We start from the raw sequence: 137,669 nt of genomic DNA on the forward strand, positions 1-137,669 counted from the left end.
GTCATTGTCTATACTTCTGGAGGCTTTGCCTTGTTTTTCTGGCAGGAGCAGGTGCACTCGGATGGAACCTGGACGAGCCGGACACAGGCTGACTCAGGGCTCCCTTGGCTCCACTGGACTGGATGGCTGAGACAGGCCTGGGCTGCAGTCCGCCCTCAGCCCGCCTCGAAGGGGCCACGAGCCCGGCCCCCAGTGCCACGGCTGGCTGGAGGCCCCCTGCTTGGCCAGGGCCCCCTGGCTGTGGAAGGGGTGCACCCTGGGGGAGATGGGTGTTCTCCTTGGGGGGGGTCGTGGCTCAGCAGTATTTCAGGCCAGGGGCCTGTGTCCAACCCCCATGCCGGCCCAGAAGGGGGTGTCAGGCCACCTGTGAAAGCCTTCCTGGGCTGGGGGCCCTATAGTCTGTCCACCACTGGCCCCTCCTGCTGTCTGCCAGGCTTTGAAATGTGGTTCCCTCCCCACGGGTTGCTATTTCCCTACCTGGTCCCGGGACCCGCCTGGACTGAGGGCTCTGGGCCTCTCTGGGGCTCTGGGGCCCTCCTGCCTCGCTGGCCCTGTCGGCGGGCTCCGGCCCCTTCCCCACCATCCCGGGCTCGGCACGTGGCCCTGCAGGGCTCCCCGAGTGCCTTGTGGCTGGTCTCTGTTCTTGGCCTCCAGCGGGCAGCCCCTGCAGCTCAGCCTCAGACTCTGGAAGCCGGGGTGCAGGCTGGTGTTTCCCACGTGTTTCAGGGTTGGGGCAAGGGGGCCGGGCGGCTGACCCCCCAGCGGAGGAGGTGGCAGAGGCTGGGTCCTGGGAGGCAGGCTCACATTAGGCATTTCCTACTGGGGTGACCCCGAGGGTGGGGGCATGATGAAGTTGGGGGGTGGCCCCAGCAGTGGGGGGGATGACCCCAATGGTGGGGGTGTGACCCCGAGGGTGGGGTGTGACCCCGACAGTGGGGAGGCGACCCCGAGGGTGGGAGTGACCCTGAGAGTGGGGGGTTGACCCGAGGGTGGGGGGGGTAACCCCGAGGGTGGGGGGTGATGAAGGTGGGGTTCTTGTTCTAGGACTCAGCCGCTGGGATGGGGGCTGCCATCCTCTCTGCCCCCGCTAGCTGATGACGGTTCACTTCTGCCTCTGAGTGCCGCCCCCCCCCCCCCACCCCCGACGCCTCTCTGCTTTGGGGTGTCTCAGTGGACAGCGTCTTGGAGTCAGTGAAACAAGAGGGAGGGTGCCAAGCAGGCTGGACTGCCAGAGGCCCACCTTCCAGACCTGAAAACTCCTGTGTCTGGGGCGGGGAGCAGGAGAGACCCCCCCCCCACACCTGTGATTTCCCAGAATAATCCCCGAAGGTGCCTGGGAGGGGCTGAGAGTATATTGTCTTTGGATTAGAGAAAGTTGATTTTCACCTTAAAACCTCTAAACTGCAACCTGAGAAGAGGTTATGTAAGAGGAGGTCCCGCTGGAGGGCCCGGGGGTAGTGAGGAAGGGGCTGCGGGCAGCCCCCAGGTGGGAGGAAGCCGCAGGCAGGGGCGGGAGCCGCTGGAGAGCCTGGGGGTGCAAGGACGTCTCCCACTGCTCAGCCCCCGGGATGGGGTGCACCTGGGCAGGAGGCACCCTGCCCAGGCCTGCAGGGGAGCAGAGTCCCCATCCTGTAAGCTGGACTTGCATTCCAGAGCCCAGAGGCTTGGGGGAGACTGGTGGCTGTGTGGCCCTGCATGTGGGCCACCCGAGCATGTCCATCAGGACGCTGACCCCAGAAAGGTGCAGGTGGCCCTGACCCCTGACCTCACTCTCACAGAATGCTGACCCTGGCCTGCTCCCTGTCTCTTCTCTGACCTCTGCCAGGACCAGGGGCGGGGGCCCCACCAGCCCCACTGATGCCTGGCCCAAGGCCTGCTGTCCTAGGGTCCAGGCCCCTCAGACCCCGGGGGCCGAGAGAACAGGCTGTCTCCTCCTGTTCCCCGGGCGGCAGCCCCTTCCGGGACTGTCACCCTGGTGAACGCACTTGGGACGGCCCTTGGGGACTCCTGCTCCTCCCCGCCGCCCTGCGGGGACAGTCCGTCCTGGCAGGCTTCCAGGGCCGTCCTGGTGCAGGGGTGTGTGAGAAAGCAGCTGCCGGGCATCCCTGGTGGGCCTGTCTACCCAGGGCCTCTTCCCCTCTCTTCTCCCGCGAGGTGGTCCGGGCATCCCGTGGGGCGGCCGCCGTGGTCAGACGCCGGCCCCTTTGTTTCTGGGTAGAGTGAGCAGCAGCAGGATCCACAGCCCAGGGCAGTGAGGGAGCAGGTCGGGTGGTCGAAGGGTGGCCGGCTGGCGGCTGCCTGTCCTCTGTGGACCCCGGACTCAGAGCCGAGGGCGGGGGCCGCCCTGCGTGTGACCTGCTCCTAGGGTTCACCAGCCCGAGCCCCGAGGGGCCGCCGGCCCTGGGCTGGCGAGGGGGGTGCATCCGAGGTCTCTGGACGGGAGGACCCCCTTCTGCCGTGCCCCCGCCCCCGTTCAGGGCGGAGCCCAGGGGAGGAGGCGCAGCTCTGCTGGCCACGCCCCCGCACCTGCTCCCACGCTTTGCTGGAATTTTCTTGGAGTCCCCGTCGACTCCTGGGCCCTGACAGGGTGAGCGGGAGCCCCCAGACCCTGGCCTCACAGGGGCTCCCGCCATCACTTCTGAGCCCAGGCAGCCCCCCGCCCTGTGTCCCCCAGCCCAGATCTGAGCTGGGGCCGCAGTGATGGCCCCTGTGCTGCCCACCTTGTCCCGCTCCTCCTGCTTGGATCTGGGTGCTGGGACCCCAGCTGGAGAGCGATGCACCCCCTCCCATCCGTGGGTGTAGGGGCAGGAGAGGGGTTGGGTGGGGAGAGAGCGTTCCCCTGAAAGGTGGGGCCAGCCTGAGCCTTCAGGCGAGGAATGCGGAGGCCGCTGGGCGTGTGAGGGGGAGATGCCCCCGCCAGCAGCACCGTGGCCTCCGGATGCGGGAGGAGGTGAGCAGGACAGAGGGGGCATCTGGGCCTTTGGGGATGTTGGACGCTCCGGGTGACAAGGGCTGTGGCCGCTGGGCCAAGGCCTCTGACGTTGGCAAGGCCAGGCCGTGGGGACCCAGGGCGGCACGGCTGTCCCCCATCCAAGCGCCGCAGAGTGGGTGCTGGGGCCTGTCTGCAGGGCGGCCTCGGGTTCCACCCGCAGGGTCGCGGGCACGGGGCAGATGGCACGCAGTGATGCCCGCCTCCGTGGGGGCCCCGCGGCCCCCTAACCAGAGCTCCCAAGTCTGCAGGGCAGCCCAGGGCTGTGCTGCCCAGGGAGCCCCGTCCTGTCCTGTCCCCGAGGTCGGAAAAGGGCCGTCTCAGGAGACAGAGAGCCCCAGTCACAGGCGGGCGGTTCACAGGGCCCAAGATAGGCTCCTGATGACAGGAGGCTGGGAAGGGGGATGCGGGGCTCCTAGCCGTCCCCCGGGACCCCCGAGAGCCCGACCCTGAGGGGCTGTGATGGGGGTGGGGCACTCAGTGAAGGCACCTGGGAGAGTCCGCAGCAGCCGTGAGCCGGTGGGCTGGGTTGATGGAGGGTCTCTCTGGTGCAGACAGGCCACTCCCCACCTGTCGCTGTGGGGATCTGTTTGCTCCGGAGAAAGGAGGCCCAAGTCCCCACTGCCCTGCAAGGCTAGCACCCAGCCCCCTAGACCCCAGTTCCCCAGCCTCCAGCCCCCCAGGGCTGTCCCCCGAGCCCCCAGCCCCCAGCCCTCCCCCAACAGCGGCCGGGTTGGGCTTGTGCGTGGCCGTGTCTGCTCCCTGCCCCGTCTGGCTCCCCGTCCAGGCTATTCGTGGGCATCTCTCCTCCTGGAGGCCCCTCCCGCTCCGGCCCTGTGGCCCGTCCTTGCCCTTCCCACGGCTCTTGAGGGCTGAGCCCTGAGACGCCCTGATTTCGGCCGGGCCCGTGGTCCACTCCTGCTCTCTGCTGCTGGCTGCACCGGCAGGACCTGCTGCGGGCCCCTGCCTTTGACAGCAGATGCTGACTGCTGTGGCTCTGGGCTCCAGCAGCCTCGCCCTGAACTGGGAGTGCAGCCGTTGACCCTGCCTGGCACCTGGCTGCCCTCACCTGGAGCCAACACCCCAGGACCATCTGTGTCCCCGCAGGTGGGGCCCCAGGGGACCCTCGGGGTCTCTGCTCAGCAGCCTGTCCCCCAGGTCCATCACCAAGTGTCTGGGGAACGTTTGGAGGAGAGCAAACTTTTGTAGCAACAGCGAAGCCTGAGACCCCGGTAGGTAGGAGAGTGAGGGGTCTGCCCCAAGACCTCCTCACATGCGGCCCTTAGTGTTCCCCACCTGGCTAGAGGTGGGGCTCCTCACCCTGGGGGTGCTCAGGGAGGATTCTCATTCCCCTGGAGCCACGTGCCACCTTGCTGCGGGAGGAATGGGCCTCCGAAGCCGGAGCTGGTGATGGCCGTTTACCTGCCCAGCCCTGACCCGGAGGAGCCAGGCAGACAGCTGCCTCCTGGCCCAGCGAGGGCCCTGAGCAAGTCAAGGAGCCCCTCAGACCCGCACCCTGGGGAGGACCAGTTGCTCCAGCAAACCAGGGCCTCCTGTGCCAGGAGGGGACTGCCCCAGGGCCCCGGGGACAGAGGGCGGCTGCAGGCGGACGATGCCCTGCCTCCTGACCTTGGGCTGGGCTGTGTGGCTCCATTGGCAGCGGGGTGTGCGGGGCAGTGGTCTGTCAGGTGAGACAAGCCCATGCTTGGCCCCGTGAGTCCTGGCAGCCGCGCCCTGGAGCCTTCCAGTGGTTTGTCTGGTGTCAGGGTGCTGCAGGTGGGGCTCACCGGTGAGGTCAGGGCTGGAGCACAGCGCTTCCGTCTTTATCTCTTTTCATCCCCACTTCCCCCCACAGAAACGAGGTACGCGTGTGGGGCTCCAGCTCCCCCGAGTAAGGCCCTCCCGGAACCCCTACGGGGCCTGGAGGCAAGGCCCCGGCCTCTCCGCACCCTTTCTCGGGTGCGGGCTCTCTGAACTCCGCCCCCGCCCCCCAAGCTCTGCTGTGTCCGAGGTGCCATCGGAGAGAAAGTGAATGTGTCCCTGAGGCCTCTCCACCAGCTCGCCAGAAAGGCCTCTGAGCGCACGTTTGCCTACCCTCCCCGACAGGTCAGACCAGGCTGGGGAAGGGCCTGTGGACAGGCAGCCCCAGAGTGCCCGGCCACTGTGGCCCCCCGGCACCCACATGGCCAAAGACCCCGGCTGGCTGGGGCTGGGGTGCTTCACGGTGCCGTGGGGAATTTTGTCTTTCCTTATGGACCTAACTGGAGAAGGAAATGGCAACCCACTCCAGTACTCTTGCCTGGAAAATCCCATGGATGGAGGAGCCTGGTAGGCTACAGTTCATGGGGCCGCAAAGAGTCAGACACGACTGAGCGACTTCACTTCACTATGGACCTGACATTTGGTTAAAATGCTGCAAATGTTTCTCTCGGTTGTTGTCTTTGAAATTGTATTTATTTATTTCCAAAAGAAAGAAGTGTACTTACGTTGAGTAAAATCTGCTAAATTTAAAATTTTCTACCTGAATGTCCTCCTTTGAAAGTTCTTTTCCAGCCCAAGGTGTAAATAACAGCTAAGTTTTCTTCTTGGGTGAAGCTTTTGAAAAGGAGGAGGAAAAAGAGAAAAGCTGTTGACTTTGGCTCCTGCTTTCTTCCTTGTCCTCAGAGCCGTCTACCAACCCTCGGCAGGATCTGCGTCTTGCCCTGAGTTCTGCACCCAGAGGCCTTGTCGCCGCCCACAGCTCCCTGCAGGCCCCCCAGGCTGACCTACTGCACAGCGGGGCAGGGTGAGCGGGCACAGGCTCGTGGGCGTGTGCCAGGCGCCGGCCTCCCCCGGGAAAGCCCGGGCTCAGGAGTGGGTGCAGGGCGCAGCCCCACCCCAGGCTGGCAGGTGCACGTCTCGAGTTCCCACTGTGCCCAGCGTCACACCCTGCTGGTGCCCTGCGGCCTCCCGCCCAAGTGGGACAAGGAGCCAGGCCGGATCACCACCTGCCAGCATGCCGTCCTCCCTGGGGGGCTTGCAGAGGTAAGCGGGGGCTGTGTCATCACAGGGGCCAGATTCCTTCTTCAGTCCTGGGGGCCTGAGCGCCTGATGGACTAAGTCCTCCTGGGGCATCGCCCTGGACCGGGCATTCGCCCTGAGTTCACCCTCATGGGCTTCATTTCAGGCAGTGGGGAGCCCCCCTCTCCTGACCAGCCAGCCTTATCCCAGGTCTTGTCCTGGGCCTGGTGGGCGTTTGGGATAAGGGGGATGTGGGCAGAGGAGACGGGGATCTGGTGTCTGGGCTGGGGGCCTGGGTGGGCAGCTGCTGGGGTCGGGCTCTGCCGGCCTCAGTCCTGCGGTCATCTTCTGGGGGGCTGGCTGTGTCCCCCACCCAGCTCCGGCACTTCAGGGCCAATCAGCCGCCTGTGCAGTTCAGGGTGCTGGCCGGGCTCTGGGCCCTAGAGCCTGCCCATGCTGTGGAGGTCAGGAGGGGAGGGGCGTGGCATCTGCAAGCACCCCCATCCTCTCCTGGCCCGAGGGGGGCTGCTCTGCCTCCGGGGCCCCCCTCCCCTCAGCCCACAGCCACCGCTTCCCAAGGGCAGGGGGACATGACCAACCTCTTCCCAGGGCCTCCCCGGAGGGCTGGCTGGTGGGTGTCACTCCACTATCTGGGGTCCAGACCGGATCCCGCGGGCGGTCCCGGCCCTGATGGGAGGGTGGGTCCCATGGGTGCTGTTGGGACAGAAGGCTTGGGCAGCTGCTGTGGGTATCCCAGGCTTGCAGGTGCAGTGCAGACCTCGGGGGGGAAGGGCTGTGTGCAGGTTCACACTTGGTGGTCCTGAAGGCCGAGAACTTCAGGTTGGTTTTCTCTGACTTGAGGGAATGCCTGGGGCCCATCTTCTTGGTCAGCGCCCTGGGCCTGTGGGCAGAGAGGCCGCCTGCCACCCAGGACAGGGCACCAGCAGGCTCAGCCTTGCAGCACGTCTGGATGCCGCAGGCACGAGGGGACGAGTATGGGCCAGGGGAGTCCGGGGGTCCACCGGGACAGAGGGGATGAACGTGGGCAGGGGGAGCCCAGGGGTCCATGGGGATGGAGGAGACGGGTGTGGGCAGGGGAGCCCAGGAGTCCACAGGGACGGAAGGGAGGAGAGTGGGCTGGGGGCACCCAGGGGTCCATGGGGATGGAGGGGATGGGTGTGGGCCGGGGGCTTCCAGGGGTCCATGGGATGGAGGGGGGACCAGTGTGGGTGAGGGGAGCCCAGGGGTCCACGGGGATGGAGGGGATGGGCGTGGGCCGGGGGAGCCCAGGGGTCCACGAGGATGGAGGGGACGGGCGTGGGCCGGGGAAGCCCAGGGGTCCACGGGGATGGAGGGGATGGGTGTGGGCCGGGGGAGCCCAGGGGTCCACGGGGATGGAGGGGACGGGCATGGGCCAGGGGAGCCCAGGGGTCCACAGGGACGAGGGGACAAGTGTGGGCTAGGGGAGCCTGGTGGCCTGTTTGGCCAGACGGGCTGCCGGGAATGGAGACCAGACTTCTTCTGCTGGGCGGGGTGAGGGGTCTGGGTGAGCCTCCTGGCCTGAGATGCTGGGGCATCAATCCCCCTGACTGTATGGGAGCCTTTGGAATGGTCCCCCAACTCCACGCCTTGGCTTCAGGTCTTTGGAAAGTTGTGTTTGTGGTTTTTTTGAGATCAGCCTCTTGAGACAAAAATCTCCTGGGGTGCTGGGACCAGGGAGTGGCTGTGGGGGCTGTGTGAGCCCGTGGGGCTGTGTGACCCTGCGGGGGCTGGGTGATTCTCCTGGCCGCAGGCCAGCTCTCAGGGTGGGTAAACAGTGCACGTGGGAGTGCAGGCGGATAGGGGACAGGGCAGGGCGTCTGGCAACGTTCTGCTGCGGCAGGGCTGCGGTGGCCACGTGTGGGCTGGATGGGGACAGAAACAGTCCAGAGTGGGGCTGGCCAGAATGCTTGCAGTCCGCTTTTCAGTGGACAAGGGGACACTTTGGTCTGAGCATGAGGTGATGGAGGCAGAATGGCAGCTGAATGATGAGGAAGAGTGGACTGTTTCCATGGTGACTGGGCAGAAGAGTGGACCTGTTTCCATGGCGACCCCGGGGAAGAAAGCGCGCAGCTTCGCTGTCTGGGACAAACTTGAATCTCCGTGTACTGTGTCTGTCTGAAACACATCTCCCCGCAGCCATGCTGCCTCCCACACTCTCAGATACTGTCTAGTCTGCTCTAGTCTGCATTTATTCTTTGCCAGTCTGTATCTGGAGCTTTTCAGGTGATGCAGTGGTAAAGAATCCGCTGCCAATGCAGGGGAGTCAAGAAACCTGGGTTTGATCCCTGGATTGGGAAGATGCCCTGGAGGAGGAAATGGCAACCTACTCCAGTGTTGTTGCCTGGGAAATCCCATGGACAGAGGAGCCTGGTGGGCAACAGTCCACGGGGTCGAAAAGAGAGTGACACAGCTTAGCGCCTAAACAAGTCTATACTTATTGACTCTGTATCTACTAGATTCTGTATCTACACCTATTCTCTTCTACATCTATCCTTTTCTTTCTGTTCTGTTTGGTTCTATTTCACACTATTCTCTAAGAGTGCTGGCTGCAACCTCCGGCTCTCAGGGTGTGACCCACTGAACTGACTTCAGGGCAAATGTGGTGTCACCCGAGGTGAGGAAACACCCCCAGGTTGTAGAGCATGAAGCAGCCCCCTTGGGGGAAGGACTCAGAGGGCCCTGTTGGGGTCAGGCGGGCCACCCTGGGCTCTCCTCACATCAGCAGTCCTGTAAGCAGCCCCCAGAGGCCCGGCTGCGCCAGGCCGTGCTGACCCATCTCTTGGGCTCAGTGGCATCCCTGGCGACGCCCTGCCCCACCAGCAGCTGCGCCCAGCTGTACGGCCGCGGGGCTGAAAGGCCCTGGCCGCCTCTCACTCCCGGGGCTCGGCATCTGAGTTTCCCCTCCTGGAAAGTGGCACAGCAGCTTCCTGGGGGGGGTGCCGTCTCAGGACAGAGTTGAGGGAGAAGAAGCAGAAATTGCAAGGTTCTTCCTGCCAGCCTCAGATTCCGGCCAAAGCAAGGCACCGTCACTCCCGACTCGGTGGGCGGTGACAGGTGGGGACTGGCTGAGGGGACGGGCGTCTTGGCCACGTTTCTTCTCTGTTGCACCCTGCAGGCAGCGGCAAGGTGACTTTCCTTTCTGTCTTAGCAGGATCCCCTGGGTGGAGGGTGCCCCCACTCCTTCCCTCTATGTGGGATATGTTGAGTTTGGACATCTGGGCCCCATCCCTTCTTTCTGGTTTGATCTTTGTACAGATTGGAGAAGGAAATGGCAACCCACTCCAGTACTCTTGCCTGGAAAATCCCATGGATGGAGAAGCCTGATAGGCTACAGTCCACGGGGTTGCAAAGAGTTGGACATGACTGAGCGACTTTATTTCACTTTGTACAGATGGCTGTTGCCCTGGACTCACTGGGCCACGGCCTCACCCATCCTGATCACAGGGTTCCCAGGCCCAAGGAGACCTTGGGCAGCCCTGTGCCAGACCTCCTGCTGGTGTGTCTGGGGGTGGGGGTGGGCAGCGGGGGCCAGCACCTCCTTGTTCTTCTCAAACAGCCGAGCTGGGGCAGGGGGGCAGGGTCTGGTTTCCTGAGGATGAAGCCTTCCCAGCCAAGGGCTTATCTGTGAGGAGGGAGCCTGCCTCCTCTTATCCTTGAAGTCTTATAAGTTCAGTCTTATCCTTGGCCCCTGCTAATTAAATGCTGCCATTGCACCTACCTCCTTGGCTTGGCCCCACACCCAGTAGGGCATTTGGGGCTCAGCAAGGACAAGTGGAAGGAATGATGGATGGACAGACCACCACTGGTGACCACTGTGGGTGTGTTTATGTGGCCACTTTGGATCCTACACGGGAGCCCTGGATTGGGCCCTGGGATCAGCCAAGGGAGATTTTGTTCTGGAAAAGCAGGAGGACAGATGGAGGCTTTGACCTTGTGTGTCTGTGGGTGTGTGGGGGGCCGGGGGGGGGGGAGGCTGGCCCTTTTCAGCTCATTCCTGTGTCCCTCAGGCTACGGGATCACCGAGGAGGGGGGCAGATGACCAGGTGTGGCCCTGGGCCTCCAAGAGCCTTCTGCCTGTGGCGCTGGATCTCGTCGGGCGCCGTGTTTCTCGATTCTGGGTAAAATTGGCTGAGTACAGAGTGGTGGGCAGATGTTGTCCTTCTGGAGAACTTCCTTGAATTGGAGATTGGGTGTCCTCGGACTGTTTATAACCCATAATTTCAGATCTTTTATTGGTTCTTACTCAGATGCTCAGAATTCTCCCTGAACGGCCCCACCTGGGGCACTCAGCAGTCGGCCGGCTGCTCACCTGGGCCTTGGGGGCTAGGGGCCTTGAGCTCCCCCTCGCCAGCTCCCACTGGAACAGGAGCAGTGCCCCGCCTGGCGGCCCCATCAGCTCCGGCCCCTCTGCTGCAGGGCTGGCTGGTGCCACTTTTGAGCCCACGCTCCATGACCCTAATAGCAAACCCTGAGGGGTGCTGGCCACCTGGCCACCCCAGGAAACCCCTGTCCCTGAGCAGGGCAGAGGCCACCACCTGGCTGTAGCCCGGAGCCCCCACACTTGGGCTCCACATGCAGGAGGCTTGGGGCTCTTGGCAGTCTTCCTATTGAGTGACTGGGGCCAAACCAGAGAGAAAGGGGCTTCACCAAGAACCCTTGGTTTGAGTGGTCAGGTCCTCACGGTCCTTCCTCACAGGAAGCCTCTTTAATCAACAGCACAGGAAGCGGTGTTACATGGTTTCTAATTTTCAGGTATATTTAAATATTCTACAATTATTGACTTTCAAAAGGTGACTTTTGAAAAAGGTGACTTTTTTAGCCCTGAACTCTTCAAAAATATTTCTATTTATTATTTGACTTTTAAAAACAGCTTTATTGACATGTAATTCATATACCCCACGCTTTCCCCAAAGTTGTGCAGCCGCTGAGCTGGCCCTAAGGGTGAGGGTCTGTGAGCACTCCCTGGGGCAGGGGGAGGGGACTGTGAGGCAGACTGGGGAGGCGGTTTTTCAATGTTCACTTAAAAAAGATGGGCAACGCGAGAGTTGTGAGTTAAGTTTTATTTGGGGCAAATGAGGACCACAGCCTGGGAGACAGCACCCCAGACAGCTCTGTGAGACTGCTCCAAAGAGGCAGTGCGGGGGGGGCGGGGGGGAGGCCAATGTGTGTGACTTTGGTGAAGGAGGAGTTCATGAAATCAAGCGCTTATCTTACAAAAGGTTTTCTGCTAGTCATGAGGAGCTGATGTCACCGTGAAGGGATTTAGTGATTTCTTAAGATGAGGACATGCAAGACTTGGGCTCATAAAATCAGTTTCTGAAAATATTTATGTAAAGACCTGTTCCACCAGTTTTCCTGGAGCAGAGTGCCTCATCTCAGGGAGTGTCAAAGGTTAACAGCTGCGGCTGTACAGGATTCCATTCCCCAAGACAGATGGCAAATGCCCGGGACCCTGTGTCCCTGACGGGCAGAACAGCCTTCCCATTGCCAGCCCCAGAAGTGGCTCCCTGAGCACCAGTCCTGCTGGGCGGACTGCCCAGCCCATCCCACACCCACACCCTGCTGACTCCACGGGTGTTGGGACCAGAGGGTCTTCTGCAAAGGAAGAGCCTCTCCTTAGAAATGAGGGATTTCTCTGAAGACATTATTGTTCTTGGGCTGCTGTTGTTACCACCAAAAATCTTGGATTCTCTGCCCACCGAAGCCAAACAACAACAACAAAAAAAAAAACAGACAGAGTTTGGAGGAAATAGGTGGCTTTAATCCTCAACCAGTGCGGGGAGACAGAACAGAACAGGCTTGTGCCTCGAGGACTGTGCCCTCTTCCACGAGGAGTCGGGGGGTCCCACAGATGAGGGCTCACAGTTGGGGTGGTGATGAGGGACGGGGACATCAGGATCTGGTGTTCTTCCTCCTCCTGCATTGTTTCGGAAGCAGTCGTAGGTTGATGTTGGGTAGCTGGGTCTTGAACTATGTTGTGTATTGAACTATGGCCTTCTTTCTGAATGCAAAAAATGAGAAAAACTACAAGAGGTGGTCTGCAGAGAGAGAGAGAGAGAGCGTGCAGTAAAGGTGAGCACCAGATATAGGATGTGTTACATAGAGTTAATAGGTGCAGAAATCGTTCTTGCAGAGTCAAAGGCCGAAAAGCAAACTTAGTTACAGGTCATCGCTGTTCAGACTCAGTCGTGTCCGACTCTGTGGCCCCAAGGACTGCAGCACACCAGGCTTCACCGTCCATCACCAACTCCCGGAGCTAACTTGAACTCATGTCTGTCAAGTCAGTGATGCCATCCAACCTTCTCATCTTCTGTGGTCCTCTTCTCCTCCTGCCTTCAATCTTTCCCAGCATCAGGGTCTTTTCCAATGAGTCAGCTCTTCTCATCAGATGGCCAGAGTTTTGTAATTTCAGCTTCAGCATAAATCCTTCCAATGACTATTTGGGGTTGATTTTCTTTAGGATTGACTGGTTGGATCTCTTTGCAGTCCAAGGGACTCTCAAGAGTCTTCTCCAACACCACAGTTCAAAAGCATCAATTCTTCAGCACTCAGCTTTCCTTATGGTCAAACTCTCACATCCACACATGACTACTGGAAAAACCATAGCCTTGACTATGCGGACCTTTTTCAGCAAAGTAATGACTCTGCTTTTTCATATGCTGTCTAGGTTGGCCATAGCTTTCCTTCCAAGGAGCAAGCATCTTTTAATTTCATGGCTGCAGTCACCATCCATAGTGATTTTGGAGCCCCTCAAGATGAAGTCTCTCACTGTTTCCATTGTTTCCCCATCTATTTGCCATGAAGCGATGGGACTGGATGCCATGATCTTCATTTTTTGAATGCTGACTACAGATTAGGAACAGTTAAACTGAAAACTAGGAGTGATCAGGCCTGCTCATTATTCTCTGTTTCTTTGTTTTCAGGGAAGGAGAGAAAAACTCATTACTCTTTTCTCCTTTCCACTGCAATACTGTGGAGAACTTGTTTCCTTAAGGCCAAAGGGGTTATTGTAAATGAGATAGCAGAAATTTCCAAGAGGTGCTCAGTGCGGCTCCTCTGAAGGGGCCAGCAAACACCCAGTGTTTGCTGAAGGGAGTTTTATGTGTCAGAACAAAGTCAGGCCTGGGGCAGACTGAGGGGAAAAGCCAGGCCCGTTAATGTCCCAGGAGGGCCTCGTCCAGCTGGGGTTAAACTCTAACTATATGGGATGATAAAACCCCGTGTAAAGTAGATAGCCAGTGGGAACTTGCCGTGTGGCGCAGGGAGCCTAAAGCCAGTCAGTGCTCGTGACAACCTGGAGGGGTGGATGGGGAAGGGAGTGGCAGGGAGTTTCACGACGGAGTGGACACGTGTAGCCCTGTGGCTGATTCATGGTCGATGTATGGCAGAAACCAATGCTGTAAAGCAATTATCCTTCAATTTAAAAAAAGAAACCAACCGCTCAGGCTCTAGTGACAAGCTGCCTTCCCTGGAGGGTCTTGTGAGCTCTGCCGACGCGGCTTGACTGCGGTGTGGGAACCCCGTGACCACAGCGTGGCCTTCCAGAAGTGCACCCCTTTGGGGCTTGGGGAAGGTGTGCGGCGAGCAGACCCTGGGGCCTGGCCCCTCGGCTGCCGCACCGTCTCCCGCTGCCTCTGCGGCCACCCTCCTGGGGCCCACGGGTGGTGACTGCGGGCTGACGTGGGCATCCTTTCCCGGCAGCCCCGCCCTGCATGTGAGCATACTACACTTGGTCCAGCGTAGTCCCGAGCTTACGGAGGCTCAGCCTGTCTGCCTGCTGGTTCCTGGGAGCCTCTCTCAGGTGGATCTCAAGTCCTTCGTCAGGAGGACATGAGGGAGCATTAGGCAGCTGGGGGTTGGAGAAGCTCACATTATGTCTGGAAACCCAGGTATGGTAGCAGATGCAATGGTGGAGCAAGGGACTCCCCTGATGGTCCAGTGTAAAGAATCCACCTTCCAAACCAGGGGACGTGGGTTGGATCCCTGGTTGGGGAACTGAGATCCCATATGCCGTGACTCGTGCGACCCAACTGCTGAGCTGTGTGCTCTGGAGCCCATGCTCTGCAACATAAGATCCCATGTCCACAGCTAAGACCTGATGCAGCCAAATAAATAAATAAAAAAAAAGGGTGGAGGGAGGGCAAAGCATGTGCCACAATGGCTTGACCTTAAGGGGGTGTGTGTGGAGAGCAGAAAGTGATGGCAGGGCCTCAGATTCCCCCAGCTTGTGTCTGAGACTAGGCTCTGGTGCAAGAGAGGAGACAGGAAGCAGTAGCAAGAGGGTCATTGAGAAGCTGTGATCACTCATCTAGAGCCAGACATCCTGGAATGCAAAGTCAGGAGGGCCTTAGGAAGTATCACTGCTAACAAAGCTAGTGGAGGTGATGGAATTCTGGCTGAGCTATTTCAAATCCTAAACGATGATGCTGTTAAACTGCTGCACTCAATATGCCAGCAAATTTGGAAAACTCAGCAGTGGCCACAGGACTGGAAAAGGTCAGTTTTCATTCCAATCCCAAAGAAGGGCAATGCCAAAGAATGTTCAAACTACCGCACAATTGCACTCATCTTACACTCTAGCAAGTAATGCTCAAAATTCTCCAAGCCAAGCTTCAACCATACATGACCCATGAACTTCCAGATGTTCAAGCTGTATTTAGAAAAGGCAGAGGCACCAGAGATCAAATTGCCAACATCCATTGGATCATAGAAAAAGCAAGACAATTCCAGAAAAACTTCTACTTCTGCTTTATTGACTATGCCAAAGCCTTTGACTATGTGGATCACAACAAACTGGAAAATTCTTCAAGAGATGAGAATACCAGACCACATTTCCTGCCTCCTGAGAAACCTGTTCAAAATTGGGAAAGGAGTACATCAAGGCTATATATTGTCACCATGTTTATTTAATTTATATGCATAGTACATCATGCAAAATGCTGAATTGGATGAAGCACAAGCTGGAATCAAGATTGTTAGGAGAAATATCAGTAACCTCAGATACGCAAATGATACCATTCTAATGGCAGAAAGTGAAGAGGAACTAAAGAGCCTCTTGATGAAGGTGAAAGAGGAGACTGAAAAAGCTGGCTTAAAACTCAGTATTCAAAAAACTAAGATCATCTCATCTGATCCTATCACTTCATGGCAAATAGATGGGAAAACAATGGAAACAGTGACAGACTTTATTTTCTTGGGCTCCAAAATCCTGTGGAGAGTGGCTGTGCCATAAAATTAAAAGATGCTTCCTCTGTGGAAGAAAATCTATGACAAACCTAGGCACCATATTAAAAAGCAGAGACATCACTTTGCCATCAAAGGTCCGTCTAGTCAAAACTATGGTGTTTCCAGTAGTCATGTACAGATGTGAAAGTTGGACCATAAAGGAGGCTGAGCACAGAAGAATTCATGCTTTCAAATTGTGGTGCTGCAGAGTCCCTTGGACAGCAAGGAGATAAAACCAGTCCATCCTAAAGGAGATCAGTCCTGAATATTCACTGGAAGGACTGATGCTGAAGGTGAAGCTCTAATACTTTGGTCACCTGATGAGAAGAGTCTGTTGACTGGAAAAGACCTTGACGCTGGGATAGATTGAGGGCAGGAGGAGAAGGGGATGACCGAGGATGAGATGGTTGGACGGCATCACTAACTCAATGGATATGAGTTTCAGCAAACTCCGGGAGACAGTGAAGGACAGGGAAGCCTGGCGTGCTACAGTCCATTGCGTCACAGAGTTGGACATGACTGAGTGAGTGAACACCACCGAACACACCATTGCGTCAGAGCTGGCCGTGTGGGTGTGAGCTCGGGGAGCTCCCAGCTGTGTCCACTGAGAGGACCCAGCAACTGACAACGTCCCGGAGCAGCGAGCACCCCCAGCCCCCAGGCTGTGGTCCCTAAAGACCGTTTCTTTTCTTTTTTTAAGCCTGTTTCTTTCCAGCGAGACCGGGTTGTCTTGGTGATGTGGCTGGTCACAGGCCAGCAGGCAGGTGTAGAGGGCGAGCGGGCAGCGCCCCGTCATACCAGACAGCAGACCGCCAGCGTTCGGCTGCCAGAGGCATCTACAGTGGCTGGAACTGACTGGATACAGGCACATTTTTTTTTTTAACAAAGCTTTTTCTACTCTAGTGATAAGGACCAAGAGATGAAATGTGAATTCATTTAAATGGCAATAAAAACTGGAGATTGAAATAAACACAAGGGGCACAGGACTGAGGTGATGAAAATGACCAAACACTTCCGAGAGCCTAGAGAGAAAACAGCCCCTGGGTGCACGGACCTGGCCCTTCCCCGGGGAAGGCGACGCTGGGCCCAGATCCACCCAGCGCCCCCTCCCGGAGCAGCCCCGGACCTCCGCCCCCTGCGACGGGGCTGCCGGCTCCTGCCTGGTTCTCCCCGACCTGTCCCGCTGGACATCTCTCAGCTCGTGGGCCTTCGCCCTGGATCCCGTGCCCCCGGAGGTTTCCCTGCCCTGTCCCGTGGGGAGGCCGCCAGCCCACGGCTCCTGTTCATTCCCCAGCTGGGCCGGCCCCGGGGAGCACTGCGCGAGCCCCGGGCTTCCTCACCGTGTCCTAGCGTGTGGGACTCCCCGCCATGTGTGTGTCCAGATCACAGAACCTGAGATGGTGGAGGGGTGAGTCCCTGGACATGTCCGTGCTGGGCAGGGGCTCTGAGGTCCCGAAAGGCAGTGCGCCCTGGGAGGGAGGGAGTGCCCGCCCAGCCCACCGCGTTCATGGCTCTGAGGGGTTTCCTCTGATGGACGGAGCCGGCTGGGAGTCCGGCGCTGCGGCCTGTCCATGGGTGGCCGGCTGCTCGCTGCCCCGGACGGCATCAGGCGCCCTCCCTGCCCTGGGGTCCCCTCCCTTCCTAGCACCTGGCAGGCCCCTGCTCCCTGACACTGTTTAGAATTGTTCTGCTATGACCGTATGATGTGCTTCCATGGGAAGATGAGTTAAAATTGAATTCTGAGTTAAAAACTCTCTTTGGGGGATGACATGAAGCTTCGAGACTGTTGGGTGCGGGGTCCGGCCATCTCCTTGCCCCAGAGCACAGTGGGGGTGGGGACCTGTGCCCCGCTTGGGGCCAGGGGGACAGAGGGGTCTCACGGGGCGGGCCTGCAGCCAGTGTGAGCCCACTTCTGAGTCTCTGTCTGGGGGGGTGTTGAGAGGTTCCTGCGAGGCCGGGGTCTGGCCGCCCGCTGTCCGGCATCACCCGCCAGCTGCCCTTTCCTCCTGGGCTCCTCCCCCGCATGCCCCTGCCCCATCCCCGCAGAGCGCTGTGCAGGGGCCCCAGGCAGTCAGGGAGCTCCCTCCCGGCTCTGCTCCCTGTGCCAGCCTCCGTGTGCAGGGCGTCATCGGCCCCTCTCACCTGGGACCTGACCGCCGCACGGAGTGGCCCCTCGTCCCCTCCAGCCCCGCCGGGCCCTCCACTACCCCCGGAGGCCTTCCTGGTCCCAGCCGCTGCTGCTCCACATTGCTGGAGCCCGAGGAACCAGCTGCCCTGGGGACACAGGCCGCGTGGAGACGCGGGCCCAGGAGGGACCTTCTCCTCTTTCGGATGCGGGGACACCTGGAACTCACCCTTCCCTTGGATCCGCCTGAGAGGAGGCCTCAGAGCTGGCCCTGACACCAGCAGGGGGCAGGTGGTGAGGAGGGCGCTCAGGGGGAAGGGCTGTGAGCCTTGGAACCAACCTGGGAAGGGCAGTCGTGAAGCCTCCCGGTGCCTGGGGGCAGGCGGTCAGCGCCGGTCCGTCCTGGAGACGGTGCCTGGCTGGGCGGCTCCTCCCGGGAGCTCAGAGCAAGGCTGAGCGGAGCACATGCAGGCCTGCCACCCCTGAGAGGTCAGGATGCTGAGCCATCAGCGTCCCTCCCGCACCAGGCTGGTCGGGCCGTGCGCCGGGTGTCTTGGGGGCAGGGGTCTCAGCAGAGGCCACAGAGCCCCGCCTTCTTGACTTGCACCTGTCTGCAAGAAGGAAAGGAGTGGGTGACGTGTAGGGGGTGGTGTTCCAGCTGAGTGAGGGGTCCCGGTGGGCCCCTGCCTGGCAGCACACAGGGGCCTGCCCGCTGGAAGATCAGGGCCAAAACACCTGGATGCAAGCGGTGCCTGCACTGTACACAGGCTGTGGCAAACACCCGGAAACAACCCAGGTCCCGGAGACGGTGGCTTTGCCAACACCCTGCTGAGGCCACAGGAGGCAGGCAGGGCCAGGGCCGCCTGGCTGTGAATTCCGTCCAGATGTCCAGGAAGTGCCTGCAGCCCGAGCATCAGGACTAAACAGGGGCCTGACTCGGGGGCTGTTCTTGCTGCAGGCTGGGCCCCCTGGATCCAGGGCCACGGCCGGGCCACAGGCGAGAAGCTCACTTGTATTTCAGAGGTGTGCCTGCCTCCATGGGCAAACCGAGCTAGGCCCAGGTTGCAGCCCACCGTTTCCATGGATTTACACAAACACGGTTGAGGCTGACAGCCACCACCTTCTCCTTGTGCCCCCAAGGACAGAAGCTGTAAACACTAAGTGAAGCTTTCTCAGCACTCCCTTGCAGTTGGGGGGGACCATGTGACTGCATTTTGGCCAAGGTGGAGGAGGAGGTTTGTTAGAGGCTTCTAAAAGGCTTTTGGTTCCTAATTATGACTGGTCCTGTCCTTTCTACTTTATTGCTGATGCAAATGTTTATGTGATGGCTGGAACTTGGCAGCCATCTTGTGACTATCGGGCCACGAGCATGGGGAGAGAGACGTCAGTTTTCTCAGTGTGATGGGGCTGAGTCTGCCAGAGCCAGCAGCTTCCCTCCCAAGCTTCTAGATTGGTGAGGGGAGTCTGCCATTGTTTTCTGATTCTTGTGGCTGAGGTTCCAAGTCACATGTGTTTTACTGTTGTTGTTCATTCACCTGGTTGTGTCTGACTCTTTGTGACCCCGTGGACTGCAGCACGCCAGGCCTTTTTATGCTGATGTGTGAATGTATGTCCTGGCCCTGGCAACTCCTTGAGCTCCGGACTCTTTTTTCAGCACTGCTGGGCACCTCCTCTTGGTGTCTCAGGACATTTCACACTCAACAGATTTGCTTCCGATCTTGTTCCCACCCTGTGGTTTCCCCTCCCTCGGCACCCCAAGCCAACTCAAACCAGGAGGTCTGCGGTGGGGGGTGGGATGTGTGCTGGGCTTCACTCACTCACTCAGCACACACGAGCCGAGCACCGCGCACGTGCCAGCTGCCCTTCCAGAAACTGAGGAGCTTACCTGACAGTGGGCAGAGCTTGCTGTGTGCTTAGTCGCTCAGTCCTGTCCAACTCTCCGAGACCCCATGGACTGTGGTCCGCCAGGTGCCTCTGTCCGTGGATATCCACCAGGCAAGAATACTGGAGTGAGCTGAGGAAATGGCAACTCACTCCAGTATTCTTGCCTGGAGAATTCCATGGACAAAGGAGTGACTGTCACCTCCAGGGGATCTTCTCAACCCAGGGCTCAAACCCAGGTCTCCTGCAATGCAGGAGGATTCTTGACCATCTCAGCCACCAGGGAAGCCCAGTGGGCAGTACAGACTACAAAGGGACAGATGTAATTGCGACACCCTCAGGTGGCAGTGAGATATGACGGGCAGGGTGAGCTGCAGGGAGGTTGGGAGACCCCCTGCCTACAGCCCAGAGAAGTGGGGGGCGGCTCATGCAGAAACTGGGTAGACAGTCTGCTGCTGAAGCCTCCTGAGTGCAGAGGTCCTGGGGCTGGGTGTTTGAGGAACAGGAGGAAGTGGAATGGCTGGAGGGTAGGGGTGGAGCCGGGGCCTGGGGACCGGCTGGAAAGACTTGCACTCTCCTGAAGGGTTTAGCACAGGAGGCTCTTCAATTATGGGATTTAATCAAGGGTTTGGGCTTGTTGAAAGAAAATGAAAGTGTTAGTCACCCAGTTGTGTCCAACTCTTTGAGACTCAATGGACTGTAGCCCACCAGGCTCCTCTGTCCATGGGATTCTCCAGGGAAGAACACTGGAGTGGGTTGCCATGCCCTTCTGCATGGGATCTTCCTGAGCCAGGGACCGAACCTGCATTGCAGGCCGATTCTTTACTGTCTGAACCACCACAGAAGACTTTGAGCACTTCGGATTTTTTAATAAAAGGGTCTTTTGGACTGCTGAGGGGGAATGAACCACGGGGCAGGGACACAGGAGGGGGTAGCCAGGCCACCAGGGTTCGGGAGTAGCGTGGATCAGGACAGAAGGTGGCAGGGGGGTGGGGGGTGGGGGAAACGGACCAGAGCAGGTGAAGGAGCCACTGTCCCTGGGGGTAGGCTGGGTTTGGAGGGCAGAGTTGGAGCCAGTCTGGACCTTGGAGGCTGCGATGCCTCTGCACACCCCAGTGGGGGTTCAGGGTGAGCCCAAGCTGGGGTGTAAGTCTGGGGCGGCCTGCAGATGGTGAGCAGAGCTGAGACTGGCTGGGCCTCCCCCTTCTCAGTACAAAGTGGCCCTCCGGGTAGTGCGGCCCAAGGAGCCCCTCACGGCTGAGTCACTGCAGCTTCTTCATCCCACCAGGGGATGGCAGGACAGGGAGTCCCTGCCTGTCTCTCCTCATCTGCTCACTGCCTCTCCCTGTGAGTTCTGGCCCAGGACCCCTGCCCACACCACCTTCAGCTCCTGCACCCAGGCAGGCCCCCCTGCCCTCACGGGCCCTAGGCTGGAACTCAGGGGTCTCAGTCAGGCCCGTCTCTCAGGGTGCCCTGCTCAGGGTTGAGGGTCCCCAGACCTGTTTTCACCTCTGACTGTCCCCGCCCCGCCAGGGAGTAGGTCCCCCTCTTGGCTTCTCCCAGCTTCTGAGCAGTGGACAGTGCAGGGAGCGAAGTGGGGGTGGTGTCTGATGACTAAGGCCCATCCTGGGCTTCGCCCCCACCCCAGGGACCCCACGGGCCAGGGCACAGTAGGTGATGGACACAAGCTATTACACGGGCGCTGGGGAGGTGGAGCGGGTAGGGAAGGGGATAGGCAGCAGAGGCTCCTTCCGGGCCCTGTACTCAGTGCTGAGGGGTCCTCTGCCCACAGGTGCTTCTGGGCCATGCTCCTCCTCCTGGCCCTGGCTGTGCTCCTGCTTGCCGGTGTCATGCATGTGGACGTCAGGCTGCTTATGCCGTGAGTCCTCCACTGGGTGGCCTGAGGTCTGGGCACTGCCCCCTCCCCGAGCAGTACTGGGATGGGACCCCAGCATACCCCACTCCAAGTGGCACCCAGCCCTGCCTGTGACTGTGGCAGGCCACGCCTCACTTCCAGGCCTCAGCCTCCCCTCTGCAATGGAGGAGGGGCTCTTCCTGTGGTCACCCAGCCTGGGGGCCTCCTAGTATCTCCCATGGGCCGTAAGCTGCCCAGAACTCCGGGGAGGGATATGGGAGGGTTGAATCTGGGCCAGGTTGGGGGTGCCCTGGGCAGAGCTGCTGTGTGCAGAGGGTAACCAGGAGGCAGGGCTGGGGTGGTTAGAACCCCCTAGTGGTCTGGGGGTCAGGACCCCTGCCCCCCTTCTGGTTGGTGGTATGGCCTCTGTGAAGCCCAGGGTCCTCCCGATGGCTACCCAGCCCCAGTGCCTTAGCCTGGCTGCTGGGATGGCCCTCCAGCCCTGGGCCTGGCTGATCTCCACAGGAGAGGGGAAGTGCTAAAGTTCCTGGGTATCCTTGCCTACCCCCCAGGCCTGGCACTAGCCTCGGGACCCTGTCTCCACCATCCTGGGTCACTCTCACCAGCCCTGTTTTGGGGTCCTGTGTTGGGGCAGGGTGGGCACCTGTAGCTCCAGGCTGGTGTCCACAACTGGGTGGGTGCCACCCTGATATCATGGGAGTGGGCATCAGCGTCCAGTCTTGCCCGGCGGTGAGTCAGCCCGCTCAGCATGAGGGGAGAGCCAAGCACCGCTGGTCATATGGCCTGGGTCACAGGGCAGAGCCATGCTGGGCGCCCTCAGAGCTAGGCAGGAGGTTGGGAAGCAGAGGGGTGCAGGGCCTGGGAGAGCAGCCTGCAGTATGTGGGAGCAGGTGGTGCAACCACTGGAAGGGCACAGCTAGGGCGGGGTCTCAGGTAAGGGGGCACAGTGGCGGGGTGGGCTGGGGTGTTTCCAGCTCAGGGAGTGTGGGTCGGGGAAGCGTGGATGGTGGAGCAGCTTTGCGGGCCTCCAGGTTCAGGGGTCGCGGGGCTGGGATTTCTCCTGCTGGGCAAGCGCGAGGATCCCCGGCCCACGGCGCTGCATTCTTCCCCCAGCCAACTCGGGGACCAAGTTGACGGGCCCCCCGTCACCAACGTCATGTTTCTTAAGACGCACAAGACGGCCAGCAGCACGGTGCTCAACATCCTTTTCCGCTTCGCCGAGACGCACAACCTGTCGGCGGCGCTGCCTGCTGGCGGCCGCTTCCACCTCGGTTACCCCTGGCTCTTCCTGGCGCGCTACGTGGAGGGCGCGGAGCAGGGCGGCCCCGGGCGGCGCTTCAACATCATGTGCAACCACCTGAGGTTCAATCCGCCAGAGGTGCGCGGGGTCGGGGCTTTCCGGGGCGGGTCTCCCGGGGCTGGGCTCCATGGGGGCGGGGCTTGCGGGGTCTGCGGGCGGGGCTCATGTAGGGCGGGGCTCAGGGGCGGGGCTCCTTGGAGGGCGGGGCTTCCCGGGGCAGATCCTTCTGGGGGCGGGGCTACTGGAGGGTGGGGCTTTCCGGGGCGGGGCTCCTGGGCGGGGCTCCAGAAGGGCGGGGCTTCCCAGAGGGCAGAGCTTCCAGGGGCGGTGCTCCTGGAGGGCGGGGCTCCGGTGGCGGGGCTCCTGGAGGGCGTGGCTCCCTGGCGGGGTCCCGGGGCTCCAGGGGGCGTTGCTCTCTGAGTCAGCAGCGGGAACCGGCGTCTGCCGCCTTCTCCCCTCTTCTCCCCCTCCTCCTGGGTCCAGACTCACCAGCTCGTCCCTCCGCAGGCCCTTTTCACGTGTTCACGGCTCCTTCTCTGGGTCATTCGGGTCTTAGCTTAGAGGGCATCTCCTCCTGGGGGCTTCTCTGACCTCCTCCCCAAAGGCTTAGCAGGGGTGACGGGGAAGGTAATGGGGGCCGGGGCGTAGCCAGGCTCAGGGGTTTTCAGGTCGTTCTGGATGCTGGTGAAGGGTGGCAGGCAGAGGAGCCAGGTGGCCTGGACTGGATGCAGGGGACTGGGTGGGGGGCCGGGGGCAGGCTCAGGTGTGCTGCAGGGTGGGGGCAAGGGAGGAGGCACCACCTGCCCCCGGGACCACCCCCGAAGGAGCCCAGGGGTCACCAGCCCTTCCCCTTCTGTCTCCCAACAGGTGCAGAAAGTCATGCCCAACGACACCTTCTACTTTTCCATCCTCAGAAACCCCGTCTTCCAGCTGGAGTCCTCCTTCGTCTACTACAAGAGCCACGTCCCCGCTTTTAGGAACGTCACCAGCCTGGACGCCTTCTTGGCCTCGCCGTGGACCTACTATAACCAGAGCCTGGGCCTGAGCAACGCCTACGCCCGGAACAGCATGTGGTTCGACCTGGGTTTCGACAACGACGCGCCGCCCGAGGAGGACTACGTGCGCGCGCGCCTGCTGGACGTGGAGAAGCGCTTCCAGCTGCTGCTCATCGCGGAGCACTTCGATGAGTCCATGGTGTTGCTCCGGCGCCTGCTGCGCTGGCGGCTGGACGACGTGGTGGCCTTCAGGCTCAACTCGCGCAGCCGGCACAGCGTCACCAGCTTGTCGCCCGCAGGCCAGGAGCGCGCCAAGCACTGGTGCGCCCTGGACTGGCGCCTCTACCAGCACTTCAACCGCACCTTCTGGGCCCGGCTGCGAGCAGAGCTGAGTCCGCGGCGTCTGCGCTCCGAGGTGGCGCGGCTGCGCGAGCGGCGGCGCGAGCTGGCCGCCCTGTGTCTGCAGGACAGCGAGCCCAAGAACAAGTCGCAGATCACCGATTTCCGACTGCGCCCCTACCAGTCAGGCAGGGCGGACATCCTGGGCTACAACCTCAAGCCGGGCCTGGACAACCAGACGCTGCAGACGTGTCAGCGGATGGTCATGCCCGAGCTCCAGTACATGGCCCACCTGTACACCCTGCAGTTCCCCGACAAGCCCCCCAAGAACATCGCCTTCCTGGAGGCCTAGAGGGACGGCACAGTGGACTCTGGCTGGGCCCTCTCCTGTTGTCCCTGGAAGGCCCTGGGCGCTGCCTCAGGCTCCGAGGGGTCTCCTGGGGGCACCTGGGGTACCCAGGCCCTGCCAGACCACCAGTCCTCAGGATGAAGACCACCCATGATCCATCCTCTCGGAGGTGATCTCTCCACTGAGGACCCGAAATATAGGACACCATCGCACCTGAACTGAGGATGTGAGCCTGCTCATCAGATTCACCAGATAGAAACGTCTTACCAGGTGGGAAAGTGAGAGATCTTCCATCAGAAGAAAGGAATCTGGAGCTCAGAGCGGCTCCCCCTACTTTGCCAGCCATGGGGACATGACCCTGGTCACTGAGACACTGTCAGCACCCCACACTCTGGAGGCGGGCCTGGGGACCTGGGTCTGGAAGGGTCTGGAATGCTCAGTTTTCCTTCTTTGGCTGTATGAGGCTTATTTCCAACTGAAGAACGGTTTTGGATTGAGAAATGTTAGAACTGCTTACAAGGCAAATGGTTTAGCTGGAGCACAGGTTGAAGCATGTGCTGCAACTCTGAGCTGCGACAACCCCCCCAAAAGATGAGTGGAGGAGGAGACCTGCCGGAGAGCTGGGAGGGGACTGCTGTACCCTTGGTTGCCGTGGAGACAGCACTGGATGAAACCCCAGAGGAGGGTGGCTTCCAGGTCCCCTTTCTTGTGGTTTGTGTGGAGGGAGTGAGGATGCCTGCTTGGTAGAACGCGATCCCTGGCTGCTTGGGGGCCCAGTGGTTAGTGGGGTGCACACACCCAGAACCATCTGCCCTATGCCTGAGAAAAGTGGACTGCCTGGTAGCCCTTGGGCTACCCAAGAAACAGACCTGCTCTTTCACACTCAGCTGAGAGGCTCAGCCTTGCCTGCCTGTCTGGCTCTGGGGTCCCCTTCCTTCCACGTGGGGACCTCAGCCCTGAGGACCCTGGCACCTGCTCAGGTGCTCCTGGGTCCAGACATGTCCACACTTTTCAAGAGAATCAGCACTTCAAAGAGAAGGGGAACTCTCACCCACAGAACAGGCAGCAGCTAACTTGGACACAAGTGAATGGAGGGACTTATGAAGAATAAATTTTCAGTAAGAATATGGGATATACTGCAGCAAATTTGAGAATAAGTGACAATATTTAGAAACAGAATAAAATGAACAGAGTCCATGCAGGATGGACCAGAGATCCAGGTCAGCAGGAGACGCCCCCCTCCCTCCCCTCTTCTGCCCCCTCCCCTCCCCCACCCCCAGGAGGTTCCTCCATCCTCCACCCAGAGGAAAATGCAAAGAGGGAAATTGCAAGGGAGAGAGGAGACAGGGACTCAGATCCCAGATGAGCCAACCTGACAGGAATCCGGGAAGGGGTGTACGGGCCATGGGTGAGAGCTGATAGCCAAACAAAAATGGGAAAAATGACCCTGATTTAAAGAAAGCCTCCAGCTTCCCTGGTGGTCCAGTGGTAAAACCTGCCAGTTCAGTAGACACAGATTTGATCCCTGACCCAGGAAGATCCCACATGCCACAGGACAACTAAACCCGGGCTCTACAACTACTGAGCCTGTGCTCTAGAGCCTGGGGGCTGCAACTACTGACCTTGTGAGCTGCGGCTACTGAAGCTCACGGCTCCCCGCACCTGTGCTCTGCAACAAGCAGAGCCACTGTGGTGCGAAACCCGTGCGCTGCAATTAGAGAGTAGCTCGGGCAGCAGTGAAGACCCAGCACAAACATAAATAAATAATAAAACTAAACATTAAAAAAGACTCAGTGCAGCCAAAAATAAATAAACTAAAATAAAAATAAAGACTCAAATCCCATCACTGCCCTGAGCCTCAGGCACATCTGCCAACCACCAGAGAAAACACAATCCCTGCTCAGCTGATGTGAACAAGCGAGTGAATCTAGGATAAGCAGGAAGTATGGAGGCCTCTTACTACCAAGCGAGCGGGCTGTCTCCGGCGAGCCGGTGTCAGACCGTCGCTGCTGCCCATAGAGCCGGCACCGTGGAAGTGGGCTGTTCTCAGCTGCATGGTAACCAACAGCGTGAAAGTGCCATGGAGATTCAGTGACAGTTACTTTTGTCTGAGGTTGGCAGGAGCGTCAACCAGTACTATCTTTTTGGAGGGAAAATTGGGGGTATTTATCACAATGTAAAGTGCATGTGGTTTGTAACAGACAACTTTGGAAACAGTCCATCTGCTTGTCTGTCCAGAAGACTGTTTAACGTGCAGAGTCTGACGCCGCCAGTAAAGCTGGCAGCCTGGACTCTATGGTCTCCTTTCCAGAGGGGCTCTGGCTGTGTGTTGTTGGAGGCGGGGTTGGTGGGCAGGGTGCCCACCCGGCTGCCCACCCGGGGTGGGTGTGCAGGGGAAGCTGGGGAGAGAGGCTGGTTTTTCAAGGGAAGCAGGTTCTTATGCGACATCTCCATGTTTTAAAAAGCTGGCATCTAACTAAAACATTAAAACGCTTGAGAGAGGGACCAGGGCATGTGTGTGTGTGTGAGTGTGTATGTGGAGGGGGGGGCGGCCTCCTTCCATGGCCCCCAGGCACCCTGTCCCGTGCCGCTGAACAGGCGATGCAGGGGCTTGGAGGCCCGTGTCCCTGGGCCTGGGTTCTCCGAGGGAACTGGTGAACTGTGGCTGGTGGCTGGGGGCCAGGGACAGAGCTTGGCCCTCCCTTCCAGTTCGGATGGGCTCTAGAGACGCCAGGCCGTGCTAACGCTTCCTTAACACCTGTCTTCCCCTTTCCGCTCACTGCAGACCCTTGGGCTTTTATGTGGGTGCTGGCTGCCCGCTGGGGACATCCCGGGGCCCCTGGGGTGGGCAGAGTGATGTGCGCCAGGTCTCAGCCCGCTCTGCAGAGGGGGCGCCACAGTGCCGCCCCACCCCCTCAGGCCGCGGGGGCCCGGCTCTGGTGACCCGCTGTGGCCATGGTGAGGAGAAGGCAGCCCAGACACGGGGCAGGACGGGGGCTGCAGCCCGGTGGGGGCACCCTGGGGGCCGGGGGCGGGGGGTGCGAAGGACCACAGAGCACTCACTCGCCTCTTCATGGGAAGCATCTCTGGGCCGCCACACCGAGCCCCCCAGGGAGGTCAGCCGTAGCCCTGCACGGCCTTGCTGGAGGATGAGCGCCCAGGGGGAGGCCGGTCGGTCAGCAGAGGGGGGCCCTGGGCGGCCCCATCCTGATGCGGCCCCTCCCGTGGGCCCTTTCACCAACCCCGCCCGCTCTCTGTCACGCCAAAGCCACACAGCTGGCGGGACGGTCCTGGGCCCTGACGCAGCCCTGGGCTGTGGCCAGCGTCCGGCTCCTGGCCACACAGTGGGGTCTGTCTCTGCCCGGGAGTGGGTCAGAGAGGCAGGCGCTCCTGCGGCCACCCTGCAGCTGGTCTGCCAGCCTGGTGAGTCCCTCTCCGCTCACCCATACCCTGGCCCTGGGGCTCGGGACCTGCCCCTCTTCGGGGTGGGGGCGATGGGCTTGTGGACCAGGGTCCCTTCCTCCATGGGACGATTTCCTGAAGGGCCCCAAGGTAGGTTTAGATGATGGGATGGTTGTCGACTGGGTGTCAGGGCCCAGTGGGCATTGCTGCTCACATGGACTGGAGGTGACGCTTCAGCAGGCAGGAGTGTCTATAATTGAGGCCTCGCCCTGGACAGGGCCCCGGACACCTGGGTTAGACTGGAGACCCATCGTGAGGGGACAGCCAGGTCTGCCTGTCTTGAGTGCAAAGGGCCTGTGACCTTCTCCTGTGAGTGTGCCGTTGCCGGCCTAGAGGGTGTGGGCAGGGGGCTGGGCTGGCTCAAGCTCCAGGGTGGGGCCCAGACAGGACTGGCTGTGGGACTGCAGGGCAGGCCCTGCCTGGACACAGTGACCCCCAGGGGCTCCCAGCCCCCAGGGTCCAGGGCCAGGGGACCAGACTGTCGTGGAGGTCCCTTCTCCTCCCCAGGCCTTGTCTCCCCCTCTGTGATGCATCGCCCCTGGGGAGGTCCACGCTGGGGAGGGAGGATGGGCGCTGTCTCCCCTGAACGCCGGGGCACAGCCATCCTGGTGGTGCCAGACGCCTGGAGCCTGCCGCACTGGCCCAACCCGGCAGGCCTGTGAGCTGGAGGCCCTGCTCCTCAGCCTAGATTGAGCACCCCCCCCCCCCCCCGGGACTCGCTCTGCAGGGACCCAGGGCCTGGCCCGGGTCCCCTGGCCTGCAGCACCGCCCGCTCTGTGCAGGGGGCTCACTGGCCAGCGGGCCTTTGGACCCTCCATTCCCGCTGCCTGGGCCCGCAGCGGGGGCGGGGCCCGCGCCGCCTGCTTCTGCTGGCACAGGCTCCGCGGGGACCCCAGGGGAGAGAATGTCCCCTTGTGTCCCTGCAGCCTGCGGGGCACGCAGCACCGGCACCTGCTTCCTGCTGCGGCACAATCGCCCTTTGCATGCAGAGCGGGGTGGCCCGGGGCTTCCAGGACGCAGGGAGCCCCTCTTCTGGCACCGACCCCAGGCGGAGGGTGGGCGGGCCTGGAGTGAGGCGGGGTCTTCAGGGCTGAGTGGGGGCGGGGTCTGCAGGGCTCAGTGGGGCGGGGTCTGCAGGGCTCAGTGGGGCGGGGTCTGCAGGGCTCAGTGGGGGCGGGGTCTGCAGGGCTCAGTGGGGCGGGGTCTGCAGGGCTCAGTGCGGGCGGGGTCTGCAGGGCTCAGTGGGGCGGGGTCTGCAGGGCTCAGTGGGGGCGGGGCCGGCTGCCCGTGAGCCTCCCAGGGGCAGGCGGTCCTGGGCAGAGGTGGACCCGGCTGGACGTGTATGTCTGCCTGGGGGAAGTCAGGCATGGAAGTGTGTGCGTTCGTCCTGGTCGCCCCACTCTCCATCCCGACTGTGTCCTTGGATGCGCTGGCCTCGCTGTGCCGGGACTACCTCGCCTCAGCACCTGATCTGGTCACCGCTGCGTGTCTGGCCCTCAGGCCTCCACTGCTCAGACCCCCCGCTCACGTTGCAGCCCCGGGACCCCTCTGTGCTGTGGGGAAGGAAGCGGACTCCATCCTGTCCCTGGGTGCGGCCCGAGCCCCCCAGCTCTGTGCAGGTAGCCAGATCCTGTGTGGCCCAGGGAAGCCCATCCGAGGCCCCGCCCTCGCAAGCCTCCTTCAGGTGCATCCTCCTGGGAGGGGGGCAGCCCCCGCAAAGGCTGCCCAGGCCACTCTGTCATCCCTGCAGGAGTCTGGCCTGTGGGCGAGCAGGGCTGGGAGACCAGCCAAGGTTTAGGGATTCAGGCTTTGTGGGGCTGGGGGCCCAGAGCAGGGGCCGTTGGGGCCTGCGCTGTGGTCAGACGGCCTTGCGGAAGGGGCCCCTCTGCATGGTGGCTGAACCCAGAGGCGCTCCCTCCTGTTGGGGGCAGCCAGTGCCCCGGGTGGCAGTCTCCCCTGCGCCTCCCCTCTGGGTTTCGGCTCTGGGAGGCCCCCCTTTCTTCACTGCACTCCCAGCCTGGCTTCTCCCCTAAGTATGCTCCCGCTTCTGGGGGCCCGTCATGGCGGACATGGATCTTCCTCCACCCCTGTGTGGGAGCCTCTGCTTTTCAAGTTCAAAGCCCTGCCCCTGAGAGCAGACCATCGACCCCACTTCGACTCCTTTCTGCCTGGAGCGGGCAGGGCAGGGCAGGGCCACAGAGTGGTGACCTCTCTGGCCTCTTTGGGGTCCCTCTCACTACCCCCACTAGCCTGTACCACCCCTAGTTCTCTTGCGGGTACACGTGTGAGCTATTTGGGGTGCCTATTGGTAGGGGCATCTCTACTGGGCCTCCAGCATCCCCAGCCTTGCTCAGGAGCCTAAGGGGGCGGGGTGGCAGGTCCCCTCCCCCGCTGGGGCCTGGAGTGTGGGACCTTTATGTGCAGGAGACCAGCTGGGGCCCTCTCTTGGGTCTGCAGGCAGCCCCTACTTCTCTTGGCCACTCTCCCGAGTCCTCTGGCCCCGCGGACCCCAGTCTGAAAACAGCAGCATGGCTGTCTTCCTCCAAAAAGCCTCGGGCCAGCGTGTGGGGCAGGTGAGCAAGCTTCGTGTCCCTTCGTGGCCTCGTCTGCATGTGGTGTCTGCACGGCTCCTGTGGTCGAGGGGCCTCTGTCTGGGGATGCTGAGCCCATCCTTATTCAAAACCCTTGGGTCTGACTGTCCCCTTAGCAGCCTCCTGCTGGGCCGGCGCTGTGATGGAGTCAAGCACGTGGGTGGGCAGGGTCCAGGGGCTCTGACACCAACCAACTCCCTCTCCCTGGGTGATGCTGAGGAGAGGAAGACATTTGAGCTGCAGTGTCCTCGGGGAGGGGCTGTCCTGGACTGGAGGGCGGGGCGGTGAGGGGGCCTGGGACAGGGCGGTCTCTGGGGTTGGCACAGGGAAGGTGGGTGGGACACCGGCATCTGCAGAAAACCCTCACCCATCTGGAGGGACCAGCGAGGAGCCTGGAGGACTCCCCCGCCGCTGACCCGCTGACCCTGGGTCCTCGCCCCTGCCCGCAGAGCATGGGGACCCCGCGCGTCCCCGCGCGGACCGTCCTCTTCCAGCGCGAGCGGACGGGCCTGACCTACCGCGTGCCCGCGCTGCTGTCTGTGCCCCCCGGGCCCACCCTGCTGGCTTTCGCGGAGCAGAGGCTCAGCCCCGACGACGCCCACGCCCACCGTCTGGTGCAGAGGACCGGCACGCTGGCCGGGGGCTCCGTGCGGGTGAGCGCGCTGGGGGGCGAGTTCAGGGGCCGCGCGGACGGACGGACGTGGGACTGAGGCTCGGCTCCACTCCGCAGTGGGGCGCCCCGCGGGTGCTTGGGACGGCGGCCCTGGACGAGCACCGCTCCATGAACCCCTGCCCCGTGCACGACGCGCGCACGGCCACCGTCTTCCTCTTCTTCATCGCCGTGCGTGGCCGCACCCCCGAGGCCGCGCAGATCGCCGCGGGCAGGAACGCCGCACGCCTCTGCTGCGTGACCAGCCGGGACGCGGGGCGCAGTTGGGGCGGCGCGCGGGACCTCACGGCGGAGGCGGTGGGCAGCGCCGAGGAGGGTAGGTGGGCGCGGCCGGGCCTCCGAAGGGGCGAGGGGCGGGGTGTCTGAGCCGGGAGGGGGCGGCGTGTGCACCCGGGGCTGGTGGGGGGTGTTGGGCTGGAGGACCCGCCTCGCCCCGCTCCCAGCCTCAGTGCCGCCCACACCGCCTGCTCCGCCGTCTGGCCCTTGTGCCTGGGACCCTCAGCCCCGTGCCCTGCGGGCTCCTGGGACCCTCAGCCCGGCGCCCCGAGGGCTCGTCGCCTTCCTGAGCCTCTGTCCCGGCGCTGAGCCTGCTGGCCCGAAGCCCCGGACGGTCACTCTCTTACTCCTTTCTCCTTGGCCTCCCCGCCCTAAGCCCCGCCCTAAGCCCCGCCCCCGCCCCTCCTTGCCAGGGTTGCAGCCGGGTAGGTTGGCTTGACCCCAGAGCTTTCCTGTGTTCTTGCTGTCGGTTCCCTGAGGGCTGACCACCATTGCCCTCTGGAGCCACCCTGCCCCTGGCTTGTGGGTGCTGACTCAGGGGTCACTCACTCTAGCAGGTGGGAGCTCTCTGCTGGTGTGGACCCCACCCCAGAGGACTCGATCCCATTGCTAGGAGGGGCTGCCCAGACCTTTCAGCCCTCAGCTGCCCCTCTGCCTAGACACGCTGGGTCACCTGGCACCACCAGTGGCCATACATCTGTGCTCAGGGACTGGCCACCTGCTGACCCGCTGAGAGCTCAGCCTGGGGCTGCCTAGGCTCGTAGTCCAGCCTGGGTGTGGGGGGCGGAGGAGCGGAGGGTGGGGGCTTCCTCCTGAGCAGTCCCCTAATCAGAGGCCCTGGCCCCCACCCTCCCCGTCCCCCGGGGTGGTGGTGCTGCCTGCCTGCGGCCACAGCCGTCCCCTCCTGGGGTGACCCCTGGCCCCTCCTTCCTGCAGACTGGGCCACGTTTGCCGTGGGGCCAGGCCACGGTGTCCAGCTGCGCTCTGGCCGCCTGCTGGTGCCGGCCTACACCTACCATGTGGTCCGGCGGGAGTGCTTCGGCCGGATCTGCAGGACCCGTCCCCAGTCCTTCGCCTTCTACAGCGACGACCACGGCCGCACCTGGCAGCACGGGGGCCTCGTGCCCAGCCTGCCCTCAGGCGAGTGCCAGCTGGCTGCAGTGGATGGCGGGCAGGCCGACGGCGTTCTCTACTGCAACGCTCGGAGCCCGCTGGGCAGCCGCGTGCAGGCCCTCAGCGTGGACGAGGGCACCTCCTTCCTCCCTGGGGAGCTGGTGCCCGCCCTGGCCGAGACCGCCCGGGGCTGCCAGGGTAGCATCGTGGGCTTCCCAGCCCCGCCTGCCAGCGGCTGGGAGGATGAGGGGTGGTCGATGGGCACCAGCAACCCCCTCCGCTTACCACACCTCTGTCCTGGGGCCCAGGATGTCCCAGAGGAGGGCACCCCCGGGGGCGGGGGGCTGGGTGCTACGGAGGGCTGTGGCGACGGCCCCGGGGAGCCTGGCCCCTGGGAATCTGGTGAGAACAGGGGCTCCCGGGCCTTGGCGCTCCTGGGACCCCCTGCAGCTTTGTCGCAGAGCCCCACGTGGTTGCTGTATTCCCACCCCGTGGGGCGCAGGGCTCGGCTCCACATGGGCATCCGCCTGAGCCGGTCCCCGCTGGACCCCCACAGCTGGACGGAGCCCTGGGTCATCCACGAGGGCCCCAGTGGCTACTCGGACCTGGCATCCATCGGGCCTGCCCCCGGGGGGATCCTCACCTTTGCCTGTCTGTTCGAGAGTGGGGCCAGGGTCTCCTACGAGGAGATCTCCTTCTGCATGTTTTCCCTGAGGGAGGTCCTGGAGAACGTGAGGCTGGGCGGGGGGCACCCCGGCCCTGGAGACAAGCCTGCGGGGCACTGCCAGCCCTCCTGATGGGCCCCTGGTGCCCAGGAGGGGCAAGGAGGAGGACGGGGCGGCGGCCGCTGGGAGGCGGGGGCAGAGGTCCCGTGGGCAGGGGGCTGTCCCCAGGTGACCCGCGCAGGCCTCTTCCCAAGGCTGACCGCGGGCTGGGGGCCTGGGGTGGGAGGGGGCACGGGGACCCTTAGTGGAGCACACGGGGCTCGGTTGTCGGTACGGTCTTCCTCTTTAATCTTGCTCGGCTCACGACCTTCTGGCTTATGAACGAGAAATAAAGGGATCCTGCGTATCTGTCCAGGGGCGTCTCTCCTCAGTTCTTTCTACTTCGAAGCCTGGGGAGGGTCCGCAGGGCTCTAGACACCCCCGATCCCATTGCGGGGTCTGCCTGCCTTAGCCAAACTCCCCCGGGCCGGCCAGCTGCCTGGAGGGGCGGGGGCGGGGCAGCCGCCTGGAGGGGCGGGGCGGGGCGGGGCAGCTGCCCGCCCTGGCTGGGTCCCCGCCCAGCATCTTTCGGTTTCCTCTTCTTTGCAATATTTTACTTTCTGGTTATAAAAATAAAATACACTCGTAGAAAATTTGGAAAACAAAAAAGCGATGCACACAGATTCCCTTGCTCCCCCCACAACTATGATTATCTTTTTGGCATTTCTTTCTTGAAGAAATTCTTTTTGCGAAGCGTGACTTCATTTAGCTTGCCATTCACTACCCTCCCCGTCGGCCCCGTTTCGGGCCCTGCAGGGACCTTCTGGGCTGGTCGGTTTCCCTGGTGGCCAGTCGCGCGTGGTGAGCACCTCTGGGGCGTCCTTTGCTTCCTTAGGCTGGCTTCTGGGCCAGCATGACCGTCTTGCACTCTATTCCCAACGCTGGGGGTGTCCAGGAGGCCTCGGAGCAGCGGAGGGCCCAGGGGTCCCCAGGGAACTCAGGACAGCCAGTCTCTTGGGAGCCAGAAGGGCCCCCATTGCTGCCTTCACTGTCAGCCCCCTGCAGGGGCCACCCCCTTTCTGGGGTCACCCCCGGGCTCCAGGCAGTGGTTGGATGGAGGTCTGGGGCACCCTAGAGCCTTGAGCATGTACACCAGGTGACCCCCACCCCTGAGCAGCCTCAGTGCCCCTGGAAGGACACCCCTTCTACCTGCTGCTTTGGGGCAGTGGCTTGAGGCCACTTTTCTGTTTTCAGGTTTAAGCCCCAGAAACCAGCACAGAGGGCAGGTGGGGCTCTCTGGAGGCACACAGGTGCATGTGGCTGGTGTCCTGCACTCCCCTCTGCACTGATTCATGCCCCCAGAGCCACCCTGAATCTCAGCTTGTGACTTGTATGGCAGCAGGAGGGTGTGTGCAGACACAGCTGAAATCAGGACTGAGAGGGGGTCGGCAGGAGCGAGCATCCTCACGGAGGGGAGGGGACGGTTGGGGGAGTACCCTCACAGGGGGATAGGACGGTCGGGGGAGCACCCTTACAAGAGGAGAGGATGGTCAGGGGAGCACTCTTACAGGGGGAGAGGATGGTCGGGGGAGCACCCTCACGGGGGGAGAGGACGGTTGGGGGAGCACCCTTACAGGGGGAGAGGACAGTCCGGGGAGCCCTGTGGGGATGAGGCCAGGACTGCAGCAGCCTGGCACAGGTACTCGGATGCCCGGAGCCACCAGCAGTGGAGGGGCAGGGGGACCCTCCCTGGAGCCTCGAGAGGGAGCACACCTCTGGGCCACCTGATGGGGGGCTTCTGGCTCCAGAACTGGGGCAACTGACACCCACTGCTCATGTGAAACCGCTGCTGTCCTGCCTGGGTGCCCTGGACCGGCCCTGACCATCATGCCTCTGAGTCCCGGTCCAGCATCCCAGCTGGCCCCGCAGGCACACGGCCACCCTCCTGCTCCTGCTTCTGGGTGAGCCCTCCACCTACTCAGGCCAGCCAGGGTGAGAGGCCTCCCAAGTGAGCAGAGCTGGCCCTTGTGACCTGGCCGTCCCGGAGCTGCGGCTCCCTTGGCTGGCCCCGTCCTGGCTCCCTGATGTCCAAGCTGTTGCTGCGGGCCTGGGTTAGGGTGTGACGCCCTTGGGTAGGGAGACAGGCCATGGGGAGAGTCCCTGGGCTCAGGATGGCTGGGGCCCCCCAAAGCTCCCTCAGCACTGAGGCCTGCCGCTGCCTGAGCCTGGTCTGTCTGGGGCCCGAGGCTCGAGGCCCTGGTCTTGGGTGGCTCATCTGGGCCAGCTCGCCCTACTCTCTGGGCCTGGGTCCCACTGTCGGCTTGCGGGGGGTCGTGCCGGTCCTCGGCCCTGCTCGCAGAGCTGGGAGACTGTCCCGGGGGGAGTGCCCACTCCCTGTTCCCTGGGGCCCCCAGTCCTCAGGAGCTGCCCCTCTGCTACCTGCCCGCTGCCCTGCACCCCAGGCTGCTCCGACCCGGGCCCTCCGGGATGGCCCTGTGCTCTGCCGGCTGCCTCCTTCCTCCCCGGACTCGATGGACCGGCCCCTGGGCCATCCCTGGCTCTGTCATGGCTGCGGCGCGGTCCCCAGGTGGGTTGGGCCTTGCTGGGCTTCTGGTTCAGACTGTCCGTTTTGTCATTTTCTCCCCGGTGTTTTTCCTTCTGTTTCCCTTTCTGGTCTCACTGGACCGGCAGGACCTCCAGCCTGAAATAGGCGTAAGGTCCGGCAGACAGGATCCAGGCTCCCTCAGCTGTCAGTGTCCTCAGCCTGGAACCTGTGAGCTTTGTGACAAAGGGCCCCCATGACCGAGACTAAGGGCCTTGAGATGGGGATTACCCTCGGTTGACGGGCAGGCCGGCTGTTACCCCAGGGGCTCTGAGAAGGAGGGCGGAAGGTCGGAGGGGCAGCAGGTCTGTGGCGCTGGGTTTGCAGACGGAGGCTGGCCGTGGACCCGGGGACTGCAGTGGCCCCTGGGGCCTGGGAAACACTGCGAGCAGATTTCCTCCTGGGGCCTCAAGAAGGACAGACGGAGGACGCTCCGTCTCTGCACAGCGGGACCCAGAGCTGTGTCATTGTGGGTTCGTCCCAGCGGCTGCAGGAAACCCGGACAGGTGCTGGCTGGGTGCCTGGCTCCGTTGCAGCGCTTCTGGGGCCCAAGGGCCTGAACGCTGCCCTGCTCGCGGATGTGTCTGACTCTCTCCTGTGTGTTTTCCATCCTTCTCTGTCTCTGTGCTTCATTCTGGTTAGTTTCTCTTGACTTTTCTTCCAGCTCACTAGTCCTGTCTCTGCTGGGATTAACTGGCTAGAAGTTACTGCTTCCTGCCCCTTCGGTCAGGCTTCCCTGGTGGCTCAGATGATAATGAATCCGCCTGCCATGCAGGAGACCTGGGTTCGATTGCTGGCTTGGGAAGTTTCTCTGGAGAAGGGAAAGGCCACCCACTCCTGTATTCTTGCCACAGACAGAGGAGCCTGGCGGGTCGCAGAGTCGGGCCCAGCAGAACGATAACACCCTGTCTGTCTGTCTTCTCTCTGCGTGTCTCCTCCCTCCCCTCCCCTCCCCGTCTCTGTCTCTGTCTCTGTCTCTCTCCTTTTCTCTCTCCCTCTGTCTCTTTCTGGACTCCAGCGCTGTGCTCCTTTTTCGTCTGTGCACAGAGGCGAAAGGAGAAAAGATCTGCAAGGTTTCCCGTGTGTTACATGCTTTGTATGTTCCACTCCATTTAATAAAATCAAAGCCCCTCTGAAGTGGGTATTATTTCCATTTTCCAGATATGGAAATTGAGGCTCAGCGGCTTGTGATGACCTCACAGGTTGGGGTAGAAACCAGCATGCCATCCATTTGGTGGTTCCCACATGGTTCTTTTTTGAATGTTTTCCACTGCGTGTGATTAAAACAATTTCAATGGCCACAAGTGCTTGTTTTAATCAGTCAACTCAGAGTCTCTCCCCACCCCTTTCTGCCCTTAAGATTTCGGCAGCCTGCTCCCCTCCTGAGGCTCACACAGAAGGGGGTAAACTGGAAGATCACAGAGGTGTATCTCTTTGCAGCCAACTGGAGCGGTTGCGTGCCTGTGGTCTAGTAGCTGACGGCCCTCGTGCGGTGGTGCTGGGCTGGGCTGGGCTGTGTGCCCGCGCATGGGGCCCGTCCCTGCAGCCTGGTGCTGGCGTGGGGCCGCTTCCCTTGCCCCCAGACCTCCGTCCTGCGCCCGTTTCCTGTGGAGCCCAGACAGCAGCACAGACTCACATCCTGGCCGTGCGTTCTCAGTGCTGGCTCTACAGGCGCAAGAGCAGGGCCGTGCCCTGGGCCAGGCTGTTTCCTGCTGGGGGCACGCAGAGGGCTTCTGTTGTGATTATTATTGCTGCTGCAGACACAGCTGCAGTGTGCCGCTTTGAACGTCTGTCTTTACAGACTCTCATTTCTGCAGGATGGCTTCTCAACTGTGGGGGTGACTGAGCAAAAATCTCCATAGTTTTTTATTTTAATAGATAATAGCAGACTATTTTCTTATAAGGAGTGGTAGTTCACATGCTGTTCCTACAAATGAGAAGGCTGTTGTCTGGCACACTCTTTTCCTTATTCCCATTTGGTGGGTACACAGTGGTCCATCCTGCCCTTCCCAGGTGACCGTGACCTTGTGCTTGCCCTTGTCCCTGCGTGGATCCGTGGGGGAGGGGAGTGTGCGCCTCTGAGTGTCTCCTCTGCAGGCCCCCCTCCACCACGCCAGGGGGAAGGCTGGGAAGCAGTCTCTGGCCGGAGCCCTAGACTTTTCATCTTTCTAAACCGAGACCGTCCCCGCCGGACACCAACTCCCCCCATCTCGTCCCCACCTGTTGGCACTCCCAGTCTGCTTTCGGTCTTTACGGTTTGGCTGCTCTGAGCACTGCAGGTAAGCGGGTTGCAGGTGTCCATCCCCTTCCGTCTGGCCTATGTCACTGAGCATTGTGTTCTCAAAGTCCATCCACAGTTAGCACGTCTCAGAACTTCGTTCCTGTTTTGGCTGAATAATAGTCCGTCGTGTGGACAGGCCACACTCTGTTTATCCTTCATCAGTCGGGACACCTGGGTTGCTTCCATCTTGTCACTACTGCAAACAACGCTGCTGTGAATGCGGGTGGACAGAATTTTAAAAATTAATTAATGTTTTAAATGACTAATTAATAGAATTTGATAGTTCGTTTTTGGAATTCAGAGTGATATAAAAACATAAAAAGAGAAGACAATTGTGGATTTTGCCACCGTGGGTTGGGGGACAGTGGGCCAGCTGTACCTAAGGCAGGGACCCCAAACGGGACCCCCTCCCACACCCAGACCACGTCCTCAGGTCAGCCACGATTTGCCCGAAGGACCAGTGGGAGCTGAGTCTAAGGGAGCTGGGACCCTGGCTGGGTTGAGTTAAGGGACCTGGGGAGGCTGGTGTGTGGCTCCCGTGGCCACCGGACAGACCACCAGGGGCTTGCGTCTCTAGGGTGGTCGAGAGGCTGGAGGCCACATGCCTGGACGTGTGGTGAGTGCCACCAGGGCCTCTTCCTGCCCGAGGAGCGGGCGGCTGAGTGCCTCCTGATGCTCAGACCACCGGGCCTGAGATGTGGGGCTGGGGGGAGACACATCAGAGGCGGCCTTGACCTGCGGTGGGTGCAGGGTGCCCCAGACCACAGTGGGGGGCTCAGGGATCATGAACACGGGCCCCCCGTCCGTGATGGGGCAGCCCATCTGGGTCGAGGTACAGGGCCGCAGGAAGGGTCCCCCACACTGCTGTGTCTGCCTTCAGGAGGGTCCCACATTCTGAAGCCTCCAAACATGTAGGAACCTCATCCAGACCGCAGGGGCCTCGCTCCATCCACACCGGACCACAGACCGCAGACACCTCCGTCCACACCAAACCGCAGACCACCGGGGCCTCCGACCACACCAGACTGCCCACCCACTACGGCTGAAGTCCCAGGTCCTGCCCCCAGGGCAGTCCCGCCTCAGTGGCCAAGGCTGGGTTCCCTTGGAGACCCTCGGCCACAGCCCCACCCTCCCCCAGCAGACCCCGGGACCTGGGGCTCCTCTGCTGGCTGCCCCCGCCACCCCCAGCCCGGCAGACTGGACCAGGAGGGTGCAGGTAGCGAGGCAGAGGAGTGTCCTGCCGGGAGGTCTCCAGCGGGGGGCGAGGGGGAGGGTGTCCTGCTGGGCAGAGGGGCTCCAGGGTGGGCTCGGCTGGCCGCGCAGGGAGGTCTCGAGCGGGGGGGTGGGGAGCCCCGCGAGGCTCGCCCCGCCGCCCGCCCCCCCCCCGCCCCCCGCCCCCCGCAGCTCTGGAGCATCGCAGACGCCGCTGCAGGGACAGGCCCGCTGGGCCGCGTGGGTGGGGGTGGGCGCGGTGCCGGGCGCCGGGGCGAGCGGGGACGGAAAAAGTGAGTGGGGCGCGGGGCCGCGTTACGGGAAGGCGGATGCGCAGCGCTGAGCGCCGCTCTCGGTCTCGCTGAGCTGGGCTAGGCTGCCAGGCGCCGGCTCTGCCCGCCCGCGGCCGGGCCGCTTCCGGCCCCCCGCTGCCCGCTCTTTTGTCTTTGAAATCTTTCTAGTATCAGTATGAACGCGTGGTCTTTAATCCTGCTCAGAGTGTGAACCAGGGAGATGTTCAGTGTTCACTGTGGCGTCTCTGACGCTCAGGTGGCCCCGCGGCTCCTGACCGGGCTCCAGCCTGCTCTGTACCCTGGGCTGGGTCCCCCCTGCTCACGGTGGCCCAGAGCCAGTTCGCCCAGAGTCCAGGCCTGGCCGCCCCTCCCTCCCCACCGTCTGCCCTCAGCATGTGAACCCCTGGGGCTTCCGTTCCTGCCAGCCCACCCCACCCCCCCGCCCGCCCAGGGCACACTCCACTAACTGCTGAATAGCAGCCCTTCTCCACCCTCGACACCAGGGCCTCTTCCCGGCAGAGTCGCCTGGGGTGTGAGCAAGCTCTCCGCGTTGGCTGGTTCACACGTGTGCTTGTGACCTGCAGTTTTCTTATTTTGAGTGAAAATCAGCATCCTTTCCCTGTGTGCACATGTGTACATGCGACGCAGGGCTGGCGTGTGCATGTCATTTGCTCCCCTACTTTCCCCTGTATCTTTGACCTTGCTGTCTCCTGTAACTGGAGTATTAGCCTCCTGCGTGATATTCAAATACTGTCCCCAGTGTGCTGGTGAGGATGTTTCTCCCACGCGGCAGGGTTTCCCCCAGTTTACACTTGAATTTCCCCATCTTCTCTCTCCAGCACCTTGGGAAGCCATCTCCACCCTCCCTATGAAGTTCTGGCATGCTTTCCTCCTGCGTCCAACGGGGCTGGGACTGATGGAAGCCCAGGGAGAGAGAGACCGGTCCACCTTAAAACTTCCCAGACCACCTGGAAGAGCCCGCAGTTCCCTGTGGGCCCTATTCCTGGCTTTTCATGTGCTAATGCCACTGCTTTAAGGACCTGGAGTTTCAGATCTGAGAACCCTGCTCTTCTTTCACTTTCCTTTCCTGGATTTCTCGGCTGTTACTCACCTGTTTGTTTTTCCAAGTGAACCTTACAGTTGCAGAAATGTGGGTTTTACTGGGATCGTGTTAAATTTGGAGGAACTGACGTCTCAGACAGGGCCACGCCTGTGCTCCACGCTGCCCTTGCGGCTTTGTGCTTTTCTCGTGAAAGCTACGCCTGGGTGCTGTCGTCGACGGAATATTCTCTATCACTTTTTCTTCAGAGTGGTTCTTGCTGGGTGTATGAAAGCCCTTTATTTCTGGATGTTAAGGTCACAGCTGCCACGGACTAGGTTCTCCTGTTGCTGCAGCAGTTTTTCCACAGAACCTGCCGGGTTTTCCAGACAAAAGCTTCCCAGGCAGTGTTCCCGCTGGGGTCCCGGCCGGGTTTCCTTCCCCCAACCGCTGGGGTCCCGGCCGGGTTTCCTTCCCCCAACCCGGAGCAGTCCGGGGGCGGCAGGCACAGGGTGTGGGCTTGAGGGGCCTCTGTGCTCTGGGCACAGGTTTGGGGGTGTCCGTCCTGTTGGTCAGGGGCATCCCCCGCCATACAGAAATGGACTGGAGTTGCCCTCTGGCTTCACGTGGGGCCTGTGAGGCTGCAGCAGGACATTCAGGCCCAGCTGCTCAGCTGGGGGCCTGCTGGGGGGCAGGCTGACGACATGGGGTTGGGGGCAAGGCCCTGGAGGCTGGAGGGGGTCCTAGGGGAGGGCTTTCAGCTCACGGGCCGCAGTGTGAGTGTGGGGGTCGGGCCCTCCAGGCCTGGTGTTTTCCTGGGTAGTGAGGTGGGGGGCGCTGTGTCCTCCACCTTCCCTCCAGTCTGCAGCCCTGCCCAGCCCCTCCCCGCTCCTCCCCCAACAGCGAGCAGGGAAACTCCGGGCCTTTCCTGAGTGTTCTCACTCTTTAATTACAGTGTAACAGAGTAGGGCACGGTGTGTGGACCCCTGCATGGGACACACGCCCCCCACCCAGGCCGAGCTGACCCTGGCCACACGGGAGGGGCCCTGCCCCAGCACCCTGCGGGAAGCCTGGCTGAGACCCCTCTGAGTAGCACCGTGAATGGACGTTCAGGAGACGTGGGGATGTATGGAGACCCCGCGCCCCCAGGAGGGTTTCAGCGGCTGACAGCAGCTCTGCCAACTCCCTTCATTGCCTGTTTCCTGGGCTGCGTGAAGGCCTGGCGTGTGTGTGGGCAGAGGGCCCACTGCCGCCCTGGCTCTTTCCCGGCCTGGGGGAGCCAGAGGGCCTGGGGAACCCTGACCTCGTGCACATCCCCATGCGCCCCTTGACAGCAGTCTCCAGGCCCCAGGCTCCCCTGGGACAGGCAGTGGGCCTATGTAAGTGGGGCTCCAGCCAGCTCAGTCCAGGGCTGGGCCTGGGTCCTGGGCAAGGCTCCCTCCCTTGCCCTTAGTGATGCTTCCTGTCCCCGGGTTGCTGCAAGCATTGAAAGGGGAGCCAGGCAGGGCTGGTGGGCACAGGCAGGTGCCGGGAGGTCCCCTGTGGGCCGGGCTCAAGCCCTCGGTGGCCTGTCGCTCTCCTCTCCACCGCACGCTTCTCCAGGGAAGGCGACCAGCCGTGGCTCTGGGCGGAGGGTCTGAAGGACTCTGCCCAGCCGGTGAAGCCAGTCAGAGGGGCCAAGAGCAGTGTCCATCCTCGGTGCTCAGAGGCCAGGGCCCCTGCTGGCTGTCGGCGGATGCCCTGCGGCCTGGGAAGACGATGGTGGCGTACTCCGTCTGCTCGGGGACGCAGGGAGCCGCGGGCTCCGGGGTCTTCTCCCGCCACTGGAAGTCCAGCTCCCCGTAGTCCACTGTGACGGCCGGCACAGAAGGGGAGCCCTCCTTCTAGGGGAGAGAGGGGGGAATGGTCATCGGTCTCCAAGGGCGGACACACACACACCCCTTCTGGGACTGGCACTGGTGTTGGGCGAGGGGCGTGGCTAGTCTGAGGCCGCCCCGCCCCGAGTGCAGCTCCGCCCAGTTGACTAGTTGACCGTGATGCAAAGGGAAGGACACTCACCGGAGGTTGGTCTTGGCTCCTGCGGGCGCAGCCCCCTGCAGAGAAGTACCCGAGTCAGGGAGCCCCAAGGCCCTGCAGTAGTGAGCTGGGGCTTCGGGGGGTTCCTGGGCCCCAAGAAAGGCACCGGGTCCTCCGGCCTCCCCCCTAGACACTCAGGGCCCCCTTGGGACCTGAGCTGTCTGAGCCCCAGGGCCCAGCGGGCTCCCAGGCATCCCACGCGGCCCAGCCCAGAGGCCCTCCGCCAGCCCCACGGGGCGCACTGTGGGCGCGTCGTCAGTGGTCCCCGCACGTCCCCACACACATCTGAGGGAGGGAGGTGCAGTCCCCTGACGAGACAACACCCACGCGGGCGCGTCACTGTGGCTGTCACCTCGGGTGCCCGGCGGTTAGAAGAGCTCAGTGCCCTGGCTGAGGTCCAGCCCAGGTGATGGCCGTGGTGGGGGCTGCCTTCCCTCCCCCCCCACCCCGAGAGCAGGCCCAGGGGAGGGCAGCACAGGGGCTTCCGAGGGGACCCCTGATCCTGGAAGCCCAGTCCAGCCCCTCCCTGAGGGGGGACACAGAGGGGACAGGAACGGGGCAGGAGGTGAGGGAGGGGGCAGGGGGCAGAGCCTTCGGGGACTCATCACCTCGAGTAGCCCCGAGGAAGACCGCAGCCAGGACCCAGATCAGCAGCAGCAGCAGCAGGACCCCCAGAAGGACGCTAGTGACGCCGATGACCAGGCTCTGCATCTGGCCTTCAGGCTTGGGCTGGGGGCTGGGGGGCTCCGTGGGCGGCTCCAGGACTCCCTCTGCAGGAGGACAGGGGTCAGAGCGGGCACCCAGCGCCCCGCTCCTCCAAGTCCTACGCCCCCACACGCGGTCTCCAAGCCTGCCCCTGGGCAGGGCTTTCGCGCACAAGGCCACCCTCAGAGGCCCTGCCGCCAGCCCCCTTTCTCAAGGACAGTGGGCCTGGGGGTGCTTACAGCCGTGGAGGGCAAGGGCGGGGGTCACCACTGTCCTGGATGTGGGGCCGAGGTCCGGCACGGAGCCTGGCGACCCCGAGGCCACCCTGCCGTGGCGGCTCCCACCCCAGCCTGGGGGCCTGCCCCGCGCTCGGGTCTCCAGCGCCCACACCTGTCACTGTGAGCTCCGCGCGGTGGCTCTCGTTGATCTGCGTCCGGGGGGGCAGGTAGATGGCCCCGCAGAAGTAGACGCCGCTGTCGTTCCGCTGGGCAGCCACGATGCTCATGAGGAAGTGCTGCCCGCCAGGCAGTGGCGTGACGCGGAAGCGCTGGTCGCGGCCGGGCTGGCTGCGATCCTCGGGGAAGGCGGCCAGCTTGTCTGTCTGGTTGCTGGGGCTCATGCGGTACCAGTTGAGGACGAAGTGCTCCGGCTTACTGGAGAAGCTGCAGGTGAAGGTGGCGTTTGCCCCCTCGGGCACGACCAGTCGGGCAGGGGAGAAGGTGAGGGCGCTCCAGGGCCTGCTGGAGGCCTCTGTGGGGAGAGCAGGCGTGAGGTGGGCAGGAACAGCCCCTGGCCCAGGCCCCTCACCTTCCCTCAGCCCTGGGAACGAGGAGGCTCTGCCGCGTGCTTCTGCCCCCACGCCCTGCTTGCCCCCAGGGACAGAACGCACGCCCCCGGGATGGGATGCTTGCTCCTGGGACAGAACGCTCTTCCCCAGGGACAGCGCGCTCGCCCCCGGGACAGGACGCTCTTCCCTGGGGACAGGGCGCTCACGTCTCATGGACAGCTCCATGGTGGGACCCTGTCCTCTGACTGTACTGATCTGGGGCTGGCTCTGACCTCCAGGCCCTCATTTCTGCCCCCCCTCTCCCTTGGTGGTGGTAAGGGCCCCCACCCTCTCTCTTGCTGAAGACCAGTTGCCAGTCCCTGCAGGTCCGACCCGCACGGTCGCAGCTCCAGTGCCCTGGGTCCTCCCTGCTCTGAGCAGGGGAGGGGTGGGTAACCGCTGGGGGCATCCCGTGGAGGGGAGCAAGCTCCATCTCAGGACAAGCTCATTGTTGGAACCCCGCTACCCCACGGCGGGCGCTGCTGACCAGGCAGTGAGTGAGAGACCCTCTGTATCTTCTGCCACAACTCGGGGGCTGGTGCTCAGAGGCCAGCAGGGCTGTCGCTCACCTGAGGATAGGTCTGAGCTCTGCCCGCACGCCCCAAAACAGGCCCGCCATGGCCTGCCAGGGCCCACTGAGGGACACCCCCAAACCACGCCAGCCACCTCCTGCCAGGACCCACCGGGGGATGCCCCCAAACCATGCCAGCCACCGCCTGCCAGGGCCCACCGGGGGACGCCTCACCACGTTCAGGGACTGGCTCACCAGCACACGCACACATGCACGTTCCCACGCACACGCTCACAGGCTCACACCCACTCGCTGGCTGGGCGGGGGATGACGCCCCTCCTAGGAGATGTCCACCGCACCCTCCTCGGGGTCAAGGCTGACGTGGTGCCCCCTTCTGAGGGGGGGGCCCTGTGGCTGGACGGTGCAGGGTGGCTCCTGATTTGCATGTTGGACTCTGAGAACCACGGCGGGGAGCGGCGGGCCTGCGCTGCCCGCTCTGGACCCAGCTCTCCGTCTGCGGACAGCCGCCCCAGCACCGCCCCGCCCCTCCAGGCCCGGGGTCTTCCAGGCCCTGTGTAGGGCTGCTCCTTGTTTCTGTGGAGGACCCCCCACCCTGCCCCGCTGCTTTAGGTACAAGTGAGCACAGATTCGGCCAAAGCTGTGTGGTGGTGCTGGTGTGCCGAGCCGAGAACACTGGTCCTCCTTCCACTGGCCCAGCTCATCCCTGCTCTGCACGTGGCCCTTGGTTGCTGCCTCCTGACTCCCACCCGCCGCCAGCCTGAGTCTGGGGCCACACGGACAACCCAGGAGCCCCGTTCTGCATGGCGGTCCCAGACTGTGCCCCCACCCACCGCACCCACACCACCTCTGGTCCCACCTGCCGAGGCCTTGAGTGAGCCCACTCCTGCGTGCACCCCCAGCAGGCACCCCTGCTCTGAGCCCCTGTGTGGACATTTGCTGGCAGGCCCTGTGTCTGGGGGGACCTGGCCGCCTTCAGGTCAGGTCCTCAGTGGCACCCCCATCCTGAATCAGTGACCAGCTGTTTGCCCTTTGTGGGGCCTCATGGAGTCGGAACTGGATGAGCTGGACCCTGGGCTGCCCGGCCTTTCCTCCATACAGCTGCCCTCGTCCTGCTCGGGCCCTGGGATGGCCGGTCCCTGCTGGTGGTTGACAGGGCCCTGCTCTGTCTGGACCATGTGGACCCCCACCGCCTCTCAGCCCGTCCCCCAGCCCAGCCCTGCCTCCGCCGGGATGCCCACCCCGCCCTCACCGGGCCTCACCCTGCGGCTGGAGGCTGGGGCTGGAGGCCGCTGGGCCTGAGGCCCGGTCAAGGGTGGACCCCGTGGGGCAGTGAGGGGGGCGGCCCGTCCCCTCTGGGTGCTCAGGACCCAGCTCCGAGGGGTTGCTCGCCTCCCAGGGCCTTGGCTGTCAGGGGCCCCGGGGGCCGGGCCGGGATGTGGGGTCACAGAGCGGACCCTCACGGGGTACCTGGCGGCCCCCAGAGGGAGAAAGATGGGCTGCTCCGAGCAGGAGTCCAGAAAAGGCCCAGAGCAGACGGAGGCCTGGGCAGGAGCCCTGGGTGGCGGACAGCCGGGGGGCCTGGGGCCTGGGGCCTGCGGTGCGCGCGTCCCTGTTCAGCCAAAGTCCCTGTTCAGCCTTGGCCTGTGAGGCAGTACCGAGCTTCCTCTCGAGTCCAGGGGGCCTCACTTTATCCCTGAGGTAGGAATGCCTGTGAAGTCTGCTCTTATCTTGTTTATGAATTGAAAATTTAAATGTTGCCTATTTCTGTAACAATGAAATGTCAATGAGGGGCCCCCAGGCCTTTTTTTTCTCTTTGAGAAGAGGGTTGAGGAGAAAGCTGAGCCCCAGCAGGGTCAGTGGGGCGGGAACCTGGGGGGCTGCGGGATGGGCTGTGAGCCTCGAGGTGGGCTCAGAGTGCCCTCAGAGACTGCATTTCACAGCTGCCCACTGATACTTGATTTGGGTAGCACCTGCCAGTGGTGCTGAAAGCACTACTCATGGGCTGCGGGGTCTCTGCCTCGGGTCTCCAGTTCATCCCAAAGGGAAAGATGCGCCTTCCTCTCCTTGGCAGTGGACCCGGAGGGAGTGACCTCGTTGTGGGGTCCCCCAAAGGTGCCCCAAGAAGGGCCAGCATGTCTGTGACCTCCTACAAGTGAATGACAGTCATGCCCTACCTGGGTCCTTTAGAAATGCCAGCACAACAAATGCTACCCCTACCCCAAAATAGACACGCGGGGCTGCATCAGACTAAAGAGCTTCTGCTCAGCAAAGGACACCATCGAAAACTGAAGAGAGCCTAGCGAACAGGAGAAAATGCTTGCAAATCATACATCTGATAAGGGGTTAACACCCAGAGCATATAAAAAATTCATAATAGCAAAGCCCCAAACAATCTGATTAAAAAATGGGCGGAGGACCTGAGGAGACATTTTCCCCAAGAAGACGTGCAGGTGGGCCACAGGGACACGGAAAGGTGCTCAGTGTCACTGATCATTGGGAATCGGGAATACACACAGAAACCACAGTGAGCTGGCCCCTCGCACCTGCTGGAACGGCCGTCATCGAAAAGACTAGAGATAGCAAGTGGTGAAGAGGATGTGGAGAAGACTGGAAACTGGTGTGAGGTGTGAAGGCTCCTTAAAAACTAAAAATAGAACTGCCACATGATCCACCAATTTCACTTGGTTTTTATCTGAAGGAAACTGAAACACTCATTTAGGAGATACATACACCTCGGTGTTCATAGCAGCGTCGTTTACAGTAGCCAAGACATGGAAACAAGCTAAGTGCCATCGACAGAGGAGCGGAAAGAAGACGTGGTGCATTTCTACAGTGGAGTACTGCTCAGCCACAAACAAGAATGAAATCCTGTCCCTTGGGACAACATGGATGGACTTGGAGAATATTATACCTAGTGAAGTAAGTTGCACAGAGAAAGACAAATACTGTATGATTTTACTTATATGTGGAATCTAAAGAACAAAGAAACAAACAAAAAAACCCAAAACAAAGCAAGATAAAAACCGAGCTCACGGGTATAAAGAACAGACCTGCATTTGCCAGAGGTGCATGCTCAGTCACTCAGACGTGTCTGACTCTGGCCCACGGACTGTAGCCCGCCAGGCTCCTCTGTCCATGGGATTTCCCAGGCGGAATACTGGAGCGGGTAGCCATTTGCTCCTCCAGAGGATCTTCCCCACCCAGGGATGGGACCAGCGTCTCCTGTGTTGGTAGGCGGGTCCTTTACCACTGAGCCACGGGGACAACCATTGCCAGAGGTTGAGGTGGGGGGAATGGGTGAAGGCAGTCAAAATGTAGAAACTTCCAGGTGTAAATAAGTCCTTGGGATGTGATCTGCAGCTTGGGGACTAGGGTTAATAATACTGTACTGCATATTTGAAAGTAGCTAGGAGAGTAGGTCTTGAAAATTCTCCTTACAAGAAAAAGCTGGTATCTGTATATGGTGATGATATTGGCCAGACCCACTCTGATGATCGTTTTGGAATATTTACAAGTGTCAAATCATTACATGTTATACCTGAAATGAATATGATGAGGCATGCCAATTATACCTCAAAACTTCCTAATTCTAAGGATTTCCATATCGAAAATAAAATAGAGATTTGATTAAAAAAAGAAAAGAAGAAAGCCGGGCCAGACAAAGGCAGAGAGAGGGAGTCTGCGGAGGTCCGAGAAGGCGGGGTCCTTGACTCAGCTCATCAGGGAAGGGGCCAGGCAGAGGGCAGGCTCGGGACGCAGGGCGTCTGGACAGTGGGCCCGCAGCAGGGCCACCGCCCTGGGCCTTGGGGGAGTCTGTGAGCGCTGTGTGGACCGGAGGGCTGTGGGCTGTGCCGGCCCCAGATCCAGGCATTCAGCAGCCCCCCAGAATGTGGCCTCATGGGAAGCGGGGTCTTTTCTGGCAGGATCGGTCGAGATGAGGTGTTGGTCTGTGGCCCCTAACCCGCCGTGACGGTGTCCTTACTGGGGAAGAGACATGGACAGGCCTGCACACGGAGCACGCTGCGGGACATGGAGCAGAGCTGGGGTGGTGTGTCCACAGGCCGAGGGACACCCAGCATCCCTACCTCTGCCCGGGGCCGGGAGGGGCCTCGGGAGGAGGGGACCCTGCGACCCCGAGGACCCCCCGACTTCCCTCCTCCAGAGCTGCCGGCCCACAGGCTTCTGAGGTCCCCGTGGCCAGCCTGGGGCGGGGGTCACCGCAGCAGCCCCAGCACACTGACCCAGGAAGCCGAGGGGCCAGGGTCACCGGTTGGCCACTCTGGGTGCAGGGTGTTCACTGCTGTGTTTTTGTACCTTTTCTGTATCTTTCAAATACTTTTCAAGATTGTAAGTTGAAAAAGATAAAGAATCTGACTTAGAAAAAGTATGTCATAGGCAGTGCCAGACAGTTCTTACAAGATGAAGTTCTCATGACACTATACAGTAGGCATTTTATCCCCAAACTGCAGGTGGGAAAATTTCTGCTCAGTGAGGTCAAGGAAGCTGTCCCAAACTCCCCAGCACCGACCCCTTTAATGTTTTGATCCTTCCCTTCTTCGGGAGGGGACCCTGGAGGGGAGCAGGTCACCGGCGGCAAGTCACCCCCACCCCAGCCTTGGCCCTTCTTCCCGGACGACACGCATCCCGTCCCCACCCCTCCCCGCGCCGCGCCTGGACCCCCAGGGCTCCCCACGGGGCGCCTTGTGACCACAGGCTCCTGGACCACTGACCACAGCCTTGAGTTTTGCTCTGTCCACCTTGAGCAAGGCTGGGGAGGAAGGAGAGCAGGGAGGCCCGGCTGCCCCGTGCTGCTGGCCAGGCCCAGGCCGGGCACAGACGCCTGAGGGGCTCTGGGCACTGGAGTCCAGGACAAGCAGCCAGGGGGTCAGGGCCACTCCCCCTCACCGTGGCCCTTCCAAGGCCCTGGCCCCCGGAGCCCAGTGGGGTCCAGAGGACTGGCCCTAGGGCTGGCTGGGAGCCCCCTTCGCTGGTGTTCCCCTCTGGCAGGACCTGGCACTGTGGCTGAGGGCGAGGGGAGCCAGGAGGGGCGCCTCCCTGACCATGAGGCTCTGGCCGTGGGCCTGCAGGGCCTCCCGGGGAACGGCCCACAACACGCTGGGGGCAGGCCCCTTCTGGAAGCCCTGCGGACGCTCCCGGCCCCGTGCCCCGGGGCGCCTTCTCACAGACCCAGAGGGGCATGGCCCAGGCCCACAAGGCGGTGGGGGCTGAATGGGCGTTACTGGAGCCCGGACCCCGCTGACATAATTGGAGAAACATCGTCAGGCCATCCAGCCTGTGCCCTCCGGAAATGCCAGTCTGTTTTCCCGCAGGAAAACACGAGTGGGCCTTGGGCCTGGGGCTCTGGCAGCCCAGCGCTGTCATCCTACAGGGAGGGCACAACCCCCCCCCCCCCGCCCCCCGCCATCCCTCAGGCCTCCCAACGAGAGCGGGGCCCTTCTGCCTGCTCCCCAGCGGGGATGGGCTCACCCCTCAGCAAGGATGGGGCCCACCCTGGGCGAGGACAGGCTCACCCCGGGCAAGGACGGCAGGTGAGCAGTCGGAGCCCAGAGAGGGCCCTTCACTGGTCCGAGGCCACACAGCGCCCTGCCAGGGGCCATGCTGGGCCTCAGGGGCCCAGTCCCACCGGCTGGAGACTGTGAAGGGGAGGCACGGCCCTGACCCGCACCACCCAGCCCAGGCCCACCTACCTAGAAGCCATCCTGGCCAGCAGCCCAGCTGTAGCACGGCCCAGAGGAGCGGCCACGGCGCCTGCGGGGTCCCCATGCCCAGGGCGCCTGCCTGCCCGCATGCCGCTCACAGCCTCCACTGCCGCAGGAGAGGAGAGGAAGCTGTCCCGGGCTGTCGGAGGGCCCCGCCCCCAGCCCACCCCCTCTTCCTGGTGGGAGAGACACACTCAGCACAGACGCTGAGAGAGGGGGAGAGGAACGGAGACACGGGCAGGAGGAGGAGGAGGTGGGTCGGCCCCCCAGCCCGGGGAGGCTCTTGGCTCTTTCTGGGTGGCTGCCCCTTCCTGAGGCCGGGAGCCCCCTGGGCCGGGGGAGGGTCTTCTGCCTTCCTCCCCCGGCCAGCCCTGCCCTCTCTGGGCCCAGGTCCCAGTGTCCCCGTGCTGAACCACTGCCTGCCAGAGCCGCTCTGCTGGGGGCAGTGAGCGCGGGGGCGGGCCTGCCATGCCAGACCCCCCCCCGAAGGCTGTGGGCAGCCTCCCCAGTGGCGGTGGGCAGCGAGGCTCCGGGTCTTTCTTCCAGGCCCGCCTGCGACCCGTGCCTCCCATCCTACCCAGGGCGCTGGGCCCCTCCCCACCCCCTCGGTGGTCCCGCTGGCCTCGCGTGGATGGGGGGCTCCTGGGGCCGGCTCTCAGGAGGCCCCAGGTGGGGGACGGCCTCACTTCCACCTCTTTCCACCCACAGAAGCTTTCTGAGCCCCCAGTGCTGGGGGTGGTCCTGGGGTTTTCAGGAGCCCGGCCTGGCCGCCCAGCCCTGATGTTTGTTAAGTCACTGGGTCATTCACTGCATTTCGCTCTAAGCATTTTGTTCTAATGAATGGAAAACAGGAAAAACGAAACTGCTGATATTAGCGGTGCGGTGCGTAGGTCTCGTCAGCTAAGATGACAGAGACAGAAACTGCCTGACAGCTGGCGCTCAGCCCCGGCTCTGACACCCGGGGTTTGCTGTGAAGGGAAAACATTAAAGAAAACTGAAACAGTGGAAAAAGAGCATCAAAGACACTATCTCCGGCGAAGCGAGGTGCTGGGCGGAGGAGGCTCAGCGGTGAAGAGAGGGCCACTCCCAGGCGCCAGCCCCGGAGGAGGCCGCGGGGACAGAGTGGAGGACGGGAGGGGTCCCTACTGACCCCGGCCCCGGGAGGCACGTGGGCGCTCACAGCGGGCCCGGGGCTGTGTGTGTGGGGCACTGTGTCCCCTGAGGACCAGGCTGCAGTGGGCTGTGTGGGGAGCACTCTGTCCTCTGAGGACCAGGCTGCAGTGGGGGTGTGAGGAGGGGGGTGCTCTCAGACCCTGGGGCCTCCTCACCACCCCTCGCCTCCGCTCCACCTGTGAGAGCCCGGCCGGTGCCTCCATGTCCCTCTTGCCCCACTTCCCTTCCTCCCCCACTCCTAGTGGTCCCTCCCTCCCAGCCTCTTGCCCCCCACTCTCACTGACACCCCAGGGCGGTGGGCTGGGCGGGTGGCCCAGACTTGGCAGGCTGAAAAGGGCTCTTGAACTGCAGGAGGGTCGGGGTGGGAGGGGACTGAAGGATGAAGGGAGAACAGACACTGGAGGCAGGGAGGGGGTACCCAGAGCCTGGGGAGGGCAAGACCAGCAGGACAACTGGGCCAGAGCCTGGGGAGGGGCCCCGGCAAGTGAGGGAAGGGGCAGGGATCCCAGGGCCTCTGGGTGCCGACCCCACAAGCCAGCTCCCGCTGCCTATCAACACGTTGTCCCCCCACACACCCCATCCAAACACACCCCACCCCCCACCGTTTCCCCCACAGCGTCCACCCATTCGGTTCCCCACACTGTCCCCACCACACACACACACAAACACATTCTCCCCACACCATCCCCACACACTGTCCCCACACACTATCCCCATACACTATCCCCACACACCGTCCACATACACTGTCCTCACACCCCATCCCCACACTGCATCCCCACACACCGTCCCCACACACTGTCCCCACACACTATCCCCACACACCGTCCCCACACCCCATCCCCACACCATCCCCACACACCGTCCCCACACACTGTCCCTACACACCGTCCCCACACCCCATCCCCACACACTGTCCCCACACACCATCCCCACACCCCATCCCCACACACTATCCCCACACACCATCCCCACACACCGTCCCCACACACCGTCCCCACACACCATCCCCACACACTATCCCCACACACTATCCCCACACACTGTCCCCATACACTGTCCTCACACCCCATCCCCACACTGCATCCCCACACACCATCCCCACACACTATCCCCACACACTGTCCCTACACACTATCCCCATACACTATCCCCACACACCATCCCCACACCCCATCCCCACACCATCCCCACACACCGTCCCCACACACCGTCCCCACACCCCATCCCCCCACACTGTCCCCACACACTATCCCCAGACACACTGTCCCCATACACTGTCCTCACACACCATCCCCCCACACCGTCCCCACACACTATCCCCACACACCGTCCACATACACTGTCCTCACACACCATCCCCCCACACCGTCCCCACACACTATCCCCACACACTGTCCCACACACCGTCCCCACACACCATCCCCCCATACAGTCCCCACACACACCGTCCCCACACACCATCCCCCCATACAGTCCCCACACACACCGTCCCCACACACTATCCCCACACACTATCCCCACACACGCTGTTCCCACATATTATCCCCACACACTGTCCCACACACCGTCCCCACACACTATCCCCACACACGCTCTTCCCACACACCGTCCCCACACACCGTCCCCACACACTATCCCCACACATGCTCTTCCCACACACCGTCCCCACACACCGTCCCCACACACTATCCCCACACACTGTCCCACACACCGTCCCCACACACCATCCCCCCACACCGTCCCCACACACTATCCCCACACATGCTCTTCCCACACACCGTCCCCACACACCGTCCCCACACACTATCCCCACACACGCTCTTCCCACACACTGTCCCACACACCGTCCCCACACACAGCCTCCCCCCACCGTCCCCACTACACAGTGTGTCTGGCCTGTGCCCCCCGCCCCACCCTTCACTGGGACAGGTCAGGCTCTCCAGGTGGTGGGAGGAGGGATGGTCAGGCTCCATCTGCCTCTCCCTGCATCCTGCTGGCTGGCCTGTCCTTGTGTCCTGGTCTCACCCCTTCAGGTTTGGGACATTTCAGTCAGGGTCACAGCGGGGCTGACCATCGCTGACCCCACACGTGACCCTCTCACATGCCCAGGTGTGGGTGCAGTGGGGCCTCTGGGGAGGCGGTCACTGCAGGAGTGCTCCAGGCGTGACAGTAGCAGGGCTGGTCCTGCACAGGGGCCAGACCTTCTCAGGGACGGCATCTCACACAGCCGCCCGCTGGTACAACCAGGACTGCCACGGCTGCGGCCCACCGAGGGGGTGCGGAGGGTCTTGGTTTAGTTCCTGGGCCGGCGTGTGTGTTGGGTGCTGTACAGTGTACCCATGACGGCCTGCCTCCCTCCCCTGAGGTGACACCGGCTGTCATCACGGGACCCCCGTGCCGCTCAGAGCCACTCCCAGCTCTCTGCCCTCTCACCCTGCACCCACGCGTCCATCCTCTAGCATCTGCTTTGTCTCCACAAAGTACACAGTGGGGTGGCCCGTGCGGCAGGACCCTATGGACAGTGGTCCGCGCGTCCGTGTGTCCCTGCTGGGCTCCTCACTGTGCCCCGTGGCGGGTGGGCACGCTTGGCTCTTCTCTGCTGAGGCCCACCTGGGTGGATCCAGCCAGGGGTCCGGCAGGGAGGAGCCGGCGGGCAGGGCCTGGTGAGCAGCCCTGGTCACCGCAGTCCCTGGTGCTGTGGGGTGTGTGCTGTGTTGGCAGGTCTGTCTGGCTGCTGGCTGCTTCCTGTTGGACGGACCGCAGGAGCCCACGGGCCAGCAGTGAAGGAAGCGAAAGGGCCCACAGGGTTCTCAGCGAGGCAGGCACTGGGCTCCATCTTTCGGCCTTGACAAGAGGGGACCTAGGGTTTCCAAGGTGCGCCTGGCCTGGCTGAGGTGACACCGGGGGAGGAGAGGGGTGGAGAGAAAGTGGGGAAGAGGGGCTCCCTGAGCTCCTGAGAGGCCGCTGGAGCTGGAGGGACGTTTCCATCACGGGAGAAACACAGGAAGCAGGGGGGCCACCCAAAACTGCTTCTGAGGGGCCAGAGGATGGTGATGTCAGTGACCTCTGACCCACACTTGGAGGGGGAAATGATGCCCCAAACCGGGAGGGTGGTGAGTTCACAGCCAGTCTGAGGTTGGAACAGGAAATGGTTAATAGTGTTTGCAAATAAAAACCTTCTGCTCTACCCTGTTTTTGAAGCATTTCCCAGAAGTTAAAAAAGAATACTGAATTTATCCGCCCAATGTAAGCATCAAATTAAAAAATGAAGATGAAATATTTTCATCATTTACTATACCCAAGACTAAAGACAGTGGGGGTATTTGCTAATGCGGTGGGGTCCCCCTCATTTCTGAATTTGCCAGAATGCTGTTAGGAGTTTAAATGAGAATTTACATTTAAAATTTCCCAAAATATGTGTTTATGTGTACGTGTTCATGTTTTTGTATGTGTGTGGGCATGCAGGTGCTCACAGGTAGGTATGTGCGTGGTGTGTGTGTTTTCGTGTGTACAGGCGTTCACAAGAACGCGTTTTGTGTGTAGGCTTGTGCTCATACGTGGGTCAGGCTGTGTCGGTGTGTGTGGTGTGTTTGCTAGTACGTGTGCAGAGTGCAGGTATGTGTGTGCAGTGCTCACATGCGTGTGTGTGCCTGTGCCTGCACCTCTGGCCTCTCTCACTGGCCAGTCCCCCAGGCGGCTGAGGGGCAGCCCGCCAGGTTCTGGAGGCAGACCGACCGGGGCGGACAAGGAGGCGCCACCGCCTGGACGGGCCGTGCTTGCCTCGGAGCGCTGAGGTGCTCTCACCCGGAGGTGCCTCGCCCGCCGCCCTGGGTCCCTGTCCTTCTCCTGTGTTGCTTGATGTCCTGGCTCCTGTGGGGTCTGGGGGAGGTGCCAGCCCCTCGCTTGGCAGCAGCTGGGCTGAGTGCTGAGACTTGGCCATTGGGAAACACCGCTGGGACGGAGCAGCTGGTGGGGCTGCGGTGTCCGCTGCCGGCCCGGACCCCGCCCGCTGCCTGCGGCCCCCATGTACGCACCTCGACCGTGTGCTGGGGCTTGGGCCCTCGGGCGGGCCGAAGGACCCAGGATTCAGGGAGTGCACCCCTCTGCGGAGGTCTGGGGGCAGGGGGAGCCTGGCACGCACTGAGAGAGGCTCTGCCCCCGGCTCTCTTCTTGGTTGTCTGTCTGTCTGTCTGGCTATCCTAACCCGTCTGCTGCCCACGCCCAGGGTTGGTGGAGCAAAGTGTCAGCTGGCGGGCCTCGGGTGGACCCTGTAACCCCTGACCCTGAGCTGGCGGCCAGGCCTGTCGCCTCCCTGCTGGGCTGTCTTGCCTCCTCCACTCCCACCCCTGCCCAAAGCGGGCTATTGTCTGGCCCAGGGTCGTGGTGGAGGCTCCGGGGAGCCAGCCAGGTCCAGGTCGGGGCAGATGGGGGCTCACCTGGACTGTGGGAGGTCTGTGTTCTCACCCTCCACCGGAGGCCCCTGTGTGGGGGCTGCCCCCGCGCCCTGGCTGGGGGGCGAGTGTAGCTGAGGAGGAGGCCAGAGCGCGTCCGCCAGGAGAGCGGCCCTCGCTGTTTTCCTTGGGTGGTGATCGTGTGGAAACGGTACCTGGTTTCCTGATGCTTCTCTCCACCCCCCCATCTGAGCTGGTCTGGAGTCGTCGGTGCCTCGAGGAGGCTGGTCCTAGGGCAGCAGGTGGAGGGCAGAAGGCAGAGGGAGTGGCCGCTGACCCTGCTGTGGGAGCCCGTCCTTCAGCAGAAGGGCCTCTCCAACCCCTCCTCCAGGGGGACTCACACAGACCCCGGCTCCATGCGGGGTGGTGCTGCGTTCTGCCTCGCCCCTTGTTTCTCTGCCAAGAGGAGGAGATGTTTATGGCTGATGGATCTGTTAGCAGACCCTGTAAGCATCTCGTGGAGGGCTGGGCTCGTGCGTTTGGGGGGCAGATAAATGGGCAGCCAGATAAAGGCATGTGAAGGCTGACCTCCCCGCCGTCTGCACCTCCGGGGTAGGCTGAGGGGGTCCTGAGTGATAGGTCAGGGGTGACTGGCTCCTCGCATCACCACCCAAAGGTTATTTTTCGGGATGGGGTGGTGAGTCATGATTGCTAGACTCTCCCCCAGAGTCAGAGACAGCTGGTGGTCTCTGGAGACGAGGGGCCTGTTGGTGGCCTGGGGTGGTGCAGTCTTGGCAGCATGAGGGGGCCCACACCCAGCACAGGGCAGGCACAGCCGGGGCCACTGTGCCTGGAGGGCCTACCGGGAGGGGGACAGCTCGTACACAGCACAGCCCAGACTGACCAGCAAAACTCAGGATCTTAGAATTGCAATGATGGGCTGGGTGATAACCAAAAATTTCCCGGGAAAAGCTGCCCTAAGGTAACATATACAGATGACACCACCCTAATGGCAGAGAGCAAAGAGGAACTAAAGAGCCTCTTGATGAAAGTGAAAGAAGAGTGAAGAAGCTGGCTAAAGACTCAATATTCAAAAAACTAAGATCATGGCATCCATTCCCATCACTTCATGGCAAATAGATGGGGAAAAAGTGGAAACAGTGATAGATTTTATTTTCTTAGGCTCCAAAATCACTGTGGATGGTGACTGCAGGACGTTTTCTCCTTGGAAGAAAAGCTAAGACAAACCTATACCCTGTATTAAAAAGCAGACATATCACTTTGCAGACAAACGTCTGTATAATCAAAGCTTTGGTTTTTCCAGTAGTCATGTATGGATGTGAGAGTTGGACTATGAAGAAACCTGAGCGCCGAAGAATTGATGCTTTCAAATTGTGGTGTTGGAGAAGACTCTTGAGAGTCCCTTGAACTGCAAGGAGATCCAATCAGTCCTTCCTAAAGGAAATCAGTCTTGAGTGTTCATTGGAAGGACTAATGCTGAAGCTGAAACTCCAATACTTTGGTCACCTGATGCAAAGAACCAACTCACTAGAAAAGACTCTGAAGTTGGGAAAGATTGAAGGCAGGAGAAGGGGACAGCAGAGGATGAGATGGTTGGATGGCATCACATACTCTATGGACATTAGTTTGAGCAAACTCTGGGAGATTGTGAAGGACAGGGAAGCCTGGCATGCTGCAGTCCATGGGGTCACAAAGAATTGGACATGACTTAGTGACTGAACAACAACAAAGATAACAGTGACTGCTAGAAGTTTATTTCTGTCTTAAAGAAGAAATCCGGGGGTAGGTGATCCTGAAGTGGTATCAGGACTCCAACTGCCCTCAAGGATCCAGGGTCTCTCCTTGCTGCTTCCTCAGCAGTGGCTTCTGTCTGCAAGGTCAGCTTGTCTGCAGGAGTGCCAACCATCACGTCATCATCTCTGCATTGGTGAGCAGAGAAGGTGAAAGTGGAATGGGAAACGTAGGACTTTCGCCGGTTACCTGGTCCAGTATGGAACCTTCCCTCAGGCACATCCCAATACTCTCCTGCTCTATCTCACTCCCACACTTAGCTGCTTGCCTGCAGATGAGGTTGCCCCCTTGGCTTCTGGGCGCAAGCCCCTCCCCACCCTGCCTGACCAGTGGTGGTTCCGTCCTTGAGCCCGGCCACCTGTCGCACGGTCACCAAGCCCTGACCTGCTGTGGTGAGGTCTGCACACGGGACGGGGCACAGGTACGGGCCGCGGGCCCCTCTTCCAGGAGGCTCCGGGGTGTCCCGAATGGGCTGCCTCGGCAGGAAAGGGCGGGCTCTGGGGGCTGGGGGCATGCGGACACTTATCGGGGCCTGGCTCCTTCTGGTGCTGAGCTAAGAACTTAGAGGCATTTGTGAAGCTGTGCATTGACTGTGTTTAAGGTATTTTAACATAAAGGTGACTTTCTAGCCAATAAAAAGTTTGGAGAAAAGTAATGGGAAAATTTAGAGTGATATATGTCCAGTAAAGTTCCTCACGGCTTTGCTCACGATGGCAGACTTGGCACCGGGTTCAAGGATGGAGGCCGGGTAGGCGGACTGCACCCCAGCTGCAGACTGGGCGACATCAGACATTCAGAAGCACGCGTACTGCTGTGTGCTGGGTGAGAGGAGCAGGCCCGCAGGCGAGGTGCTCGGTGGGATTCCCTGCAGGCACCAGAGACGTGCGGACATCAGCCCCGCAGCGGGGATGGAGGGTGACTTTTATCATCGTCTGTGTCGTCCTTTTTATTACCTGTTTCCAATTTTTCCTAAAATGAAAACCCACTGCTTGTGTAATAAAAAATACTCAAAGGGATCAGAAAAAGAGGCCCATTTCTCATTTCTCTGAGACAAACCCGGTTGCCATGGAGAGCGGGTGGTTGTCAAGGCGGCGATTGGCTAGTGCTGGAGGCGGGTGGGTGCTCGCCTGGAGCCTGAGCCAGCGCAGCCCTCAGACCGCACTGCGGACCCAGCAACAGCATGGACGGGGCGGACGTGTGGGCCAAGACCTTGGCCCAGCTGATGGCCCAGAAGAAGCCCCAGGACACCTGGGAACTGGTCCCCCAGGAGAACCTGGCCTTGGGGCACCTGGACAGCAGTGGTTTCCAGTACCGGCTTCGGGGGCTCTCGAGGTGCGGCGGGGGGCCCCTGTGGGGTCCCAGGAGGCAGAGGGTGGGGGATGGGGTGGGGTGGCAAGGTTACCTCACCACCAGCCAGGGCCGGGTGTGGCCTGGCCCTTGAGGGAGGCAGGAGCGGGCGTGTGTCTGCCTGGCCTTGGCACCCAACAGGTGGGTGGGCGGGCCAGGAGCTCCCTGTCCCTTCCGGGCAGCGGGGGTGTTGGGGGAGCAGTGTGTCTGTTACCTGCAGTGCAGGCAGCTGAGTCCCTGCCTGCTGGGCACCTTCAGGCCAGTCGGGGGCCCTGCCCAGGGGCGGTTGGCACGGGGTGGATGGCCTTCCGCCTGTGGCAGACTTTGTTCACCGCAGCATCTCCTCGTTTCCTTGGCGGCGCTGACAGCGGGAGCAGGGTGGGTCTCTGCCCTGCCCTGCAGATGGCCTGAGCGGATGGACCGGGAGGGCTTGGGCCCAAGAGGGAGGAGGCAGTCCCGGCTGGGGCTGTGGCTGAGCGGGGGCCACGTCGGGAGCCCCGGGGACCGTGGGTCACCACGCGAACCGTGCCCTCCCTCATGAGGACAGCCAGCGTCAGACAAGTAGCCACAACCCAGACCAGCAGCGGGGTCTCCCAGGGGCCAGCTGGGAGGGGGCTGGAGGGAGAGGGGGCCGTGTGGACCCCCGCGGGCAGCTGTCCTTTGACACAGCTGCCCCTGCTCCCTAGCGTCTGAAGCGCCGGGGGTCAGGAGCGTGGTGAGAGGCTGGCTTTCCCAGGTGTCAGCAGGTGACGGCATCGGGGGCTCCTTGCCACCAATAACTGTCCCCCGGAGGAGCCGTCGCCCACGGGCTGCACGAGCACCCTAGCATTGGTTGGATTTTGGTTTTCACAGACACAGACGCGCCAGCTGGTGGGACGGTCACTAGTGCAGACCCACGTCTCCACGTCCAGCCATGACGCGCTGCTTAATTAACAAAGGAGGAAGCTCCGTCCCAAGGACACCATGCGTGTCCAGGTGCTCCCCAGCCATGCGTAGCCGGAGGCTGCAGGTGGGGGTGTGGGGGGCGGGAAGCCCACCATCAGGGGACGTTCTGGTGGATTGGCCGGGGGGTCAATCAATTGGAGAGAGGGGGATACAGGGCTTTGGCCTCTGGAGCAGCACCCTTGCGGGTGAGGGTTGGACACGCAGTCCTGGGAGTGCACTGGCCCAGGGCCACAGGGCCACCCAGCCTCCCGGCCGCCCCCTACACCCAGTTCTCCCTGCACCCCCCGTGGCCCCTCTCCTGGGGCACAGGCTCCCCCTTTCTGCAGCCCCCCCTGCCCTGCCCCCTGGGCACCACAGACGGCCCTCACTCCCACCGGGTCCCGGTGGTGTCTCCTAGGGGCGCTGAGACCCTGGGTCGCCAGGACAGAGCAGCAGCAGACGTAGCGTTGAGCCCAGAAGGGCCCAGGCAGCATGCTTGGCCACCCGGGGCGTGTTGGGGCCAAAGGATGGAAGGCCTCTGCTTGGGCGCCTCAGGCTGGGCGGCCGCAGGGGCGTGCAAGGACAGGCTGGGGGGCCTCGGGGGCGCACACGGACAGGCTGTGGGGCCGTGGGGGCACGCACGGGCTGGGGCGCGGGGGCGCGCACGGACAGGCTGTGGGGCCGCGGGGGCGCGCAGGGCAGGCGGGCCGAGCCCTCGCCTACCTGCCTCTCTCCTCCACAGGCTCCAGTGCGGCCGCTGCCAGTGGGGCTGGGCCTCGGCCCACGTGCACGTGCTCTTCCACCTGTGGTGGGACGAGGCCGGCCGGCGCGGGCTGGTCAAGATGCGGGTCTGGGGCCAGCAGTGCCGGCGGTGCCCGCCCGGAGGGGCCGAGTGCCGCGTCAGCCTGCTGAACGTGCGGCTCTTCCTGGGCAAGCTGGTGCGGTTCATCGCGCAAAAGTGCTACGCGGAGGGTCCCGGCTCCGACCAGGGCCCCGAGGTCTGCTTCGGCGAGCGCTGTGAGGCCTGCGACCTGGGGGTCTGCTTTTTCCAGCAGCCGCCTGACCCCGCCTGGGGGCCCGAGGGCAGGAGCGCCGGCAGCATCAAGGGCAGGTTCACCTTGTACTCCAGTGGCGACGAGGCTGCCCCCGCTGCCGGTAGGCAGCTGCGCACGCTGGGCCGCGGGCTGCTAGTCGACCGCCCCGGGGGCTGCACCCCCGACGCCATCGCCGTTCCCCTGTACGTGGCCGACTTCATCAGGAGCCCCATCGCCGAGGGCAGGGACTTCTGCGGCCAGGCCGAGGAGGTCATCACCATCCCCTTCTCCCTCGGGCGCAGGGCCCGGGGGCTGGCAGGTGAGCCCGCTGGCGGGAGGCACATCATCGGCAGGGGCTCCCTCTACCTGCCGGCCAGCTCCAAGGCCACGTCCAGGGGCAGACGCTTCCCGGTGAATATCAAAGCCCCCGTCTTTCACGGCAAGGGGCTCCTGCTCAGCGGCGCGAAGGCAACCACGGGCTTCATCTACAAAGGGCTCGGCTGCGTGTCTGAACCCGACGAGGGCGAGGACGGGGATGAGGACGAGGACGAGGACGCCGACTGGGGCACCCCGTCCAGCAGCACCAGGCTTGTCCCGGTTGGAGGCAGCCCGCGGCCCATGACCTACATCGTCGGCCTCATGGACAACGGGGAGGGCTCGGTCACCTTTCCCTCCTCCTTGACTGACGTGCTCCTGGAAGACGCCGACCCGTTCGACCTGGTCCACGGCTCCCTCACCTTCCCATTCATGTTCGCCTACGAGGGCCGGGCGGCGGCCTCCTCTGCCAGTGGCCCTGAAGGCAGAGGGCAGGTGGCTGGCGGCTGCGGTCCCCCTGCTGCGGGCCGTGAGCCCCTCCCGGGGACCGATGCGGGCAGCTGGGTGCCCCTGGGCGAGGGCTCCATCACCGTCCCCTTCTCTGTCTTCAGTGTTATCCAAAGCAAGAGCTCCGGGAGCAAAGCCAGGGGCCCTCAAGGCGATGGCCTGGTGCCCTGGGGCTCGTCCAAGAAGCCGAAGCAACCGGGGCCCCGGGAGGCCAGGTTCCGCCTCCCGCCCCCCGGGGACGAGGGCTTCTGCTGGGCTGAGGGCTTCTGCTTCGACCCCTATGAAGAGGTCTGGATCTGGGTCTCGCTGGCCGTTTGTGTCCTCTGGATAATGTACCTGTGCAAGTTCAGCCCTGACCGCTCCCCGTGGGTATGAAGGGTGGCGCCTCCTGTCGGTCCCCTGGGGGACCCCCTCCAGGGGTGGTGCCTGGGCGCCTGGCAAGCAGCGATCCCCCGCCCCGGCTGCCCCACCCGCCTCGCTTCCGCCCGCCTCGCTTCTGTGTTCCATCTCCGCGGTGAGTCCTGGTGTTGTGGGCGCTCACGCCGTGACCACTCCCCGAGCTGATCGTGTGTGTCCCAGGCGCTCTGAATGTGTGTTACACTCCAATAAATAAGAGTTAACAGGCAGCAGCCACACGGTCTCCCGCTGAGCTGAGGGTGTGCAGGGGAGGGCGGTGGGCACAGGGCAGCCGACCCCCGGGGCCCCGGTCCCACGGTGACCCTTTCCTGCGGTGCCACTGGATCTCTGGACGTGATGCTTGGGCCGGTTCAGCACAAGCTGAGGGTGGGGAGACCACCACCACCTCCTCAGGAAGATGAAAGCCCCTCCAGGTGTGGTTGATGAGCCCCCCCCCCACCCCAGGGCCCAGGAGCTGAGGAGGTACCTTCCCTGAGTGAGGGGAAGGGGCCCACTCAGCACCTTACCAGATTTTGTTCATGGTTCCCGGGAACATTTTCATCCACAGCGCTTTTCAAGAAGCGCCATCCGCTTGAGGTTCCTTGTGTCTACACCCTGGATTCCCATCTTAACGGCCCAGGATCCAGTTCTAAGGGGCAGGGCTGTTGGGCCGTGTGGGTCCCAGGCAGCAGGGCATGACCGCGGGCAGCTGGGCGGGGTCACCCTGTCCCTCCCCTCACACAGACTGGCCCCAGGGCCCTGGGGGGCTGCGGAATGTCTGGAGGGCCTTGGGGTCCGAGACTTGGGTCCCCGGTCGGATGGGAGGTTTGGGAAGGCCTGCCTTGTGGGGAGGGGTAGGTGGCCAGACTCTTCGCTGCAGGGCCCTCTGTCCACATGGGCCAGGGTGGATCTGGGAGATTCTGCCCTTGGGCCAATCTCCAGGTGAGGGGGAAGGTAGGGGAGGGCTCCCCACAGAGGGGCTGCCTGGATGGAGGGGAGGAGGTGGGCTTTGATGTCAGCATCCTGCCCAACGGGACCCCACATGGCACCAGAGCGCGGAAGGCTCCAGGCCACGTGGATGGCCACAAGGCACTGGACCTGAGGCTTGACACTCACACAGCTGAGCCGAGCCTGCCAGAACACTGCGGCTAGGCCCCAATAATCTCTGATACACTAACCACTGCGACAGGACACGACAGGTGAGACCTCACTCGTAGGGCTGGATCCACTCTCCCACACTCAGTGTTCTGTCTACACTGGGTGAGACCCCTCTCACAGGGCAGGATCCACCCTCCCACCCTGGGTGTTCTGTCTGCACTGGGTGAGACCCCTCTCCCAGGGCAGGATCCACCCTCCCACCCTGAGTGTTCTGTCTACACTGGGTGAGACCCCTCTGCCAGGGCAGGATCCACCTTCCCACCCTGGGTGTCCTGTCTGCACTGGGTGAGACCCCTCTCCCAGGGCAGGATCCACCCTCCCACCCTGGGTGTCCTGTCTGCACTGGGTGAGACCCCTCTCCCAGGGCAGGATCCACCCTCCCACCCTGGGTGTCCTGTCTGCACTGGGTGAGACCCCTCTCCCAGGGCAGGATCCACCCTCCCACCCTGGGTGTTCTGTCTGCACTGGGTGAGACCCCTCTCCCAGGGCAGGATCCACCCTCCCACCCTGGGTGTTCTGTCTGCACTGGTGAGATCTCCCCTAGGACAGGATGCACACACCCCCTCCCATCTGGAGGCTTGCCAGGGGCTGTGGTGCCCACAGCGGTGTGTCCTGTCTTCAGACCTGTGACCTCCCGGGGGGCAGCCCCCGCTGCAGTGCTGGTCACCACATGGTTTCCAGCTTCTAGATAAACTGAAATTGTTCCTGAGATGCAAAGCTGTCCCTGGATGGCTCAGACCGGACAGGGCAGCAGCAGACAACTTCAGGGCTGGCCACCCTCCCTGAAGATGGAAGGAGCTTCCCTCCAGGTGCCTGACTGTAGGGGCTCGAGGCCGAGTCATCCTTGGTCCTGGGGGTCTGTGGCACCTCTGGACAATCCCCTCCAGGGCAGGGGGCCCACACCAGTGCCCGGCTTCTGGGGTCTCCCAATGGTCATCCAGGCCCCCCGGCCCGCAGTGACCTGCCCGCCCCCGGCCCCGCTGGCCCCCGCTGTCGCCGCGGTCCTGGGCCCGCTGGACCCACAGTGACGCGTGTGTCTCCTGCCCTGCGGCCGCACCGGGACCTCAGCTCTGCCCTTCCCGCGGCCGCCGCCCCGGGAATGCAGAGAGGGGGTGTGGGCCCCTTATAATCCCTGGGCCTCCAGCGCCCCTCGCCCGGGGAACCGGCCAAGAGAGGTGTCCCCTCGGGTGTGACCGCGCAGGAGGACGGGAGCCGAGAGCGCGGGGACCGCAGGGCCCTCCAGCGCGGGGGGAGGGGTGGGGTGGGGGGTAGGGAGACCCAGCATCACGGAGGGCGGGGATCCAGCCCGAGTCGAGCTCCTCCGCGTCCGCGGGCTCTCCGCAGCCCGGCCGCCTCTCAAGCCCCCAGCCCGGTCCCTCCCCCAGCGCCAGCCCGGCCCCTCCTCCAGCGCCAGCCCAGCCGCCGCGCGGTTCTGGTTGCCCTCGTGTGGCCGCTGGTGGGAAGTGCAGCCCTGGGAAGGTACTTCAGTCGCTCAGTCGTGTCCTACTGTGCGACCCCATGGACTGCAGCACGCCAGGCCTCCCTGTCCATCGCCAACTCCTGGAGTTTACTCAAACTCACGTCCATTGAGTCGGTGATGCCATCCAACCATCTCATCCTCTGTCGTCCCCTTCTCCTCCTGCCCTCAATCTTTCCCAGCATCAGGGTCTTTTCAAATGAGTCAACTCTTCGCATCAGGTGGCCAAAGTATTGGAGTTTCAGCTTCAGCATGAGTCCTTCCAATGCATAGTCAGGACTGATTTCCTTTAGGGTGGACTGGTTAGATCTCCTTGCAGTCCAAGGGACTCTCAAGAGTCTTCAGCACCACAGTTCAAAAGCATTAATTCTTTGTGCTCAGCTTTCTTTATGGTGTAACTCACATCCATACATGACTACTGGAAAAACCATAGACTTGACTAGACACACCTTTTTTTGGCAAAATAATGTCTCTGCTTTTTAATATGCTGTCTAGGTTGGTCATAGCTTTTCTTCTAAGGAGCAAGGGTCTTTCAATTTCATGGCTGCAGTCACCATTTGTAGTGATTTAGGAGCCCAAGAAAATAAAATCTGTCAACTGTTACCATTTCCCCCCTTCTATTTGCCATGAAGTGATGGGACCAGATGCCATGATCTTAGTTTTTTGAATGTTGAATTTTAAGCCAGCTTTTTCATTCTCTTCTTTCAACCTCATCAAGGTGAGTTCCTTTAATCCTCTTCACTTTCTTCCATTGGAGTGGTGTCATCTGCTTATCTGAGGTTATTGATATTTCTCCTGGCAATCTTGATTCCAACTTGTGCTTCATCCAGCCTGGCATTTTGCATGATGTACTCTGCATATAAGTTAAATTAGCAGGGTGAAAATATACAGCCTTAATGTACTCTTTTCCCTATTTGGAACCAGTCTGTTGTTCCAGGTCCAGTTCTATAGATTTCTCAGGAGACTAGTAATGTGGTCTGGGATTCCCATCTCTTTAAGAATATTCCACAGTTTGTTGTGATGCACACAGTCAAAGGCTTTAGTGTAGTCAATGAAGCAGAAATAGATGTTTTTCTGGAACTCTCTTGCTTTCTCTATGATCCAACAGATGTTGGCAATTTGATCTCGGGTTCCTCTGCCTTTTCTAAACCCAGTTTGTACATCTAGAAGTTCTCAGTTCACATACTGCTGAAGCCTAGATTGAAGGGTTTTGAGCATAACCTTACTAGCATGTGAAATGAGTGCAATTGTACGGTAGTTTGAATATTGTTTGGCATTGCCCTTCTTTGGGAATGTGATGAAAACTGACCTTTTCCAGTCCTGTGGTCACTGCTGAATTTTCCCAATTTGCTGGCATATTGAGTGCAACTCTTTAACAGTATCAGCTTTTAGGATTTGAAGTAGCTCAGCTGGAGTTCCAGAAGGCACTGCTGTTACTTAACTGTACTGTTCAATTAGCAGGTTCCTTAAAACCCAACAAACTCCATTCATTGTCAGTATCACCAGCATTAATTTTCATGAATAATGTTGTTGTTGTTTAGTAACATTTGACTCTTTTGTGACCCTATGGACTGCAGCCTGCCAGGCTCCTCTGTTCTTGGGGTTCTCCCGGCAAGAATACTGGAGTGGGTCGCCATTTCCTCCTCCAAGGGATCTTCCTGACCTGCATCTCCTGCCTGGCAGGGGGATTTTTTACCATTCAACAAGGAGGTAAGCCCTCATGAATAATTAAATTTCACTTAATTACTTAATTATTCATTCATAACTGATTCAGGAACAGGAGGAGAGCTAGTGCACTATGCCCCCCAGTACTGAGGCATGAAGGCTCTCTAGTGTGAGGTCAGGACAGCCTCAGGCCGCGGACCCCAGTTAAAACCCTGGGGAGTCTGGGACTCGAATCCAGGACAGCCTGCACCCGCCGCTGTGCAGAGTGAGCCACCAGCTTGGGCCCAATCAAATATCGCAGAGTAATCAATAGCTGCTTTTGTCTAGAAAGCCTCAGAGAGGACTAAAGGCAGACACATTTTAAATGTAATTACTGTTAATTCATCCGAAGTTGGGGGACTCAAGCTGTGAACAGTTCCCTGATTTCTTGCCGTCTAGGGAGAGGCCACAGGACACAGCAAGGGGGACACAAAGCCCTCTTCTCCTCAGGCGGTGTGGGCAGGTTCGGGGGGCCACACGCAGACAGGGGGCTCGACCCGGCTGACCCTGGTTAGCTGGTGACCAGGAGTGTCTGTGCACCTCCGGAGGACGGGGTGGGGTGGAGAGTGTGGGTGGTCCTCCCACAGATGAGTGCTGGGGAGGGCGATCTGGGAGACCTCCTGTCTCAGGACCTGCCCTGCAGGCACCTGGTGGGTGGCTGGGCCCCGCCGGCCGCTGGAAGATTAGAGGACAGACTTTCTGTTTGCCCCCCGCCCCCTTAGTGTGTGCAGAGTGGCTGCATCTGCTCGCCCTCCTCAGGAGAGCCTTCCTTCCTGGGCCGGTGGGCCACGAGGACCCTGACTCACTCTAGGTGTGTAAACTCACCAACATGTGACAGGATGCGCAGCTCTGTCTCAAAAACGTATGTACGTGAGCTTTGACTTCTAACGTGGGAACCGTCCTCACAGCTTCCAGAAGGTCTGTCTCTGGGGTTATAATCCTGAGCTTGGCTAGAATGACATTTTCTCTTTCTTTCTTGGGTTAACTATGGATTAATTTTCATCGACAATTAGGAACATGTCTGTTTCACAGTCCACATGTTCTCGTCAGCCAGGCAGCCTGGCATTGCCTTCTAGAAAGTCTGACAGCTCTGGTCAGAACCGGGCTGGTGAGTGTGGGGTCCCCCTGCCACGTGACCGTGAATGGACTGGGCGGTACAGATGGCCTTTTCCAGGAAATCAAACACGTTTTCTGGTCTCTGGGGGCTGGGCTTGCTCCCGGGGCCCTCATAAGAACCACATGCTCTGTACATGCGATTTGAGCCGCTTCGTCCCTTTTCATTTTGAAAGTAACACAAACAACCCCGACTCTCGGCAACAAGGGCTCAGAACTGCTTCCACCGTCTGCTCCCGGGTGCCGCTGGGGCATCTGTTGTTTTTCTCAAGTCTCTTCTCTGGGTTATCATGCAGTATGCTTACCTCTAGATAAAACAAAATGGGATTTGGGGTGTAGCCTTGGAGATATTGGGGGTTCAGTTCCAGACACTGCGATAAAGTGAGTCACATGAATTTTGTGGTTTCCTAGTGCAAATAAAAAGTATGTGTACACCATAGTATAGTCTATTATGTCTGCAATAACATTGTGTACATACCTTAGTTAAAAACCACTTTTTTTTTGCTAAAAAATGCTAACCAGCATCTGAGCCTGCGCTGCGGGTGGAGGGTCTGGCCTTGATGTTGCTGGCTGCCAACTGATCAGGGTGGTGCTTGCTGAAGACTGGGATTTTAGAACCGGATGGCAGTCAGCGTTGCCTCCCTGACTTCTCCTTTCACCAATGCTTTCTCTGTAGCAGCGATCCTCCTTGTAACCATTGACCCACAGGAGAACTTCTTCCAAAATTGGAGTCCATCCTCTCAAATCCCTGTTGTTCTGTCTGTGGCACACGGGCAGAGTAGATTTAGCGTAATTCTTGAGCTCCCTAGGATTTTCAGGTGGTAAATAGCACTGGCTTCAACTTCATGTCACGAGCTGTATTAGCCCCTAACAAGAGTCCACCTGTCCTTTGAAGTGTGAAGCCAGGCCTTGACTTCTCCTCACTGTGAGAGTCTTAGATGGCGTCTTCCTCCAGTGGAAGGCTGTTTCAGCCACATTAAAAATCTGTCGTTCTTGTGCGGCCCTCCTGAGATCTCAGCTGGAGCTTCCAGAGAACCCGCTGCAGTCCCCACGGCTGCGCTTGCTGCCTTTCCCTTCTCTGTCATGGAGACGCTTCTTTCCTTCCACCTCGTGAACCAGTTTCTGCTGCTTCACACTTCCCTCCTGCAGTTTCCTTGCCTCAGCTCTCACAGACTGGAGGAGAGCTGGGGCCTTCTCTCGATTAGGCTTTGGTCAAGGGTGCTGCCATCCATGAGGGTGCAAAGACTTGGCAACTGAACAGCAAGAGGGAGTGTTGCGGCTGGTCTGACCTTCGGTCCAGACCGCTGCACCTTCCTCCAGATCAGCACGGAGGCTGCTCCTGTGCTCACAGCCCGGCTACTCCTCTGATGCAGGATGCCTCACTCTCCCTGTCTCTCGGTTTTCCACGTGCCTTCCTCACTGAGCCTCTCCGTTTCTAAGTTCTAATTTAAGTGGAGAATCGTGACTCTTCCTTTCACTCAAGCACTTGGAGGTTTTTCAGGCTGGTTGATTGGCCTGGTTTCAAGATTTGTTTAGTCTCAGGGAAAAGGGAAGCCCAGGGAGCGGGAGAAATGGGGGAATGGCTGGTTGGTGGAGTCAGGGCATGCGCAGCATTTGTGGACCGAAGTCGCCTCTGATATGGATGCAGTTTGTAACAGAATTATGTTACTATTGTAAACAATTAAAATAGTGATAGCAAAGATCATGATCCCAGACCACCATGACCAATATAACAAGGATGAAACAGGTACGCATTGCAAGAATTACCGAAATGTGACATACAGACACAAAGTGAGCAGACGCTGTTGGAAAATGGCCCCGACAGACTTGCTGGGTTCAGGGTCCCCACAAACCATCACTCTGTAAAAACTGCAACGTCTGTGAAGCACAGAAGGTGAAGCCTGCCAGTTACTCTTGAGAGGACACGTCTCCTTAGCAGGTAGCCAAGTCTGCCTGCCTGGTCTCCTGGGGTTTTTCACTCCCATCCCAGCATGAGCCCCGCCTGGAGCTCCAGCTGGCTGCAGGGGACAGAGGAGGAGGGCCTGTGTGTCCTTCAAGCCCAAGTAAGCCACGGGCGAGACGCCCGAGATGCTTCCTCTAGGAGAGTAGGAGAGCGGGGAGCACACGGAGGGAAGTGGGAGCCTGGACCGCTGGTGCTGGCGCAGCCCCGGTACTCCCAGCGCCTCCTCCGTTTCTCCTCCTGTGCCCACCCTGGGTGACACTCCGGGGAGCACACCACCCTCCCGAGGGTCCCCGGGACTCAGGGATGTGTGAGCCCTGGGGGGACCGTGCATGTGGCAGGCGTGACCCGGGGGCGTCTCTGCTGGGCCAGGTCCCTCTCCTTGCCAGGTGTGTGGGGTGGGAGCTCCCTCCAAATGGGACGTGGGGCCCTGACTTTCCTGGGGCTCTGCCTGCCCTCAGGCCCCCTGTGGGGGGGTTTCCGGGGGGTTTGGGGCCTGGCTGGAAGCCACACAGCGCACATCTGGCTGCTGGAGCTCCCTCCTGTGACCTCAGTGGAGGGTCCACTGGCGCTGCCCCCACCCCCCCACCCCAGGGTCCAGGTGGGCAGACTGCCAACCCAGCTTGAGTCCACAGCTGAGCTCTTCTGCCCTGGAGGGGCCTTGGGGGCCCCAGGCAGGAGCTGGAGCTAGAGAGGTGGGCAGGTGGCAGGCGGGGAGACCCTGCGATCTCTGCGCTCTGGCCGCCGTCCCCAGAGGCGCCCCTCTTCCCCCCGACTTCCAGGGCGCTGCCTGCAGGGGCCCCCGCACCCCTGGCTCCGCCCATGCTGGCCGCAGGCCCCTGCTTGGCGAAGGAAGGCGGGGTCCGGGGAGAGCTGCGGCGGAGCCCCTGGGGGTCAGGAGCAGACACAGCTGCTGCCCCCCGTGGGGTGGACTCGGGGAGGGCCCTGCGCCCCGGAGCGCGGGCCGGCCGTGGGTCCTGCGCCGCGGGGCCACCAGGGGGCGGCCTCGGCCTGTGTAGCGCGTCTTCCGGCGCGTGGAGCCGCCGGCGGGACTTGGCGACGCCCCTCCCCTCACTGTGTCCCTGGGCCGGGGGTCGGGGCGTGGGCCGCCCCCACCGGGGCTCCGTCCCCCACTCCTGAGAGGCTGCAGTCTCTGACTGCCGGGCCCTCGGCCGTCCCGGGCACGCCTGACGGGGGTCGGGGTCGGCGGAGGCGGAGAGGCTGGGCAGCGACTGGGGGCCGCAGGCTTTGCCCACCCCGCCCGGCTTCCAGCTCCTTGCTTTGGACCCCAGCTCCCGCCCCCCAGCCCCGCGGGAACCACGCACAGCGGCCGCCAGAACTTCCCGGGTTAGGGCAGTGCCAGGCTCTTTATTTCTGCAATTTTTCTTTAGTTTTTGAAAGAAGTCTTGAGGGAGGAAACAGACAGGACAGACTCCATCTTGAAAGCAGGACTCCATCTTGGGCCCGACTCTGGACTGTGAGCTCTGTGCCCGGCGCCTACAGAAAGGACAAACCAGCTGGAAAATCAGACACCGCCCCCCCCCCCCCCCCCCCCCCCCCCCCCCCCCCCCCCCCCCCCCCCCCCGCCATGGAGGAGCCCAGGGCGCAAACCTAGACTCTCCATCACCTAAAAGAATAGCCTAATTATCTGTGTAACTGGATAGAATCATATATTCTATTACGCTTATTGGGGTATGACCACAGGCCTATTGATTACTGTCCAGTGTTAACTACTTAGGCTTAAGGCCTACGAATCACGGGTTTAAGGCCTACGAATCACAGGTTAACTTTGATTGTATCTTTTCCTTTGTTCAGGCTAGTTTCAGAGAATTTGGGGAGGTGGGTTTGAGCACGTACACTTAGGGTATATAAGGTGTTCACAATAACTGGTGGGGTCCGTGGCTGAGAGGAGACTCTGCCTTGGGCCCGCCGGTGTGACAAGCTGCACTCCTCTGTCTGCATTGTCCTTCTGAGTGAGTGTCTTTCCCGGAACAAGCGGCTACAACAGTCTCGTCCAACCAAAACACAGCGCCGCTTAACCACTGGAAGCAGTTTCATTGTCTTTATTGTGTGGCCTCTGAAACAGCTCCCAGCAAAGACGCAGAGAGGAAGGCCGTCCCTCAGCCTGCCTCCACCCCCGGGGGGCATTGGCCCCCGCGCCTTCTCATTTATCCCTGTTGGCCTTCTGGCTATACCTTGCAGGGTGATTCTGTTGGCAGTTATTCACAACATGTCTTAAGCCTCTGTCTGTTGCCATCTCACAAAAGTTAAGAGCCTCACGGCAGTGTGGCTCCAAGTCTCACATCTATAAACTCCACAAGGCAGCTCCCAGACCGGGTTCCCTGGAAGCAGATGCTGGGAAGGGGTTTGGGGGTTTGGGGGCTCAGGATTTGTTGGAGACACACCGGGAGAGGGCACGGAGATAGCAGAGTTGGGCAGGATGGGGGTCCCTGGGGCTGCCTCGGAATGGCACCCCCTCTCTCCAGAGCCATGGGCTCTTCTCTGCCTGCGTGCTCACTCCCTTTCCCCTCCGAGGCGCCTTGTTGGACAAGACCCTCAGTATTTTTTTCCAAGTGGTACCCGGGGGGTTAGGCGTTGCTCTTCCTTTATTTTGCCTTCTGTTCCATGGTGGGATGATTCCTCTGCCTTCTGGCTCTCTTGCCTTTATCTGCAGTTAAGCCCATCAGTGAAATGTTCATTTCACATGTTGTGCTGTTTCCGTGGCGACCATCGCTTGTGTCTGGCTCTGCTGGGGCCGTTCAAAGCTGCCTCCATCCACCGTCTCCTGGGAGGTGTAGAAGTGTAAGACCCTCCCGTGAGGATGAGGCTCTGCTAACAGAACCCCGTGAGGCATGAGACACCCTTGGTGGGCACCCTCTGCCAGCGCCTGCGGCCTCAGGATGACCTGGGCGGGCTCAGGCAGCCCCTCCAGCAACGCCCTGCTATTTTAGGCATCATTCTGTGAGTGTCTTTCAAAGCTGCAGCCGTGAGAAGCCCAGCCTGCACACAAGGGCTAGGAGGGATTGGAGAAGACATGGCTGCAGGTGGGGGCACTCGGGGGAGCCGGGCTGCGGCCATAGTGCAGGGGGCCTTCAGTGCGGGGCGGGCCTCAGTGCAGGAGGGGCCTCAGTGCAGGGGGGCCCTCAGTGCAGGGGGGCCTCAGTGCAGGGGGGGGCCTCAGTGCAGGGAGGCCCTCAGTGCAGGGGGGCCTCAGTGCAGGGGGGGCCTCAGTGCAGGGGGGGGGCCTAAGTGCAGGAGGGGCCTGAGTACGGGGGGGGGGCGCAGTGCAGGGGGACTTCAGTACAGGGGGCCCTCAACGCAGGGGGGGGCCTCAGTGCAGGGGAGGGCTCAGTGCGGGGGGGGGGCTCAGTGCAGGGGGCGTCTCAGTGCAGGGGGCCTTAGTGCAGGGGGGCCTTAGTGCGGGGGGGGGAGCTCAGTGCAGGGGGGGCTCAGTGCAGGGGGGGCCTCAGTGCGGGGGGACCTCAGTACAGGGGGGCCTTAGTGCGGGCGGTGGCTCAGTGCATGGGGACCTCAGTGCAGGGGGGCCTTAGTGCAGGGGGGCTCAGTGCAGGGGGGCTCAGTGCAGGGGAGTGGCTCAGTGCAGGGGGACCTCAGTGCAGGGGGGCCTAGGTGTAGGGGGGCCTCAGTGCAGGGGGGGCCTCAGTGCAGGGGAGGCTCAGTGCAGGGGGACCTCAGTACAGGGGGCCCTCAGTGCAGGGGGGGGCTCAGTGCAGGGGGCCTCAGTGCAGGGGGGGCTCAGTGCAGCGGGGGCCTCAGTGTGGGGGGACCTCAGTGCAGGGGGGCCTTAGTGCGGGGGGGGGGCTCAGTGCAGGAGGGGCTCAGTGCAGGGGGGGACTCAGTGCGGCGGGGGGGCTCAGTGCAGGGGGACCTCAGTGCAGGGGGGCCTAAGTGCAGGGGGGGCTCAGTGCAGGGGGCCCTCAGTGCAGGGGGGGGGGGCCTCAGTGCAGGGGACCTCAGTGCAGGGGGGGCTCAGTGCAGGGGGGCCTCAGTGCAGGGGGGCCTCAGTGCAGGGGGGGCCTCAGTGCAGGGGGACCTTAGTACAGGGGGCCCTCAGTGCAGGGGGGGGGCCTCAGTGCAGGGGGTGCCTCAGTGCAGGGGGGGCTCAGTGCAGGGGGTGCCTCAGTGCAGGGGGGCGCTCAGTGCAGGGGGGCCTCAGTGCAGGGGGGGCTCAGTGCAGGGGGGGCTCAGTGCAGGGGGGGGCTCAGTGCAGGGGGGGGCCCTCAGTGCAGGAGGGGGACTCAGTGCAGGGGGGCCTCAGTGCAGGGGTGGCTCAGTGCAGGGGGGGCCTCAGTGCAGGGGGGGACTCAGTGCAGGGGGGCGACTCAGTGCAGGGGGGGCTCAGTGCAGGGGGTCCTCAGTGCAGGGGGGGCCTCAGTGCAGGGGGTCCTCAGTGCAGGGGGGGCCTCAGTGCAGGGGGGGCCTCAGTGCAGGGGGAGCGACTCAGTGCAGGGGGTCCTCAGTGCAGGGAGGGCCTCAGTGCAGGGGGTCCTCAGTGCAGGGGGAGCTCAGTGCAGGAGGGGGACTCAGTGCGGGGGGGGCTCAGTGCAGGGGGTCCTCAGTGCAGGGGGGAGCTCAGTGCAGGGGGGGCCTCAGGAAAGGGAGGGCCTCAGTGCAGGGGGTCCTCAGTGCAGCGGGGAGCTCAGTGCAGGGGGGGCTCAGTGCAGGGGGGGCTCAGTGCAGGGGGGGCTCAGTGCAGGGGGGAGCTCAGTGCAGGGGGGGGCTCAGTGCAGGGGGGGCTCAGTGCAGGGGGGAGCTCAGTGCAGGGGGGGCCTCAGTGCAGGGGGTCCTCAGTGCAGGGGGTCCTCAGTGCAGGGGGGGCCTCAGTGCAGGCGGGGGGCTCAGTGCAGGGGGTCCTCAGTGCAGGGGGGTCTCAGTGCAGGGGGGCGACTCAGTGCAGGGGGTCCTCAGTGCAGGGGGGAGCTCAGTGCAGGCGGGGGGCTCAGTGCAGGGGGTCCTCAGTGCAGGGGGGGCCTCAGTGCAGGGGGGGCCTCAGTGCAGGGGTTCCTCAATACAGGGGGGGCCTCAGTGCAGGGAGGGCCTCAGTGCAGGGGGTCCTCAGTGCAGGGGGGGCCTCAGTGCAGGGGGTCCTCAGTGCAGGAGGGGGACTCAGTGCAGGGGTTCCTCAATACAGGGGGGGCCTCAGTGCAGGGAGGGCCTCAGTGCAGGGGGTCCTCAGTGCAGGGGGAGCTCAGTGCAGGAGGGGGACTCAGTGCGGGGGGGGGGCTCGGTGCAGGGGGTCCTCAGTGCAGGGGGGAGCTCAGTGCAGGGGGGGCCTCAGTGCAGGAGGGGGACTCAGTGCCAGGGGGGGCTCAGTTCAGCGGGGGCCTCAGTGCAGGCGGGGGGCTCAGTACAGGGGGTCCTCAGTGCAGGGGGTCCTCAGTGCAGGGGGGGCCTCAGTGCAGGGGGACCTTAGTACAGGGGGCCCTCAGTGCAGGGGGGGGCCTCAGTGCAGGCGGGGGGCTCAGTGCAGGGGGTCCTCAGTGCAGGGGGGGTCCTCAGTGCAGGGGGGGCCTCAGTACAGGGGGGCCTCAGTGCAGGGGGGCGCTCAGTGCAGGGGGGCCTCAGTGCTGGGGGGCCTCAGTACAGGGGGGGCCTCAGTGCAGGGGGACCTTAGTACAGGGGGCCCTCAGTGCAGGGGGGGGGCCTCAGTGCAGGGGGTGCCTCAGTGCAGGGGGGGCTCAGTGCAGGGGGTGCCTCAGTGCAGGGGGGCGCTCAGTGCAGGGGGGAGCTCAGTGCAGGGGGGGCTCAGTGCAGGGGGGCTCAGTGCAGGGGGGGGGCCCGGTGCAGGGGGTGCCTCAGTGCAGGAAGGGGACTCAGTGCAGGGGGGGCCTCAGTGCAGGGGGGGCCTCGGTGCAAGGGGGCCTCAGTGCAGGGGGTCCTCAGTGCAGGGGGCGCCTCAGTGCAGGAGGGGGACTCAGTGCATGGGGGGCTCTGCAGGGGGGGGCCTCAGTGCAGGGGGTCCTCAGTGCAGGGAGGGCCTCAGTGCAGGGGGTCCTTAGTGCAGGGGGGGCCTCAGTGCAGGGGGGCGCTCAGTGCAGGGGGGCTCAGTGCAGGGGGTCCTCAGTGCAGGGGGGTGCTCAGTGCAAGGGGGTCTCAGTGCAGCGGGGCCTCAGTGCGGGGGGGCGTTAGTGCGGGGGGGGGGGGGGCTCAGTGCAGGGGGTCCTCAGTGCAGGGGGTCCTCAGTGCAGGGGGGAGCTCAGTGCAGGGGGGGCTCAGTGCAGGGGGGGCCTCAGTGCAGGGGGGAGCTCAGTGCAGGGGGGGGCCTCAGTGCAAGGGGGCCTCAGTGCAGCGGGGCCTCAGTGCGGGGGGGCGTTAGTGCGGGGGGGCCTCAGTGCAGGAGGTCCTCAATGCAGGGGGGGCCTCAGTGCAGGGGGTCCTCAGTGCAGGGAGGGCCTCAGTGCAGGTGAGCCTCAGTGCAGGGGGTCCTCAGTGCAGGGGGGGCCTCAGTGCAGGGGGGAGCTCAGTGCAGGGGGGGGTTCAGTGCAGGGGGTCCTCAGTGCAGGGGGGAGCTCAGTGCAGGGGGCGCTCAGTGCAGGGGGTCCTCAGTGCAGGGGGGCGCTCAGTGCAGGGGGGCCTCAGTGCTGGGGGGCCTCAGTACAGGGGGGGCCTCAGTGCAGGGGGACCTTAGTACAGGGGGCCCTCAGTGCAGGGGGGGGGCCTCAGTGCAGGGGGTGCCTCAGTGCAGGGGGAGCTCAGTGCAGGAGGGGGACTCAGTGCGGGGGGGGCTCGGTGCAGGGGGTCCTCAGTGCAGGGGGGAGCTCAGTGCAGGGGGGGCCTCAGTGCAGCGGGGCCTCAGTGCAGGGGTGCGTTAGTGCGGAGGGGGCTAAGTGCAGGGGGGGCCTCTGCAGGGGGGCCTTAGTGCAGGGGGGTGGCTCAGTGCAGGGGGGCCTTAGTGCAGTGGGGGGCTCAGTGCAGGGGTCCTCACTGCAGGGCTGGGGCCTTAGAGCAGGGGGTACCTTTGTGCAGGGCCGGGGCCTTAGTGCAGGGGGGGCCTTTGTGCAGGGATAGGGCTGAGGCAAATTACACTGCTAGACTCACACGCACTGGCGTTGGCGGACTAGACCCTCTGAGGGTGATGAACCCACGTGGGCGGAGAAGCAGAGTCAGCCTCTCCCAGGGGGATGGTGAAGGCCTGTTCATCCCGGAATGGCTGGGGGTCCTGCCGCAGGCCGCAGGCCCTTGTCCTGGCCGCTCTGGGCTCTGCCTTCTCGTCCACAGATGGTGCTGCCCCGAGTGGGGCTCCTTTGCTAGAGGTCCCCGAGTCCCCCCCCCCCCCCCCCCGCCACATAGCACCCTGGTCCCCCCACCCTAGTCAAAAGTAACCTGAGAGGATCCTGGCGGGGAGGGCAGGGCTTTGTTCTGGGGTGTGTGAGCAGGAGGTGGGCTGTGTCGTTACACAGACACCCCCATGCCTGGCTTTTGGAGCCTCAGGCCTCACGTGGTCAAGTTCCAGCTTCTGTGCTCTGCCCTGTCACCCATCCTCGGGTCGGATCTCCTGGGGGTTGGGGGTGGGGAGGCCCTCGGCACAGGGGAGGAGGGGTCTGTGCAGAGGGGTCCCTGGGCTCATGCTGCGGGAGGGGGCCAGGCTGAGTCTGAGGGATGGGTTCGGGAGGCTTGCCTGCCTGCTGAGGGGCTCTGGCCCGTTGTATCCTCTCCCGTTTGTGCATAAGAATAATCACTTGTTTTTGGATTTTATGAAGTGAAGTGAAAGTCGCTCAGTCGTGTCTGACTTTGCAATCCCATAGACTAGTCCATGGAATTCTCCAGGCCAGAATACTGGAGTGGGTAGCCTTTCCCTTCTGCAGGGAATCTTCCCGACCCAGGGTTGGAACCCAGGTGTCCTGAATTGCAGGCGGATTCTTTATCGGCTGAACCACCAGGGAAGCCCAGGGATTTTCTTTCTTTCTTATTAGCCCAGGGGTTTTCTGAGACATGCTTCTGACCGATTGCCCGTGAAGGGTGAAGTGTGTGTGACACAGGCCTTGCCACACCGGTGCGCCTGCAGCCCTGTGGCCTCCGGGGAGGGCTGGACGGAGCTGAGTCAGGCCGGTGCTGCCTCCCCCATGTCCTTGGCAGGCGAGTGGACCTGCGGGCGGCCCCAAGGCCCCGCTCGGCCGCCCGCGGTGACCGTCCAGGTGGGCGACACCCACCCCGCCCCCACCCTCCCGGCTTCACGCCTGGGCCTCCCCTGACCCTGGCGGCCTCAGCAGCCACATTCAGGAAGTTCTCTCCCAGCCATTTCCACCCTGGGTTCTAACCAGTTTCCCCACCTGAGGCTACAGAGGGTACGACTAGTTGGTACAGCTATTTCTGTAACAATCATCACAAACTTAGACACTTTAAGCAGCTCAGATGAACTTCCTTCCAGCTCTGGAGCAGGTCTCCAGCTGAAATTGAGGTGCCTCAGGGCCGTGTCCAGATTCCAGAGGCTGCGAACCCCTTGCCGTGGTCCCTCTGCTGTTTCCACCTCTCATCTTCTCTGACTCTGACCTTCCTGCCTCTGAGAGGGTTAATAGTCAGGTAGGAAGGCCAGAGGTCTCAAGCAGCAGGAGGAAATAAACTGCAAGTGGAAGACTTTTCTTTCCCTCCTCTATACAGAATTAAAGGAGGCTTCTTTTAATTCTGTGTTGCCATGACCACACTTGATTCTGCTTGAACTTAACTTTGCGCTGCTCGTGCCTCAGTAAACCCATGCGTTTTTCTTGTGTGTGTGTTAGTTGCTCAGTTGTGTCCGACTCTGTGACCCCACGGACTGTACCCTGCCAGGTTCCTCTGTCTGTGGAATTTCCCAGGCAAGAATACTGGAGTGGGTTGCCATTTCCTTCTCCAGGGGATCTTCCTGACCCAGGGATCAAACACAGGTCTCCTGCATTGCAGGTAGATGCTTTACCATCTGAGCCTATGCTATGTTAATGAAACTATGTATTTGCTTTGGAATCTGCCTTTTTTCAAATCCGTTCTCCCTAAGACTAACCTTTTTCTCAAACCTTGAGTTGATAGTGGCTCAGCAAACCAGTGCGTCTTACACTCTTGGAAATGTTTTCTTAAACTATGTTAATGAAACTATGTATTTGTTGGAAATCTGCCTTTCTTCAAGATTCATGTCAATTGTTTTATGGCCGAAGATGACTCCCCTTGTGTCATTCTATCTCAAAATGCATGTTGTGGCAGAGGGACCCAGGGCAACTGTTTCAGTCTTGAGGTGTTTGATTTATCTGACTAGTAGCTTGCTAGCACGTATAAAATGCCTTGCTAAAAACTAGCAAGGGGGCACTCTTTCTGTCCCCTTCTGATGTCTATGTCTCAAAAGCTTTCTCTGTCTCTTTTATGCTTCAATAAAACTCTGCTACACAAAAGCTCCGAGTTATTAAGCCTTGTCTCTGGCTCCAGATCCAAACCGTCTCCTCCGGAGGTCACCAGTCCTAGCTCAGCTCACGGCTCATAGTTGCGACCTTTCACTTCCCACCTTTTCCCAGCTATGTTGAGATATAATCAATATAACAGGTTGTGTAAACGTACAGTGGTGATTTGATGCATGTACATGTCATGAAATGATTCCATGATAAGGTTAGCTACCATCTCCATCACCTCATATAGGTACCTTTTGTGTGTGTGTGTGTGAGGGGGGGATAAAATTTAAGACCCACTTTCTCCACAGCTTCCAAGCACACGGTGCAGTCCTGTAACTAGAGTCCCCAGCCTGGGCATCAGTCCGAGAGGTTCTGAACTTAGAGCTGGAATTTGTGTCCTTGACCCACATGTCCCTGCTCCCCCCGCCCCTCCCAGCAGCTGGTAACACCATTGACTCTCTGTATCATTTCCCACTCTACTCCACACGTCAGTGAGGTCCTAGGGCTTCCGGCTTTCTCTGTCTGGCTTTGTTGTAGTTGTTCAGTCGCTCAGTTGTGTCCGACTCTTTGTGACCACATGGACGGCAGCACTCCAGGCCTCCCTGTCCTTCACCATCTCCTGGAGTTTGCTCAAACTCATGTCCATTGAGTCAGTGATGCCATCCAACCATCTCCTCCTCTGTCTGGCTTATTTCAGTTTAATGTTGTCCAGGTCCAGCCCTGTCATCACAAATGGCAGGATTTCCTTCTCATGGCTGAAGAGCTGTGTATGTATATACACCGTGTCTTCTCTGCCCATCCAGGCGTCTACAGACCCTTCACTGTTTTGTGAATGATGCTGCGGTGCACACGGGTGCAGGCGTCCTTCTGAGCCAGTCAGCTGCCCCCTCCTACGAGGACCCGTGTGCTGACACTGGTCCTTCCAGAATGATGCCCCGTTTCAAAACCCCTAACTTAACTCCCTCTGAGAAGTTGCTGGGTATGAAGGTCACATGCTCACAGGTTCTGGGATCAGGACGTGGACACTGAGGGGGGCATTGTCCCGCTGACCATGGTGTGGCTCAGGTGGCCCCGAGCATTCTGCACAAAGTCTCTGTCTCCCCAGGAGGAGAAAAGTCTGCTTACAGTGCTGGGTGGTGTCCTAGACAGGGTTTAAATTCACCCTGCTCACATGGCCTTCTCTCGGCGGGGACCACTGCGCTGCAGCCCAGCCGTGTCACGCACTGCTCCTTGGGTGGGGCCAGGGCGGGGCTGCCCCCCCATCGTCCCTCTCAGACTCTCATCCTGGGCTGGGCCTGTCCTCTGCACAAGGGTGGGGCCTGGCCCCTTGCTCACCCGGCTGTGTCCACAGATGCCCCTAGGGGCCTGGCCGAGGCCCCATGTCTCCCCTGCCCAGTCCTGCTGACCTCTTGCCTTCTTGGGCCCCCTGGCAAGCACCCTGCACCCCACTCTGATGGCCCCCTGTCTGCCCCTGGGGCCTGCTGCCAAGGCCCTGGGACCCATTCCCTCCCAAGAGTGGGGGCCCCACAAGGGCTCACCCTGGGCTGGGGTCCCAGAGGGAGTGCTGGCGGGGGGCGGGGTGGGGAACACATGGGTTGGCGGCTGCCCTGGTGGCTGGATGGAGCCCCGTCAGTCAGAGGCCGACCTCCCTCCTCTGGCCTGGATGGGGGGGGGCCCACGGACCACTCAGCTGTCCCAGGCGTGGGTCAGGGTCCCCCAGGGAGGAGAGAGACAGCAGATCCCAGTGGACAACACTCGAGACCTGGAAGCCCAGAACCCTGGGTGGGAGAAGTTCCTTGCCTCCACCAGGACCCAGCATGTGCCTCCTTGGGGGCAGCGTGCCCCCTCAGATGGGCCGTCTCCCTGCCCTAAGCCTTTTCTATTGGGATGACATTCATGTTCAGTAAGGCGTGCGCCCCCAGAGCCCAGTTGAGGACTGTGTGTTATGTAACCTCCACCCAAAGAAGACCCGGGGCGTCCCCACCCCATCATGACCCCAGGCTTCTTGGCGCTGGTTCCCTGCCCAGAGGGGAGCAGGGTCCCACTTCTGAAGGGAAGGGCTGTGCCCCTTCTGGGATGTCACCCATGTCACCTGCAGCAGCGGGCACGTCTTCGTCACATCCCTGCCTCCTTTCACCACACGTGCTGTTTTCGAGGTTGACCCGCATTGGCACATGTATGAGCCGTTTGCTCCTGTTTATTTCTATTATTTTACTATTGGATGTACCACGATTTGTTTATTCATTTTCTGTTCTGGGGCAGCTATGGTGAATACCAGTTTAGTACCTTTTGCTGTTCCAGAAAGCAAGGGACATTTCAAAGATTAATGGAGTTCCATCAAAAAGAAGCCAGTTTGAAAAGGATCTCACTGGTCAGATCTGTGAGAATTTGAGCATTGGGAAGAGTGATGCTCAGAGTTGATTGACTGCATCCAGTTTATTTAAATCCATGAATCCGTGGTGATACTCAAACAAGAGAAAGCATGAGAAGGGATACAGTGCAGAAATTAAGCCGACTCTTTCTTTTGATGATTGGTTTCAAAGGGACCATGAAACACTGCTTTCTGCTCCACTAGAGTCAGTCTAAGTAAATCACTCCAGTCATGAGGAAGACCCACTTGAAAAAGGGAAACTGTCTAATGAGCATGGAAGGGGTGACAGATTAGAGAGTCCCCAGTATTAGCTGCTGGAAGTGATGAGTGAGCAGCCCAGTGAGGGCGGTCGGGACGGGGACAGTCCCCAGGGCACTGGTTTTCCCGAGAGCCATGGGAGGGGACCTGTTTGATGTGAGTCTCGTTCACACAAACCTGCTGTCCCAGGAACTGGGGACAGTCGAAAAGGGACTTGGCATTACCTGGTTTTCAAGAGTCTTTATACTTTTCTGTTAAGTATAGTAACTTAATTTTGACTAGGCTGGGAAATGCTCTTATTGTTAAAGATGAATGCTGAGGAAAGAGACACGGGATGCAGCCGGCCACCTCTAGGAGGCCTTCCTCCTGTAATTGGCCCTGCTTTTGGTTTGCCAGGTCCCAGCATCACCACCCCATCTGGGGGACCCTCCTCCAGGAAGCCAGGAATCCCAGGGTGCCAGCCAGGGATCTAAAAGTCAAAGGCCAGCTCCGTGTGAGTGCTTTGCTTCCCAGGTCGACAGCCCCTCAAACCCTCTCCTGCATTCCTGGGCCCAAACAGCTCTGAAAAGCACGAGTTTTCTTTGTAATTCACGTGGCGGCAAGACCCTCTCGTGTTCTACTGAGAGGGAGTGGTAGAAACATGACCGTGGCGTCAGGGGGTTTCTGGGCTGAGGGTTGTGGTCCTGCCAGAATGGGGAATGCTCTGAGTCCCCCGAAGGCCGGGCAAGGAGCCCAGGGATGAGGACCAAACCCAGGGACAAGTACCAGCCCGGGGGAGGGAGGCCTGGCCCCCGGGGCTCTGCCTGGCAGTCCCTTACTCCCCGACCCGACTCGGCTCTGGAGGACCAGCAGCCGTGGACTCGGGGCCGCAGTGACTACTCAGACTGCGGTTGTGCTCACCATCGTTGAATCCGGCTAAACCCGTCCGTGGATTAGCAGAGCAAAGCTCAGTTAGCTAGCGGGCGCCATCCGGTTGTGTTCCGATAAGTCAGAGCCGAGCAGCGAGGCCGCTTTCGGGAGAGCTGACGGCCCAGTGCAGGCGCCCGGCTCCCTGAGGGCGGCAGGAGCCGCACAGACCCCCCTGCAGCGGGCGTCGGCGCCCACACGACAGCAGACGAACCCCGACTCTGGGCCGCCCCCGGGGTCCAGGCAGCCCGAGGGGACGCCGAGCCCTTGGGCCCCATGGCCTTCCTCCATCGCCCCAGGGCCTGGGGGAGGGCGAGGCCTTGTGGACCGAAGAGACTCGCTCTCTGTGTCTCCCCCAGGCACTGCCCCACTTCTCTTGTGTCTCAAAGTCTCCTCCAGAAGAAAAAGAGTAGCTAATTGAAATCCAGCCCCTAAATATGCTCTGCACACAGGGAAAATTGGAAAAGGGCAGGGCGTGAGGAGGGCTCGGTCCTGAGGGCCCAGGTGGGGCCCCGCCCCGTTCCTCGGTCCCTCCCTGCAAAAAGCACCCTCTGGTCTCCGGGCGTAGCTCAGCTTTGCCCAGACAAAGATCAGTGACGGAGAAGCTGTGGCTGTTGAAGAGCCGTGTCTCCACGCCACCCTGGTTTCTGTCACGAGGAGGAAGGTCAGCGGGTGACCGCAGCGTGGCGGGCCCTGAGGACGGGGTTCTGCACCAACACACCGTCCCCTAGACGGTCCAAACAGACGTCTCTGTTTATCCGTGTTGACAGCATCGTCAGATGAAATTACCCTGCAGCAGCTTGGGGCTTTTCGAGTCTTAGTGATGGACTTCTATTCTCCAGCTATTTTTAGGGCTATTAATCACCACATTCCCTGCGTGTTCATCAGTGGAATGTCCTGAGTCAGGAGCTCTGATGGACAGCTTGCAGGGTGACCCAAGAACGTGTGTTTGCAGGTTGGTGTTGCACCGGACCTTCGCTGGGTCCTCTCCACTGGGCCATTTGGCAAGTCAAGGACCCAAGCTTTGTGTCAGGTTCTGGACCTTTTCTGCTGGATATTCGCTTGTGGTCCAGTCTACTGTGGACACCTCTGGAAATGCCCTGGATGTCACGTGGCCATTTGTATTGGCATTTTTTTCCTTTGGTTAAGTCTCTGGAGAAGCTGTGAGAACCCCTCCCTCTCCTTGCCAACTGGATTAGGGGTCAGAACAAAACAGAACCCAAACCCAACTGTTATGGAGTCCAAACCTGTGTTGCTTGCCGCACAACAGCCCAATAAAAGAGGAGATGAGTTGTGGCACAGAATAGTGACTTTATTCAGAAAGCCAGCAGATGGAGACAATGGCAGACCAGTGTCCCAAAGAGCCATCTCTGCCGACTTAGAATTTAGGCTCCTTTTATACTGAAAGGGGGATGGGGTTTGGCTGTTTGTGGTGAACTTCTTGCTATGGGAATCTTTGTTCTCACAGCTGTCCACGTAGGTCAGGTCATGATGTTCCTGTAAATCTCCAGTGGGAAAATGTTATTCTCTGGTCTGCAACTCTTTATCTCTGTATGAATGAGAAAGTGTTACGCCTGTAAAGGTCTGAGCCTTGAGAACGTGCTGACCTGTGTATTTCAAGCCACAGCCAACATTGCTAACTCATAGCGAAGGCGCCAGAATACAAAGGTTACAGACCGAGGTGGAGTCCGATCCACCTCCACGTTACACGATCTGCAGAGACGACACAGCCGGGCCCCAGCCCCATCCCAGCAGTTCCGCCCTGCCAGCGAGGCACCGTGGTGGTTCCCACTGGGGGCCGTGTGGAGAGGGCACAGCCCCTGGCGGGCATCCGGCTCGCTCCAGGTCCTCTTGTCTCAGCCTGGCCTCTGCTGCGGGCTCAAGGCCCTGCTCATCTGGGGACCCGGGTAGGTCACAGCCCCCGCTGGGGGGACGGGGCAGGGGTGAGACCGAAACACTGAGTCCCAGCCCTATCGGCCTCTGCAGCCTCTGGAGACTGGTGCCTCCAAACCCAAGTGAGTATGAGGCTGCGTAGCTTCCTGAGATGATGTGGTGGTGAGTGAGGACTTTAAAGGGATTTGGGGAGCACACAGATTTCAGGCACTGTCCTTAGGCTGAGCTTTTGCAGACGTTTTGATCAAAGGTGAGTTAAATTGTGTTTAAATTTGCCCAAGTCCCCACAGCCCCGCAGTTTCTAACTTGCTGTGTTACTGGCATCACGTTCACTTTTAGTGTGTGTACATTTTACAGATATGAAGAAAAATGCGCACAAAACATCCACTCATCTGAGATTTTATTGGGCGCTTACATTGCGCTAGAGACGCAAAACCACGCGGGGGCTGGGCTGCCGCAAGGGCGGCGCGGGGCAGCGGGGCGCTGCCGCTCTCAGGCCGCTGGATGGTCGCCGGCGCCCAGGGTGGGCGTGCAGGGCGGGGCTGGCCGCGGGGGCGCCTCCCGGGAGCTCTGCAGCATCTGATTCCTCCTCTCTAGCTGCCGAGCCCACTCGTCGCGGAGCCTGGGGGCAGCCGTTTGGGCTTAGTGAGGACCCGGCACACCGGGCTGCCCGCGGCCCGCCCGTCTCCGAGAGCCCTGCCTGCCCGCCAGGAAGGGCCCCGTGGGCTCCTCCCAGAGGTCGGGACGCAGCGCTCTGGTCGGCCTGCCCCACCCAGCACCCCCACGCGGGCCTCGGGCGCTCGCTTCCCGGGACAGGGGCCTGTGATGGGGACCACAGCACGACACCCAGTGGTGACCAGGGGGAGACAGGCCCGGCCTAGGGGGTCAGGCCCCCTAGACTGGACATGCCCTTGGGCCCCATGTGAGCACGGGGTTTGGGCTGGAGGGAGCGGGTGGGATGGGAGCCTGGCCTGGACCGACCTCCGGGGCTGCAGGGCAAGTTGGTGGGAAGTGCCCACACAGGCGCTGTCCCGGCCGGGACCCAGGGAGGCCAGGACAGCCCAGACGGCCTGGGGGCGAGGGCGGAGCTGCCACCGCCCAGGGGCGGGGCTGGGGGCGGGCTGAGGCCCCTTCACCAACGTGTCTCCTCGGACAGGTGAGGCTGTCAGCCCCGCCCAGGGCCTCAGTGACTGGCAGGGCAGTGCTGACCAGCAGCCTGCTCCTGGGACCTTGCCCCGTGGGCTGAGACCCTGAATGTCCAGGGCCTGATGGTACCCGAAGGACAGGGAGGAGGCCACGGAGACCCAGCAGGGATCCTGGGCCAGGAGCCCTTCAGATGAGGGTTCTGTGCCTGGACTTCCGCCCCAGGAGGCCAGGTGAGCACAGTGACCAGCTCTGGGGGGCCACACGGTGTGGACAGGAGGCGCCACAGCCCCATACCTGTGCTGAGTAGCCAGAAGCACTGGATGAAGTGGGGGGGGGGGCGCAGCATGGCAACCAGACCTCTGGCCACTGGCAAGGTCAGCACCAAGGCTGAGCCCTCTGCAGTCGCCAAGAATCCGCCTTTCCAGCCCAGCTCCCAGGGCAGCAGCTGCTGGTGCTATTTGGGGACTAAGGTTGGGGCCACTTTGGAAGTTTCTGGCCATCTGAGTCTTTGTCTTGGTGCAAATTATGTGCTAACATTCCTTCTTAACTGTCCACTGCTCAGGGTCACCTAGGACACACCCCTCAGCACCCACAGGCCCCTGGCATCCACTCAGAAAGAAAGTGGAGTTGGCTTTGAGTCTGTAAATCAAGCACATATGTGACAAGGAGCAGGATGGACTTGCTGATTGATCCTGCACCCAGTGGGAGCAACTGTCAGAAAAACAGATTAAATCAGATGAACCCTGCAGAGCAACTTCTCACAGGACCCTCAGGAGAGTGGGGATGAAGGGATGGGGTGATGGAGGGATGGGGCGATGGAGGGATGGGGAGATGGAGGGATGAGGTGACGGAGGGATGGGGAGATGGAGGGATGGGGTGGTCCTCTCTCCCACTGGGGACTCAGTGATGTATTTCTGAAGCTGAGTCAGCATGGCTGATGTTCAGTGCTTCGTGCGCACCCCTCAGCTGACACTGGTCCGGGGTAGGAAGCGGGTGGCAGGATCTGTGCACACCTGCATCCTGAAGGCTGGCGGCCCCGGCACAGCTGTGTTTCTCTGCCCTCAGGTTGCTGGCACCGAGCTCACCTGTCCAGGGCGCTCCTGCGGATCCTCATGTCCTCCTTCTGCAGTAGTTCCGTGTGAAGCTTGATTTTTTTCTCCCAAAACATCTTTAGCACATCGGCATCGTAGGTTACCCTTCCATGGAACCTCATGGTGTAGCTTTTGCTCATGTTCTGGATAAAGGAGAATGTGCAGACCTGTCATGCTGTGCTTTGCTGGCTTGAGAGCTCATGAAAGCAGCCCCTTACTGATAAGAAGGCGGCTCCGCCCTAGACGTCTCCCTTGCCCCCTTGCACCTTCCTGGGGGGTCAGACTGTCAGCCGCTCACAGCGCATTCATGACCAGTGGCCTTGACGTCTTCTGGACTGGTTTCCTGGATTAGGGGATGTGGCAGCAGGTGGTAAATCCCATTTGGGGCCCTTGGGTGTTTGGAAACTTAAGTGACAGCACCTCTTCTCTGCTTCTTGTGTGGGTGATCCCAGGCAGAGCTGGCTGGCGGGTGTGTGGTGCTCACACAGCGGCCGCCCTGCCTGAGCCCTGAGCTCTGGGCTAAGCTGTGCGTCCGGCCCCAGGACGACGGAGTGCTACAGAAGTGACTGAGGCTCAATGAGGTCACCAGGGGCCTGACCCGTAGGACCAGTGTCCTGACAGGAGAGGTGGTCAGGACACAGACCACAGCGGGATGCCCTGCGAGGACCCGGGACCTGCCAACGGGTGAGGCCTCAAGGGAAGCCACCCTGCCCACATCTGCGTCCCGAGTTCCGCCTCCAGGACGGCAAGCGTCACCTTCTGTTGCCAGCGTGTGGTGCCTCCCAGCTCGTCACTGTGCTCACCGTGTCTCCAGCATCTGTGAACTTGAGGTCCTGGTGTCCGCCCTGCACACCCGCCCCCACATGCCTTGTTCTGACACCCTAGTGCTGGGTCTGGGCCTCCTGGTGCAGATCCACTAAGCAATCCAGGACCTGCACCCCCTCCGTGGGGGAACCCGCTCTCTGGGCCAAGATCCACCTGCCCTCTGCACCCAGGGTGGGGTGCCAGACAGCCAGGGACGGCCCTGTACCTCGGGACCCCTGGAATCCCACAGGCCTGCGCATCCTCCGCTTTGCCTCCCCTGGGCCTTCCCACAGAAACCACGGTTCCCTCTGACCCTGCCACCCTCCCCTGGGAACCGTGAGGGACAGACTGTTCAACGAAGTCACAGCCTCATCTACTGGCCTTACTGCATCACATGTTTTGTATTAAGACCCCTCACTGCAGGATGCAAGGTGGACACTGGTCCAAGAGAAGACTCATAGGGGATTCCAGACCTCCTTGTGGACCCCTGAGACCAGCCAAGGTCATTCATTCCAAAGGCACCCCTGGCATATTTAGGAACTGAGATCAAGATAAGATTCCGGGGACAGAATGCAAGGTTTTTCATCTGGAATTGGCTGTTGTTAAAACCTCTGACCATGGGAACTGCAGGACCAACCAGCTCCCTCCCAGCAGAGCAGGTCGGGGGCAGCAGTGGACAAAGCACCCCCCCCCCCCGCCCCCAATGGTGGCTTCTCTACTACTCCTTCCACACGGCTTCTAACCGCATTGTGAAGGGGCCTGCCTCTACAGCTCAACTCTTAGGCCACATTTGGGCTTTCAACCCCCTTAGCTGGTCAGACTCGACTTTGAGAATTCAGTCTCAGGCACAGGTGTTTGTCCTGAGCTGGCGACGGTGGTGTGGGTCGTGTTGTGCCCGTGGTTAGCGTGGCTGGGAGAATCTGCCCCCCTGCAGGACGCTGACCCTGCTGAACCTGCTGCCATTTGTCACGGGGTTTCTCAGAGGCCAGAAGGAAACCCTCACCCCGGGCTTAGACCCACAAGCCAGATGCTCTTGTCTGAAGGGATGGAGAGGCGACTTTGCTTAGAGAAAGCCTGAAGCTGTGTTTGGCGGGAAGATGGTGAGATGCACAATCTGGGACCTTTGTTAGAAGCTGTGGGCACAGGATGCCTGGCATCTGGTCCTCTGGGCCGGTAGGTCATGCCTCTGCGTCTGGGCGGGGGCCTGGCTGAGCTGAGCTTTGTAAGTGCCCGGGGCCTCGAGGCCAAGGGCCGGGCCACGTGTGGGACGGAGCCCACAGGGTGGAGACCAGTGGAGCCCTGTGCAGAAGGGCCTCCCTGAGCCCCCAGTGGTCTCAGAGCACAGCGTCGGGCTTCAGCACCATGCCCTGGCAGCCTGGGGTGTGAAAGGAGCTCCCGTGTGTGTTGCACGCTGCATGTGGTGTGTGGGTGTGAGTGCCGGGGAGCCACCGCTGGGGCCTGGACATTGGCTGACCCTTGGGACACAGGGCTGGCCGTGGGCACAGCTGTGAGCAGCTGCAGCCGGAGCTGGGAATCTGAAGGCCACGAGCCCTGGAGGAAGACCAGCCCAGGCCCACGTGGTGCACAACGGGAGCCAGGGGAGGCTGGCTCAAGGCCTGCAGATCTTCCTGTGGAAGCAGGTAGGGGCCAAGTTACCTGTGACGTGCGGGCCAGGGCACAGGGCAGAAGCAGGGGGTGCTGGCGTGGGAACCAGAAGAGAGGGGAATGACCCGCCACCCACTTTGGGGTCCAAGGGCGCTCGGGAGACCAGCCCTCCACGCTCAGGCACAGGGGGCTTGTGAAAACTAAAGGAGAAGCCACAGCCTGGTAGTAGATCCGTTAGAAACATCTTTAAGTCTCTGGAGCTGCTGGCTTGCTGGATCAGGGTTTGCGAGGCCGTGTGACTAACCCCAGCATGCCGAGCCCAAGCCTGCACCTGCTGGGGTGTGATGGAGGAGCAGGGAGACATTCGCAGGCGAGAAGGGCAGGGGGTGGAGCCGGCAGGGCCGGGAGGGCGGCCATCCTGACACGCTGGGGAGGCGGTGGGGGACAGGCTAGATTTGGTGGGCAAGAGCAGCCCAGCCGGGGCCGGGCTCCACTGTGACAGTGAAAGTGGGCCCCAGGGAAGACCCCTCCTCACTCACGGACCCCAGGCGGCCACCCTCCTCGGCCTGGGAGCGGCCCCTTCTGAGTCCCCAGAGATGAGCCCTGCTCCACCGTCAGGTCTGCACTGTGAGGACCCCACCCCTCCTGACCACCTGGCAGGGCCCTGGGGCCCCCATGTCCCTGCAGGAGGTTGGAGGCCATGCACGTGTACTCACAGAACAAGTGAGGCAGTGAGTGCGCTCCGTGGGAGGCGGCAGCAACAGCTCTGAAACTAGCCATGCTGGGGGGCAGATGGTGGAGAAGGAGGACCCTGAACTCACCTCCTCCCACAGACACTCAGAGTGACAACCACTTCAGAGTGACATCAGTGAGAACAACCAGAAGACTAGCAGAAAGGGGCCCCCAGGACTAAAGACATAACGGAGGACCCACAGCCAGACAGGCAGCAGCGGTGGGGACACAGTATGTGGAGACCCGCACCCTGTGGCCTGCAAATCACCAGTGGGATGGATTTCACAATTGCAGAGGTTTCCCCCAAGGAGCAGGTTGGTTTGAGCCCCACGTCGAGCTCCTCAGCTTGGGGTTCCTGCACCAGGAAGACGAGCTCCCAGAGTGTCTGGCTTCCTTTCAGGAGAGCCGGAGGGCTGCGGGAACAGACTCTGCTTGTCCAGGCTGGGGAGACCCAGGGCGGGGTGGCAGTCTGCAGGAGCTGGGGTCAGACACCCCTGTTGATCCTGGGGTGCCTCCGGGGAGGCGGGGGCCTTGCGGAGAGCCCTGGGGCACAGGTGCTGGCAGCAGCCCCTGTGGGAGGCTTATTCTGCCACGTGGACACCGGCGCTGGCCAGCGCTGCGTTGGAGCCCTCGTCCTAGCCTCTGATGCCAGCGGCTTAGCCAGCACGAGCTGTCAGCACCAGTCCTCTCCCGCCCACCACTGGCTGGGCACCATGCGCATGGGGACCCAGCCCTGCCTGCAAGCAAGACCAGGGTCCAGCCCCAGCCACCAGGGGGCCAGCGTCAGCCCTGGGGGCTCCCCCCAGCCCCACGCTCGGCTGCTCTTGATCCACCCTGAGTGCCTGCAGGTTGGAAGTCAGCCACGTGGGGGGCTGGCCCTGGCTTCCAGTGGGCTGGCCACTGTCCTGCCCCACAGGGGCCACACAGCTCACTGCTCAGGAGGCCTGCCCTGCCCTTCAGGGGGTCTGCCGCAGTCAGCCCCCCATGACAGAAGGGTCCACGCGGCCCACAGAGGGGCCCTCCTGCAGCATGGAGCTCTGGAGACTGGAGGCGGCATGCCGTGGGCCCCCAAGGACATCTCTCACCTAAGGCCACTCCTCCAAGACTGGGAAGAGTAACCAAACACCCGAACACAGAGAAACGAACACAGAGAGTTAGGCGAAAGCAGGACGCAGAGGACCTCAGGAAAAGAACTAAACACAGTGAGGATCAGCCACCTACCTCATAAGGAGTTCATGGTTACACCGAGAAAGATGCTCATGGGCTCAGAGTAAGGATAAACACAGTGAGGATCAGCCACCTACCTCATAAGGAGTTCATGGTTACACTGAGAAAGATGCTCATGGGCTCAGAGTAAGGATAAACACAGTGAGAATTTCAACAGAGAGATAATGTAAAGAGGAACCAGACAGAGCTGAAGAAAACAGTTGCTGAAAAAAAGCATCAACACTAGAAGGAATCAACAGTAGATTAGATCGTGCAGAGGAAGGGGTCTATGGTCTGGAAGACGGAGTGGTGAAATCATTGGAGCTGAACAGAAAAAAGAAAAAAGGAGTAAAAAATGAGGCTAGTTTAAGAGATTTCTATAACAACCTCATATATAGGGGCCCCAGAATGAGAAAAGAGGGGGAAAGGAGCAGATCACTTCTTTGAAGAAATAGTTGCTGAAAACTTTCCTGACTTGGGAAAGGAAAAGGACAGCCAGGTCCAGGAAGTACAGGGAGCCCTAAACAAGGACAACCCAAAGAGGCTGGCATCAACACATTATAATTAAAGTGGCCAAACTAAAGATAAAGATAGAATCTTAAAAGCAGCAAGAGAAAAGCAGCTAGTTACCTACTAGGAATTGCCCATAAGACCATTAGCTGACCTTTCAGCAGAAACTTTGCCAGAAAGAAGTGGTGCTATATATCCTAAGTGATGAAAGGGAACCTACAACCAAGACTACTCTAACCGGCAAGGCCATCATTCAGATTTGAAAGGGAGAGAAAATCTTTACAGATGAACAAAAGCCAAAAGAGTTCAGCACCACTAAACTAGCCTTACAAGAAATGTTAAAGGGACTTCTCCATAAAAACTATGAGAGAGAGAGAGAAAAAAATCTCACTGGTAAAGGCAAACATTGAGTAAAAGTAATAGAATAGCAAGTTATAAACCTAGTAGGAAGGTTTAAAGACAAAAGCATTAAAATCATCTATGTCCATAATAAGTGGTGAAGGTGTAATATGTGACATCAGCATACTAAACATGTGTGTGGGAGGTAATAATGTAGGGTTGTTAGAATGCATTTGAACTTGAGGTCATCAAATTAAGTAATCATGTATTTCTATAGGTTGTTATATATGAACCTCATGATAACCACAAATCAAAAGCCTGTAACAGACACACACAAAGAGAAAGGAATTCAAACATGACATTAAATAGCCATCAGGTCACAAGGGAAGGAAGCAAAAGAAGAAGCAGCAAAAAGAACTGCAAAAGCTATTGGAAAACAACTAACAAAATGGCAATAAGCACATACCTATCAATAATCACTTTAAATGTCAATGAACTAAATGCTCCAGACATAGAGTGGCTGAATGGGTGGAAAAATAAGACCCATGTATGTTGCCTACCAGATGCTCACTTCCACTATAAAGACACTCACAGACTTAAGGTGAGGAGATGGGAAAAGGTATTCCATGCAGATGGAAATGAAAGGAAATCTACTTATATCAGACAAAATAGACTTTAAAACAAAAACTGCAACAAGATATAAAAAAAAATATTACATGATGAAGGGGTCAGTCCAGTAAGAAGTTATAACAACTGTAAATATGTTTGCACCCAACATAGAAGCACCTAAATACATGAAGTAAATATTAACCATAAAGGGAGAAATTGATTGACAGTAACACAATAATAGTGAAGACTTGAACACCTAACATATCAAAGGGATGGATCATCTAGACAGAAAATCAATAAGAAAACACTGGCCTTAAACTATCCATTAAACCAGATAGACTTAATAGATACACACATGTATGTTGTTGTTCAGTTGCCCAGTCATGTCCAACTCTTTGTGACCCCATGGACTGCAGCACGCCAGGCTTCCCTGTCCTTCACTATCACCCAGAGCTTGCTCAGACTCATGTCCATTGAGTCGGTGATGCCATCCAACCATTTTATCCCCTGTCATCCCCTTCTCCTCCTGCCTTTATTCTTTCCCTGCATCAGGGTATTTTCTGATGAGTCAGCTCTTCACATCAGGTAGCCAAAGTATTGGAGCTTCAGCTTCAGCATCAGTCCTTCCAATGACTATTCAGGACTGATTTCCTTTCGGATGGACTGATTGGCTCTCCTTGCAGTCCAGGGGACTCTCGAGAGTCTTCTCCAACACCACAGTTCAAAAGCATCAATCCTTCAGGGCTCAGCTTTCTTTACAGTTCAACTCTCACATCCATACACGACCACTGGAAAAACCATAACTTACATATATATTTACACATGCATACATATATTTTTTATCTGAAAGCAGCAGAATACACATTCTTTTCAAGTGCACATGGAGCATTCTCCAAGCCATAAAAGAAATCTCAATAATTTTAAGAAGATTGAAATCATATCAAACATCTTTTCAGACTATAACATTATGAGACTAGAAATCAATTAAAAAAAAAACTGCAAAACCAACAAACTTATAAAGTCTGAACAACATGCTCCAAAACAACCAATGTATCACAGAAGAAATAGAAAGGAAATAAAAACAATACCGGGAGACAAATAAAAATGGAAGCACAGCAATCCACAATCAATGTGGTTACAGTGACACAAATCTGCCTCAGGAAATGAGGACAGCCTCGAACAGCCAACCTAGTCTCATGCTTACAGAACTAGAGAAAGAAGAGCAAAGAGAACCCAGGATTATTAGAAGGAAAGAAATCGGAACAATCAGAGAGAGTGGAAGTCAATGAAAAGAGACTGCCCAAAAGACACAGTAGAAAAAGAAACAATGAAGCTATGAGTTGGTTTTTTGAAAAGATAAACAAAATTGATAAACCTTTATCCAGATTCATCAAGAAAAAGAGAGAAGACTCAAATAAATAAAATCAAAAATGAAAAAGGAGAAGTTATAACTGACACCATAGAGATAAAAGTGATCAGAGGAGATTACTATGAATAGCTATGCACCAATAAAATGGATAGCCTAGAAGAAATGGGTAAATTCCTAGTATTAATAACACAATCTCCCAAGACTGAATCAGGAAGAATTAGATCAGGCTAATTACCTGTAATGAAATGGAATCAGTAGTGATAACAAACAAACCAACCACAAGAACTCCTGACAAACAAAAGTCCAGGGCCAGATGGCTTTACAGATAAATTCTACAAAACATTTAAAGAAGAGCTGCCACCTATACGTCTCAAACTAGTCCAAAAATTTAAAAAGGCAGGAATGCTTCTTAATTCATAATATGATGAGGTCAGCATCACCCTGATACTAAAAAGAAAAGACCCCTCCCCAGAAAGAAATGGGTCAATATCCCCTCTGCCAATGGTGAGGACCCCGAGGAGAGCATGGGCCATGGCCAGCCCGCCTACTGCCAACCTGGGGCCTCAGTCTCTCTCCTGATCGCAGCCCAGCTGCTCACACGCGTGTGGCCCTAGGCCTCTGTCTCTGGCATACACACGCGTGGCCCCGGGCCTCTATCTCCAGCACACACGAGCATGGCCCTGGGCCTCTGTGGCGGTGGCTCCCGCATGTTCACGTTCCGGGGAAGCAGAGCCCAGCCTGCCTGGACGCAGGGCCACTTCATCAACCTGGCCTTTTCCCGTCGCTGGGCTGCTGACCTGAGTCCAGAGGGAGTGGGCTTGGTGGAGGAACCGCTCCCCATGGAGGCCGGCCTGGGGTCCAGGAGGCTGCAGGAGGAGGAGGCCACCTTCCACTGTGAAGGCCTTGGTCTCTGGATGTGGGCATGCCTGGCATGCAGCTGCCCGAGCCCTGTGCTGCCCTGGGAACTCCGGCCATCCCAGGGCTCAGGGATCAAACAAGGGGGCCTTTTCTCCTCCCGAGACAGCCCTCTGCCCTTGAAGTTTAATGTGTGAACCTTTGCCCAGCCCGTGTCCAAGATGCATCACCCTGCTGGGGGGCTCCGGAAGGTTCCGGAACCTGGCCCAGGCACCCAAGGACAGGGACCAGGGGCATCTTCCAGGTGCTCCTTGTGACATCATGAGGGTGTTGCTGCTGCTGTGACCTCCAGCTCCGGAGGCAGGGGTGAGGCCAGCCTGTGAGGGCCATGGGGTGGGATCCGAGGGGGCGGGAGGGTGACCACTTTGTGGGGGGCCCTGTAGACCAGAGAGGCTTAGAGATGCAGCAGTTTGTCCCCAAGGGCCAAGTCCTCCAGAGTCAGGGAAGCCGGTGATTAAGTGGGCAAAAACTTGGGCTGACGGCGTGGGAGGGGATGGGGGTGCTGACTGTGTGTGGGGCATCCACTCCACGGTGGGCCTGTCCTCTGGGAGGAGCGGGGTGGGCGCTGGGCTCATTCAGACCCGGGGAAACCTGGCACTTTAAGGGGAGCTCGGCTGCTCCTCTCTGTGGAGCTTCCCAAAGACACGGAGTCTCAGAGCTCTCACTCCAGGGAAGCCCAGCTCCACAGGGCAGCCTTCCAAGTCCTCACAGAGCAGGAATGCAAGCAGACAGACAGACAGACAGACAGAAGAGGTCACCAGAAAGCAGTGGGTGGTGGACAGAGACACACTGCCGTTGGTCCTGGGGTGGGAAGCAGGGACAGGGAGGCCACGGATGGGGTCTCTGGAATTCTGAGTGGGAAAGGCTGCGGACAAACGTAAATAGACCCCCAGAAGATGCGCGTGCGGCCCGGCTCCCATGCGAGCCCACGGCGGGCTCACCCGCATCACCTGGGGCTTACTCTGCGGTCCTTCCGGGCTGCTCGGGCTGCTCCTGCGGGCGGGCGTCCTCCTGTGTCCCCAGCGCCGGGCTGAGTCTGCCCCTCCCTTTTATACCGGCTCGGTGACCCGGGGCCTGGCGCCAGCTCAGCTCTGGGAAAGACGAGCTGCCTTCCGACCGGTGGCCCCTGGAGACGCGATGGGCCCCGAGGGCAGCGGAGACCGTGCCCGCGCGCCGGCTTCTGCCGGGATCGCGTTCGCGCCGCTTTCTCCTCCGGTGGCCTGCTCCTGGGACCCCTGGGAGGCGGAGGTTTTAAGAACACAGCTGTCATCAAACCCCCTTTATCCTAAGACGTGTGAGCGAAGGTCTCCAAACAGTACAGGACTAGCTCTTAGTAAAGCAGCCAGGCGTAAGGAGCATTTTTCTTTTTTTAAACACTTTTATTTTATATTGGAATACAGTTGATTTATAGTTACGATATTTATAGTTTTTGCTGTATAGCAAAGTGATCCAGTTATACGCATACACACATCCATTTCTCATTTTTTCCCATGTGGGTTATAACAGAACATTGCTGGAGTTCCCTGTGCTCTCAGTAGGTTGCATCTAACAGAGTGTATCTGCTAATCCACGATTTCTAATTTATCCTCCCTCCCCCCAGCTTTCCCCTTTGATAACTATAAGTTTGTTTTCTGTGCCTGTGAGTCTGTTTTGTAAATAAATTCATTTGTATCATTTTAAAAGATTCCGCATATAAGTGATACCATATTTGTCTTTCTCTATTTGACTTCCTTCATTTAAGATGATAATCTCTAAGTCCATCGATGTTGCTGCAAATGGCATGATTTCATTCTCTTTGGATCCACCTTCTAGAGTAATGAAAATAAAAACAACAACAAATAAATGGGACCAATTATACAAAAGCTTCTGCACAGCAAAGGAAACCATAAACTGAAAACAGCAGGATGGAAGAAAATATTTGCAAATGATGTGGCTGAAAAGGGATTAATCTCCAAAGCATACAAGCAGCTCAGGCAAGCGCAACATCAAAAAACCGAACAACTCACAAAAAAAGGGCAGAGAACCTAAATGCACACTTGTTCAAAGCTGGAGTCTGGGGGCGGGAGGAGGAGGAGGAGGACACCCCCAGACCTGTATATGTTTTCTGTTTTGAAATGACCCTGTTTGAAGGTAGAAAATGGATGAAATCAGCCATGTCATGTGGTTTGAATTAATGTAAACAAAGTGAGCTTTTCTAGGTGTTGGTGGAAGTGTTGTGGACACGCAGAACAGTGTCTGCATCCTGGGCAAGCAGACATCTCCTCCTCCTCCTCCTCCATTTTCCATCCAAAACTGGCCCATCCTCTGACAGGCGTTGTCTCTGCCTGCTCTGAAGGGCACAGGCTCTTCTTCAGAGATCGCCTCCGCCGGGTTTCCGAAGCCTGCTGTTCGACAGTCAGTATTAACCATGGAATGAGCCTCCGTGGAAGGGGAGGCTTCCTCTGTTAAGCAAGACTGCAAAGAGAGATGCGATACTAATCGACTGTTTTCCTGATGTATTCCTGTGGTGCCTTTGAAAATCTGAAGCAAGAAGCATTTAATCCAGGGTGGAGAGGAGCCCTGGACACATGACTTGCTGGCGAGGGTAAGACCTGATCACTTTGGAGCAGCTTCACCCTGTGTCCCTGAGGGTCACTGTGACCCCACGCGTTTGTGGCTGAGTCACAGGAGCCAGTCTCTCCTGTGGACATCACCTGTGGACCTCACCTGTGGACCTCACCTGTGGGCGTCATGACACCAGCCACTGGGGTAGAGTGCAGACTCTTGCACAAAGGAAGCTGGAGTGTTCTGAGTGGTCCTTTGGCATCTGGACCCTCGGCCTGTGTCTGGAAATGCCCAAGAGGCAGAACGTACAGCAAAAATGTGGCAGGAAACATGTCCTGGGGATGGACAGGGTTCCAAGTCCCCTTCTGTCTATCTCTCCCGAAAACCTGGAGTGGAAAAATCCCGTCTTTTCTTAAAAAAGTGGAATTAAAAAAATAAAACCCTACCTGCTGCCTAAATTCTCTGGGTGATTGCTTTTTTTCTCCTTGTAATTCCAAGCTAGACCCCAAATATTTCTTTGTAGATGAGATCATTTCAACCTGCAAATGCTGATAAGACTTGTTTGCTCCTGGCCAGGATGACAAGGAATTCGCGGTGGAGCAGTGACTTGGCCATATCCTAAAACACGTCTGTCTTAAGGCCACATCTTCACCTGAGTTTTTAACAAGACTGAGTACTGGTCACTAAGGCTCTGCTTCCTCCTGGGTCCTGGCAGTCACGGCCCACCCCTGAGCCAGCAGCTCACCCTGAACCTCCACGCACACTGCCTTGGTGATGGTGGGGGGGCAGGGGTGTCAAGAGGGGCAGGGTGTTCACTGTCTTAGTTGTGAAGTTTCCCAGTGTATGTGTGTCAAAAGCTAACAAGCTGCACAGTTTAAACGTGGGCTACTTACGACAATAGTATCCCAATAAAACTGTTAGAAAACAACAGAAAACATCCATGGGAGCAGATCCAAGAGGTAAGTGGATGAACGGAAGTCTGAGTGCAGTATCGATGGATCAGGCGGGGGCTTCTGAGTTCATAGGAAAGAGAGAGAGGGCCAGAGAAACAGAAAGAGAGGCAGGCAGACAGGCAGACGTCTCACGCACAGGGACTTCCACACAGTCTAATGACCAAACCCAGTTCCCCTGGAAAATGAACAAGATTACTGTCTTTATTCTTATTAGTTCACTTTCGAAGTCCACTGGTTTTGTAATTTTCCATTCCCCTTCATTAAAAGGTGTTATGTGATAATAGGCTGGGAAACCCCAACTCTCCAGGCTGAATCAAACTTGAGGCAGGACTGTGTTCAGACGGGAGTCCTTTCTGTAAGCTGGCCACGTCCCGCGCTTATGAGAGGGCGGGTGGGCGCTGGGCACCCCGGGGTTTGTGGGTCCACCGTGGGTGTCCAGCGCCTGGTTCTGGCTTCTCCAGAGATGACTGGACTACAACTACCCTGTCCTGAGCCAGTCTCCCTGAGTAGCTGTGTCCATGCTGGAGCGAGGACCCCGACGGTCTGACCCCAGGGCAGGGACCTCAGTCTCCCAGCCTGGCCTACAAGCCGGAGGCAAAGACAGGGCCTGGGTCACAGGCTGACGGGAGAGGGGCTGGGGGCAGAGCTTACCTGCTGAGTGCCCCCAGGCAGGGGGGCCGGGTCTCCACTCACCTGGGTTGCTATTCGCGCACGGGCAGAGCCCAGACCATGGGGTACCACTGCTCCAGGTCCCAGCACAGGGCCTGCCCCTGCCTCAGCTCGCTGGACTCTGGTGACGTCCAGCAAACGTCCTGATGGCTGGGGTCACTGGGGTGACTTCCAGTGGCAAACTGGGGAGGCAGGTGCTTTCCTGCCAGTTCACGAGTCTCATCAGCGAACAGGAAGGAAGCCAGGAACCACTTCACCATGAATCTGCATTTCATCTGTTAAAGCAGGTGAGCCAACTGCCTTTCCGACGCAGTTAAACTGCATGGTTTCCCCAGGAGCCGGTTAATTGGGGGATGGTGTGGGGGTGGGGAGTGGGGGGTTGGGAGTGGGGAGGTGCACACCTGGCCTTGTTTATCATCAGCCACCCGGAGCTGCATTAGTTTTGTTTTTTAGGTGAAGTTTCATTTTTTAAAATGTGCTTTATTGAAGTTTAGTTGATTTACAATGTTATATTAATTTCTGCTGTACGTCAGTGACTCAGTTATACATATAAACATTCTTTTTCGTATTCTTTTCCATTATGGTTTAATCACAGGATGTTGAATATAATTCCCTGTGCTATACAGTAGGACCTTATTGTTAATTCATTCTATTATATATATAATTGCATCTACTAATTCCAAATTCCCACTCCATCCCTCCCCACCACCACCCATTGGCAAACACTAATCTATTCTTTATGTCCAACATTCCCTTTCTGTTTCATAGATCAGTTCATTTGTGTCATGTTTTAAATTCCACACATATCAGTTCAGTTCAGTTCAGTCGCTCAGTCGTGTCCAACTCTTTGCAACCCCATGAACTGCAGGACGCCAGGCCTTCCTGTCCATCACCAACTCCCGGAGTCCACCCAAACCCATGTCCATTGGGTCGGTGATACCATCCAACAAGCTCATCCAAGGTCATCCCCTTCTCCTCTTGTCCTCAAACTTTCCCAGCATCAAGGTCTTTTCCAATGAGTCAGTTCTTCACATCAGGTGGCCAAAGTATTGGAGCTTCAGCTTCAGCATCAGTCCTTCCAATGAATACTCGGGGCTGATTTCCTTTAGGATGGACTGATTGGATCTCCTTGCAGTCCAAGGGACTCTCAAGAGTCTTCTCCAACACCACAGTTCAAAAGCAGCCAATCTTTGCACTCAACTTTCTGTATAGTCTAACTCTCACATCCATAAATGACTACTGAGAAAACCATAACCTTGACTAGATGGACCTTTGTTGGCAAAGTAATGTCTCTGCTTTTTAATATGCTGTCTAGGTTGGTCATAACTTTTCTTTCAAGGAGTAAGTATCTTTTAATTTCATGGCTGCAGTCACCATCTGCAGTGATTTTGGAGCCCAGTACTCAGTGTAGCAACACGATAAAGAGCCTGTTGACCCTCGCCATTTGCAGAGGCTGCCCGTGTGCCACTCAGGGTCCTGGTCCTTGGGAGCTGTAATAATGAAAGCACCACAGACCAAGTCCAAGATCGAGGTGCCAGCCCACCTCCTGGTTGAGGACCGTCAACTTCCGTTGTTTCCTCACATGGGGGAGAGGAGGGAGCTCCCTGGGAGGGTCTCTGCTATGGGGCACCAATCGCAATATGAGGCTCCACCCAAGGCCCCACCTCCTCCTGGAGGCCCCACCTCCTGACACTGTTGCCCTTGGGGTAAGGATTCCAACACAGGAATCTGGGGGCCACAGACATTCAGACCGTGGTCTCGGGTTAAAGTACTATGACAATTTTGCTGGCAGGACCCTGAGCTTGAGAAATGGGAGAGCTCCCTTATCACAGAGGCCATCTGGGGCAGAGGGCTGGATGGTGGCCGACCCCTACTGCCCATGCTGGTGGTTCTACCACAGAAACAAGGGACCTGGACTGACTCCAGCCCCACAGGATGGGCTGCCCTGCCTGCCTACCTCTGCCCAGGTAAACACAGGAGCCCATGATTCCTCACGAGAGCCCCCTGCCCACGAGCACCCTGCCTTTGTGAAAGCTCATACCGGGGTGGGGTGTCAGTTACAGTCCCCACTATCAAACTGTGACCCTAGCATCAGCACCCCCAGAGCCTCAGAAATGCAGACCTTCAGGCCCAAACCAGATCCACCAGAGGCTTGTCAAACCTTGGTGAGTGAGTGTCCTCTGGTCCTACAAGCCCTTCTAGTCTGAAAGCCTGTGGTGAGGGGCCCCTTTCAAGTACACACCTGTACCTGTGTCTGTGTCTGTTTCCAGGTCCACTGAATACAAATCAGGGAGAGAGGGTAACATTTAGTCACTCAGCTAACAGAGCTTCTAAACTGGTATGGTCACTATGGAAACAGTATGGAGCTTCCTCAAAAAACTAAAAGTAGGGCTGCCATATGACCCACTCCTGGGCACATACCCAGACAAAACCATAATTCAAAAAGATACATGCACCCCAATGTTCACTGCAGGACTCTTTACAATAGCCAAGACATGGACATCAAGGCTGTATATTGTCTCCCTGCTTATTTAACTTATGTGCAGAGTACATCATGTGAAATGCCAGACTGGATGAAGCACAAGCTGGAATCAAGACTGCCGGGAGAAATATGTATAACCTCAGATATGAAGATGACACCATCCTTATGGTAGAAAGTGAAGAGGAACTAAAGAGCCTCTTGATGAAAGTGAAATAGAGTGAAAAAGTTGGCTTAAAACTCAACATTCAAAAAAGCTAAGATCATGACATCTGGTCCCATCACTTCATGGCAAATAGATGGTGAAGCAATGGAAACAGTGATAGACTTTATTTTCTTGGGCTCCGAAATCACTGCAGATGGTGACTGCAACCATGAAATTAAAAGGTGCTTGCTCCTTGGAAGAAAAGCTATGACAAACCTAGACAGTGTATTGAAAAGCAGAGACATTACTTTCCGACAAAGGTCCCTATAATAAAATCTATGGTTTTTCCAGTGGTCATGTATGGATGTGAGAGCTGGACTGCTCAGAGAAAGCTGAGCACTGAAGAATTGATGCTTTTGAACTGTGCTGTTGGAGAAGACTCTTGAGAGTCCCTTGGGCTGCAAGGAGATCCCACAAGTCCATCCTAAAGGAGATCAGTCCTGGGTGTTCATTGAAAGTCAAACATGACCGAGTGACTGAACTGAGCTGAATGGAACATTGAGTACAGACAAACTAGATGGGAACAGACACTCCTATCACCTCCTTTCTGCTAAATAACGGAAACCAGTGCTGTTCAGACCCTCAAAATCAACCCATTTCAGACTAACAGCCCTAATTTAAAGGCATGGATGATGTTCTGCTGAAACTAAATTCTGATGTTGAATTTAGTCACCAGTGTGTCTGGCTTCTTTATGTCTTATTGTGTCTGCCTGGATATTATGATTTCAGATACACAAGTCATCATTCAATCTCTCTCCTTATCATCAGTGCTATTTACCGTTTTTAATAACTTGCTCATTTTACCAATGGATACATCCTACTCGTGGGGCAGTCAGCTGAGCGGGGCGCCCCAGATGCTGGGCTGAAGGGTAAAGACGTCCGCTGCAAGGAGGCTCTGCTGTCATGCTTACTGCTTTGAGACCCGTAATGCTGGTTTCTTCCTGACCCACCTGTCTTAGCAGTTCTTACCTGGGTGTGTTTATGGGGAATGCTGCCTTCTCTGGGCCAGAAGGCCCCTTCTCAGGCCATCCTGGAGTGAGCGCATGCTGCTTACATCCCCGAGGAGTAAGGGGGGTGACAGCTGGGAGGACAGCCCAGGTGCTGGGTGCCAGCCGTTCGGCGCCGGGCTGGGGACAAATCACCAAGGTCAGGAAGCTGAGCAGGTAGTGGGGCACTCGTCCAGGTGGACATCCAGCCCCTGTCCGCTCAGATGAACTTGTCGATGACAGCAAAGCTCCTGCCGGAGTGCCACTGTGGCTCTGCTCCACATGTTCACCAGGTGCACATCAGTCAGCTACTGCTGTGTAACAACCACTCCCCACTTCCTGCAGGCTTGCAGACAGGGCCACCTCTCAACTTCCTTCCCCACTTCCTCCACCTGGACCCCTGAACCTGCAGCTGGTGTTGCCCCAAGCAGCTCAATCCCCCCATTTGCTCCTTTTCAGTCTCTTCTTTGAGTTTCCTTTGAGGCTGAGCTGTGTTGGGACCAGACTGATCTTGTTTCCGGGAGTGGTTTTCTGCTGTGATTTCCAACAGTGCTTTTGCCTCTGATTCCCAGGACTCTGCCCTGCTGGGGTGGCTGAAGCAGATTTAAGGTTTAATTTTGTCAGATTTGTGACATGGGGACTGGAACAGGTGGACTTTCAGAGCTTGTCACATGCATTTCTAAGCGATCTGGATTTTGCCCAAAAAGAGATCGAAGATTCAACCAGGTGATCGTGGGTGGTTCTGGATGTTTAGCTCTGCCCCCTACCCCAGGTCTCACACACACAACACGTGCATCTCCCTTCCAGAATGTCCCTCCTGATGAGAGAAAAGGAGGCTCGTGAGCGCTGACTCAGAGGAGCAGGGGGTGGGGGGCGGCCTCCCACATCACAGGCGTCACTGGGTGAGCCTCCAGGCATTAGCTGTGTTCTCACAAGCATGCAGTCAGCTGCGTCCTTCCTGGCCCAGGATGACCCTGCAGACCTTGTGGATGGCAGTCACCTCTCGGTGTGGGCCTCAGAGATGGAGGAGGGGTGAGTCACTTCTCATCGTAAACTTTTGGTAGCAAAATTGCTCAAATAGGCATATGTGCTATTTTCCTGAGATAAAAATTACCTAAGAAGTGGGAATTTTAGAACAAAGTCCCGCACTCTGGGATATACTATAAATGTCTTGGAAGATGCCTTGAAGTGTGACCTTGGCAGGTGACCTGCGTTTCCTCCTTCCACTGTGGTCTCTTTTTCCCTGTCTCTTTTCTTCATCCTGCTCGCTGAGGAGGAAAAATCAGTTGTTCTGCCCCTTTCTGTCCCCACGTGACAGAGCATGTCCTCCCGTGCTGTTCCAAGCTCTTAGACATGCTAAAACCCACGGTGTTTGATGAGTTCCTGCTTCAGAATTTACTTGGCTTTGTTGGATGTTTGGGTGATTTCAGTCTTCCGCCTCTCATTATAACCTGCAAGGATGTGTCCTCAACTCTCCTCTTGCCTCCCAGCTATTTTAGTTTTTGGTAGAGTACTTCAGATGGACTTCGCCTTGTGGGGATGAGGATGTTTTGGGGCCAGACACCCCAGGAGAGACCCCAGCAGACACCACCAGGGAAGGAGAGCTGGGGTCTTGGTGCAGCCATGGCAGGAATGAGGCTGAAACCAAGCAGCTGAGAGGAGTGAATCAGGGACTTTGGGGTAAACTGTGGAGATGTTGGTTGCCATCTTCCATCCATCTGACGATTAGAACAATAGAGTAAATAAACACATGGTTTGCCTCATTTAAAGGGACAGGGAGATGGGGAGGCTGTTGGATTTTGGTTCTGAAGCCACGTGGGTCTGGCTGTCGGCCTTTCTGCTGAGCTCACGGCTCATAGTTAACAAACGGTGTGCCCTGTTTTGATCGGACATCATCCTTTCAATCTGGAAAAGGCAGGGCCCACGGCGCTGTGCAGGGGGCATCCCTGGGTGCGATGTCCCTGGGCTGGATGCCCAGCTGGCCTCCTGGTCCCACCCTGGCCCAGACCCCTCTGCTTCTTATAAGCACAACAGCCTGTTCACCGCTAAGTCCTTCACAGCCTGGCCACCACTGCAAATGGCTGCCACCTGTCAGCTCCTCTCTTTTATCACTGGGCAGCTCGTGCCTGTCCTTGGGTGCCCAGCAAGCTGACCATGAACGTGCACTTGTTTCAGGTCGGTGCAGCCTTGAGTGGTGGGGAGGGGCTGACAGGTTAGTTATAGGAGCACAGGTTCAAACGTGGGGCCAGGCTCAAGACGATTGTTTCCTTTGGACCAGAAGGGCTGGCCCCGTTCCTCAGGGGAGACCAGTGTCTCCTTTGCTGTTGGAGTGTCTTCTGATCTGAGGGGGCTTGGACCCTCTGCTGTCTCATGAGGGCTGGAGAGGACCAGCAGGAAGCTGGGTCTGGGGTCAGTCTGCCCTGTGTCCCCCCGGGAGGGGGTGGGGTCAGTCCCTGCTCAGGGGTACCACTGGGTGATGAGCCTCAGTGCCTGGTTTTACTTTAAAGGAACATGAAAAAGTCAGAGGCTGACACTGCCCCCTCCACTCTCTTGCGTAAGTGGGGTTCACATTCGCCATTGTTTTTCCCAAGGGGGAGATACAGGTGGCCCTGGGAGCTGACCGGCCAGTGTCCAGTCATGGGCAAGCACAGTCGTTAGCACCAGCTGATGCCTGATCTGGCCGTCCTGACCACCTGAATTAGCTGGTGCATCCCATGAGCCCTTCAAGTGCATGAAGACCCCCAAGATCGCCTCCTGCATTGGCTGCGTCCTGACTTAGGGAAAGAGTGAAGGACATTTGAGGCCTTGTGCTTCCTTCCAAGATGGAGTAAAAGCAACCAGTTCACTCTCGCACTAAAAACAACCACAAATAAGGGAAAAACATGAAACTGGTTTTATATATTGGACAGCAAGTAATGAAGGGCAGTAGCCTCTGGGAGATGGAGAGCAAATGAGGTGAGACCTCATTTGTTGGGACAGCTTCCCTCCTTGCCCCCCAAGAGACTGCAGGCCCTGGGGGAGGGGGTACTAATGCTCACCTCGGGGGCAGAGATGCTCAGACAGCTGCAGATGGTTCCTCTGGAGTCTCTAGTGGAATGTTGACTGACACATGAAGGTGAGGAAAGAAGCATCAGAAGGATGAGGGCAAACAACTCTGAGACTCGACTGGCCTGAGCATGTTTCTCCCTGTCACTGGCCAGGATCACATTGGATAAAGAATCAGCTGCTTATGAGAAACTATGAACGAAGACATGAGTGGGTGAAAAGTAAAACATAGGAAAAGATACACTGGGCTGACACTAATCAAACAAAACTCGGACTTGCTATGTTGACATCAGACTCTACAGTAGAGACCACTGACAGTCACTGAATACTCACCTATCAACAGCAGAAAGCTCATCATTTGCAAGGGCACATGTGACATTTACAAAGGCAGATTCTTCCTTGATTATTAAAACAGCTCTAAATAAGTAGAAAAAAGTTCAAATCACACAATGTTCTATGACCACAATGGAACTGAATTACAAATCAATAACACAGACTTATTGGAAAAATTCCCAAATTACTTGGAGACCAATAACACATTTATAACAACATCTGGGTCCAAGGAAAAATTATAAGGAAAACTAGAAAGTATTTTGAGCTAAACAAAATTGAAAACCAACACATCAAACTCTGTGGAATGCCACTAATGCAGTACTTAGGGGGATTTACAGAACTAAACACCTGTTTGGAACTACGGAAACTCTCAAATCAATGACCTTGTCTTCCACCTTAGAAGAAGAAAAGCAGATTAAATACAAAGTAAGCAGAAAAAAGGAATAACAAAGACCAAAGGGGAAAATCAATGAAGTAGAAAATAGAAAACAATAGAGAAAAATTAATGAAAATCAGGTTCTTTGAGATCAATGCAGTTGATAAATATCTGGTGAGACCAAACAGAGAAAGGAGGGGAGTATCAGAGAGATGCATCACTAGCCTCTACAGATAGGAAAGAAATGTTGTGATCAATGGAGCTTGGATGAAATGGGCAAAATCCTTGAATGACACAAACACAGACAGGATGTCTTGTTTGTGTGCAGCCCTCCCTGATGGCTTGGTGGATTGACTTTATTTTCTGTAGATTGAGTGTGCAGTTGTGACGTGTGACTGTGTGATTTTGTGTGAGTGTGAGGCAAGAGCAGGGTAGCACCCCCACACCCCCCACTCGGTCTGTGATTCAGACCCAGTGTGTCCCGTGTTTGCTCAGCTCTCAACTGAGAGTTGGTTTATCTCAGACCCAGTCCCTGGAATATTCTAATGTACTGACCTGGGTTTGGGGCCAGGTAGGTTCTCCTCATGTGCAAACTGGCTTCCCTGGGGCTGAGGCAAGCTGGGATATTTTTACTTTTGTTTGTGTTTAAGCAAAAGTACAAGTGATGCTGGGGAAGATTGAAAGCAGGAGAAGGGGATGACAGAGGATGAGCTGGTTGGATGGCATCACTGACTCAATGGACATGCTTTTGAGCAAACTCCAGGAGATGGTGAAGGACAGGGGAGCCTGGCGTGCTGCAGTCCATGGAGTCGCCAAGAGTTGGACACGACTGAGTGACTTGGCATGCATGCACACACAAGTGAACACGCTAGGCCTCTGTCCAGGTCCTGACTCCCAGCAGAAGCCAGCGAGTCCCGGCAGGAGGGTGAGGGGACTAGAAAAGGGGCCCTTCCCATGAGCGGAGTGTCAGGCGGGAGCAGCCCAGGTGTCCCGGGTGAGTCCTCCCCCACCTCTCGCCCCTCCAGGGAGCACTGCTGGAGCTAAGACCTGGTTGCCTGGAGGCCATGGGCATCTGGTGTGTGTGTGTGTTTAGTCGCTCAGTCATGTCGGACTCTTTGCCACCCTTTGGACTGTAGCCCGCCAGGCTCCTCTGTCCACGGGATTCTCAGGCAAGAACACTGGAGTGGGCTGCCGTGCGCTCCTCCACTGGGCACCTGGATCTGCTCCCAGCCCAGCTATGCAGGAGGGGAAAGCATGGCACTCTCGTGGGCTTGGGGAAGGGACCCAGGCCCAGCTGTTCCCACCTACTGTCTGGTCACAGACCATGAGGTGGCTGTGGGCTGGGCACACCCTGTTTCTGCTGGGATGGCAGCTAGGTCGGGTCTTGGCTTCCAAGATGCTGATCTTGTGCCATGCAGTGCCCGTCCGTGCCACCCTGCCATGGGTTCCATGACTGTGGGTGGATAGACAGATGGTGTTCAGTGACCTCTTGTCACTGGCCTCACAGTCTTGGCTCTGATCTGCTGCCCACACTGAGGCCCCATGCTGGGGTGACAGCAGAGACCCCCATGTCTGCAAGGTGTGAAGGAGGGGCCCCATCACCCTCTCCCAGCCGCCCGCCTTGCTTTTCAACCTGACAAGTAGCAGGTGTGCCATCTGTGGTGCTTTCTGGGAGTCAAGTTTCCCTTCAGAAGCTCACCTTGGGTTCCTGGGCTCCCCCGACCCCTCACCCTGCGGCCTGGGCCCTGATTCTCCCGGGAAGCAGTTCTCTGATCTCAGTTCCCAATTCTTGGGCAGTGTCAGATCTCCTGCTGAGGGCTGTTTGGGAGGGGGCTCTCGCCCCCACCCCCCACACCCTGGCGTTGCGGGTTGACCTCAGGTGGGTGAGGAAAATGCTTCCTTACAGAAATGGCCTGACCAGTGCACACTGGGGGCCTCTGATCACTGACACCGTGGGCCTCAGGGCACAGACCTGGGTGAGGGGCCGTAGGACGCCAGGCATCTGGGAGAGGACCCCCACAACCTCCCCGCCCCAGACTGCCACTGCAGGGGTCCGGAGTTGGGGAGGGAGCAGGAAACAGGGCCTGCAGGCTCCGCTCTGTGGGGACCCAGGCCCCTCATTCTCATTGACGGGAGGCAATGGGGTGGCCCTGGCCATGGTGCCCACCACCTCTGGGTCTGCACGCTGCAGCCCGGCCCCAGGTGGCTGCCCTCAGGGTCCCTGCCCGCGGTGGGTTCCTGGGGATGTGGCTGCCTGCAGGCCCGGGTGGGCTGTCACTGAACTCCTGGCTCTGGATGCCTGGCCACGACCTGCAGTCGTCTGGGCCAGAGGCCAGGTCAGTGCTGGCCCTGCTCGGCCTCCCATGCACCCTGGTCTGATGTTTTCCGTGCGGTTCAGCAGGGCGGGCGGGCGGGAGCGGTCTGTCGTCACCTCCCAGCTGCTCCTGGGCTGACGCTGTGGCCTCCATGGGAGGGATCAGAGTGCTGGGGCCAGGGAGAGGGTCCGGGGGGCTCCTGACCCTTCTGGATGCCCACAGCCATGGGCGGAGTGTGCTGGGAGCTCTCAGAGCCTGTCTAGCTCCACCTCCCCTGGACTGTGAGCTGAGCGAGGCCCCGGGTCCCCTGGTTTTGGCGTCCAAAATGGAGGTCTCTCAGAAAACCCCAGGCTTTGGAGGTGGGGGCCCATCGGCGGCGGACCAGGCATCACACTTGGGAGCATGACATTCCCCCAGCAGCAGTGGTAACCAGGAGTCCCAGTCGGGAGTACAGTGGCCCCCTCAGCAGCAGTGGCCACATTAGGCTCTCAGCCTGGTGGCCGGGTGGCCTCTGCTCTGACAGGTCCCCTGTGAGGGCTGGGCCTTGGCTGGGCCAGCTGGCTTCATCCGGGAATGTCTGGAGTCACGCGCAGGCCACTCTGTGACTCAGGATGGCCACACTTGCCCGCGGTGGGGAACAGGGTGGCACAGGCTGCCCAGTCTGGGGAGATGCTGACTCCGGGGTGTGTTTGAGGAGGGCGCATCCCACAGCCTCTGGTTCTAGCAGGTGGATGGTTCCGGCCGCTGTGGGACATTTAGCCTCCACCCCGCCAAGGGGATGGTCGGCCCCATGCCTGCGCCCAGGCACGGGGTAGGGCCCTGGCCACCGTGTGAGATGCTGTGATTAGCTGGCTTTTTCTCACCCAGTGCCTGGTTTAATGACAGAAGCAAATATTTTTTTGGAAGCTCAGAGTGAGGCAGAGAAATTCATCTTCAAGTCATGCTGCAGACAGCCACCCACACCGAGGGACGTTCTGAGGAAAACATGGCTCATGGAAACGTTCCCAAGTGAGTGCTGAAACCACAGATGTGTACTTCAAAAAATGCATTCATGTTATTTTTAGAATTTATGCTGACAACCGTTATATGCGAGCAGAGAGGGAACGCCACAGACATTAACAAAATGCTGTTTATTTTAGGTTTTTATTTCTTTTCTGCTCAAAAGAACACAGTGAACTGAACGAGTAACATGTCTACTTGAACTGTCTTGTTGTCCCTGAAACGCTGTAATTTTTCTAGTGATGTTGGAAGCTATTTTGGTTAATGAGATCCTCAGCTTGTCTCCAAGGAGAGGTGACTCCTCCAGGGCCTCCCGTGAGCGTGGTGCCTGCCGCCCAGCCCTCACGCCCGGAATCTGCAGACTTCCCACTTGGGCCTCCTCAGGGACACGAGCTTGTTTCTTCCAGTGCAGCTGAGTACTACATGTGCAGTGTCTGGATTTCCAGACTGGATGCATATTTCTTTGGAGAGGAGCTGGTACCTTCAGGGGCTCTGGGCCCGAAATGAGAACCAGGCCTGTGGTCCTCAGCACCAAGGTGGCTTCAGACTCTCTAGTGGGATGAGAAAAACAGCCCCACACCAGACTCAGTGGCCGAGGGACACTCTCTGGAGGGGCTCTCAGCACCCTTGCCACATTCCCGGTCTAGAAGGTGGGAGGTTCCCATGGTCTCCAGTTATTGTGTCAGACTGTAAAGTCAAGGCAATCAGGAAGCCCAAGGGGTCCCCAGCCCAGTGGCTCCTCCAGGGTCTGCCTTCAGGGCACCAGAACAAGGCTGAGGCACGTGCCTTGGTGGATTAGACCCCCTGGCTCTTGATTGAAGTGCGGGTGTGTGTGTGTCTGTGCGTGAGTGTGCATGTGTTTATGCTACTGACTAGACTCAGAGCAAAAGTCCAAATGAGGGAAAGCAATGGAAAATTTCTCAAGTGCGCCTAGGTCCTTCCCTCTTCCCACAGACGCCTCCACAGGCTGACGGCCCTGCACGGCTGGGCACTGGGGTGCAGCGCTCCGGCTGCTTGCCGAGGGGCTAGCCTCAGGGGCTGACCCGGTCCGGCCCCTTGGAGCCTATGGAGAGGAGAGCCCATCTGGACCCTCAGGGCCCCACATCTCCCATGTGGCTGACTCACTGGGCCGGGAGGAGGAGGGCCAGGGCAGCGTGGACTGGTGCTGGTGTGGGCTCTGGGAGCTGCACGTGTGTGCGTGCACATGATGAGAGCATGCCCCGGGCGTCCTTTGGCCTCGCTCCCGCCACCTGCAGCCGGGGTCTGGTGGTCCTGCCCCCAGACCAGTTCAGACCCCGAATGTGTACCTAGGGATGGGGAGGTGCACAGAGAAAGCCCCTTGTACCCCTCCTCCCACGGGAGGGCTGGTGGCTTCCTTTTCATGGTGTAGGGAGGGGGCCTATAGTCGAGGGAGTGAGAGCACAGTTGAGAGAACAGTTTGGTTGCAAGTTTTCAACTTGTTTAGAACCAGGAAATGATGACTTGGGTGAGACCCAGTATCATGGTTCCCGAGTCTCACGTGAGAGTGAAACATTTCATCACACACAACACTGTATGTGACACAATACGACACCCACCCCCGTGTGTACATGTCTGTGTGTGACAACACATGTGGTCCTTCCCGGTCTTCACCTGTGTGTACATGTGTGGGTATGACAACATAAGCGGTCCCACCAGGTCCTCACCAGTGTGTACACATGTATGTGCAACACAGGCAGTCCCTCCAGGTCCTCGCCTGTGTGTACATGTGTGTGTGTGACAGCACAGGCGGTCCCTCCAGGTCCTCGCCCATGTGTCCATGTGTGTGTGTGACAGCACGGGCGGTCCCTCCCGGTCCTCGCCCGTGTGTCCATGTGTGTGTGTGACAGCATGGGCGGTCCCTCCAGGTCCTCGCCCATGTGTACATGTGTGTGTGTGACAGCACGGGCGGTCCCTCCCGGTCCTCGCCCGTGTGTCCATGTGTGTGTGTGACAGCACGGGCGGTCCCTCCAGGTCCTCGCCCATGTGTACATGTGTGTGTGTGACAGCACGGGTGGTCCCTCCAGGTCCTCGCCCGTGTGTACATGTGTGTTTGTGACAGCACAGGCTGTCCCTCCAGGTCCTCGCCCATGTGTCCATGTGTGTGTGTGACAGCACGGGCGGTCCCTCCAGGTCCTTCTGGGGCGGCAGCACCCGGGTGAGGCCAGGGGATGTGGTGTCAGGTGTCATGCAGGTAGTTTAACTCCACCTCCATGTGCTCCACTGCAGCCCCTGGATGAGCGAGGTGGCTGTCCTGGGAGGGAGGCACTCTGACAGCCTCAGACTCTGATTACAGGCCCCCCAGGGGCTTTGACGGCTGCCAGCAGCCCCACTCAGCTCCCCCCAGTATTCTGCCTGTGGGTCTCCTGTGGGTGGCATGGTCTGAACAGCTGTGGTCCATGCTTCCAGTTTCAAAAGAAAGAAAAAATCTCAGTCATTGTCACATCTGTGTGAGGTGTTGAGAGAGTCATTTCCTAGGCAGGTTGATAAGAAGTCTAGGGGTCCCCAAGGAGAGAGAGGTCTGGGATATTCAAGGAGGAAGAAAGGACAAACTTTTTTACTTTTTTCCCTCTACATTCCTTAGGATTATATAACAATAATGTATCCTGCTTGAGGACAGTCTTTGGATTAAACCCTCTGGCTAATTCTGTTATCTTAAAACATAAATTATGGGAGTAGGTCTGGTCTTTACAAGGATGTATCCTGCCTGAGGACGATCTTTGGATTAAAACTTCTGGCCAACTCTGTTATCTTAAAGTGTAAATTATGGGAGTAGGTCTGGTGAGGTCTTTACAACCTCCAGACATTCTTTGGATTCATTGGAGAGTATATAACTCCATTGCTAACACTAGCAAAGGGGGTACTCTTTTGCCCCCTTCTGATGTCTATGTCAGAAGCTTTCTCTATCTCCTTTATACTTTAATAAAACTTCATTACACAAAAGTTCTGAGTGATCCAGCCTCATCTCTGGCCCCGGGTTGAATTCGTCTCCTCCGGAGGCCAAGAATCCCGCGTCTTATCGTTCAGCAACAACCTTTCATCTTGGGGGCTCGTCCGGGATCCTTCAGGACAAGGTAAGGATGCTTGGAGCTCTAGTTCTTCGTTCTCCTAGCGAACACGTTTTCCGCTGTTCTTTACTAACTCTACGGTGTGCTTGTGTGAATGAATGAAACGCCCTGCGCGAAGCTAGTTAGGAGCCCTGCTCTGCAGTTCCTCGGCGACCTCATAAGTCTTATGGCAAAAACCTGTCGGGGGCTTATACCGACCTGCCAATGCCAAGAGGCACCCAATGTCTCCTTCGGGAACCGACCAGAAACGGGCAAAGCGTGTGGACCGAACTCTCCTTTCTCGGTCAAACTTTCGGTCTCTTTGACCATTTCATAACTCCTTGGGAATTAGAAGTACTAACCTAATCTATCGGATCATAGACTTTCAAGGGACTTGTAATCTATGTTGCTGCCTAGGTCTCAAACTAGGATTGGTGGTCAGGAGGCGCCTAGCCTCGCTAGGCATGGAAAGTTCGGAAGCTAGACGGAGCTCTAACTCCAAGAGCATCTCTGAGGTTAAAGGTTACTCGGATTGGAACTGCAATGGTTTTTTTTCCTTTGGTAACACTGGCTCTTAGTGGACCAGAGGAGGCTCTTACACCGGTGTGGTGACGCTTGGAAGGAACATCTCAGTTTCATGTTGTATCGGTCTTATTGCGGTCAGGAATGTACTCAGGGTCGTGCACAGGCACTCAGGTGATGAATGTGTCCCCCAGAGGTCTTAGCTTGGGAGGCGTTCCGGAAGGTTACTCTGATTGCACCCCGGGTGGCATCAGAGGCAAGCGAGGTGAAGAGCTGGACGTCAGTCAGGGATGCCATCAGGTCTACCCCTGGTGCATCCCCACCCCGTCTCGGTGGTAGAACCGGGAGGGACGAGTGTGACGCCTGTGTCGGTAGGAGACAGACTAAGTCCGACCAGGAAGGAAAAGCTTTTGGTGTAACGTCTGTCTACACCCCCATCTAGAGCAGGGAGGGACGCCTCCGGTAGAAAAATGGCGCTGGTCGCTTTTTTTTCTCTCTTACAGATGGGAGCTAACAATTCCAGCCTCACTCCTTTGAAGTGTATCCTGAAAAACTGGGATAGATTTGATCCCCAGGGCTTAAAGAAGACACACCTGGTCTTCCTATGTGATACTGCATGGCCGCGGTACCCACTGGAGGACGGCGAACGGTGGCCAGTTGGAGGGTCTCTTAAGTATAATACTGTTTTACAATTAGACCAGTTCTGTAAAAAGCAAGGGAAATGGGTAGAAGTAGTGTATGTGTTGCCCTTTTTCTCTCTGTGAAATATGCCAGACTTATGTCCTAAGGGTGTAGATTTGGGTGTAAAACCTTCCTCTCCCCCTTGTCCTCCTACTTTGCCCCCGTATCCGGGGCTCCAAGCTGAGACTCAAACTGCCTCAGTCTCAGTGGGAACCCAAAGTGAGATTCGAACTGCTCACGTAGAGGTCCAAACAATTCCTGTCTCAGTACGACTTCAGACTACTCTGGTTTCAGTAGAAACTCAGACCATCGAAGTAAGAGATGAGATGGAGGACAGGAGGCAAAGAGATAAAGAAAAGCAGCTTTCTCCAATCTACCCCTGGGACATGCGCAGAGCAGCCAGAGACTGAGGGACAGCCACTCATGCTGTGGCCTCTTCATGAAGTGCCCACCGGGAGAAATTATCAGTCTATGAGAGTTAATAAGCCTTTTTCTCATCAAGAGATAGAAAGAATTAAAGAGGATCTGGGAGACTGTTTAGAGGACCCAGAAAAATATATTAGAGCTTTTAAAGGTGTTACTCTGCATTATGACCTCACTTGGAAGGATGTGATGTATATCTTGGGACAAACATTGACTCCCGACTCAAAAGCTCGAGTTTTGGGAAAAGCGGTTGCTTATGGAGATGAATGGCTTGGTAATGAATCAGTTGGAAAGAGGGAAGATGAGATAACTGCCCTCCCCACTGGGAGTCAGGCGGTCCCAACTACAGAACCAGACTGGGACTATAACACTGCTAAAGGAAGATGGGATCAGAGTAATTTTGTCAGATGTATTCTTGAAGGACTCAGACAGGCGCGTTCTAAGCCTTTAAACTATGGCAAACTGGCAGACATAGAAGAGGAGGAGAAGGAAGCTCCTGGTAAATTCCTAGACAGACTGAGAGAAGCCCTTCACAGATTCACTGAGATTGATCCTGAAAGTGAAGAGGGAAAAGTGATCTTAAAGGATAGATTTCTCACTCAGTCGGCTCCAGATATTCGCCGTAAGTTATCAAAACGGGCATATGGACCAAATCAGTCTTTAGATAGTCTGTTACAACTGGCTCAGACAGTCTATTATGGTAGGAAATATGAGGAAAAGAAAGAAAGACAGAGAAAGACTGAGGAAAAGAGGGAAGCCCTCGCAATGACTATGAAAACTGTTCTTAAACAGCCTGAGAAAAATGCCCAGAGGGACCCAGGTGAAAAGGGATGGGCTTGCTATTGCTGTGGAAAGGAGGGGCATCTCAAGCGGGGTTGCCCTCAGGCATCTAAGCCGCCCCCGGCTCCATGTCCGGTTTGCAAGGGACCATACTGAAGGAGAGACTGCCCCCAGAGGTGTAGGTCTCAGGGGTCTGACTCTCAAGACAATCAGGACTGAAGGTGCCAGGGGGTCCCCACACAAGCTCCCGTCCTAATTACACGAGGAACCCCGGGTATTGATAACGGTGGGAGGCCAAACCGTCAATTTCCTTTTAGATACTGGGGCAACTTACTCCGTGCTTACTGAAGCCCCTGTCCCACTTTCTTCCGGATCCGCTTCCATAATGGGACTGTCTGGACGAGCCAAAAGGTATTACTTCAGTTATTCTCTATCATGCAACTGGGATTCTGTGCCATTTTCACACGAGTTTCTTATCATGCCAGAATCACCCTCACCCCTTTTGGGGAGGCATATACTGAGCAAGGTCCAGGCCTCTGTTTTCATGAATATGGAGCCTTCCCTTTCTCTCCCTTTAGTTGAACAAAATGTGAATCCTAGAGTATGGGCTGATGGAAAATCTGTGGGTGGAGCACAAAATGCTATTCCTGTGGTTGTCAAGCTCAAAGACCCGCACTTATCCCCACATAAGAAGCAGTATGAACACTGAAACCTGAGGTTAAGGAAGGGTTAAAACCCATCATTGAGATTTTAAAGGAGCAGGGACTGTTAGTTACCTGTAACAGTCCATGCAACACTCCCATTTTGGGTATAAAAAAATCAAATGATAAATGGAGATTAGTTCAAGATTTATGAATAATAAATGAGGCTGTGGTTCCTTTACACCCCGTGGTGCCTAATCCTTATACTCTATTGTCTGAAATTCCTGAACGAGCCAAATATTTTTCAGTAGTTGATTTAAAAGATGCCTTCTATTCAGTGCCTTTGGTGGAGGAAAGTCAATTTCTATTTGCCTTTGAAGACCCCACACAGCCAGCTTCCCAGTTAACCTGGACAGTTTTGCCCCAGGGATTTCGTGACAGTCCTCACTTATTTGGACAAAGTTTGTCACGGGATCTACAAAACTTTAATAGCTCTGAAGCGGTAGTATTACAATATGTAGATGATATTTTGCTCTGTGCTGAGACAGAGGAAGCTTGTTCAGGAGCCTCAGAAGATTTCTTAAACTTTCTGGCAGGCTGCGGTTACAAGGCATCAAGAGAAAAGGCTCAGCTTTGTCAACAATCTGTTAGATATCTGGGCCGAATCATATCAGAAGGGACTAGGGCCATAGGCCCTGAGAGAATTAAACCTATACTAAACCATCCCCTACCTATGACTTTAAGACAATTGAGAGGATTTTTGGGAATCACAGGCTACTGTCGTATTTGGATTCCAGGCTATGGGGAACTTGCCCGGCCTTTATATAAACTTATAGCTGAAACTCAGCAGGCCCAAACCGACAAACTGATTTGGTCTCCAGACACTCAAAAGGCTTTTAAGGTTCTTCAGACTGCTCTCCTGCAAGCTCTGGCTTTGAGTTTGCCCACAGGGTCAGAATTTAACTTATTTGTCACTGAAACAAAAGGTATGGCCTTGGGAGTTTTGACACAAACCCAGGGGCCTCACCAGGAACCTATTGCTTATCTAAGCAAAGAATTAGATGTAATTGCACGTGGGTGGCCCCACTGCCTAAGAGTAACTGGGGCACCGGCTTTATTAGCACCTGAAGCTTTAAAAATAATTAATGGATGAAACCTTACTGTACTGACTTCTCATGTTGTGAGTGGAATCTTAAATTCTAAGGTTAATATTTGGATGACAGACAGTGGACTTCTTAAATGTCAGTCACTGTTGTTAGAAGGACCAGTAACTAAGCTTAAAGTTTGTGGAAATTTAAATCCTGCCAACTTTCCTTCCTGAGAAGGAAGATGAAACACCTGATCACGATTGTTCCCAATTTCTAACTTTAAACTATGCAGCTTGGGAGGATCTAATGGATACCCCATTAGACAATCCTGACATGGAAATATTTACAGATACAGTTCTTTTGTTCGGGATGGAAAGCGTAAAGCAGGTTATGCTGTGGTGACTGCTGAACAGGTTTTAGAAGCAAAATCTCTCCCCCAGGGAACCAGTGCCCAGTTAGCGGAGCTTGCGGCTCTGACCCGAGCTCCAGAGTTAAGCAAAGGGCAACGGGTGAATATTTACATTGATTCTAAGTATGCTTATTTGACTTTACATGCTCATGCTGCAATATGGAAAGAAAGACAGTTTAAAACAGCAACAGGAGAACCTATTAAGCATTTCAGAGAGATTGAGAGACTTTTAACTGCTATCTATTGTCCTAAAGAAGTAGCGGTTATGCATTGCAAAGGGCACAGCAGGGATGGGAGTAAAGTAGCTGCCGGTAACCTGTTAGCTGACTCTCAAGCCAAAAAAGCGGCACTTTATGAAACCCCCTCCTTACAGACGCCTTTGATCTGGACAGGTCCTGTGGAACAGGAAAAACCACAATATACTGAAGAAGAATTAGAAAGAAAAGAGAAAAGAGGAGCAAAGATTACTGATAAAGGATGCTTACAGTCCGAGGATGGACGATTACTAATTCCTGAAAATGCTCAGTGGAAAATTCTTAAGGGTTTACATCAGAGTTTTCATTTGGGTGTAGAAAGTACTTACCAGATGGCTTCTCGTTTGTTTGAAGGTAAAAATATAATGAAAACTTTAAAGAACATTATCAAACGGTGTGAGGTATGTCAGAAAAATAACCCAAAGACTGAAAAGCTAGCAAAATCTGGATTACAACGAAAGGGAAAGTATCCTGGAGAGGACTGGGAAATTGATTTTACTCATATGCCAAAAGCTAAAGGATATTCTTGCTTACAAGTTTGGGTGGATACTTTTACTGGATGGATTGAGGCGTTCCCCTGTCGTAGTGAACAAGCTAGAGAGGTTATAAAGATTTTAATCCATGAAATTATCCCCAGGTTTGGGCTGCCAGGAGCCTTCAGAGTGACAATGGCTCCGCCTTTAAAGCTGCTGTAACTCAGGGGGTGTCTAAAGCTCTAGGAATAGAGTATCACTTACGCTGTTCCTGGAGACCCCAATCCTCAGGAAAGGTTGAAAAAGCTAATGACATTATTGTTGCAGGAAGGGGGACCCCTTCCAGGGCCCGAAACTGGGCTCTTGTCTAACACTCGGAAATGAATTGTCCGAGGAGACACATGCTGACAAAGCAAGAGATTTTATTGGGAAAGGGCACCCGGGTGGAGAGCAGTAGGTAAGGGAACCCAGGAGAACTGCTCTGCCGCGTGGCTCGCAGTCTTGGGTTTTATGGTGATGGGATTAGTTTCCGGGTGGTCCTTGGCCAATCATTCTAATTCAGAGTCTTTCCTGGTGGCGCACGCATCGCTCAGCCAAGATGGATGCTAGCAAGAGGGATTCTGGGAAGTGGACGGACAGGTAGTGTCTCCTCTCGATCTTTCCCGAACTCTTCCGATCTTTCCCGAACTCTTCCGGCTGGTGGTGGCCTATTAGTTCCGTATTCCTTATCAGGATCTCCTGCCATAAAACAACTCATGCAAATGGTTACTATGGTGCCTGGCCAGGGTGGGCGGTTTCAATCAGTGTGCTTCCCCTAACATTATCAAAAGACATCTGCGCAAATTAACTCAAGAAACTCAAGGACAACTGGATTAAAGTCCTACCCATAGCTTTAATGAGGGTTCGAATTGCCCCAAAAAAGGAGGGACTGTCCCCCTTTGAATGTATTTACGGAAGGCCTTTCTTACGCACAGACATTGTTATAGATCCTGAAGCCTTGGAGTTAACTAATTATGTAACTCAGCTCTCAGCTTTTCAACAGGCATTAACAGAACTCCGGGAGACGACTCCTGACCCAGCCTCTGAATCCAGCAAGCCTCTGTTTGAGCCAGGAACCGAGGTCCTCATAAAAACATTGGGGTCTGGGGGCCCATCCCTCGAGCCCCTCTGGGAAGGCCCTTACCAGGTTATTCTTTCTTCTCCCACAGCTGTCAACGTGCCAGGAATTGATTCATGGGTACATCACACTCGAGTCAAGAGGTGGCACCCTGACCAGAACTAAGTGATGTCATTTTATGTTTTTACTTTCTATGCTCTGACTTTGTATGTTTCAGATGGGCCTGATAATCTATGTGAGCCTACTTCTGCTGACTCCAGAAATCCTGAGTCTGCCATTTGATCCTCAAGACAATGCCTTCCTGTCCTGGGCTCACTCCTATGCTGCATTCCACAATCCGTCTAACTGCTGGGTCTGCGTAGCACTCCCCTCTTCATCAATGGAAGGCATCCCATGGTGGACATCTCCACTTCAAGGAAAGGACTTTCTCCAAGTCTGCAAATACCTTCAACAATCGCATGTGATACCTCTTCTTAAACTAATGACATCTAACAACCTTAAGATGGACTGATGTAACTATGGACATAATGTGACTTTTCATTTTGATTTTAACTTGGTTTAATGACTATTTTGCCTTACATCTGTAACTGTATAATGGGGTTTTCTAACCGTCTAAAAGCTTTTAATTTACAAATAGTTGTCCGAGCTCCTATGAGTGCCACAGCCTCCTCCAACTATTACTTGGAGCCCCTGGATCAGACATCCTCACTATGAGGATTAGGAGAATATGTTGCCTCATCAATTTAGGGACAATGCCCCTTGTCAGCTTGGAAGCAGTTATGGAATGAGAACGACGCCCCTTTTCCCTAAGCAACATAATTCTCCTAAAAGAAAAGGGGGGAATGAGAGAGTCATTTCCTAGGCAGGTTGATAAGAAGTCTAGGGGTCCCCAAGGAGAGAGAGGTCTGGGATATTCAAGGAGGAAGAAAGGACAAACTTTTTTACTTTTTTTCCTCTACATTCCTTAGGATTATATAACAATAATGTATCCTGCTTGAGGACAGTCTTTGGATTAAACCCTCTGGCTAATTCTGTTATCTTAAAACATAAATTATGGGAGTAGGTCTGGTCTTTACAAGGATGTATCCTGCCTGAGGACGATCTTTGGATTAAAACTTCTGGCCAACTCTGTTATCTTAAAGTGTAAATTATGGGAGTAGGTCTGGTGAGGTCTTTACAACCTCCAGACATTCTTTGGATTCATTGGAGAGTATATAACTCCATTGCTAACACTAGCAAAGGGGGTACTCTTTTGCCCCCTTCTGATGTCTATGTCAGAAGCTTTCTCTATCTCCTTTATACTTTAATAAAACTTCATTACACAAAAGTTCTGAGTGATCCAGCCTCATCTCTGGCCCCGGATTGAATTCGTCTCCTCCGGAGGCCAAGAATCCTGCGTCTTAATCATTCAGCAACAACCTTTCAGTGTCTGACTTTCTGAATAATCCACTGGTTCAAAGGAGAAATAACAAGAAAATTAGAAAACAAAGTGAAGTGAATAGAAATGAAATGCAACATTTCAACAAGTATGGGATGAAGTTAAAGTAGTTTTAGAAGAAAATTTCTGTACCACATGCCTATGTCTGAAAAGAGAAAAATCAGAATCAATGAAGCAATCTCAACCAGAAGAGGCTGGAAAAATCGAGTAGATTTATCTTGAACTGAGTAGAAGGAAGAAAATAATAAAGCCAATATATTGATTATGTTTAGAAAACAAGTAAACGGTAAAATCAGAAATAGACAAAGAAGTTAAAAAAATCAATGAGCACGAAGGCTGGTTGTTTGAAAAAGTCACACAAGTCGATGCACTTGCGGTGGAATAACTAAGGCAGAACTTGTTAATTTCATCCTAATTGCAAACTTCCTGCCTTCTTCTTGTGGCTTCTTTGTCTTTGGCTGTGAGGTATCTTTTCTGGTAGGTTTCAGTAATTTTTGTCAACGGCTGTTCAGCAGTTAGTTGTGATTTTGGTGCTTTCACGGAGGCAGTGACCTCACGTCCTTCTGTATCACCATCTTGGCTCCATCCTCCCAAACTTGCTGTGAGGAGGGGGCCCTGGGGGACTGCAGTGTCTCTGAAGGGCACGATGGAAACTAGACTCAGCTACCACTGTAGGAAGTTTCTCCTGCTGCCACAGACAGACGTGAAGGTTTTCTGCAATTACTCTGTCCTGAAGGACCTGCATGTCATTGGCCTAATTTACCTTCCTCAGATGATGGTAGCTTGTTGTTAGCACAAAGGCCACCTTCAGAATCTTCCCCTCCCTTAGGTGCTGCTCCCAGGCTCTCCCATAAGTGCTGCCGTCATCCACCCATCCTTCCATCTGTCCTTCCATCCATCTGTCTATCCATCCATCTCTCCACTCATCTATCCTTCCACCCATCTATCCTTCTACTCATCTATCCTTCCACCTATCTGTAAATCCATCCATCCATCCATCCATCCATCCATCCATCCATCCATCCATCCACTCTTCCTTCTGTCCATCCTTCCATCCATCCGTCTCTCCATCGCTCCATCTCTCCACCCACCCATCCACCCATCTATCTTTCCACCCATCCATCCTTCCATCCATCCATCTGTCTATCCATCTATCTATTCTTCCTTCTGTCCATCCTCCCTTCCTTCCTTCCACCTACCCATCCATCCATTCTTCCATCTGTCCATCCTTCCATCCATCTCTCCACCCATCCGTCCACCCATCTATCCTTCCATCTATCTGTCCATCCTTCCATCCATCTGTCTCTCCATCCATCCATCCTTCCTTCCTTCATCTATCTGTCCATCCATACATTCTTCCTTCTGTCCATCCATCCATCATCCCATTTGTGGATCCATCCATCTCTCCATCTAGCAATTATGATTATTTACATGCCCTTTTTGGTCATAAGTGACTGACTTTCCTGGTTAAGTACTGGGTGATAAGAATGGATGATTGATCTAACATGCTTACTATGAATAACTCCCTTCAAAGAGCAGATATTGGAAAGTTCTTAAAAACAAAATTACCTCAGCAGTTTGGCCAAAGATAACAGACAAATGTGCTAATTTTGGGGGAAATTATACCCCCTTCCGAGTGCCAGTGCAAGCATGGAGTAATGCAGAGATGAGGTGGAAAATGTGATTAGAGTGGAAAATACCTCCTTCTGGAGGAGGCTGCAGCTTCTCCCCCGCCCCCCCCCCCCCCCCCCCCCGCATTTCTTTCTTTCTTTTTTTTAATTTTCCAAGGTGATTTGTATTTTTACTCTAGGGAGTACAAACCACTATGGAAAGTATTGACAAATGCACTGCATTAAAATTAAGCACTTGTGTTCATACCCTGCCCCCATCAAAAAGAACTAAAAAAGGTATTCAAAAGCAATATCACATGTAAAAAGAAATACGCAGGCATACGAATCTCCACGTGTCTCACAGTAGGCTTGAGCCTGGGCTGCAGCTCTGTTGTTCAGTCAGTAAGTCACGTCTGACTCTTTGTGACCCCATGAACAGCAACATGCAGGCCAGGCTCCTCTGTCCTTCACTGTCTCCTGAAGTTTGCTCAAGTTTGTGTCCATTTAGTCTCACCACTGCATTTCTATGAAGTTCTGGCCAGTTAGTGCCCAGGCCTGCCTCTGCCCTGGGACCGGTCCCGTCCATGGCATGGTGGACTTGCAGCTGAGCCTCCATGAGTGCCGAGGATGCATTCATCTCTGTTCAAAGCCCAGCTCTCAAGGGTGGTGCCTCTCGGTGAGGAAAAGGGGTCTCTGTATGGCTGGAGATAGTCCTTTCAAGAGAGCTTCCATTACTGTGATAAACAGCAACTGAAGCTGCCTTTTACACATATTCCTGTTCTCAGAATGTGTCCTTGGCTTTTCCATCTTATTAGTCATGAATGAAAGCACTCTATAGTCTAGGATGAGCAAAGTGAAGCAACAGAAACAAAAAAGTAAAAGAATTACAAAAACCAAGATCAAGGCAGTCTGGAATTTCCAAGCTTATATGTATTTTTTCTTTTTTATTTCTTACTGCAGGAAACTGTGAAGCACATAAAAGTCCACAGGAAGTTGGGAAGATTTCTCATTATCAGTCCAGTAGCAATGTTGGTGCTTTTTAAACAGCTGCCATAAGCTGACACATATACAAGAAGGCTCACACCGTAACATGCACTGAGTGGGCAGGCCAGCCTGGAGTGAAATGATCCCACAGCAGGAAGATCCCGGACTCTCCCAGGAAGTGTGGTCCAGCATGGTGGGAGCTTCTGGTAACTTCGGGCTGGGACCCCTACGCCCCAGCTGTGCAGCCGACTCTCCAGTGATGACGTCCAAAGATAAATGAAGTGTCCAGGTGTCCACATCGTCAGTCTGAACCTCCCTCTGGGGTGGCTGTTCCTGAGGAGTCCTCAGAGGACCCAACCCTCCCTAGATGCCTGCTGTGCCCTTGGCAAGCCAGTGGCCCATGTGGCCCACAACCCGGCTGAGAACTGCCCCCCAGCCTCTGGGCTGTGCCTGCTGGGTCCTCTGGGTCCTGGCCGTAGGCAGGCGTGCAGAGTGGGAGAGAGGCGGGGCCCCAGGCAGGCAGACCCTCATTCTCAGGGTCCCCGTGCAGCCCCTGGTCTTCAGGACTGAGGATGGATGTGCGGGGGTGTCCCAGGAGGCTGCTGTCCCCTGTGCCCCATCCTGACCCACCCACGCCCTTCCCGCCTGGGGCCCAGCCTGGCTGGAGAGGCTCTCTTGTGGCCTCTGTGGCTCATCTCCCCCCTCAGACTGAGTGTGTCCCCCTCAGTCTCTCTGGAGCCCATGGTTTGTCATCCAGGCTCTTACGGTTTCACGTGGTTGGATGCTTCCACCTTTCCCGGAGCGCCCACCGAGTCTGACCACAGTTGGAGGAGCCCTTCTCCTCCCAGGAGCAACCCCGGCTCCTTGCCTTTTCTTCTGGGACCTTATGGTTTTGTCTGGACACTTACGCCACAGGCATACTGGCTGCTTTACTGTGAGGTCTGAGGGTGGCCCTGGTCCGATTTTGCTTCAACGGCCGGCCAGGCTTCTCAGTGTCATTTCTCCAAAACCTCTTGCTTTTCTTGCACTGAATTCAGGTGCCACTTTGTCATTTACTAAGCTGTGAGCAAGGAATTAGCTTTCCCTGATTAACAGTTACACGATTCTCAATTTTTTTGGGATGAGTTCCAAATTTCCATCTGGTGTGCTTTTCCTTTTGCTGGAAGAGTGACTTTCAACTTTCTTTTTTGTAATGAGAATATGCTGGTGATAGTTTTGTTTTCTTTTTGTTGCTCTGAGAAGTTAATATTTCATCTGATTTTTTAAAAAATGAAAAACCATTTATGTTGTTTTGGCTGCGCTCAGCATTCGTGGTGGGCTTCTTGTTGCACTGGCCTCCCTTGTCTCAGAACACAGCTCTCAGGCATGTGGGCTTCAGTAGCTGTGCCCCCGGGCTCGAGAGCTCAGGCTCAGTAGCTGTGGTGATGGGCTTTGCTGCTCTGTGGATCTTCCAGGACCAGGGATGAAGCCCTGTGTCCCCACCCTGGCAGATGAATTCTTAACCACTGGACCACCAGGGAAGTCCTCGTCTTATTGTCGATGGGTAGATTGGCAGCCATTTTCTCCCTATGCTGTAAACATCTGGCTTCTTCCCCTGAACCTCCGGCCACGCCTGTCTGCTGCGGGCCCCGATCTCTGCCTCCTCGTGGGTTCTGTGGGGAAGCGTCTGAGCTGTGAGGCTCGGGGGCTCTCTGCGCATGTCCCCTTCCCAAGGGGCCGCACACTGTACCTAGGGCCGCTCAGCGCTGGGGAGCACCTCCCCACATAGTTTCTTTGGTTTTATCATTGTCTGTAGTGAGAAATTAAACCTCACTCTTACTAAGGCATCTTAGCTGAAAGTGGAAGTTCCTATTCACTTTTTGAATGTCTTTTAAAATTTATAATGAGAAAAAATAAGCCAGGAATGTAGAGTGCTTAGTCTGTGAAATTAAGCAACAGTTTCACCTTCTTAATATGGAAATTAGTGGTGTTTTCAAAGTGCTCACCACCTTGTATTTTACTTATGGAGCATCATGATGCCTTTGTTCTTATATGAGCTCCTGGATGGAATCAGGTGTGCAAACACAAACACTGCAGGCTGGGATTATGTGTTTCCTTATCAGTTCAAGAATGTGCTCTCGACAGATAAACATTTCCTTGCATAGAAACAGAAACAGACAAAACATTAGCATGAGGTCAAATAAATCCCCCTTGTCTCAAAGGCCACAGAGACAGCTGGAGTGTGAAGATAACTGACACGGAAAAATAAGTCAGCGCCTCGGCTTTGGGCAGTTGACACGTGGAGAGGGCAGATGGCTCCAGAGGACGTGGAGAGCTGTCCACCACGGGGATGATGGCTGCAGCCCCTTCTTCAGGAACCAAGAGGTGATATTTCACAACCGAATCACGGGTAAAGATGCCAAAGCTGAATGGCCAGTGAAAACCTGCGGGGTTGCTTGCTCTGTGTGAACAACGGATGTCCTTGACTCGTGAACCAGATGCATCAGCTTGTCAGCGTGGTGCGGGGCCAACACGCTCTTCCCCATGGTCCCGAGTCTGCTTCCTGCCTGGGTGCCCTCACTGAAGCAGGTGTGCTGGCTTTTTCTCAGTTGTTCCCCAAGGTTTTCTGGGCAACGTGAACTTGGTCGCAGGGCCCGGGCCCCCGTCAGACAGACACGGGCTGGTTTCCTATCCTGTGCTGGTCTTGTCCCCCTGCAGCCAGGGGCAGAGATAGACCACGTGCTCCCTGATGTGGCCCTTAAACAGTCAGACCCTCCTGTTGACAGGACTTAGCATGTCATGGTAGCATGTTAACATCTCATGCCACGTCAACCTAGCACAAACACGGGACTACATCCTGAAGACTCTTATCAAAGAGGAAGGCATCACAAATCACGATTCTGGAAATCTATTTTGGTTGACATTGGGCTGGTATTACTCATTATTTGTGGGCAGACATGAGATATACAAAAATCTCATCTTCCCCTGAGGGATGTACGAGGTATTTCCATCATGTGGTAGGAATGTTTCAGGTACAAACATGTGCGTGCTAAGTTACTCAGTTGTGTCTGACTCTTTGGGACCCTGTGGATGGCAGCCCACCAGGCTCCTCTGTCCATGGGATTCTCCAGGCATGAACACTGGAGGGGGAGGCCGTGCCCTCCTCCAGGGGGTCTTCCCAGCCCAGCGGTCAAGCCTGCATCCCTTACATCTCTTGCATTTGCAGGTGGGTTCTTTGCCACTAGCGCCACCTGGAACATGCGAAGTTTCAACGTTGGCACATGGAAGGGTGAACCCAGGATGACAGAAGGGTTTGGAAGAGAAGAAACTTCCAGGAGTTTCCGAGATGAAGGTAAGTTTCTGTTTCTGGAGGAACATGGACTCTGCTCAAAGGCCTCACCTCACAGCATCAGAGAGTTCAAGGAGCATAAATGCTCTTTGGGGCAGTGATGGACACTGTCTGCCTTCACCGAGTCCTCAGCAAGAGCTGCTAATTTCTCTTCCTGTTGGTCTGATGCTACCATAACTGTTCCTCAATCTGTCTTCCATAAAACTGTTAAATTGTTTTCTTTAAGAGTCCTCGATAACTTGTCTCGCAATCATTAAAATTTGCGTTTCCCATGTCAGATGTGAGAAGCAGAGGACAGAGAGAGGCTGGTGGCGTTGGTGTAAGTCAGCCCCTGAACTTGGAGCTCTCACAAGCTTGCCGCCTGCCCGGGACTTGGGGCTGAATTACAAGCACCCGTGACCGAGCTGACTCATTACCCGCTGTCATCCTGTGGTGCCCATACCTAGTTTATGCGCTCAAAGCAAAGACATGATCAGGATGACCCTGCCATCACTGCAACAAAACAAAGTGGGGCTGGGGATGGAGCGAGGCCTGCTGCTCTGGGTCCTAGTGTCAAGCGCCTTCCTGGAGGGCAGCTGGCCATCCTGTGGTGATTTTCCATCATTTCTGGCTGTGCCCCAGCCCTCTGTGGCCTCTCCGTGGTCATCTGCATGGCCCTGGACCCGAGCACCGGCTCCTCGCGGCGTCCAGCCCAGAGCTGTGTGGCCAGTGCTTCCCGAGCGGCCACGCGAAGCTCAGGTAGGAAGCCAACCTGGCATGATGTGGGCCCTCCTCCCGTGGCCCCGGCTCCAGCCTCTTCCAGGCCCGAGTAGCTGTAGCCGCTGGGCTGCGTCCAGGGGACTCTGGGCTGTATGGACATGTGGGGTGTGGCGCCCGACCCTTCTTCACATGAGCCTGTGTCCAACCTGCCCCCCACACCAGGCTGGGGCCTGTCCTGCTTCTGAGCTTCTCTCTGGGGGCTTCAGCCCGTGTTTCGGTCAGTGTGGTTGGGGGCTGCCGGGCTGGGGCTGGAGAAGCCGAGTCAGGGCCCTTCGCTGCTCAGACGGGAGTGCCCGCTGAGCCCGGGGCAGAGGAGGGGGGTGAGCGGCAGGGTGCGTCTGAGAGCGGACACTGGAGAACGGGCAGGGAGGCCTGGGGGAGGAGGGGTCTGGGCTGGTCGGTCATCTGGAGCAACGGGGAGGAACCAGGAGGGAAGGGGCTCTTCACCGTGGGCCCGGGGCCACAGTCAGCACCCCACTTCCCCTCAGTCTGCTCCCTCCTGGGCGGGCGGGTGAACCGTGCTGTCTGCCCCAAGCTGAGCTCTGTGCGGGACCCCGGCAGGCCTCATCCCAGACCCTACCCGGCTCTCCCCGAAGGTCAACTGGATGCGGCTAAAGGAGGTAGACTCGGAGGTTCTCGGGGGGCCTGTGGCTCAAGGAGGCAGACTGGATGGTGTCTTGGGGCCCGTGGCTCCCCTTTTGGGAATTCCTAACACAAGCTTCCCTGGTGGCTCAAAGGGTAAAGCATCTGCCTGCAATTCAGGAGACCCAGGTTCAATCCCTGGGTTTGGAAGATCTCCTGGAGAAGGAAATGGCAACCCACTCCAGTATTCTTGCCTGGAGAATCCCATGGAGCAGGACCCTGGTAGCCTACATACAGTCCATGGGGTTGCAAAGAGTTGGACATGACTGAGTAACTTCACTTTCTTTTCTTTTTCTTTCTTACACACGTTCATTTCAAGTTTCGGACTTTTGTGCCACTATGCCCTCATTTTTTTTTTTTTTAAAGATCTTTCTGTCCACTCTCTCTGGCTTATCTTGTTCTTTTGGAAAGCTGGCTGTTTCCCTCATTTTCTGTTTGTTACTTTGGTTCCAGGAGTGGATCAGGAGGGTCAGCGAGTGGCGGCAATGTGCCATTTGGGGCACCTGCTCCTTGACCCCGTGGGCAGGGGTGGCCGTGGGCAGCACTTTTCTGGGTCAAATGTGCCAATGTCCCTGAACAGTTTTTGGAGGCTGCTGCAACAGGTCCCCTGCATGACGTAGTCAAGGCCCACATCTGTGAGCTCTTCCTGTGAGTCACAGGCCAAGGGCGGTCGGGCCCTCTGGCCAGGGCCTTGCATGGGTGACAGGGAGGCGTGGGCTCACATCCGAGGTCTGGGGCAAGTCCCCTCTGTCTGAGGCTCCCCCAGCATGGGCACAGCTCAGCTCCTTGCCATCACAGGGCTGAGGTTGCTTCCTCACTGTCCAGCCTCTGTCCCTTCAAACCAGCGATGGTGGGCAGAGTCCTTCTCACCATCCAGCCTCTCTGACCCCTTTCTGCAGAGGAGACACTCCTCCTTGTCTGCTGGGGTCCGTGTCACAGTTCAGACCCTCTGGACCATCTGGGACACAGTCCCAACCTGAGGTCTCTGGTCTTAGTCTCTTGCCCAGGGTCCTTTGGCCCCGAGAGGGGACATATCCACAGGTCCAGGGATTGGGATGTGGAGTTGGCCTATCGGCAGACCAGAGGCCCATAAACAGGGCAATGTCCAGTGAATCAGATGCACAACACTGACGGCATCTGTGGAGAAAACAAAGAACAGCACGCTGGTTACCTGCAGATTGCTGGTTCAACCTCAAGGACCAGGTAATGAGCCAGAAAGGACAGCTTGTTCCCGCCAGGACTGGGGGCTCCTGGAGGCTGGTCCTTCCTCCCTTGGGGGACCATTCCTGGGCCCTGTGGGGCTGCAGCCACTTTTCAGGGGTGGGAAGGGATGTGGACATGGGGAGGACACAGGCCTCTTGGCTAAGTGGAAGGCTTGGGCGATGTGGGCAGGAGCTTGGTTCTGCTGGACCCTTAACATTTGCGGTGGTGATGCAGGCTTTTTAAGCTTGTGTCTATTACTTGGTGCTAAGATCTTGGCCAACTGGCTGAACTGGCTAAACTGTTGCCCCTTCAGGATCGTGATTTAGATTCTGGGCTTTGGTCTTTTGGGTAAAGTTCACTGTGGGCTCTGTCTCTATCAGAAGCCACTCTGACTTCCATGGATGTCAGCAGAAAACAGAATTCACTTCACTGTGATTGAATGTAAAACTTAGTCCACCATCTTCTAACCATTTCGCAAAATAATAGCCAATCAGTGTCACCTTTTACAGAACAGTGACTGGTAATTATCCTTGGCTGAATAAATGGATCCACTTTGTGCAGTGTATGCCTTCCTGTGTCTAGATTTCATTCCCTCCCTTTCCGGGTTTTTAGCCTAAAAATCTTAGGTGAAGTCAGTCAGTTTTTAGAGAACAAGGAACCACCAATGGCTGTGTTTTCAAGGTTTCGGGACAAAGACCGTCTCAGGAACTGTTTGCTGCTAAACAAACATTGGGTTGGGCGGTGGGGAAGCAGAATGAACCCTGACCTCCAAGGTGCAATGAGATTCTTGGAGAGCTTGCTTGTTGCTCGCTCATCTTAGACATTCTGATACAGAAATTTCTGAGTTGTCTTGGGCTGGTCCTTGCCCAGTGGGAGACAGGCTGAATGATGGGAAGCCATCTGCTCGTGAGAGTTGGGGAGCAGCCAGTGTCTGGGGGCCTCGCTGGCTTGACGGGGAGAGGGGAGCGGTGACTGGAGGCCCATCCTCCTGCCCGTTATTGGCCTGGTGGACCCAGTGTCGCCGCCTACCTGAGAGCCCTGAGAGCCGCCTACCCTACCTATTGACGTGGCCTTTGGATGCTGTGTGAAGCCTCTCTTATACTTGGCTAAGCCTTTGCTGGCCTTATGATCTGGGCCACGAACTTCAATCTTAGTGCCTCTCCAGGTGGGTCCATCATGCCCAGGTCCTCCCAGGTTGGGATGGAAGCTCTGAGAGTGAATGTTGTGCCCCAGCATCTCAGATGCTCTCACAGGACTGAGGGAGCATCTGGGGTTCCATGGATGCCTGTCAGCTGATTGAGTCATTGTTTACAGGCGGCATGAGGCAGGTGTATCAGTCAGCGCTCAGGAGGCAACACCATGTGACAAGCTGCCCAGATACTCTGGCTCACAAGAGGCACTTATTCTCACACTCATGCAATGAATTTATCATGTGTGTCTCACCCTCCTTGCCCTATGGCCACCTGGCCTTGCTCCTCCTGTGTGATGGAGTATAAGAGACAAAGCCACATGCACATGTGTTATTGCATCTGTTCTTGGGACATCTGACAACATTTGATTGGCTGATGGAAATCTCATCGATGGGGCAGAAAACACATTGGAGTCATGGGGCGGGGGAGCACAGCCATATCACATGACCAAGGGTGTGTGCACAAGTCCTCTCACAGAGACAGACAGGCAGGGACCAGTGACCCCGTCTGTCTACCTGGACAGGGAGGAAAAGGGGCCAGGTCCAGTGAGCTCCCTTGCTTCCTTCTGCTCTGGTTGCATGTGAATTTTATATACTCTAATCCCTGAAGCCCATCTTAGCAGAGTTGTGAGATGCTGATAAAAATCCGAGGATGAACAAACTTCAGGAACTGGCTTCTGAAGCCCAGTCCTCTGACCTCGGAGTTTCTGTTAGAGCAGGAATCCTGATGCCTCGCTGTGTCCTTGGGATCCTGCTGGGCACTGTGGGTGATGCCACACTGACTGGCAGTTGCTTCACGCCCCTTCCCTTTCCAGGGGGCAGGTACCTGGTAGGGGAGGGAAGCGTCGGGCCACAGTTCTCTATGTGATTTTGCGAGGGGAATGTCCTTGGCCGGGGTTGACCATATGTTTCAGAGGGCAGGGCTGCTCCCCACCTCATTGTGCCCTGGGGCAACCTCCTCCACGAGGTTGGGAGGGTGACCATTTTGAAACCACCGAGGTTGGTGCCTGATTACTGAAGAAAGTCAGGTTTTCAGGAGTCTCCGCTAAGTGCGGGAGATGCTCTGAGTCCCAGATGCGGTGTGAACTTGATGACAATCCCCTCCTGTGCAGACCCTGATGGCCAGGAGCTCCATGCTCATTTCCTGTATTTTATGACCTTACTATAGAACCTGATGTTTATCGGCTCTGAAAGTCAGCCATTTGGAATATTCCGGAATGATGGATCCAGGAGTTTCCCAGCCTCCTCTCCTGTTCTCACTCCTGCCAGACACAGCAGGATGGTCTCAGCCTTCAGCCTCTGGCAGCCTCTCCGAGAGGTCATCCAGGTGATGTGCCTCAGCCATCGCAGGGGATTTCTGCCCCAGACGTGTGGACCATTGGGATGACGTCTTCCAGGGAAGGCCCAGGCGGCTCTGGCCTGTGAGCGGCCTCAGCTCCGTGAGGACCCCAGTAGAGCCCTGACAGGCAGGAGGTCATGCAGCTAGTGGGATGTTCCCCGTGGCGCCCCCAGCCCCATATGCCCAGCGAGGGTGCCTGCTGTCCAGGACACGGACGACAGCCTTGCGTTAATGCTTAACTCAGACTTTGAACACGAGCTTAGTTAACGTTGTGCTGAGTCAGAAGGCCTGGAGACAAACACACAGGTTTTACCAGATCACAGGCTGGCACTGCAATAATCCACAAATCTGAGTTTTATTTTGTTGTTCACTGTGGTTCTCCCAGACTCCCCAGACTGAACCTTAGGTTTTCATTCTCTGCCAAGTCCCTGCAAAGTGGACATTAAGAGGCAGGTATTTAAAGTACTGAGCATTTGAAATGGTCACATATTTTATGAATAATATATTTTGTTATGACATATTTTTAGTCTCATTATTTTATTAACAGTATGGCTTTGCATCCAATTTTCTAACAATGAATGATTTAAAAGTTTAAGTGGCAGAAGTTGTTCCAATTTAATGCTTTATTCATCTGCACGGCCAAACATTTCAATCACTTCTCTGTGTGGCCTGGTGCCCCTGAAAGTGCCTGTAGCATGCACCTTGAGGGCCCAAGAGGTTCTCCTTTGGGGATGGGGCAAGGCTTGTTCTGGGATTTGCAGCTCTTGTTCATGGAACCTCTGAAGCACATGGTGAAGGCTGATGTCAGTGCCTTCTGGTTTCTATAGTAACCCCGGCTCCCTACGTGGGACCCTCAGGCATGGGTGTCGACCCCTGGACCCAGAGCCTCATCCAAGCAAAGGATGAGTGAGGAACATGGGTGGATCCAATGCCCCTCACTCTCCAGACTTGAGGGCAGTGCCCCCGCCCTCACACTGAGGGGTGATGCGCTGACAGGCTCTCCCCTGGCGGTCCTCCGGGGGGCCCTCCTTCCTCTGCCCGCGTCCCTCACAGTCCTCCGGGGGGGCTCTCCTTCCTCTGCCCGCGTCCCTCACAGTCCTCCGGGGGGCTCTCCTTCCTCTGCCCGCGTCCCACACGGTCCTCCGGGGGGCTCTCCTTCCTCTGCCCGCGTCCCTCACAGTCCTCCGGGGGGCCCTCCTTCCTCTGCCCGCGTCCCACACGGTCCTCCGGGGGGCCCTCCTTCCTCTGCCCGCGTCCCACACGGTCCTCCGGGGGGCTCTCCTTCCTCTGCCCGCGTCCCTCACAGTCCTCCGGGGGGGCTCTCCTTCCTCTGCCCGCGTCCCTCACAGTCCTCTGGGGGGCCCTCCTTCCTCTGCCCGCGTCCCACACGGTCCTCCGGGGGGCTCTCCTTCCTCTGCCCGCGTCCCTCACAGTCCTCCGGGGGGGCTCTCCTTCCTCTGCCCGCGTCCCTCACAGTCCTCCGGGGGGCCCTCCTTCCTCTGCCCGCGTCCCTCACAGTCCTCTGGGGGGCTCTCCTTCCTCTGCCCGCGTCCCTCACAGTCCTCCGGGGGGGCTCTCCTTCCTCTGCCTGCGTCCCACACACCTGACTGGGTGACACCGTCCCTCCTATCAGTTAGTAAAGAATCCACCTGCAATGCAGGAGACCCCGGTTTGATCCCTGGGTCGGGAAGATCTGCTGGAGAAGGGAATGGTTACCCCCTCCAGTATTCTTGGGCTTCCCTGTGGCTCAGCTGGTAAAGAATCCACCTGCAATGCGGGAGACCTGGGTTTGATCCCTGGCTTGGGAAGGCCCCCTGTAGAAGGTAAAGGCTACCCCCTCCAGTATTCTGGCCTGGAGAATTCCATGGACTGTATAGTCCCTGGGGTCCCAAAGAGTTGGACATGACTGAAATAAGGTATATCAAGAACTATTCCCACTGTAGGTTACATGAAAGAAACACTTTTATGTTGTAAAAATAAAGATATCCTAAATTTAAATGTTAAATAGTGTGTGTTGATGGGAATGTAAATTGATGTAGTCACTATGAAAGAAATTATGGAGGTCCCTCAAAATATTAAAACTAGGACAACCTTAGGATCTAGCAGCTTCACTTCTGGGTGTTTTTCTGAAGAAAACAAAAGCAGTAATTTGAAAAGACACATGCACTCTTACGTTCATTGTAACACTATTTACAACAGTCAAGATAAGGAAGTGACCTAAGTGCCCACTGATAGGAGAACAGATAAAGAAGCTGTGGTACATGTATACAGTAGAATATTACTAACCCATGAAAAGAATAAATCTTACCATCTGTGACAACGTGGATGGACCTGGAGCATTTTACGCTAAGTGAAATGTTAAACAGAGAAAGACAAATAGTCTATGATTTCACTTACATGTGGAATCTAAGAAACACAGCAAACAAACAGAAATGGAAACAGTCACAGATTCAGAGAATGTACAGGTGGTAGCCAGAGGGGAGAAGGTGGGGCAACGAGTGACATGGGTGACAGATCAGAGGCGCAGACCTCCAGGTGTAAAGTAACTAAGTCTCCTGCAGGCACCAGCATCATAACAAGCTTGTGTGGAGACAGATGGCAACTCGACTTACCACATTAGTCATTTGATAATGTCCACAAGGGTCAAACCACTATCTTGTACACTTGAAACTGATACAGTCCTGTAAGTCAAATGTACTTTGACTTTGGGCCAAAAATGGCCCAACAGATTGGAAACAGTGATTCATTTCTCCCCCTTCTGGGAGAATATTTGGCAAATAGTGTTTAGTTCCAAAAGAAGCTGGGTAATAAAATACATGTTATTCATGTTTTCTCATATTTGTGCAACAACCAGCCTTCTTCATGCTCAGATGCCCATGTCAGTAGTGGGTTTTGACAATGTTCCCACAACCCCCCACACTCATCCTGTAAGCACCTCGGCCTGTGGAGATGTCCTGGATTTAGTTTAGTTCACTCAGCTGTTCTGTTAGCTTGGCCAAATCATTCTAAGATCCGTCTCTTAGGGGTGGGGCCTGGTGGTTGGAAACTGGCCTGACTGGCTCCGTCAGCATCCGGAGGGGAGGGGGGACCATATGACAGTTCATCCTGCCCCTGGGCTGTCTGTCCGTGTCCCCCACGGTGGACCCACGGATGGGTTGGGGAGCCCCTCTGGGATGTGGGGACTCTGTGTCACTGTCTGCCCCCAACTTACTGTGCACGAGGTGTTACCAGCTGCACAGGATGGAGGGCTTGTCTCCCTACACGGAGTCTGCCTACATGGAGTTTCAGCTTCAGCATCAGTCCCTCCAGTGAATATTCAGGACTGATTTCCTTTAGAAGTGACTGGTTTGATCTCCTTGCTGTCCAAGGGCCTCTCAAGAGTCTTCTCCAATACCACAGTTCAAAAGCACCAATACTTTGGTGCTCAGCTTTCTTGCTAGTCCAACTCTCACATCCATACATAACTACTGGGAAAACCATAGCTTTGACTAGACAGACCTTTGTTGGCAAAACAATGTCTCTGCTTTTTAATATGCTGCTTAGGTTTGTCACAGCTTTTCTTTCAAGGAGCAAGCGTCTTTTAATTTCATGGCTGCAGTCACCATCAGCAGTGATTTTTGGAGCCCCCCAAATTAAGTCTGTCACTGTTTCCATTGTTTCCCTATCTATTTGCCGTGAAGTGATGGGACTAGATACCATGATCTTAGTTTTCTGAATGTTGAGTTTTAAGCCAACTTTTCCACTTTCATCAAGAGGCTCTTTAGTTCCTCTTCACTTTCTGCCATAAGGGTGGTGTCAATCTGCATATCTGAGGTTATTGATATTTCTCCTGACAATCTTGATTCCAGCTTGTACTTCATCCAGCCCGGCATTTCACATAATGTACTCTGCATATACGTTAAATAAGCCGGGTGACAATATACAGCCTTGATGTACTCCTTTCCAATTTGGAACCAGTTTGTTGTTCCATGTCCAGTTCTAACTATTGCTTCTTGACCTGCATACAAGTTTCTCAGGAAGCAAGTAAGGTGGTCTGGTGTTTCCATCTCTAAGAATTTTCCACAGTTTGTTGTGATCCACATAGTCAAAGGCTTTAGTGTAGTTGATGAAGTAGCAGTAGATATTTTTCTGGAATGCTTTTGCTTTTTCTATGATCCAACGAATATTGGCAATTTGATCTCTGGTTTCTCTGCATTTCCTAAATCCAGCTTGAACATCTAGGTGTTCTTGGTTCACGTATTGTTGAAGCCTAGCTTTGAGAATTTTGAGCATTGCTTTGCTAGCATGTGAGATGAGTGCAATTGTATGGTAGTCTGAATATTCTTTGGCACTGCCTTTTTTGGGATTGGAATGAAAACTGACCTTTTCCAGTCCTTAGGCCACTGCTGAGTTTTCTAAATTTGGTGGCATATTGAGTGCAGCACTTTAACAGCATCATCTTTTAGGGTTTGAAATAGCTCAACTGGAATTCCATCACCTCCACTAGCTTTCTTCATAGAGATGCTTCCTAAGGCCCTCTTGAGTTTGCATTCCAAGATGTCTGGCTCTAAGTGAGTGATCACACCATCATGGTTATCTGGGTCATTAAGATCTTTTTGTATTGTTGTTAAGTTCATTCTTTAAACTCTCTTAGGCAGTGCATGTCATGTGACCATTTTTAAATGGGAAGCTGCTTATTGGAAAAGCAGCTGTTCAGAACATATGGGAGATATTAAGAAATACTGAGAAACCAGAATCGAGTGTTGAGCTTTTGAAAAACTGTGCTTCGAATCTTATATGGTGAGGTGAAACTTAAGGCACCTCATTACCCTTGATGTCAAAACCTGACAAAGACTTTAAATAAGGAAAATTATGGAAATGTCTTTCTCATGATAGCAAACAAAAAAATCCTAAACAAAAACTGGCCAAATTATATACAAATGCTAATATGTCTTGATGCAGTGGGTTTATTCCAGGAATACAAGGGTGGTTTAAAGCTAAAAAGTCAATGTAACTCAACACTTTATCAGGTGAAAGAGAAAACCCCATCTCAATGGATGCAGGAAAAGTATTGATAAAATGCAAACTCCATTCATTGTGGAATCTTTTAACCAACACTAGGAACCAAAGGGATCCTCCTCAGTCCAATAAACAGTAGATAACTGTCCAGCCACAAACAGCACTCGTGAGTTCGTAACATTGCCACCATGTCTGTTCAATAGCTCCCTAGGTAAGAAAAACATTTCTGAGGATTTGGAAAGAAGAAATAAAATTCATAATGTGATTGTGTACAGAGAAAAAAAGAATACATTAAAAAAACTGCCAAATTAATATGGATACAGATCAATATTAAAAAATCACTTGTACATCTCAATACCAGCAACAAATAGACAACAGAATCATAAGATAGCAGCCCTTTCAGTCATGCAAATGGTACCCAGTGGTATGTGGATGTCATGAGCTCTGAGAGCCAATCTCAGCTGAAGGAAATGAAAGGTGAGTGGGGTGAGAGGCCACACGGGTTTTTTAATGTCAATCTTCCTCAAATTGACTATAAATTCAGTGTGATTCTAGTCAGTATTCTAGCTGATTCCTTTTCTGGAAATCAACAAGCTTACTTTGAACTCAATGTGTGTGGTCATCAGCCTCTGAGACGACCCAGGGACCCCCAACTCCCCCCCATAGCCACCCCCGCCACACTCGCCAAGGTGGGCTGGCCCAGGGACCCTCTCCAGCGAGGACACAATGTCACTTCTGAAGGTGGGTCCAAGCGCTGAGGTTACCTTCACTCAAGGAAGCTGCTCCTGGATTCCTGATTTACACTCAGAGATAATAAGTGAGGGTGTTTACACTGATGAGTTTTGGGTGGTTTGTTTCTCAAATAATAAATAGCTAATATAATACAGAAATGCAAAGGGCCCAGAATAGCCAGAGCATGTGTGAGAACAAAGCTGGAGGACTTCCTGCAAAGCAACAGCAATTGAGATGGCGTGACGCTGATGCGAGCTTTCCTGGTGGCTCAACGGTAAAGAGTCAGCCTGCCATGCAGGAGCCAAAGGAGGCATGGGTTCGATCTCTGGATGGGGAGAATCCCCTGGAGGAGGGCATGGCAACCCACTCCAGTATTCTTGCCTGGAGAATCCCATGGACAGAGGAGCCTGGTGGGCTACAGTCCACAG

General features: G+C 57.4%; 5 protein-coding genes across 13 annotated transcripts; 3 read left to right on the plus strand and 2 right to left on the minus strand.

Annotated features, from left to right (window-relative positions):
* Positions 1 to 2,890: 2,890 nt before the first annotated feature.
* On the plus strand, positions 2,891 to 26,611 carry GAL3ST2 (galactose-3-O-sulfotransferase 2). Of its 2 annotated transcripts, XM_043877489.1 has the most exons (5): positions 2,891 to 2,950; positions 5,654 to 6,013; positions 21,055 to 21,141; positions 22,252 to 22,516; positions 23,306 to 26,611. In XM_043877489.1, exons 2-5 carry the CDS (start codon positions 5,985 to 5,987, stop codon positions 24,122 to 24,124), a joined length of 1,200 nt encoding a protein of 399 aa, XP_043733424.1. In that variant the 5' UTR covers positions 2,891 to 2,950; positions 5,654 to 5,984; the 3' UTR covers positions 24,125 to 26,611. The 2 variants fall into 2 exon arrangements, with proteins under 2 accessions (XP_043733424.1, XP_043733425.1); XM_043877490.1 differs by lacking the exon at positions 21,055 to 21,141.
* An 883-nt stretch (positions 26,612 to 27,494) lies between these two features.
* Positions 27,495 to 33,286, plus strand: NEU4 (neuraminidase 4). Of its 3 annotated transcripts, XM_043877830.1 has the most exons (6): positions 27,495 to 27,544; positions 27,801 to 27,892; positions 30,041 to 30,156; positions 30,624 to 30,827; positions 30,905 to 31,160; positions 32,057 to 33,286. In XM_043877830.1, exons 3-6 carry the CDS (start codon positions 30,112 to 30,114, stop codon positions 33,028 to 33,030), a joined length of 1,479 nt encoding a protein of 492 aa, XP_043733765.1. In that variant the 5' UTR covers positions 27,495 to 27,544; positions 27,801 to 27,892; positions 30,041 to 30,111; the 3' UTR covers positions 33,031 to 33,286. The 3 variants fall into 3 exon arrangements, with proteins under 3 accessions (XP_043733765.1, XP_043733767.1, XP_043733766.1); XM_043877832.1 differs by lacking the exon at positions 27,801 to 27,892 and having other exon boundaries at positions 27,499 to 27,544; positions 30,008 to 30,156; XM_043877831.1 differs by lacking the exon at positions 27,801 to 27,892 and having other exon boundaries at positions 27,511 to 27,544.
* An 8,002-nt stretch (positions 33,287 to 41,288) lies between these two features.
* PDCD1 (programmed cell death 1) lies at positions 41,289 to 50,601 on the minus strand. 2 transcript variants are annotated; one of them, XM_043878117.1, is made up of 5 exons: positions 50,212 to 50,601; positions 43,536 to 43,895; positions 43,049 to 43,210; positions 42,423 to 42,457; positions 41,289 to 42,244 (listed from the first exon to the last, which is right to left on the minus strand). In XM_043878117.1, the coding sequence occupies exons 1-5, from the start codon at positions 50,285 to 50,287 to the stop codon at positions 42,032 to 42,034; spliced, it is 846 nt and encodes a 281-aa protein (XP_043734052.1). In that variant the 5' UTR covers positions 50,288 to 50,601; the 3' UTR covers positions 41,289 to 42,031. The 2 variants fall into 2 exon arrangements, with proteins under 2 accessions (XP_043734052.1, XP_043734051.1); XM_043878116.1 differs by having other exon boundaries at positions 41,289 to 42,247; positions 50,212 to 50,591.
* An 8,177-nt stretch (positions 50,602 to 58,778) lies between these two features.
* RTP5 (receptor transporter protein 5 (putative)) lies at positions 58,779 to 62,358 on the plus strand. The gene is made up of 2 exons (XM_043877539.1): positions 58,779 to 58,934; positions 60,616 to 62,358. The coding sequence occupies exons 1-2, from the start codon at positions 58,783 to 58,785 to the stop codon at positions 62,102 to 62,104; spliced, it is 1,641 nt and encodes a 546-aa protein (XP_043733474.1). The 5' UTR covers positions 58,779 to 58,782; the 3' UTR covers positions 62,105 to 62,358.
* Positions 62,359 to 84,725: 22,367 nt separating this feature from the next.
* On the minus strand, positions 84,726 to 95,693 carry FAM240C (family with sequence similarity 240 member C). Of its 5 annotated transcripts, none has more exons than XM_043878459.1 (4): positions 95,613 to 95,693; positions 89,983 to 90,127; positions 86,568 to 86,716; positions 84,726 to 84,958 (listed from the first exon to the last, which is right to left on the minus strand). In XM_043878459.1, exons 3-4 carry the CDS (start codon positions 86,711 to 86,713, stop codon positions 84,829 to 84,831), a joined length of 276 nt encoding a protein of 91 aa, XP_043734394.1. In that variant the 5' UTR covers positions 86,714 to 86,716; positions 89,983 to 90,127; positions 95,613 to 95,693; the 3' UTR covers positions 84,726 to 84,828. The 5 variants fall into 5 exon arrangements, with proteins under 5 accessions (XP_043734394.1, XP_043734395.1, XP_043734391.1 ...); XM_043878460.1 differs by having other exon boundaries at positions 95,624 to 95,676; XM_043878456.1 differs by having other exon boundaries at positions 95,604 to 95,674.
* Positions 95,694 to 137,669: the final 41,976 nt, after the last annotated feature.

This window comes from Cervus elaphus, chromosome 20, assembly GCF_910594005.1.
Source record: "Cervus elaphus chromosome 20, mCerEla1.1, whole genome shotgun sequence".
NCBI classification, from domain to species: domain Eukaryota; kingdom Metazoa; phylum Chordata; class Mammalia; order Artiodactyla; family Cervidae; genus Cervus; species Cervus elaphus.

Coding starts and splice junctions, on each gene's coding strand:
- GAL3ST2 (XM_043877489.1), top strand. CDS start 5,985: ATGCCGTCCTCCCTGGGGGGCTTGCAGAG. Junction 6,014..21,054: donor TCCCTGGGGGGCTTGCAGAG/GTAAGCGGGGGC, acceptor CTCTGCCCACAG/GTGCTTCTGGGCCATGCTCC. Junction 21,142..22,251: donor GACGTCAGGCTGCTTATGCC/GTGAGTCCTCCA, acceptor TTCTTCCCCCAG/CCAACTCGGGGACCAAGTTG.
- NEU4 (XM_043877830.1), top strand. CDS start 30,112: ATGGCTGTCTTCCTCCAAAAAGCCTCGGGCCAGCGTGTGGGGCAG. Junction 30,157..30,623: donor CGGGCCAGCGTGTGGGGCAG/GTGAGCAAGCTT, acceptor CCCTGCCCGCAG/AGCATGGGGACCCCGCGCGT. Junction 31,161..32,056: donor GGTGGGCAGCGCCGAGGAGG/GTAGGTGGGCGC, acceptor TCCTTCCTGCAG/ACTGGGCCACGTTTGCCGTG.
- PDCD1 (XM_043878116.1), bottom strand. CDS start 50,287: ATGGGGACCCCGCAGGCGCCGTGGCCGCTCCTCTGGGCCGTGCTACAG. Junction 43,896..50,211: donor CTGGCCAGGATGGCTTCTAG/GTAGGTGGGCCT, acceptor CTCTCCCCACAG/AGGCCTCCAGCAGGCCCTGG. Junction 42,458..43,048: donor CTTCCTCGGGGCTACTCGAG/GTGATGAGTCCC, acceptor ACTTCTCTGCAG/GGGGCTGCGCCCGCAGGAGC.
- RTP5 (XM_043877539.1), top strand. CDS start 58,783: ATGGACGGGGCGGACGTGTGGGCCAAGACCTTGGCCCAGCTGATGGCC. Junction 58,935..60,615: donor CGGCTTCGGGGGCTCTCGAG/GTGCGGCGGGGG, acceptor TCTCCTCCACAG/GCTCCAGTGCGGCCGCTGCC.
- FAM240C (XM_043878459.1), bottom strand. CDS start 86,713: ATGAGCAAAAGCTACACCATGAGGTTCCATGGAAGGGTAACCTACGAT. Junction 84,959..86,567: donor CGCAGGAGCGCCCTGGACAG/GTGAGCTCGGTG, acceptor GGCTGCCCCCAG/GCTCCGCGACGAGTGGGCTC.